Source organism: Rattus norvegicus, chromosome 4 (genome assembly GCF_021556685.1).
Source record: "Rattus norvegicus strain SHRSP/BbbUtx chromosome 4, alternate assembly SHRSP_T2T, whole genome shotgun sequence".
Taxonomy (NCBI): domain Eukaryota; kingdom Metazoa; phylum Chordata; class Mammalia; order Rodentia; family Muridae; genus Rattus; species Rattus norvegicus.
This window is the reverse complement of record NC_141537.1, coordinates 160926809-161070987: the sequence shown is the minus strand read 5'-3', so window position 1 is coordinate 161070987 and position 144179 is coordinate 160926809. Positions and strand designations below refer to the sequence as shown.

Genomic DNA, 144179 nt, shown 5'->3' with positions numbered 1-144179 from the left:
TTATAATTTCCCCTCCCCCCACCAGCACAAGACTGGTGGTTAAGCAATGACCTTGGCCTCTTCTCCCTCAGAACCTGTTCAAAAGCATTAATGTGGTGGGGGAGGCATGTATATCCAGGAGTCTATGCAGAAGCATAATGGTCCTCCTATCTGCTTCTCCTATAGCTTTCTAGTCTGTGTATTTAAACGAGCCAGTGGCTGTGGAAAGCCTATGTATGTTGGGAAATGATTCTATCCATTTTATGCACAGCTACCCTTTTCCATACCAACGCTAGCTGTCTTTTTGAAGTGGTAATTCAGCAAGACTGCGAGTGGGCTACAATTGAAGGTACAGAAAGGCACAGCCATGGGAGCAAGAAGAGAGGCAGCCAATGTGGAAATAAATACCCAGCAATGGAATAAATGTGCAGTTCAATTAGATCTTCAATGTCAGTGGGGAACCCCAACAAGGGAATTTTATTCTTCAAGGGATCTAGAGAGGTGAAAGGGGAAATTTTGAAACCAGCATAGGAATTCTCCGGAGAAGCGAAACAACATGTGTGAAGGCTTACGACAGCATTGCGTGTTTGAGAAGCTGCAAATATTACAAACACGGTGGCTAATCAGAGAGGAGCTGGGCTAGGGTATGGGGAACATTTCAGGAGTGCTAGTGGTGCCCACAGCCAGTCTCTCGAAGACCTTGTGGCTACTCAGGGAAGGTTGAGCTTTGATCTGCAGCAATGGACAAGGCTTTTAATTGGTATTGTTTTTTAAATGCAGAAGACATGTAGAATTTCAGAAGGCTGATATCAATAGCATGGAAGAAAACTGTATGGATCGCATGAAGAAATAGATGAAAGAAAACTGTAGAAAGAGTCTGTGTCCAAGACAGACACAGGAAGAACAGAGGTCAACATTCTTTCTGCCCCTCTTCTTCAGTGTTCCTGGGCCTTGACGGGAGTGATATAGACGCCTTGTTTAGGAATGGTGTGTGAATATATTTCATTTTTCCATAAACCTAATCAAAACCTAATAAAAATATAAAGTCTAAGATTTTTTAAAACACACACACACACACACACACACACACACACACACACACACGTTCCTTGATTTTACATACACTTTTCCAATCCTTGCCTGAGCAAAATCAGAGTGTAGCCCAGGGAATTAGCTTCTGGTGAGTTGTCAATATGTAAAGAACTTCTCTTTAGCACTATGAGATGTGACCTCTGACCCTTTTAAGTTACATCAGAGAGGAAGAGGGAAGAGCGAAAAGGGAAGAACTGAATGTAGCCAGTGAAGAGGCTTTATACCAACCTCTCTACTTTAAAAACCGACAAGCCAAATCCTAGAGAGACAACTGATCCATAATTGCCTGTTCATTAGGGGTTGAGAACTGATAAGGAGCAGTGATGGCATGTCCAGTGAGTGAGCAGGGCATGAGGAACTGAAAGGGAGGTGTAATGTAATGTTTGCATGGTGGTGCTTGGGGTTACAAGGACAGCAATTCCAGAGTTAAGGCTGGTCTCTATCATGAGATTCAGACTGAGTGGACCGAAAAGCAACCACTCTTCTCAAGGCAGAGAAGAGCAGGAGTCCAGACTTCTCTGTTTTCCCTTCTCACCTCTGGAGTGAGACTTCCGGAAGCTTCTCAGAAAACAGACTGGACTATCTGAGAGTCTGAGGGTCAGTGGGAAGAACTATAGCGGACAGGTTTTCTGTGTGTCACACTAGTAGTGAAGGTCTGTTATTGCCACTCAACAAATAAAAGCACTTCCCACTGCATGTCTTGTGGTGAAAGTCCTCATATATCCAGCATGTGTTTGTAAGCTGGCTCTTTCAAAGACCCCAGTACTTCATTCATTCTATATACCTTCCTGGGTGCACTATGGGAATGGTTCCCCTGCCTTACGTCTTTTCTGTCAATATAATGAAAGCCCTCATAACTTCAACCTGCCTCATCCTCTCTGGCCTCAGTGACTTGAGCCTCACACATACTTCCACTTATCTTGCGAGAAAAGTAGCTTTATACATTTTTCTAGTTGTCTAAAATATGTCTTGAAAATCAGATATTTTATATCAAATGACAACAACAATTAGAATCTTGAAACCCAGTGGAGGCGGGGAATCCTTTTGATGAAAAATCTCTTCCGTATGTTTGGAAACCAATCTGCTCTCATGTTAATTGAATATAGCGAACATACATAAAGCAAAACAATTTCTTAAGATCTTCCTTTTATGGCCCTGGGTTCAAACGTGTTGGATTGCAAAGTGTTTCTGCCGAGGCTCAGAATGTTCTGCAGGCGGTTGTGTGCTCCTAGCTCAATCTGGCTCAATATTTTGGGCCAAGCTACTCAATTCTGTAAGTCATGTGATGTCCTTTGACATTTGAAATGTGTTCCACATCGCTGTGCCACAGAGAGCAGCAGACTCGCAGAAGGGAACATGTTGTGTGACCATGGTCTGGAAATAAAGGTGCAGTCAGAGCTAGAGAGAAGATGCTCACTTTCAAAATCAGAATTACCAGACCAGAACTACCTGAGAGTCCAGTCCCCACTCCTGGTCAATTTTGTAACTCTGAAAAGATACAAAATGCACAATTATCAGGATGGTTTTCTACATCCATCACTTGAAGCCTTATTTTTAGTTTTTTTCTGAATATTCAGAAGCACAGGGATGTGCCCCATTTTCTGGATAAAATAGACCAGAAGTGGTTACTGTTTTGGAAATATCTGTGAAGGCTCCATGTGCTTTCTTGGATACAAAACCTATCAAGTAATTCTCAAAGCCTGGGGAAGTCATGTTGCTTTTGTCTATAGCGGTTTCACGGACAGTATCTCTGACAAATAACTTAGTATCAGAATGAGTTACCATTAACATATATCATCACAAGGCATGACCACATTGAAAATGCCCCGAGAAAGTGAAGAAATATTTAACACAAGAAGTACCTGGCAATGATTCTGGATTTTCACTACCTTCTTCCAGCTTTCCCAGATCTCCTTAGAAACACCATCCCCACCAGAGGCTATCTCTAACACGCCAAAGCTCATGAGGTTCCAGGCACATGGATCCTTGTGCCGGAGACCTCCCATGCTTGAGTGGCCTGTCTCTTCCTAGTCTCATCAAACGCGTGCGTGTACACATGCATGCATACACACATTCCTCTTTCTTTTTCTGAACTCCATTTTAAGTCCTTTCTGTGTGAGCTTCCCAGTTATCTTGAAGTAATTTCCTCCTTTAAAAAAAATCTTTAGGATTCTCTTTGTTTCATTATATCCCATATTAGTTGTCACTGTCTGTTAGCATCCCTGTTACCCTGGATTAGGAGGCCTTTGAGGACAAGAATGGAACCTCTTTGTTTTCAGAATTCCATAGGAAACCTGGCTTTTAACCATTTGCTAACCATTAAACCACACAGAGGCCTGACAATGATAGCTTGTTCCAAATTTTGAGAGTCCTTGACTTCTCAGAAATTTTGTTAGGCAACATGAGAAATTATAGGTAATCTTAAGAAACACACCATATATTTAAAACAAAGTTAAATTTCTAAGACTTGGCACTTTGTAATAATGCTACATTCCTTGGTTAGCTGCACATTTGGGATCATGCATGACCTTTTTTTCAGCCATTGACAGAGTGACTGTGCAGTCACATATTTCTGCCCAACCCCTACCATAAGTTACATCACATCAATAGCTTGAAATTATTAGTTAAGGTGAGACTGTTTACACACCACCTGGCAAATGGTGCAATCCAGAGCTTGCTTTGTTGCTTCGTTTATTGCTTTCACTTAAAACAGCACAAAGATGTTAATCCACATTAGATTTGCAGCATTGATAATCATGCATTTTTGAATAACACATACAGCGCTGAGTATTTGGAAAGAACCATTGAACTCAGTGGTCTCTCATGTGTCACTGAAAGCAGATAAAACCATGGAGTATATCTTGGTAGCTTTATTTCGTTTGTTAAAATATCAACCAACACTAATGTCAGAAAAAAGGTTTACCATTTTCCATCTACGACAGCTACAGGTACAACAGTTGGCCAAACAACATGGAAACATGGGCTTTGAGGGACTCAGAATAAAGAGTCTGGAAGCTGAAGAGATGGCTCAGTTGATAAAGCTGGGTGGCTATGGCAGCTCACCATATGTAACCTCGTCTCTCAGAGGTGGGGTACTCTGGCTAACTTGACTAGCCCAATTGGCTAGCTCTGGGTTCATCCAGAGACCCCATCCCTATAAAGTGTGGAGTGATGGAGAAAAACACCCCAGGACAATTGCTGGTTTATACGTGTCAACATGCACACACACAACCACACATATACACATGCAAATAAAAGGCATTGTGGATTTTACTAGTATTTGTAAACTACATACTACCTATCTTTTATATCAATAAAATTTATAATGACTATATCTATATAAATACATATACTTCCTATCTTAGTAAGACAATTAACATTTTTTTTTAAATCTACCATTGAGACACAGGCTTCAGAAAGAGAGGCAATAGAGTAAGGTAGTCAGGAAGGAACTGACAAGGTTTGGATGTATTCCCTAACACTCGTGAGTGGGAAAATTAAATCTTTAATGCAACAGTGTTGAGAGGTGGGATTTTTTTAAAGGATGATTGGATTATGGGGACTCTGCTCTCATGCGTGGATGGAAGCAGTTATCTTAGGAGTGGGTTTCTGATGAAAGGACGCATTCATCCCTTTTCCTCTTGTACTTACACATGCCTTCTCATCTTTTTGCCTCCCTCTATGAGCTGATGTAGCCAGAAGGCCCTCACAGAGTCAACCCTCTCAGCCTTAGATGCTCCAGCCCCCAAGAACTCTAAGAAACGTGTTTATCTGTTTCTACAAATTAACCACTGTCCAATATTCTGTTGCAGGAACATTAAAAACCTGCCAAGAAGAGGCTACATGTAAAGAAGAGGTGAAACTTGACCTGAACTTAATATTTATAAATGACACTTTTAGGTCAGTTTAGATAGTTTATATTTAGAATAGTATATAATAAAATAGAGAAGGAGACTTGGTGGGGGAAGTGAGTAACAATATTCCATTGGGCAGAACAGCATCACGGATGCAGAAACGGGAGAAGCTCAACTTGTTTGGGAAGAAGTAAGGCATCTGAACTACCGGCTATGGGCAATGACACAAACTGAACCAGAAAGGTCTGGATTCCAGGAATGGATGCCACTGCAAAGGAGGAGAATTGGATTTAGCAGGTAACAGGGAGCCATTTTGGTTTTTGAAAGCTGAGGAAATAAAAGAAGAAGAATGATTTTGGAGGATTAACCAGGCCACAGGGGTGCTCTGGATAGGTTGAAAGAGAGCCTCACTCCTGTTTTTCCAAAAAGCAGAGGGCTGAAGTAGTTCTGGTGAGGCAATGAAGTAACACACCCCCTCCAGCCCCTGCATCCTCCATTCACTCTTCCCTTTGTTCCATCAGCTCAGCTACATCCTCTCCCTCAGTCATCACTGTAGTAGCCCCTTTTTTCTGGCATCTAAGATTAATTTTGCCTTAAAAGTGTGTGCTGATAGATCAAGGAGAATTTCATAGATTCTGTCTCGTTATGCTTTTAAAACTTCCCTTTGTCTCAATCAATTATGAAGTGATAAAATCTGACCCGAGCCAGATTGCACATCTTCATCTGGGATTCAGCCACAATCAGAAAAATCTAAAAATAATTTGATTCTGTATTCTAAGAGCCCAGACCTAAGATGCTAAGTCAGCATTAGCAGATGCTCTTCAAAATTGACTGCACAAATTCTTTTCTGTTCATTTCACTATTTGGGGATAACAGAGAGAGAGAGAGAGAGGGAGGGAGAGAGAGAGAGAGAGAGAGAGAGAGAGAGAGAGAGAGAGAGAGAGAGAGAGAGAGAGAGAGGTGGGGGTGGTAAGGAAAGGAAGAGGGAGGGAGTGGGAAAGGAAGAGATACTCCCACATATGAATAGGCTCCCAGTATATGACAGTATGTCAGTTGAATATCTTTAACCTGCCATTCCTACTTGCCTGGACTATTGAGAAAGAGGAATACTCCCAAAGGAATTGGTTATTAAAACCTGACATTTGTAATCTTTCAAAAATTCCAGTTGCTTTGAGATCCTCTGAGGGCACAGGAATAATAGTCTTGACTCAAAATTATATTTGCTCCTTCATATTTAAATAGTCTACTTCAGCTGTCACATCACCCCAAGTGGGAAGAGCATATGTAATTCATGGTTGCTGTACAATATTACTCGATCTGGTCAAGAAGTAATTGAACAGTCTTTGATGTAAGACATACCTGGTGGTTTCAACTGGACTGTCTCCTGTTTCTATGGTGGCTTGGCCCAGGCACATGGTGGATCACTGGATTAGTCAAGTGTTCATCACTGTAATGAAATACCAGAGATGGCCTACTGGTGGAGTAAGAAAGTTTTGATACTTATGGAAGGTTCAAGCTCAAGATAAGGTAGTCCCATTGAGTTGGACTTCCAGGGATGGTAACACATCCTGACAGGGGTGAGGAGTGAGTAACCCAATAACATCTTGAGGAAAAGTGAAAGAAACGGAGAAGACTGGCTCCTACATAATCCCCTGTGAAGATGTGCCCTGCCTCCAATGACCTAAGGACCTCCTACTGGGCTCTGCCATTTAAAGGTCCACTACACTTTCCAACACCCCATCCAAGGCACTTAGCTCTTATACAGATGTATAGTGTGGAGGAGGAGCATTTATTTAAATGATATATATATAGTTTATAATATATGTTTTATTATTTATAATGTGAATAATGAAATGGCTCTTGGGAGAGGAGAAAAGACTGTGGTGTTTACTTCTTCAGAAATATGATATTACTACAAAGCAAAATACATGATCAGGCTTTTTCTTCTTCTTCCCAAATTTAGTCATTTTTCTAGAAGCTACCCAAGCAGACCCTTAAACACATTCTCACATGCACATTCACGGGCACGCCTGGGGCATTTCTGTTCTCCCTTTGAAGTGCCAAGCCTAACAACAGTTTTTCCCAAATCACTCAGACATTTCAACTGCTGCTTTTCCCCTAGCGCCCTGTTGACAACCCGCGTGGACTTGGCTCCCTAATTTTTCTCCCTTCCAAGTATAAAAATAAAAATACATAATAAATTCCAGAAATTTCTAGGGGCCTAGTCAGCTCCCTTTGATGGGTGATGTCTGTGCTGGGCTCTGTCAGTGTTCTGTCAAACCTCTGGTACTCAGTTCCATGAAAGTCAAGGCAGGATGGTGTCACCAATCATAGTCAACAAATACCTGTCCATCTATGGCATCTATGAAGTCTGGTTTGTTTTTTTTTTTTCTTTTGCTTTTACAGTGGGGAAGGCAATTGAGAAAGTCAGAGATGGGATGTGCTTTCGGCTTTTAAAGAGAAATAAACAAACATGTGCACAGCTATTTGAGACTAACTCAGTACTAAATCGGGCAGCTCTAACCAGTAGAGACAGTGAAGCTGTCAGCGAGAGCTGCAGTTGGAGTCAGAAGTGTGAGTGCTTCTACCCATTCCCTGACCCCCTCTCAACACACAGATTTGTGGGCGAGCTCCTTCACAGCACACAGCTGTCTCTATGCCTAACCCAGTTCACCCCTTGGCCCATACTTGGCCCAAGATTTCCTGAATCAGACACTTAATTCTGTTAGTGTGCCTGGAGACAGGGATGTGTGGGTGCTGTTTCACAAGCATGAGGATATGTAGTGGGAGATGTCACAGACACGGCTCTGCTTGTCAGGGCTGTGTTTCTTCTAACCAGTGTGAGTAAGCTGAACACACACAGTACACCGACGTCCAGCAGGTGCCTACAACCGAAAGACAGGCTTGGTCGCTACAGCCGAGATAATGCTGCATTTGTTTTTGTCTACCCTCAACCTCGTTTTTTTACTCCCACGTGAACATCCCAGAGCCTGTAGTTCTCCAGCGTCACAGATTCTTGTTGGATTTTGAGAGTCTGGCAACCTGAGGTTAGAAAGCTATTCCTGATTTGCCATGTTCATCCTACCTTTGTGTTTTCTCCCTAGGAAAAGAAGAGCTTGCTCCCTGTGTCAGTCTTTTCTAGAGACTGTCGTTGTTTAGCAGTGAAGACTCTTAATGCAACAATGTCATTTACTTCCTTCTAAGATACTTATGAACGCTATCTGTCCATTCTCTTACAGCTACCCAATCAATACTTGGTGAACAACGTTATCTCTATGCCAGCCTTGTTAAGGATAATACTGATCAAGCGCGTGTGACACGTGTGTGCTAAATCCCTTTCCATGCTCTGACAAGGGAGATAAAATGAGGACAAGGAAACAACTCTTAATTTCCCTTAAATAATTACCATGATCGCTGCATGAAGGAATATTTTTACAGTGTCATGGTTATGTGTGTAAGTGTGGGTGCATACACACACACACACACACACACATTTCATGAATGCCTATTAAGTCATAAATTAAATTAATTCTAGCAATATGCAGATTTCACTTGTCAAATCCATACTTGGTTCCAGGCACCAAGAAAATACCTAACAGCAAAGCCCTGAGACAGGTGTTCTGTTAGTCCCAGTTTACTGACAGAAAACTAATGCTTCCAGGGGCTGAAGACAGGCTGTTCAGTGGGCTTTGTTTCCACTTTGGTTCTCCTTTCTGACCTTTCCAGCAGTGACCATAGCAGGACTGAAACACTGGCTTCCTCAACCCTTTGAGAGATGTGATTTTTTCATAGTCAATACAAATAAAGTCACATCCACCCTTCAAAGGAAGGCCTTTGATTGTCACAGTCATGAAGGCCAGTGACAGTGGTTCCTTGCTCCCTCCTGTCATCCTTTAAATGGGTTGTATAAGTTGGGATCTGCCTAAAGGAAACCCCGAAGGTAAATTAGGACTAACAAGGACATCCCATCCAAGGTCAGTCCTGGGGTACCCTTTGGGAAGAACTCCTTACTTAGAAAGTCTTGCTCTCTGCTGCAACATGGGGTACAGAGGAGTGTGGGTCCTAACAGCTAGTAGGCATTGTCCTAGCTATACAAGCTTGGCATCATAAGGAACTATCCCTTGGCCTCTGTCTGCAGGTGACCCTCATGGGATTTGTAGAACTGAAATATAGTGAGCCAAAAGAACTTCCTGATGGAGTCCTGTCCTTGTCGTTGTAAGAGAGAGCCTTAGAGACTATATAGATTTCAGGGACAGGCTGTTGAGAGCACCAGATGGATTTCTGTTCTGGACCAGTCACCTCTTTCCATTTACTAAGGAATTTTACAAATAATATAGAAAATACTCAATGGTCACCCATCATCCCCACTTTCCACCACCTCCACTCAAGGTTGCATACCCTACATGTCTCACACCTATCCTACATTACTGTAAGTCATAGAACAGCTCAAGCAGATACAACTATGCTAACAGCCATAGGATGAATTAGCTTTTGAAGCTCTCTGAGTCCCATGGGTGCTCTGATAGGTTGTAGATTGTTAGTCCTTCCCATGATGCCAGTCTGTCCCTGTGAATGTATCCCTCATTTCAGCCCAGAAAAAAAATGAATGCAAATATAAAGACTTGATTATAATGTATAATATATTGTCATCAGAAAAAAGACACAACCTTGAGCTAAAAACTAGAATTCAAGGAAATAAACAGGCATCTGGCGCCCTCTCAACCCTCACACAGAACTGATGAGTTGACAAGCTAAGACGAGTTGTATTTCAACTCTCGAACTTAGGAGATGGGCTTGAAATGGCGGACTTCTGCATCTCTGGTAGGGCAGGAGTAGACAGCAGCCATTCATCGATTTTAGGGAAAGGATATTCTAGAAGACAAAAAGACACACACCTAAACCATGAAGGAGGACATTCAGCGAAGTGATTAAAGAACTAGATAATTCTCCGTAGCCTTTCTACAGAGAGCCAGGTAGAAAGAAGTTGTGCCTGTTTCCAAAATAAATGGAAGATTAACATAGGCCATTCACATAAAGCCTCAGCAAGGCAAAAGGAAGTCAGTCACGTAAAACTACCTCAGCAACATAGAGTGCACACCATTCAGAAGAATATCTCAGCACAGAGGAAACAATGTCTAAGAAAGGATATATCTGTGCACTTCATACTATAGAACATACTTAAATAGAGTTTGATCCTAATTTCATTATTAATTGTTATTTATTCACCTTACATCCCAGTCACAGCTTCCCCTCTCTCCTCTCCTCCTAGTTCCTGCCTCTCCCCTTCCCTACTCCTCAGAAAAAGGGAGAACTCCCATGGACAACAACCAACCCACACATATCAAGCCCAAGAAAGACTAGGCACAATTTCTTCCACTGAGGCTAGACAAGGCAACACAGATAGGGGGAAAGGATCTGAAAGCAGGTTATGTAGTCAGAGAAAGCCCCTGCTCACACTTTAAGGATCTCAGTACAAATTGTAGCTCTAAGGTTTTGTGGCTGGGTTGGTGTTCCATTCCCTCCATTGGAAGTCTTTCCTGGTAACAGGAAATGGCCAGTTCAGGCTCCATATCCTCCATTGCTAGGAGACTTAGTTAGGGTCACCCTCATAGATTCCTGTGAGTTTCCGTTGCCCCAAGTTTCCATCTCATCCAAGAGATGCCCCCTTCCTATTCCAGTTGTCTCTCCTAGTCCTCCCCTCCACATATCCTTGTTTCCATTCTGACCGCCCCCCTCAGTCCCTTCCTTTCATCCACCCATGATGTCTAATCCATTTCTCCTTCTCAGTGAGATTCAAGCAAGCCCCCCTAGGTCTCACTTGTTACTTGGCTTCTTTGGACCTGTAGTTTGCAGGAAGGTTACCATTACTTCATGTCCAATATCCACTTACAAGTGAGTACATACCAGGTTTGTCTTTCTGGGTCTGGGTTACTTCACTTCAGGATGATCTTCTCCAGTTTCATCCATTTGCCTGCAGATTTCATGATGTTATCACCTTTAGTGGCTGGTTAATATTTCATTGTGTAAATGTATCACCTTTTCTTTATTCATTATTTGGTTGAGGAACATTTAGGTTGTTTCCAGCTTCTGGTTTCTATAAATAAAGCTGCATTGAAGATAGTTGAACAAGTTTCCTTGATGTAAGGTGGAGTTTCTTTGGGGTGTATGCCCAGTGTGGTATAGCTACTCCTTGAGGTAGATCTATTCTCAATTTTCTAAGAAACCACCAAATTGACTTCCAAAGCAGTTGTACGAGATACACTTTTACCAGCAATGGAGTGTTCCCCCTGCCTCACATCCTCACCAGTATGAACTTTCACTTGAAATGTTTTAAAACTTAGACATAGCATGGAACCTTACCGTTATTTTGATTTGCAGTTCCCTGATCACTAAGGATGCTGAACGTTTCTTTTAAATGATTCTCGTTCAATAGAAATGTCTCTGTTGAGAATTCTCTTTAGATCTGTACCACATTTTAAATTGGATTATTTGGTTTCTTGACATCTAGTTTCTGGAGTTCTTCGTATATTTTGGACATTCATTCTCTATCATATATAGAGTTGGTGAAGATCATTTCCCATTGTGTAGGCTGTCGTTTTGTCCTTTGGATTGTGTCCTTTGCTATGCAGAAGCTTTTTAGTGTCACGAGGTCCTGTTTATTCATTGTTGACCATAGTACTTGAGCAGGTGGTGTCCTGTTCAGGACGTTGTCTCCTACCCAGTGCATTCAAGTTTATTCCCCACTTTCTCTTCTACCAGATTTAGTGTATCCAGTTCTATGCTGAGGGTTTTGGTCCATTTAGACTGGAGTTTTGTATTAGGTGATAGATGTGAATCTATTTCATTCTTCTGTGGATATGCAGACATCCATCTTGATAAGCACCATTTGTTGAAGATGCTTTTTCCTTTCTATTGCATAGCTTTGGCTTCTTTGTTAAAAATCAATTGTCCATAGGCATGTGGTTTTAGTTCTAATTCTTTAATTTGATTCCATTTATCAACCTTTTTTTATGCCACTAGTATGCAGTTTTTAGTACTTTTTCTCTGTAGTACAGCTTGAAATCAAGACGATGAGGACCTCCACAGGTCTTTTCTAGTACAGGATTGTTGTAGCTATCCTGGGTTGTTTGTTTTTCCATATGAATTCGAGTATTGTTTCTCCAAGGTCTGTAGAGAATTGTGTTAAACTTTTAATGGAAATTACATTGAATCTGTAGATTGCTTTTGGTAGGATGACCACTTTTACTATGTTAATCCTACCAATCCTTGAACTTAAGAGATCTTTCCATCTTCTGAGATCTTCTTCAATCCCTTTCGTCAAAGATTTTGAAGTTCCTGTCTTACAGGCCTTTCCCTTGCTTGGTTAGAGTTATATCAAGATATTTTATATGATTTGTGGCTGTTGTGAAGGATACTGTTTCCCTAATTTCTTTCTTAGCCCATTGATAGTTTGTATATAAGAAAGCTACTGATTTTCTATGTGATTTTGTATCCAGCCACTTTACTCAAGGTGTTTATTAGCTATAGGAGTTGCCTGATACAATTTTTCAAATCATCTACGTATATTATAATACCACCTATGAATAGAGATACTTTGACTTTTTACCTTCTAATTTGTATTCCCTTGATCTCTTTTAGTTGTCTTATTGCTCTAGTAAAAACTTCAAGTACTATATTGAAAAGATACAGAGAGAGCAGACAGTCTTGTCTTGTCCTAATTCTGTAATTGCTTTAAGTTTCTCTCCATTTAATTTGATTTTGGCTATTGTTTTTTGTCTTTATGTATATACATTCTATCACTGATCTCTCCAACATTTTTATCATGAACTTGTGTTGGATTTTTGTCAAAGGCTTTTTTGGTATCTTCAAAGATAATCATGTGGGTTTTTTGTCAGTTTCTTTATGTAGTGAATTACATTGATAGATTTTTGTATGTTGACCCATCCCTGTGTCTCTAGTATGAAGTCTCTTCATTATGGTGGAGGATGTTTTTTATATGAACTTGGATTTTGGTTTTTAAGTATTTTTGAATGTTTTTACATCAATGTTCATAAGGGACGCTGGGTTGAAATTATCTTTCATGGTTGAGTTTGTTTGATTTAGTTATCAGGGTGACTCTGACCTCATAAAATGAATTTGATAGTGTTCCTTCTGTTTCTATTTTGTGATATAATTGGAGGAGACTTGGCATTACCTCTTCTTTGAATGCGTGGTACAATTCTGCTTGAAAACTATCTGCCCCTGGACTTTTGTTGATCAGGACACTTTCAATGAACTCTTGTATTAACTTAAGGGTTATAAGTTGACTCAGATTGTATACTTGATCATCTAACTTTGGTAAGCGGTATCTATCAAGAAAATCATCCTTTTCATTTAGATTTGCCAATATTTTGGGGTGCAAGTTTTTGAAATAAGATCCAATGATTCTTTGGAATGTCTTAGTATCTGTTGTTATGTCACCCTGTTCATTTGTGATTTTGTTAATTTTGATATTCTCTATTTGCCTTATGTTTGCTTGAAGGTTTGTCTCTCTTGTTGATTTTCTCAAAGTCCAAATCTTTGTTTCATTGGTTCTTTTTCCCTTTATTTCTATTTTATTGACTTCAGTAATGAGTTAACTATTGCTTGTCATCTATACCTCTTTGGTGTGTTTGCTTCTTTTTGTGCTGGAGCTTTTGTGGAAAAGAGAAAGCATCTTCAACAAATGGTGTTTGTCTAACTGGATGTCTGCATATCCACAGAAGAATGCAAATAGATGTGTGCTTTTAAGTTGTTAGTATGAGATCTCCCAATTTCTTTATGAAAGTACTTAGTACTATGAACTTTCCTCCTAGCACTGCTTTTATTATGTCCCAAAAGTTTGGTTATTTTGTGCCTTCATTTTCATAGAATTCTAGAGTCTTAAATTCTTTATTTCTCCCTGAGTAGAAAGTTGTTCAGTTTTCATGAGTTTGTAGGCTCGTTGTTGTTGAAGCCAAGCTTTAATCCATGGTGGTCTGATAAGATACAGGGGGTTATTTCAATTCCCTTGTAATCTTTTGAGACTTGTATTGTAACCAAGTATATGGTCAATTTTGGAGAAGGTACCATAAGGTGCTGAGAAGAAGTCACATTCCTTGTGTTTGGGTGACATGCTCTGTAGATATCTAGGTCCATTTGAATCATAACATATGTTAATTCCAGTATTTCTTTGTTTAGTTTCTGTTTGAATGGCTTGTCCATTAGTGCAAGTGGGGTGTTGAAGTCTCCCACTATTACTGTGTGACTTAAGCTTTAATACTGTTTCTTTTATAAATATGGGTGCCCTTGCATTTGGAGCACAGACATTCAGAACTGAGGCATGATTTTGGAGGGTTTTTCCTTTGGTTAGTATTCTCCATCTCTTTTGATTAATTTTGGTTGAAAGTCCATTTTATTAGATACTAGAAATGCTATTTGAGCTTGCTTCTTGGGTCCATTTGTTTGGAAAATCTTTTTCAAGCCCTTTACTCTGAGGTAATGTGTGTATCTGATGTTGAGATCTGTTTCTTGTATGCAGCAGAATGATTGACCTTGTTTCTGCATCAATTCTGAGAGTTTGTTTCTTTTGATTGGGGAATTGAGTACATTGATGTTGAGATATATCAAAGACTTATGATTGCCAATTCCTGTTATTTTAATTCTGTTGTTGGTGGTGGTGGTGTGAGTGTGTTCATGCATGGTGTGTGTGTGTGTGTGTGTGTGTGTGTGTGTGTGTGTGTGTTTGTGCATGTGTTTTCCTTCTGTTAGTTTATCTGGTGTAAACTTATTCATTTCCTGCATTTTTTGTGTATAGTTAAGACTCCTTGTGTTGAAGTTGTCCTTCTGGTATCTTCTATAGGGCTGCATTTGTGGGTAGATATTGTTTAAATTGGTTTTCTCTTAGAATATCTTGTTTTCTCCATATATGGTGTCTGTGGCCTCTTAGAGACTGCAAGACATCTGCCCAAGCCCTTTTGGCTTTTTGAGTCTCTATTATGAAGTCAGCTATAATTCTAAATAGTCTACCTTTATGGATTATTTGGCCCTTTTCTCCTATAATTTTTATATTCTTTCTTTGTTCTGTACATTTAGTGTTTTGATTATTATGTAGAAAAAGGTTGATCCTCCTTTTTTAAAGTTTATTTTTTATGTATATGGGTGTTTTGCCTGCATGCATGTCTACACACATCTGTGAATTGCCTGACAAAACCTAAAGATGGTGTTAAATCCCATAGAATTAAATCTATAGATAGTTGTGAGCTATCACGTGGGTCCTGGAAACCAAACCTAGGCTCTCTTTAAGCAAAACAAATGCTCTTAACTACTGAATTGTCTCTCCAACCCAGGATTTAATTTTATAGTTTAAGATTTAAATTTAGTTTAATTTAAGATTTAGTTTCAAAACCTGTGGGTAACTCCACAAAGCAAGGTGTTTTCTGATCTAAAGGAAAGTTTTGAGTAGAAACAGTACTATCAGAGTCCACGAAAGAAAAAAAGGAAGGAAGGAAGGAAGGAAGGAAGGAAGGAAGGAAGGAAGGAAGAGAGAGAGAAAAGATCAGTTCTAGCTGAAAATCAAAGAATCAGCACTGATGCTAAGATCTGGGTGGGAATGTCCCCCATAGGAATGATGCATGTTGTTTGTTCCACAATTGATGGTTCCAGGTTAGAAGCCATGTGAAAATTTATGGAGGTATTGCCTCCATTAACAGAGTGGCAAAGTTAAGCTAATTCTTAGGGGGGTTGTTTTGCTTTTTGTTTGGTTGGGTTTTTCTAACCTTTTTTCTGCTTGTGATGGGGTTGGCATTTTCTGCCATAGACTCCTCCCACCATAATGCTTTATTTTACTCCAGGCCCTTAATGGATGGCTCTAAGGACCATGAGACCAAATCTATCTTCCTTCCCTTAAGTTATGTCATGTAATTATTCTGACATAAACCATCCAAAGTCTTTTAATACAACATGACATGGGGTAAAGTCCCAAGAATATCCCAGCAATTACAAGAAGAAAAATACAGTGCTAGATAATCAACTGCAATGTAAATGACATGGAGAAAGGGAAGACCATGGGAAACATTGCTGATTGACGTAATGGATGGCCCCTGAAGTAAATCCTTAAGAAAGACAAACTAAAGTGATTGCATAACTGGTGAGGGAAATTATCTCTGGAATGAGAATCAAGCATTTGACAGACTTGGAATTTCCATTGTCACCAAGGCAATGTTTTAAATGTGTAAAACCACAGCCTAAGGCAGGTAAAGGTTAAGCAATGCAGTAGTGACCTTTAAAGATGCAGCCCACATTCTCCTCAGCAGCCCCAAACCCTGCAAACAGTCAGCGGAGGCTTTGTGCAGGGCTCTCCTTGAACTCCAACAAAGCAACCAACTAAAAGAGGAAACACGACCCAGACTTAACACTGAGTGGTGGTTCAGAGGCAGGGGGAGGTAGTGATGTTCATGATCAAGACCTTCTCAGGTTAATAGAATGTTATTTTCTTGTCATGTGCGAGAGACTATTATCTCAACCATATCAACTGAAAAGAAAACCCCAGTGCAGCTTCTGTTTAGATCCAGTTGGGATCAGGTGCTCAGTACACCGTCATTCCTCTGCTCTCCCTTCTCTGTAGGCTTTATTCTTGGGCAGGTTTTCTCCTGAAGACAGAGGCTGCCCACAGGAATTAGAACTCTTAAGTCCCAAATAAAGTGTTCCAAGTTGTTGTATCATCTGGAACTGAGTCTCTTTAGATCTGACTGGCCTGTGGGCCCATCACTGAAAAAAAGTCTATGGCTAGGAGACCTGATATCTCTATTTAGTAAGGGTCAAACAGTTCTGAAGCAATTAGATTCATCTCTACTCATGGGATATGGAGTGAAATGGAAGACTCCTGCCTAAGGGATATGTGTGGGGATGTGGAAAAGAGAAGGATGCCAACAAAACAAAGTAAATAAGTTCATGGCACTGAAGACCAGCACACACACACACACACACACACACACACACACACACACACACACACAATTATACTCACAGGCACACATACATGCACATACTCCACACTTGTACACACAGACACGCAGACTCATCGTTACACACTTTCTCATTTACATGATGTACCATAAACCAGTGACCTTAAGAGAAAAAATGAGGAACCGTCACTCAAATGGGGACAATTCTAACCCTCAAAGGTCCACACTGTGCCACTAGCACTGTCACTGTCACAGTGAATAAAGCAAAGGAAACATCACAGTTTGCTGCAACCAACACTATCCTAACAGAACAACTAAACATGGTTCTGTTTCTATCTAAAGGCTCGACTTGCAAAATAGACCTAGAACTAGGGGATTGGATTCAAAGAAATGGAGGACAGATAAAGTGCCTGGAGCTAATCTGAAAACAGACACACAGATAACACAGAACCTAGATCCACACATCCTGCACGCATGCATGTGTCTCCTGGATACGAGGCAACCCCATCTGTTCTGCAGGTCCATCTCCTACCCTTACAGGGCTACAAGGCAACTTTGCCAAAGCTGTGCCTTACAGAGGACACCAAGCCCAGAACCAATAAGTAGCCTAGCATGGCCACGGTGCCAATCAATGGCTACAACTAGAGTGCCTGTCATCCAAACATCCACATTCTGGCACTGGGAAAATAACATGAACTTAGAAATCACCATAACTGGGTCCCAGACTCGGCTCTTGTCACAGACTAGATGTGAGAAGCCCATCGATCTCCACTCTCCCTAGATCACAGGCTATGTGTATGGAATCAGGTGAGCAGGGCTGCCTCTGCCTGCACACATCTGCTCTGTGAGCTCAGAAGTATTTCACAGCGATGTTTCCCCAGACAGGTTTATGGCTGGTCTTGGCTCAGTGCCTTGGAGACACTCACCACATGATGAAGCAAGAATGTCATCCTGCAGACCATCAATAAACCACCCTGGCCTCCCCACCACACCGTCTCTGCACTCACAGTTTCCCTTCCCTGCAGCCAGCTCCCTCCCCACATCCTGAAGACATACTCACTAACTCATTAGAAAGCAACCTCCAGCAGCATTCGCTGCTGAGGACTGGAAGCGGCCAGTGTCTGTCTGCAGCTTTCAGACGCTTTACTGCATCGTGTTGAAAGCTTGATGATGAGTGCGTACCGTGCCAAAGCAAAGCGAGTTTGAGTTAGAAAACCCACGAAGCGTCCATTAGAGGGCTATGCCAGATCCCAGAACAAGCCCTCAGTTTTTTGCCTGCAATGGCACACTACAGACTTAAAAAAAGGCCTGCCCTTTGGATTCCATCCCAGTGGGTTCATCCTGGGCTTTCCCTGCCTGCGGCAAGAATGGGTTTTCCTGAAGAAATGGCACCTTGGCTTGAGTTCGCAGTGTGCAATGGTAAAATGAATGCCACTGTGTTGAATTCTCTCCATCCATAACCCTGGAGAGATGAGGCAAGAAATTAAAAGATTCATCAAAGCCTTCAAGGAATGTACCACAGTGCTTTCCTAGCACCTTATTTAAAAACTGATGTTGCCCACAGTTGTTCGTTACTCACCCAGTCCAGGACGCGAGAGTTATTGGTAGTCTCTATCTGGTGGGAGGCCTTTCAGGTTCTTGGAATCTTATTCAGGGAACAGAAGAAGCACACACAAATAGTAAATCAACCCAGGGTTTTATTTTAAAGGGTAAAATTCAGGTACAGGTGAGATGTTCTGCAAAGACTCAGTGAGCCCTGACAAGAATATAGTTCAAAAGCACCCGTTACTGCCCAGGACTTCCTGTTAAGGGTTCTGAAGGAGGAAGATTGTTTTCTAGGGATATAGTGGCCTTTTGTTTGACTGACAGGCTTGGATTATGAAGGCCTTAGTTCTTTCCAAAGATGCTCCTGATTTTAATCATATGCATGTCCTGTTATACGTAGGCATAGCATAGTAAATAGGAGTTTTCCCCTTAAACACTCATTTTGAAGACATGGTTTGTCTGACCATTCATGCATCCAAACCTAGTCTAGGCTGGACAGGCACAACACCCCTACTTCTAGGATGTGCTTCAGGATGTGTTTGGTCACAAAGTGGGAGTTACCAAGGGTTACTTGGAAGAGGTAGGTAAGAATGACTATTTTGTTTGAAGAGTGGTGTGCATGGCTTAATGCCCGTAGAGGTCCCAGATTGTTAAGGAATGTGGCTTTAGACGAGCAGGTCATGGCTCAAGCCAAGCAAGGTTCTGATTTGCTTAGCTCTCCCAGGGCCACCTGGCTCACAGGTCCTGGTATGTGTGTCTTGGTCATTCCCAAGGCATAGTGAGAGAGCTAGCATTCCCAAAGAAGTGGAAAAAGTCATAAGAAGGTTAAAGCTCATTCACAGGAAGGGAGAAAGTGTTCAATCTTAAACTAGGAAAGTCATTGAGTAACAAGGGCTCAAAGAACGATCCAGCTAGAAGATACTGATACTGCTGAGCAACTAATAATGTCTGGAAGGAAAACAACCCTCATTTTCTTTCAGCTGGGCCAAAGAGAAACATAATCTCCATGAACCACCCTAAACCATGCCTAAGCAGGAAACTGGTTCTGAACTGGGAACTGATAACGCCTTCACCCTTCACCTCCTTATTTCCCTTCAAGACACAGCAACTGCTCATCATGGTGGCTCTGGAGAGAACTGTGCCACTCTTTAGGATTAGAGTTGAAACAAATCCAATGGTAATTATCAAGAAATAAGGTCAGCACTAATTTAAAGCATCTGAAATGGAATTGAATGTGTTTCTTTCGTCTGGTCTCAGACACTCTCATAGCCTAGTCTTAGAACTGGACTAGAGATCTGTCCATCCTCTGTGCAGGTAGACTTTCATACTGAACCAAACATAGCTTCCGGAAACATTGTCTGCTGTCCTCTGATGAGCAGTTCAGCAGACTCTTTGTACCAAACCACTGAGAGACAGTGACCACACCCAATCACCTTACAAAACACCATTTTGCCAGCAGCCACCACAGTTCCTAACAGGTGATACAACTTCCAACTTCCCTCACTGTTCAAGACTATAAATACACCTGCCATTTTGTCAAACCTGACAGCATATTTTCAGGACTGCATGAATCTGTGTTTCCCAGATTGCAATCCTAATTAGCCCCAAATCCATATAATTTCACTTGTGTTCAATTAGATTGATTTTATTTTGACAAGATAGATTTAAGGGAGTCTTAAATAACTGCAAAGAACTGTCAGTATTAAAGCCATTGTGTATCTTCTGCTTATATCCTGATGACAAGAATAAGCATTTAGGGTCTCTCTTCCACCTGCATTGTATGCTTTTAGATGCAAGGCCTTGGATTTGCTTTTGTGCAATTGGTGTTCTATAGTGGTTTTATAATATATCTATTTTTCTGTGGGAGGATGTACCATGGCGATCCTGTGCAAGTCAGAGGACAAGTTTTAGGAATAGGTTTTTCCTTTGCCATTTGGGAGCAAGAGACAGAACTTGGATGGCCTGACTTGGCAGCCACCACCATTACCTGCTGAGCTACCTCTCCATCTCCCTTCATAGAGTATTTGATGAATGAGTAGGAAAGGAATGATGGACTTCTGCAGCTCCCAGTCCTCTCTCTGCTGTCCTATGAGCATTTGTCTCTGTCTGTGTCAACTCACACCTGGTTGCCCTGGGCCAGCTCTAAGGTACCAATTGCACAAGGCTACATTGGGCTGGAGTCCAGCGGCCTCTCTTTGCTCTGGCTGCCATCTGTTCTGTGACCAAAGCCAGCACTAAACTTAGCTATAGTGACTCATGAACACAGGGCTGCCCCAGGCCTCACAAGGCACTCAACAAGCCACCTGGTCATGGTCAACACCCTCTCCCTTCTCTTCTTTCCTCCCTGCCCCCAGCATCCCTAGGAGAATGCTGCCATTTATTTTCCCAAGCTTACTGGGTAAGTCCAGGGCTGAAATTCTGGGCTGGAAGACCAAGCTCCTGGAAAGGGCCTCCTGTTCCAATTGAATTCACCCAAGCTGTTATGCAAATGGCCAGTGACTCCCCTGGGGAATAACCCCTTAAGGGTAAGGAATTGCCTATCAGCCAGAGAGAGCTGAGAAGGATGGGCTGCATTTGGACTACACTGGGAACACTTTCTGAGCATCTTTCTTTTGTGAGCTCCAAGTTTGAGTTCTGCACTCAGCATACGGGAACTTCTCAGTGCCTCTCAGAGCCTCTAGAGTATCAGAAAGAAACCTCAAAGCATAACCATTATTCCTTTGTCTTTTGCCAATCAGACACATGTGATATATGCTAGCTTGATTTACTCCAAGGTGAACGGCAAAGGCACCACATGCTGCAGAAAGAAGAGAGACTTGTTTCCCTAGATTCATCCCCAATGTGACATTTACATTAAAAAACAAAAAAAGAGTGAATGTTAAATTATGAGTTTATCTCAACATAATTAAAGACTTCGCAAGGTGTTCTTCAGATATCTGCTGTAAGAGCTTTGGTGTACCCCCAAAATTTGAGTCTCTTTTTCTTCTTTTCTTCTTTTTCTTCTCTCAGACATTACATCCCTCCACTCTTCCTGGTCCCTCTTCCCCCAGATCCACTCTTCCTCTGTTTCCCTTTAAAAAATCGGGGTTCCCAGGGCTACCAACAAAACACAGCACAACAAGTTACAGTAAGAGTAGTCACACACTCTCAAAATCATATTGCCATAGTAGACCACTTTAGCTGTCTGGGGAAATCCAGACACAGAGCAAGCTTCTCAAAGGCATGGAATAAAAAATGAGAGGTTAAAAATGGATTCTAGTTTTATTGTTATACAGTTGCCAATAACATAATAAAACAAAGTAGTGATCCACTAAACTAAGTTTTTTTATAACATATAAAATAGCATGAGTTGCCACATGATTAAATGACTTTAATCTGAAGCAGTGAAGGGAAATATAGAATATTTATCTTCAAAATGTATAATATGTATAAAAACATCTGATTGATGTCAGTGTCAGGTACTGCTAATAGCTTGTTACCTGCTTGATAATTGAAGGCTATATTGGATTTGGCTTAGAGATTAGTGGAAGCAAGAGAACCACTTTCACACAGTGAAGTTCACTGCTCTCACAGATAATCTGAGTGAATTTTACAAAATTTCCCTCACCACATTAGGTGCTGAACGCAGACAGCTTTTAGGGAGACACTTGCTACACTGTGTGTTTCCAAAGGTCACATGCTGGCAACTGCATCAAGAGGCTGGAACTTTCTGTCTAGAGTGTTGAGAATAAGTGACAGTTGAGTGCTTAGGCCTGGGCAATACAGGTATGTCACCCTCTCTAAGGCTCAGGGGACATCTAGGAAGAGGAAAAGACAAGAATGTAAGAGCCTTGAAAACAAGGACTAAGAGAGTTCATGATCCAGGAATGAGACAGCCATTGTTATTAGGATTTCACAATAGACTTGGCTGACTTTACTGAGCCTGCCCAAGACTGAGCCTGTCGAAAGTCAATCAAGGATTATGGAGGGCTCGCTGGACCCCCTCACCTTCCAGATGAACTATTGTCTACTGATAAATTTTGAGGGAGGTGCAGTCATTGTTGCAGCTGTGTACCGACCACATCTGGTTCCAGTGAATAGGTTTAAACCCACGATCAGACCAAAGGCCCCAGTTAAGTTCAGTGACAAGCAAAATGGCATCGATATGAGGAAAGCATTGTGGAGCAGGGGAAGGAAGTAAAAGAAGGTCGGAGGACAGAGTGATCAATATGCATTCTGCATATATGAAATTACCAAAGAACAAATTTAATTAAGAAAAAAGAAGTGTGACCTTGAGTAGAGGAGTAGCAAATGATGAATGGATTGTTGCAGTTGCCACTAGTGCTAGTCAATTACAAAGTGGGTTCAGGGCTGACAAGAGGGCTCAGCAGTAGAAGTGCTTGTTGCTCAGGGCTGGTGACCTGAGGGTGATCCCAGGAACCCAGGTGAACAAAGAAAGAGAAAGCAGACCCCAAAAAGTTGTTCGCTAACCTCTACAAGAGTGCCTTAACATGTGAGGCCCTTGATACACATATCACACACACATAATAATAATAATTATCATCATCATCACCATCATCATCATCATCATCAGTAATAAAAGTAGATTCAGTCCCCTCTTGCTTCCTTGTCCTCTGGCATAGATGCTGTAACAGGACGATAATAATCAAACATGGAATCCTCAGTCTTGGCATTCCCCACCTCCAGAAATTTAGGAACTCTAAGTTTCTGTTCTCTGTAAATGATCCATCCGTGAGCAAACTGTGTTCATAGCTACAAAGCACACTGAGTTCATGGATGTGCAGCACTCTAAGGCATCATTCTTTCTCAGATGCTGCTACTAGAGTTTCAGTGGTGTAGACAAGCATAAGGTGTCAGGGGCACCAGCATCCTCTACTCCCTCCAGATCACTTCCTGACCTTTCAGCCCCACAGCAACCATCCTCAATTGTCATTTTCTTCCTGTCTTCCAGTCCCGGGTTGTGAAGGTCCTTGAGTGCTCCTTCACCAACACCCAAGTCCCCCCAGGGTTGGGTGAGCCTCAAAGAGCTATGATAATGGCATCCACCAGAATCAACTAACAGATTTAGAGTGAGGAGGCTCAGGTCAAGTTCCAGCCATAAAACCTAGTCACTGTGAACTTGATAGTTGAGCTCTGCACTAACTTTCAAGTTCCTCATCTGTTAAATGTTGATAGCACCCCCTACTCACCTTCGAGCAGGGCATTGAGAGGATCCAATTATATCATGCAAGTCCTGTATTTGCAAATACAAATAAAGAAGTTGGATGAGTCAGTGGCAGTGAATGGTTCTGGCCCTTGTTCAATAGCAGAGTCAATGAGGCCCAGAGAGGAGAGAGAGAAAGAGAACAGCATCCTCAGACCAGACCTTCTGCCTTCCCTGTGGTCTCCCAGGAGGCTTCATTACAGATGGTAAGTTAAGTAAGATAGCAAGCTATAGTCCTTCCTTCATCCTGCTTCTACACCTCACTCAGAACCAGAGGAAAGAGGACCAAGAACCCTCATACTCAGCCTAGAGTTCTCAAAAGAAGAAGTAACATTGAACTCCTAGGGAAACTTCTCTCTTTCTTTTTTTAAAGATTTATTTATTTTATGTATATGAGTACCCTGTAGCTGTCTTCAGACACACCAGAAGAGGGCATCAGATCCCATTACAGATGGTTGTGAGCCACCATGCAGTTGCTGGGAATTGAACTCAGGACCTCTGGAAGAGCAATCAGTGCTCCTAACCTTTGAGTCACCCCTCCAGCCCCCAGGAAACTTCTCTTGACATGTGCATTCCTTTGTATGACTCAGATCCATCTTTATCAGTCTGTGTGTTCTTAAGAGTTCTAAAACAGTGAGTGAAAAGACTGCGTGTTCAGCCATTGATTTAGAGTAAATATCCACATGTTGACTGTTTGACTGTTAGTTGTATTAATTATTGTTTTCATTGTGCAACAGAATACCCAATGGGTGCAACTAAGAGGAGAGATGCTCATTTTGGCTATAGTTTAAGGGGACACAGTCCAGCCTGGTAGGGAAAGCAAGACAGTTGGGAGCATGTGGCATAGTTTGCTCCCTCCCATCACAGCCATTTAAAACTAAGCAGAGCTCTCAGGCTGTAACTTGTCCCACCTGTAATGCTCTGGCCTTGACCCTATGACATTGTGCCTGCTTTCAAGATCCCATGTCTAAAAGGATCCACAATGTCCCCAAATAGGCCATCAACTGGGGACCTAGTGCTCAAACACCTGAGGCTGGGGGATGAATTTCACATTCAAACCACAGCACTACCCTGTCTGTTCTGTCATCACCCCTCAGCACCTTCCACTGCTCTAGACAAACATCACAAATGAAAAGAGAAATCAGGAAACAAATAGATTGTGTTTTTAAACAGCATAAAATCAAAAACAGGAAAGCAAACAGAGAAAGTTTACCTGTGAACAGCAGTAATAGACAAAAATGTTTTGTACACGTTGTCTTTTACTATTGGAAAATTGTGGTTGCTTCTTTAACAATAACTAAATCTCTCCCTGAAAGGGTCAAGAGCACCTTGACCCACATGTCTCAGACAACAGGAACCTGCCACATGTCACACATATGCCATGCCAGCCTCACTCCCTTCTGTGAAGCAGAGTCCTGCTGAAATTATCAGGGTTTGCAGAGACTCCTCTGGCCTTTCTGAAAGTGAAGTTTCCTCTAGTTCCTCTGAACCATGGAGGGAAAATTGTAACAGGAATTACAACTCAGAATGCATTAACACTGTGGTGTCTCAGTGTGCCTCATTGCCCCTGGGACCCATTGAACCACTAACCTTGCCTCCATCCCCCGAAGACCACAATTTCCAACATTGATAGTCATTGTAGGGTTGTGGGCCTCATGTCCACTCTGCCACAGGGCTTAGGCCACTTTGGGAGGCAGGACATGGTAAGTTTGACCACATTTGACCCATGCCACCTCCGCTGTCACTGCCACCAAGTACGTGTTGGCTGTAGTGAGTTGCAGGACACTATTCTGGGGGTGGGGAAGCACAGTGTGAGTGCAGGACACAACCGGAGCTGGCTCAGGAGTTCCCTGAGCCTGCAGGGAGGCCAGGGCTTTTGGGTTCTCAGGCTCTTGGGCATCCAGGCACCGCTGGAGTGCCGCAGAAGAGCTGAGAATGGAGTGGGGACCCACAGGGCTGGATCTAGCCCAAGGCCGAGGGGGAAAAGAGGGGAGCTCTGGGGATAGTCCTTGGCTTAAAGAAGGCAGTCTTGGTATGGCTTGATGGCAGCAGTGTCTGGGACTGCAGGGAGGCCTTCTACGGGAGATTAGACAGTGGCTCTGTAGGCGAAGGCCTTCTCTGTGGTTCCCCACAGAGACAGTCCATGGTTTTAAGACATTTATTGTCATGGCGGGAAATGGATGAGTAAAACCATACCCCACTTCTCAGGGTAGGCCTGAGATTAAATACCTTTTGCATTGAGGAGTGTGTCAGAAGGAAAGAAAGTTCACTGGCTAAGGCTCCAGGCCTTTAGGTACCTCATTATAATAAAGATCTGTCTTGAGCTTACGTGACCTCTGGCCACGTCCTCTACCTGTGGAGAGACTTGGGGCACTGTCCTTATGTGACATGGATGGCCTCAAATCTATGGAGGGCTGCAGCTAGTGATAGGGCCTAGTTTCCTGGGAGTCAGGTGAAATGCCTACTGTCCCTTAGAGTCACCTGGGTTTCTAGCTTTTGCTCAACCAGGAACCAGGGTGCCTTTCACAGTTCTACAAGTCATGTCACAAGTATTAGGAATACATTCATGAGCCTCCATCAGCTACTCATTTGTGCAAAATTAAAATTAAAACCTGTGGACATGGGTAAGAATTAGATCAGTTGTTTAGGCCATTGCCTAGCATATATGAGAAGGTTTTACCCTTCTCATAAATGTGAGAAGAGAGGGGGATAGAGCAACTGGAGGAGGGGCTTTTGCAGAAATAGTAACGTTAATGATCTGAGGGTAAGATTAGCCAAGTTTCATGAACAGTAATTCATATGAGAGGCAGGGGACCTGGCATGTGGCCAGATGAAGACAGAAGCCATGGACTCCTTGAAGCCACAATGGGCAACAAGGAGGCAATGGAGTTTTCCCACTCTGGAGTCTTTAGAGGGAATGGTGATCTCAGACCTCTGGTCTCCAAGACTGTAAGACAACATATCTATGTTCTTCCAAAAAGACTGTATATAGTCATGCATTATGATAATCATATAAACCCACATACAGAGAAGATCAATAGCATCAGACTGGAAATTTTCTGTATTACTAAACATCCAAGGGTGTCAGGTAGACTTGGATTTTAATCTCAAATCTGTTGTTCCTCAATGGAAAGTCCTTGGGTGAGTTGTAAAAACCCTTCTGGAGGAAAAGGAAGGAGATACTCCTTTCCAAACAGAGCGGAGGAAATAAGGTTTGTCTTGGCACATAACACGTGTTAAGGAAATGCTGATTTTCCTCAAGCTTCCTCTTTCTCTTTATTTTTTCTTCTTTTCCTCCTGCTAAGAAAGTCTTGGTGGGTCTCCCAGTAATATGTAGTGTAAAGTCCAAATGCTGTAGGCCATTGTTCGGGACCCGTACAGTTTTAGGTTATCATTTCCATTGGTGTCTCTTTAGGCATCTCTGATCAAGCATTTACTAATACCTGAGATATGGTACCTAACATCTCTTTTCTAGTCTTCACACATATTTACTTGACCCTGCCGTTAGGCTAGCTGCATCGTCTTAATCATGTCCCTCCCTCAAGATCCCCTGTATCACTTCCTCAGTGTTTCAGTGTTAGAATGGATAACTCAAATCCTGGCATGGGTCACTAGGATTGACATGATGGGAAGAGAAATGTCTGCCTCTGTGTCTTCATCCCACTGGCCTCTATTGACCCCCTCTCCTTTCCCCTTCCTTGCCATTAACTTTCTCCTAATGACTCTACTCCTCCTATAGTTTTTTTCACACTAAACTGCTAAATAAGGACAAAGATGTAAAAATACACCTTGATGAAGAGATTCAAATTCCTAAACATATGTAAGAAAGTTGCTGCATCATCAAACATGGAAATAGTGGAGATGGATGGCGGAGACACATGGTGGAGATGGATGATGACGATGGGTGGTTGAGACGGGTGGTGGGGATGGATGGTGGAGAGGGATGATGGAGATGGATGCTGAAGATGGATGGTTGAGAGGGAATGTTGAGATGGATGGTGGGAATAGATGGTAGAGAGGAATGATGGAGAGGGATGATGGAGATGCATGGTGGAGAGGGATGATGGAGATGCATGGTGGAGAGGGATGATGGAGATGCATGGTGGAGAGGGATGATGGAGATGCATGGTGGAGAGGGATGATGGAGAGGGATGATGGAGATGAATAGTGGAGGTGGATGTTGGAAATGGATGGTAAAGAAGGATGGTGGAGACGGATGGTGATACAAAGAGAGATAAGAAGGTCTTTCTTAATCATACTCACCTGCCCTTGGCCTCCAGATGCTCCTGTTAAGATTTTGGGACAGCTGCACCTATTTCCTGCACTTCCTCTGTTGCTAGGATTATAAGATGATTTTGAGACTTGGGCATCACTGGGTCTTATGTCCAGACTCCTTTTCACTTTCTCTGCCCAGCCTTTTCCCTTCTGGTTTTTTTCCTGCTATTTCTTGTTCTAACTGCTCTCTTGGGGAACCATCCATCTTGCTCACCAGGTATTCAATTAGAGCAAAACTCAGCAGCCCATCTTCCTTCTCCCTCCCTCTGCACATGTTAGACTTCAGGAAGCAATATATAACACCTTCTATCCACAGCAGCCTACTGGCTACCCGCCATTCCCACCCTAAGTCCCCATTAGCTTCATGGAGGCAACTGAACAAATAAATCTCTCAGAAGGAAAGAAAGAGGAGGAAGTACTGGTTCAGAACTAATGAAGGTCACCTCCCAGCCAGACTTCCCACTCCCACTTCTATGAAATGGAGCTCAGGACTAAGGAGGCAACTTCCTCCTCAGCCGCGAATTCGGCATGCATCCATCTGTACATGTATGCCCTGGGTCTCTTTCAGGACTACAGCTTAATTATCATAGCTCTGCTCTTAAGAACTTGGCTGGATTTGGCCTTCACCCACAGTGAGAGCTTATGAGTTGAAAGACACACTGACTCTTGCAGAGGTAGACAATGTGTGCTCAGGGCATTGGGAGAGGATGTACCTACTGATATGGCAGACAGCAGTCAGTGTACCACTGTGGCCTAGAAGCTGGAACAGTACTATTATCATGGCAGGGAGAAAGAATATTGTCCCACGAAAGACAGGAGATGGTGAGAAGCCAGATATATTTACTTAGTCTTGAATTTTTATTCATTGACCTTTCTCAGAAGGGGAGTACACAGCTCTAGGCATGCCTGGTTTTCTGCCAGGAGTAGATAAGAGACCAGAGTATCAAGAAGACACTTTTTAGATGGTCAGTTTCCTTTCTTATAAATAATTTGAGACATTCTACTGCTAATGATGTCAATATTCCTATATTATAGCTATGTGTTTTGCAATCTGTCATATATACACCAAGAGCCTAATTCTTTTCCTTAGTCATCTCCAACTGTAGTAAGTCTTCACTAAACCCACCTTGAGCATCATATCCATTCACCCCCTTCAACTGGTCCCTCTCCCAAGTACATACCACATCATCTCTTATCTGAATGGCTATAACCAATTCCTAACTTTTCCTCCTGAATCATGTTTGTTTCACCCATCCATCCTTTTTTTAAAGCTTTGGTGTGTGTGTGTGTGTGTGTGTGTGTGTGTGTGTGTGTGTGTGTGTGTGTGTGTGGTGTGTGTGTGTGTGTGTGTGTGTGTGTGTGTGTGTGCGTGCGTGTGTTTGCCTGCATCTGTATGTGCACATGTATGCCTGGTTCCTATGGTGTTCAGAAGAGGTCACACATCCCTGGGAACTGGAGTCAGGAGTAGTCACCCTGTGGGTGTTAGGGGCTGAACTCCAGTACCCTGCAAGAACCATGAGTGCTCTTATCCTCTGAGATTTCTCTGCAGCCCCATTTCCCCATCTATTCTCCAGGAACCAATGAAAGACAGAGCTCCTAAAATATCAGTCTCCCTTCTGAAGACATGCTCTACTGTGGATATAAAAGTGACTGTAGCTGCTCCAAGCCACTACTCAGCAGGACCTGTGCCTTCCAGATCACCCCCCAATGTCTTATAGATCCCTTGCACTCACTCAACTCCAAGATGGTCACCTTCCTATGACTTCATTATGGCAAACTCCCCTGTTGCAAGAGCCTTAGATAAGCCACTCCCTATGCCTGGAGCCTGCTAACTATTCTCTGCCTCTGTTTTTCTACATAACTGAATGCAGCTAGAAGGTTTAGTCTTCCTCCATGAAACCTTCCCAGATAGGTCATGGAACTATGCTAACTGGTTTGCAATATGCAATAATTCTTACTGTTGTTGTTGATTGTCCTTTTGTCACTGTGCATCTCTCCTTTCACTTTAGAAGGTTCTTAAGGACATCAACCACATCTGTTTAGCTTGGCATTGAATGTACTACCAATAACATAGGAACTGCCACTTAAAAGATGTTCAATGTTATTTTATGCATGAGTGAATGAATGAATGAATGAATGAGTGAATGAGTGAGTTGCCTGTGAGTGCCATTTTAACTCCACAGCTTTCATCAAGTGAAACGGCAGCCCTGACACTTTCTTAACATGAAGTATAAGGAGAAAGCGAGAAACCTGAGCCATCTTACTCGATAGGAATAGTCAGTCTTCATTTCAAGTTTTAAAGAAATGTATATACTATAGGCCTGTGAGTCAGCTAGAGTTGAGTACCAGTCCTGGGTTTGTCATTTATTAATCCAAGCCTCAGTTTTCCTAAAGTAAAACAACCAAGTGCTTAAGTTGTAGGGTAATTATAATCATTAAATATTATAATTCCCATAAAATGCTCAGCCAATCTTTTGGCTTTCAACACACAGTCGGGAAAGGTAACTGCTTTTGATTTTCTTACAAGTAAGGCTTAAAATAATACACAGTTCTTCAATCACCACGCTAACATATACCAACTGCCCAGCCACTTAGATTTTTGTTTGTTAATAATAAAACCAATAGCACAACTTTTACACACACACACACACACACACACACACACACACACACACAAGTTGTCTGAATTCATAGCCATTTCATACAGACAACTTGAATGAAATGCCATATAATTTCCATGCCACTTAGCTAAAGGCATTTCCTGACTTTACCTGTTTTCAAGGAGAGAATAGCAGTCAAGACCAGATCCTAGTTCATGACGTGCAGAGGTCAGGCATACCATAGGGAAGAGCAGAGTCACAATAGGGAAAGAGTCTGGATTCTTATACATCCTGGAAGTCAAAGCTGCCCTTCCCACATCATGTTGGCTGTTCATCAGGTTTCTGGGAATAAAGAAGACACTGGCTCACTGCAAATCTATTTCCAGGTTGATTTCTTCATGATGGCAAAGAGCCTGATTTTACTGACCTTCTTATTTTGAAAATGGCTGAGAACAAAGGACATCCTTATGGGGGTTCCCAATGTTCTTAGTCTGATTCTCACACATTGCTGTCAGGATTGTGGTATGAAAGGTATTGGGTCTTCTTTTGATACCAACCCTGGATATTAAAGATGTCTGTTCATTTTCATATCTACCCTAAGGCCATCAACAAGGCATAGCCTCACTCTACCGTAGAACCATAAGACCTTGACCAGGTCATTCTAATTACTGAGCCTCAAAGTTAATAGAACCCTCAAAGTGAATTGTATCCTTCTTTCTGTTCTTCCATGAGTGTAGCCTGTGAGGGAGCAGTGAGTGTGAGTGGGGAAACGCCATACACGTACTGAGGGGTGTCAATGACATCTTTCCATCCCATTCGCGGTCCAATCCTTCAAAACCTCAATGGAGCCTGCTCTCACCCGTGAGCCCAACTGTTGGAGGGGAAAACAGGCATTTCTTTCAGTGCAAATGATTACCTGAGCTGTGCTTGCTTGCCTTTCTTCCAGCTCCTTAAGCTCTTCCTAATGAGGATGCCACCCTGGAGCAGGTCACAGTGTGAGCTTGCAAAGAGGCTCCTGGAACATATTTTCCAAGTTGCGAGTCAAGGTGAAAGATGCTCCCCGGGGAACACGACAGAACAGGAAGATGATCAAAAACCACTTATCCTCTGGAATCTAGCTCTAGGCCCATCAAAGGGGCATTCTGGCACTCGCTCCATTCATATTGTCTCCAAATTCCATGCTGGAAAGACACATGGTTGAATCTAGTAATCCGAGTGGTTCATTTCTAGTTCTACCATTCTGCGATTCCAAGAGCACTGTGGAGAGAAGATAGGAAGTCATTTGCCCAGATGCTTGTTTCCCCTTTCTTTAGCAGAATCTCACGGGTCCCTACTAAATAGGAAGCACTGGGTGGGTAAGAATGGACCGATCAATTTCCTAAGGATGAGAAAGAAGGGCCACTGTCACTGTGTGGTTAATTCTGTTCACGCAGTTAGGCAGACAGCACACCGAGCGCCTGATTCAACGGCTCTGTTCATTCATCTGTTTTTCAACGTGACCCTGAAGCAACAGTGGCTGAAATCAGAGAAATCAGCAAGGTTTAAAAGTGAAAAATGTCCACAAACCTCAGCTCGTTGAATTGCAGAGACCAGAGAATTTCCATGTAAGAACCCAAGCGATAAGGCAGGAACATGTGCACGGTGAAGTCTGAACTAGACATCTGGGTTGTTGCCCACGATCTGTCACTAGTGGTGAGATCTATGTAGCTCTGGCCAAGGCACTTTCCTTCTTTGAGCCTTGGTTTCCTGTTCTTTAAAGTTTAAGTTGAACTTGATGGTCTCCAAGGACACTTCGGGGTCTGATGTTACATGAGGCTGCCCCCGATGTTATCCCAGAAGGTACTGCTCCCTTCTAATAACAGCAAAATGGAAGCTTCCCAAAGCCAAGTGCAATACTTGGGTTTCCTATGAATGCCTGATTAAATTAGTAAAAGCCAAGCACATCATCACTGGGGAGTCTAGAAAGTTGCTGGCTATGCTGGAGAGATTTCTGAGGTTAGTGTGCAGTTGCCCTTGGCTCACATGTGCAACCCTCCAGAGTTTCCTTGCTGTTCTGATAAAGTGTGGTGAAGTTCAGTGATGCACAGAACAAGCCTGAGCTTTTCCTCGGGCGAAACACTACTCAGTTAATGAGTCTTTTATCAAGTAAAGCAACGGAAGTGGCTTCATTCTTTGATTCAGGATTTTTCCCCCTCTGTAGACATTTTTTAAAATTTGTATAGAACTGTAGAAGGAAACCTGAGGGGGTGGGGAGCCTTGAGTTTCATCTGACAATTGTAGGTTATTTCTGTTATACTAGAGAGCATCTGGGAATGGTGTGTGTGTGTGTGTGTGTGTGTGTGTGTGTGTGTGTGTGTGTGTGTCCATGTGGTGGGTATATGTGTGTGTGCATGTGTGGGTTCATGTGGTGTGTGCGTGTGTTCATGTGGATATGTGTATGTATGTGTATTTGTGCATGTGTGTGTTCGTGTGTTGTGTGTATTTGTGCATGTGTGCTCATGTGATGTGTGTGTGCGTACATGTGTGTGTGCATACATGTGTGTGTGTTTATGTGGTGTGTGCGTATGTGTGTTCATATGGATGTGTGTATGTATGTGTATTTGTGCATGTGTGTGTTCGTGTGTTGTGTGTGTATGTGTGCATGTGTGCTCATGTGATGTGTGTGCATACATGTGTGTGTTCATGTGTGTGTGTGTGTGTGTGTGTGTGTGTGTGTGTGTGTGTGTGTACAGACATGCTCGTGCATTGTCATTGACAGGACAACTGGCATGGGAATCCCCTTTTCTGAGGTGCTTTGAGATGACGAGATATATCAAGTGGGTCATAGGAAGACTCCCAGCATTTGGCTTTAACTGACCTTCAAGTCTACGTAGAAGCCAGTTAGAGCCATGATATCAGTCACAGTACAAAGAAGGAAATGTAGATTTGATTAGTTCAGATTCAGGGTTGAAATTGGGAGGACAACAGAAGTTCATAGAGATCAGAAACCTATTTGCACTCTACCTACTGAAATAAGAACTTCTTAGGTCTTTTCCTTTTTGTTCAGATTTATTTTCATGGGTTTTTTTCATGAAGTTATTTGTTTATTCACTTTACATCCCAGATGCAGACACCCTCTCCTCTCAGACTCCCCTTTACACAGCCCCTCCTCTTCATCTCTGAGAAGGGGAACGACCCTCCCAGGGAACCAACCCACCCAGCCACCTCAAGTCCCTGCAGAACTAGGCACATCTTCTCCCACTGAGGTCAGACAAAACAGACAAGTTAGGGGAGCAGGATCCACAGACAGGCAGGCAACTGAGTCAGTGTAAGCCCCCTTTCCAGTTGTTAGGACCTTGAGGACCAAGCTGCACATCTCCTACATCTGTGCGAGGGGACAGTCCTTGTATGGTCTTTGGTTGGTCTCTAGGAGGTCCCAAGGATCCAGGTTAGTTGACTCTGTTGGTTTATGGAATCTCTGTCCCCTCTGTGATCCTAACTATGTAAATGTGTTTGTGTCTGACTGTGGACAAATGACAGCAATTGCCCTCAGAGACCAGGGGCATTTTGTTGGAACTGACACAATCACCAAAATGTCTTAAGGGAGGGAAAGTTTATTTTGGTTTGTAGTTCCGAGGGTTCATTGGGTCTGTTTACTTGGTTCCATGGGGTCGTGCAGAACATCATGGTTGTGATATTCTGGGATATGGGAGGTCTTTATTCTCAACAAACAGGAAACAGAGATTAAAAAGGAATGGACCATTGAAAAGGTACCCCTAAGGACCTACCCCCAAGTGACCTACTGCCTTTATTTGGAGGCAAGCTTCTAAAGGTTCCAACACCCCAAATCAGTCACCAAAGACCAAGTCTTTCTCACACAAGTTTTTTTTTTGAAGAGAATGCTTTCTGTCACGTTTATCCATGCTCTTGTTTATAACTCTTCATGTGAGGCACAATTACATCAATTTTACAGATAAGAAGAACAGAGTTTACAGAAATGATTTGAAATTTGTTTTAAAAAATGAAACTCATTCCGTGCTGACTTATAAGCCTGGGTTTTTCTGCAAAATCAATTCATCATACAATGAGTGTGTGGGACACAAATCTGGAGAAGCCATGAACACCACTGTATCAGAGCTGTAAAAGGGCATCTGATCAATCTGAGACCATGAGAAACACTGGGAAGAAAGAAGGCAGAAAGTAAAAATATACTTTATCAAATGCGGCATGCAACTTACCTGGAAGAGCTAAAATTAAGAGGCCAGTGTTTCGTCTTCTTTCTCCAGCCTCATATTTCTGAGCCTAGCAGATTTTGATTTCTCTATATTTCAAGGCTATGTCAGAGTCTCCTTGAGAAAATCAAAACAGAGGTGCTTGGTGTGTAAATAGATGGTGAATGAATGAATTACCATAAGCCATTCATCCCGGGTTCATTAATTAGCGTCATCTCATTCATCAGCTGTGTTGCCTAATTTACTTTAGAGGGTCAGCTGTCATCAACTCCAGAGAGCTTAGACTGAGGTAATTAGTCCCCGAGCCTGGAGGAATGTGGAGACAGTCTTGTTCTCTTGAAGAACGGTGCCCTACAAAATTGGAAACTGCACCAAAATGAGCAATTGCTTTAACATAGGTTGAGGGACCACCCTTATGCAATTTTGGAACTCCATAAACCTAGAAGAAGGTATGCTTTGGAATGATTGGAGATGGGATTTTTCCCTTCACTGTGTTGAAGACATGCACTTAATTAGTTTTCTCTTCAAACTCTTACTATGGGAGAAGAAATTGTGCTACAAGCTATTCACAGCCCAATATATTAAACCCAGCCAGCCTCTAAGGAAGCCCCGTCCCCTTAAAATGGGATCCTTCCCATTGTCCCCTGACAGTAGTTGGTTTGCCATCAGTCATTTATGTGGGCTGAATGTTGTGGTCCTGGAACTGGAGCAACTGATGGGATAAGAGCTGGTGAAAGGCAAGTTGGAATGGGATGGGAAAGGATTCGCACTCAGAGCAAGAAGTCCTGTTTGAAGGGATACTTTGCAGAGACTCTGCCAGCTCTGATGGGCAGCGGATGGAAAACTTCTCAAATTACCCAGATATTCTCTTCTCTGCATGCTCTCTGTCTCTGTCTTTCTCTGTGTCTGTCTCTGTCTCTTCTCTATCTGTCTCTGTCTCTCTGTGTCTGTATCTATGTTTATCTATCTCTGTGCTTATGTCCTCTGTGTGTCTCTGTCTGTCTCTCTGTCTCTGTCTCTCTGCATCTCTTTCTCTCTGTTTCTGTGTCTCTCTGTGTGTTTGTTTCTGTCTCTCTCTGACTCTCTCTGACTCTCTCTGTCTCTCTCTCTCCCTCTCCCTCCACACAGAAGCATGCACACATAAACAGTGAGGCATTCTTTACTCTTTATTTTCGAGATCATAGCACTCTCAGTTGCCTGGTAGGGTCCCCCAAGTGTATGACAAATCAGTCAGTCAAAAGCATATTACATAGACCTCAGAACCATTGCAAGCTACCAAACAAGCTCCAAAGGTAGGGAGTTATGAATGACTGGCAACCAGAGCCCAGAACAGAACTGGAAGTTAAGAGGCTTCTGTCTGGCTCTTAATGGTAGTGAAGCCCTTGAGTTCCTCAGCAGTGTTGGGGGGCTGTCGTGCTTTGTTTTTTATCACCTTCACACAAGCTATAGTCATCTGAGAAGAGGGAACATCAGCGGAGAAAATGCCTCTATCAGACTGGGCCGTAGGCAAGTCTGTGGGCAGGACCTTGATGGATGGTTGATTTGAGAGGGCCCAGGCCTCTGTGGGCAGCTTCATCCCTGTACCAGTGGTCCTATGTAGTATAGGAAAGCAAACTGAATGATCCATGGTCTTTCTTTCAGTTCCTATAGCCAGGGTTCCTGCCTTGAGCTCCTACCATGACTTTACTCAGTGATGGATGTATATGATGTGGAAGTCTTAACCAAACAAACTCTTCCCTTCCCAAGTTGCTTTGCATCAGAATGTTTTATCACAGCACTGGAAAGCAAACTAGAACAATGACAGTCCCTCAGAGCGTCTCTGCTCAGTGTTTTCCATGGTGTATCTTGAGGATACACATTGAGCCAAGCCAGAATGTTTTTAGCTATAGGCCAAACACAGAACTAGGGTCTATACACAGTACTAGGTTGTGTGTGTGTGTGTGTGTGTGTGTGTGTGTGTGTGTGTGTGTGTGTGTGTGTTGTACAGACATGAATGCATAGTGTAGGCATAAAAAGAAAGGCTCGATTTCATTCTTTTATCCACACTGTTCACCTGTGTCACCTGTTTTGAGCATGTGAGTCTGTTTTGAGCATGCTAGCCTGTATATAACTAGAGGAACTTAACAAGACTGCACAAGTGAACTCAGGGTAAGGACATATATAAAAGAACATTACAATAGGCAGGGTGAAGTGGGAACAGCAATCCCAGAACACATTCTGGAAATGTTGTAGTTTGAGGAGGAAGAGAGGGAAAGGTCACTCTGGGCATAATTTGGCTTTAACATCAATTTTCCTTCTGGTAGGAGTTGGCCAAGTGAAAAACAGAGTCTTCGCTCTTCCCCTATAAATGGGTTGGGATCTTTCCCCAAAGCACAATTATGCCTTCAAACATTCTTTTACTATATTTATGTGGGAAAGAAAGAAAATAATTCACAGCCTACCCGGTTCTTTTTCTCGCAACTCCCCATTTATCTGTGTTGTTGGCATGTTATTTCACTGGAGAGGAATGTCCTATTTTAAGAGGTGGAAGGCAGTATGTGGGGTGGAGGTTATACTAATAAATTTTGACGTGGAAAGAAAAGGGCCCTTCTCTTGTTTCCTCATGATAAAGAGAAGTGAAACAGAGAATCTTGAAACTCACTGTCATTACAAAGTGATTCGAGGACCTTCGGGAAAGAGAAAATGCCTGAAAGGACACCAAGCATGTGTTCAGAAGGCAGGAGGGGACAGCAGTGCCTGGAGTCCCCCATCATTTCAATAACTCCCTAGACCCCTAGACATTGTCTGGAACTCCTCTGATATTTCCTTCTCCCCAGAATATGGTCTCTATCTGCAATATCACAGAGTCTCTGTGGCATTTGCAATAGGAGCCATGATTGTGTCCAGCATTCTGTGAAACTTGAAGTATTCAAATATGAATTATGAGAAAGTTTCCAGTTGCTTAAATGTGTTGGTGTCCTTGGGCTGCTGTAGAGAATATCACAGCGAGGGCAACTCAGACAACAGTTTCTATCCAATAGCTCTGGAGGCTGGAAATTTCAAGGGGAAAAGGTCACCAGGTTTGGTTTCTTTGAGAATCCCTTCCTTGGTCTGCAAAGGACTTCTTTCTTACCACACACCCATGTGGCCTTTCTTATGTGTGCATCCACCCCCGGTATCCTTTTTCTATAAACAAATACCTTTATCCTCTTTGTGTGTGTGTGTGTGTGTGTGTGTGTGTGTCTGTCTGTCTGTCTGTCTGTCTGTCTGTCTGTCTGTCTGTCTGTCTCTGTGTGGTTTAGTGAAGGCCCAGGGCCTTGTGTGGTAGGCAAGCAAAAAAGTATTGTACCACTGAGCTACATCTCTCCCCTGTTTTAATTTTTTTTTTTACTTTTTTTGTAGTTTGAGACAGTGCCTTGTTTTATTTTCCAGGATAGCTTTGAATGGGTTGTGTAGCACTGGCAATCTCGGATCTCACTCAGGAGGCAGATAGCAGGGTGGTTCTACTTGCCTAACCCTTATTTCCTCTTCCTGTGAAGACCCAAGGCAGATTGGATAAGGACCATTTGAAGGCTCAGGTCTTAATTCAACCATCCCTTCAAATCATCTTCCTCCAACACACATCCCATTCTGAACTTCAGCATTAGAACGCCAATGTACGGCTTCAGAAAGGGCATAATTCTGCACAGTGACAGCAACGAATCTCCCCATACTCTGAAAAACAGGTATCTTCAGTCAACTCCCATGAATTTGGAAACAAAACCTCAACTCTGTGAAGAACCAACAGATGGAATGACCCTTCTGGGCAGAAGTGGTTATTTCACACAAGTTTGGGGACTTGGTTTCTCCGCAACTCCAGATGGTTTCTGATTATGTGTTTAATGTACAAAGACACTTCCACACAGAGTACAGTAGATGCAAAACACAGAAAGACCCCCGTGAGAAAGTTGGACAATAAATGCTGTCTTGTATGAAAGAGTGGGAGCAAGTTTGTCTATCCTATTGCTGCTGTGGGAAATAAATGCACCTTCTTCAGAACTCTAACAGAGCCCTGAAAAAACAGCAGCTCTTCGGGAATCCTCCCAGACTCCAACACCAGGGCAGTGTGGCAGAAACATCTAGCCTGGAGGACTGCACTGGATTCTTGGCCTTTCTATTGTGCAACAGCCATTAATGGACTACTTGGGCCATAGCCTGTAAGTCAACCTAGCAAGTTACCAACATAAATTCTATTCCTTCTATCCATTTTGGTATTTTTTAGAGAACTAATTGACAGGTGATTCATTTACCACCCAAACATGCTGGCTGTTGTGTAAAACGAACTTGGATTTAGCACGATGAAGGGTACAGGAGACAGCTGAAATGAAAAGAGAAAGGAGAAAAGCCAGGGAGTCGGCTGCCATTGGCCTTGGATACTACATTGAGCAGTTGACTTGCACCGTTTACTTCTGAAAGGGAGGCACTGCTTTCCGTACCACATAGGAGCTGAGGAACTGACGCTGCAGGAACTACGCAAGTTCACACAGACATCGAAAGGTAAGGCCTGGCAATTTCAAGCCCACATTTAGTTTATCACCTCTGGCATTTCACTGGAAGCACCTGGCTTATGTTCGATTATAAAAGAGAGAAATACGAAAAGCTCTTCCCTCAAAGGAAGCGATAGCCTCGATCTCCAATGAGAGTTGCTGAGCCCACTTTCCCTGCAGCTAAGCACACAGAAGTGTGCCAAATTGGATATGGCAGCCTTCAATACTTTAATACCAACACTCAAAACACAGAGGCAGGCGGATCTCTGAGTTCAAAGGCAGCCTGGTCTACAGAGCAAGTTCCTAGAGAACCAGGGCTACACAGAGAAACTCTATGTCAAAAAGAAAAAGAGAGAAAGACAGAGACACGTTTAAAATAAGAGGAAGAGGGAGAATGAAGAAGGAGGAGGAGGAGGAAGAAGCAATAGTAGTTCACAGTCTTACTGGAGTCTTATATTTGTAGTCTTATTTTTTTTTTTATTGCTGCGACCAAAGCTGACAAGCAGCATAGGGGTGAAGTCATTTGTTTGGGCTTATCCATTATAAAAGAATACAGACCATTATGGAACAGAAGGCATAGAGACAGGAGCCCGTAGCAGACAGTCACATTTTATTCCCAGTCAAAGAGAAGAGAACAGACAAGATGGACCCGAGCAATCCAATCTCCAGGCCTTCCAGAGTAGCCTCCTTTACAGCGGGGCTCCATCCTCAACAACAGCATCTGTAGCTGGGGACCAGGTGTTCAAACACGTGAGCCCAGTGAGGCACATTTCACATGCAAACCACAACACTGGGACTGCAGGCTGCTGCAGACGTGTCTATTTTGCACCTGTGTGCATGTGTTACAACTTTGTAACAATTGTACAAGTTCAGATTGCCAAAGTAAACATCCATGTGAAGAGATTTCCAAGCACTTGTAAGAATCACCAGCATCCTCAGTCAATGGTTACCAATGGCCCAGTCGTGTTCTGTGTAGGAAAACGGTGCTTTTTATGAATTTAGACACTAGAATAGTATTTTCATTTTGGAAGGGATTGTTTTTCAAATGCCCAAGAAAATGGTATGGTATCCTTCCACTAATATTTACATAGAGTGCCAGATGCAATGGCCACAGCCTTGTGTGGTATCTTATGCTGGCCCCCGCTGCAGTTGTGTAACCAACTTAGAACAGGTATCTGACTGACTCAAGCCTTTACCGCTATTTCTAAGCACTTTAACCTATTGCCTCACTGAGATGGCTCTCTGAGTAAGTATAGACTGCTGTCACTCCCTTTCTCTCAGTCACTTCCTCCAGACCACACTGCTGATAAGGTCTTGAGCTGGGATTTGACCCAATGCCTGCCAACCTCATCTCTTCTCCTTAAGTCTTTTGACAATCTGAGAAACTGATATTCGGTTTCCTCAGACTCTAGATTACTTCATCAGAGCCTGCCTCTGGATTCTTAAAGACACTTTACTGACTAATTGTGAGGGATTTGGGGATCCAGAGACCTCCGCCATGAGATTAACCTATAGTTCAGGGTTCCCAGGGATTAGCTCCCATTCAGTAGACTTTAAGTTCTTTCACAGCATCTGAAGACTACATTAGTTTCTGCCAGGGTCTTCTACAATCGGCTCATTCCCAGGAGTACTGTTCACCAGCCAGCCTGCCAGCTACACACACACACACACACACACACACACACACACACACACACACACACACACACACCCTGCCTGACAGAGATGCCTTTTAAACTTAAGCCTAGATTTGGAAATTTTACCTTTTTATCTCACTTTTAGTTTGATGCTGCTAGTTTTTATGCCCATGTTAGTATCTCAAAATTCTTTTTAATCTTATACCTGTACTTCATTATATCCATATTTTTTAAAGAGCCAAGCAAGCTACAAGCTTAGAAATCAGGAACTCTGTTCTTCTTCCAAGACCCTGATGAGGCAGAAGAAGCACAAACATGCCCACAGGCTTTCGTAGATGATGCTTGGCACCTGGTACAGGATGTCCCCAACCTTTGAGACAGCCAGGCCTCAAGCCAGTCTGTCTTTTGTAGCATGTTTTTCAGGAGACATTCTCTAGATCCTGAAGACCCACACCTTCTGGTCTAAGAACTGAGAATCATTGATTTAATCACCTAGTCCAGAAAAGATGTACAAAGTCTGTTTCTTTCTCTCATCAGGAACAGATTCAGAACATTTAATAACATTCTAGGCTATTTGCCAACCTGTAATATAATATTTAGCTATTTAATTTAGTCTGTGATTATCTTTCTCCCCGTTTGCCCATGTCCAAGATCCATTCAGTTTTGCATGACACTTCAAAGCTTCTGAGATTCTAACCCCTGATTCACTCAATATGTTGATATATTCTTTATCAGATCTGAATTTAAATTGTGGCTGGTTGTTCTTGTGGCTGTTTGACTGTTCTTCCATGGCGGGCTGAAGTAGACACATTTGGAGTCTATTAATTGGACACTGTCTCACACACAACACACATGGAAACTTCCCTCCCTCCTTAATCTGTTTCTGGAGGAGAACACAAAGTGTTACTCCTCTCAAGACCACCCAGTGAGGTCATCAGGCAGCATCCTCTTGTCAAGCCATGTCCTTCGCACCTTCATTAGCTTAGACCCTGAAACCAATTAGCAAATTTAAAAAGACTGTACTATGTTAGCAGTGGGAGAGCACTCAGGGATTGTTTAGTGAAGCCCTCATCTTGGGTCTCTTACAGAGGGAACATGGCCTAATTGAGTTTTACGTAGTACACCCATAATGGCGACACATATGGGCCTCTTTCTCCTGACCTTTGACAGGTGCTCTTTCCCTATACAAGAGCCGTTTTCTAAACCTTGAGTAGTTAGTCTGTTGTATATAGTTCAGTAAGAGAAGGCTTTGCTGTGTACGTCTGTGTTTTATTCCCAGACCCCAGTGGAAGGAAAGAATCATCTTCCAGAGGCTGTCTTCTGACCTCCATGTGCTTAACCATGGCATGTGTTCTGTAGCAGAGGCATGTTTGTACCCACAGACATACATGTCATTCACAGACACAAAGACCTACTTAAAATGATAGAAATTAAAAACCTCAGTAGTGTATTAGAATCCGTTATCAATGAGGCAAATGATTTTGGCTGAGCAGTAACAACAATTTAAGTAAGTCTGCCTTAAGGGCACTTTAAGTAAGGAAGAGGTCCTGTGGTGGTTTGAATATTATTGGCTTAGGGAATGGCTCTATTAGGAGGTGTGGCCTTGTTGATGTAGATGTGATCTTGTTGGAGGGAGTGTGTCTCTATAGAGGTGGCCTTGGAGACCCTTCTAGCTACCTGGAAACTGTCTGCTCCTGGCTTCCTTTGGATGAAGATGTCGAGCTCTCATATAGAACTCAGCTCTCTCTGCACCGTGCCTGCCTGGCTACTGCTGTACTTCCTGCCTTGACGAGAATGGACTGAACCTCAGGACCCAATTAAATGTGTCCTTTATAAGAGTTGCCTTGGTCACGGTGTCTCTTCACAGCAATGAAACCCTAAGACTGGTCTGAAAAAGAAGCAGGCAACACTGTTGAGAAGCCCTTGGTCCTGCAAAAGCTGGATGCCCAGCGTAGGGGAATGTCAGAGCAGCAAGGAAGGAAAGGGGTGGATGGTGGGTTGGGGAACACCCTCATAGAAGAAGGGGGAGGGGATGGAGTAGGGGTTTATGGATGGGAAACTGGGAAAGGGGATAACATTTGAAATGTAAATTTAAAAAAATTTCAATAAAAAATAAAATAAAGGGTTGGGGATTTAGCTCAGTGGTAGAGCGCTTGCCTAGCGAGCGCAAGGCCCTGGGTTCGGTCCCCAGCTCCAAAAAAATAAAATAAAATAAAATAAAATAAAATAAAATAAAAAGATTCTGCTGTGCCCTGGCTCCTCCTTGTCATTCCTCCAGGCATCCTACTTTCTCACTAGAGTAACAAACAACCGGGAAGTATTGACTATACAGCTGGCTCCTGGGAATTATAATGTAATAATCTATGTGCTGTTTATAATACCCTTATAAATCTGAATGAAAGAAAAGAAACAAAAAGAAAAAATGTGACTGCTCCTGGATATGGTGATGAAGAAAGTTTATGGTCAATAAAAGGAAGAGCACAGCCGGAGGTAGGGACATCTCAGAGAATCCAGAGTAGACGTGAGTCTGAGTCATGAGAGGAGACGCAGCGGGAGAGGAGCCAGGTGTAGCAGTCAGGAGGTCCGAAAAGTAGACAATGGGGAAGGTAACAAAAATGGTTGAATTATAGAGGAGAGAGCAGCTGGGGGGAGGACAGTCCAACTCCTGGGTGGGAGAAGTTCAAGGTATGGGCTGGGGTATGCCAGCTAGGGGACCCTGTTAAGGATAGCATCTGGGAACCCGGAAGCCAGGTCTACTTTGATAGGTTTAATAGATAACTCATTCATTTGTCCCAGGTTTAAGATCTAACAAAAACAAGCACTGTAACAATTATTACTATCTTGTAGATATGGAAACTGAGGCATAGAAAGGGTCAATACGTGCTCTAAACCTGTTCAGTCTAAAGGGGTTTGTACCCAGAAGCCATAGCTCCTGATGTTGTAATTTAACTGTCAGGGAAAAGGCGCCCTCCTGCTCCTGGATGACTTGGAAGGACATCTTTGGTAAGTGTGTACCTCCTCCTACTGTAAGATCCTTCCTTTAGCTGATGCATCTGAGATGCTAAGGGGCTGGGGTACTACGGTGAGCAAAATGAGTCACCCCTCCCCGCAGCCACCCTGAGAGGTTGTCTTCTAACAGTGATGCAGGACAAGATGTCTCTACGTGAACTTCTCAGTCACGTTGTTCACATACAGGTGCCACAAGGGCCACAGTAAAGAGTTTCTCAGGAGGTTCAGCCTTGTCCTCTTCCTTTCATAATGATGCCACATGCCTGGTGCTCAATGAATAATAAGACCCTGTAGTGCAGATGAACTGAAGTCACTTCCTTCTTTAATCCTTCCATGTAAGCAATCTCACAGTGAGGCAGAACCTTCCACTCAGTGATGCCCAGGCACAAGACCAAAGGCCTCCAGTGTGTCAGTGCAGTCACCATTTATGGCTCTTACAAACTCATTTCACATACGAGGGAAACAACCACTTGCTATCAAACATCTCCACCAAGCTTTCTAGTCGGAAAGTGGTTTCAAAAGCATTGACATTCAAAGCCAGTTTGTTTGATTTTAAAGCCCTGGTTTTCCTTGACTCTTCTTTCTCATTCTCCCTCCACTTCCCTCCATTTTCCTCTGATCTCCACAGCTTCTCTTCCTCTGCCTTTATTTTTTAATTATCTTACATCCTCTCACTTCTTTTTTTTTCCGGAGCTGGGGACCGAACCCAGGGCCTTGCGCTTGCTAGGCAAGCGCTCTACCACTGAGCCAAATCCCTAACCCCAATCCTCTCACTTCTATTAGCCTATTTTAGGGCACAGGGTAGGTCCTCCAGGACAGAATGGTATAGGCATTTCACATGAGCCAGAGGGAGGGTGATAGGGTAAACTACATTCACCAGCCTTTATTGAGAAATGGCTTAAGTGGAGAGTAGACTTAGATCCAGGAAATGTGCTGCATCCTTAGAAATGTTCCCCATTGTTTAATGTCCATATCTGTAAGTTAGAGGGGCTTAAGGCAACTAGTGTCTTTTCTGGAAATTTGTACATTTCATCTAAGTTTTCAAATACATTGATATCATTCTGTTCACTGTGTCCTCTTAAATGTATTTAAATTGCTCAGAATTGATTACGTCCCCTCTTTATTCTAGGTCACATTAATCTGTTATGAGCTTTGCCAAGATGAAGTATATCTAACATCAATTGTATTAGTCATTTTTGAAGATCTTTAACAAAATCATTTAAAAATTTTAACTTCTCTATAACAACTTTTTCTCTTTCATTAATTTCAGTCTTATTCCTGACAGTTTTCATTCAGTTGGTCCTTTGTCTTCTGACTTCTTGAGATAGTACTAGATTAAATTAATGTTAGCTTCAATTCTTTCCTAATATATATTCAAGACTACATATTTGCCCTTATTTGTTGCCTTGAGTCCCACACATCTTCCTACACTTGAACAACTGAGTTTAATTATTTAACTAGGGTTGTGAGTTGCACAAAAGTGTATGGACTAATATTTAATGTTTCTTCAGCATTTACTCTAAACTTGTCTCACAAGAAAATGTAACATTATTTTTAAACCACTGAAATTTTCGAGTCTTGCTTTGTACTCCAACACGTGATTGGTTTTAATTACTTCCGGCACGTATACTTGGAAGAAACTAGTGGATGCTGTATTAGTCAGCTCCAGTGGCATGGCTAAGGTCTCCTCACCCCCACTCCCACCCCAAGCAATAGCTACCCCTTCTCCTAAGGTCCCAAAAAAGCAACCAAAGCACTAAACTGAAGCTCACTCCAAGGAACTGGTGAGTTTGATCCTGACAGAGATTAGGTGAAGGGTCACTTACAGGATGTGGATTCTCCTCTCCACCCCAAGACAGGCTGCACCTAAATGCCTTACCCAGAAGGGATGAAGGCTTCCCCATAGCTACTACATACATGGAGTCCTGGCTTGGGTCTTCCAGTCCTGTCTGCTCTAACTCCTCTCCTAGCCCATGTGCAATTAAGGCAAAGTTGAGAGCAACTGTTCGAGTGAAGATTTCCTGATCCTCTCTGGCCCTCTGTGAGGAGGAACACACTATGAACGAGCTTATCTGGAATATTCTTTTTCAAGGGAAGCATAACTGACTTCCCCAAAATGGCAGTCGTGTAGTTTAGAGGACCGTCCTTCGTGATAAAAGGCCATAATAACACATACTAACCTAGGTTACTTAGGACAGGAATGCATTCTCCTGACAGGAATGCATTCTCCATATTTTCAGAAGCTAGAATTCCGTGGTTAGGCTCTCACAAAGGCTCATCTCCTGGTTGTTAGTGGACGCCCTCCCCTTGTACACTCACGCGGCATTGAGAGAGAAAGTGCTGCTCCCTGAGGATATCATCTAACCCTTCGAATGTCTCCAGATGCCACACTGGTGCTTGGGACTCGCTCACAGGAAGCTGAGCGAGGGCTGGCTCACTTCTGTTCCACACACAGCAGTTGCAGTATTTTTAAAAATACGTTTGTTGCCAGTAAGCCAATTTGACTTGCCACATTGTACAAATCTTTCATAACTTCACTGGGATTTTTTGCTCATTTGCTCTATGAGTTTTGGGAAAATCCATATTAAAGTTTTATATGCTATGATATACCTTGTTGTTTTGCTGGTTTAAAGTTTTTTGGGGATTTTTAGTTTCTCTTTCTTCCTCCTTTCTGTGTTTTGTTCTCTCTGGTTTTTCCCTGTCAATAAACACAGAGTACCAGGTATATGAGTGTTTCCTCTACATTCTTCCTCCTTATTTCTAGTCTTGGTCGACTATTGCATCTAGTGTCTGTATGGGGCCATCATCTTTCTTTGGATTAATGTCTTGAAATTATACAGGTGTTTTATACAGTTGCTCTATAACACTTTCAGTTATCTAGATTTACTTATTTCATTGTATCCATTTATATAGTAACAGATATATTAATAATGAATGTGTTTGGATCGTCTCATCTGTAACAGGTTCTCCTTGCTCTCTTTTCTGGATTTCTTTGGAATTAATCCTCTGGGTTCGCATATTAAAGACTCCTCCTATTACTGAATCTGTGGTTGTCATAGAGATAGCATTTAAACTCAAGTTTTACAAAATCATTTATTCTTCATCTTATTTTGTTTATAATAGGTGTTTTGTCCTCTGTATTTGTCGGTGCAGAGTCTACAAGTGTTCTCAGACACCCTGTGAAGCCCTGGTTACAGTGGGCTTCCAAGTGGGTGCTGCGGACTGAACCTGGGATCCCTGCAAGATCAGCAAGTGTTCCTAACCACTGAGCGTCTCCTCACCCTAAACTCCCATGTTTACAGTCTAAAGTGTACAGCGTTTTCTTCCTTCCCAAAGACTGCAAGGATGTCTGGATCCTTCACTCACCCACAGCTCGCTTGTTTTTTGTCCAGTTACGGTGATTTGAGTCTCCAGGGGACAGCTCCATTGCTGACACACAGTCATAGTCCCCTCACACTTAAGTGTGATACTGCTGTGTCACTTCGTTCTCATCTCCATTTTTATATGAAACCATTTTCCCCACGCCAGAGCACCTGCCATTCACATTCCATCACTGCACATTCTTCAACAATCAACTCCTCAGATGTCAATAGTCTGAAAGAAACTTTATTTCAGCCATTTTGAAGACTATCTTTTACTAGACAAAAGACTTGAGCTGTTTTCTTGTGTTCTTTATTTTTTTTTCATCTTTATTAACTTGGGTATTTCTTATTTATATTTCAATTGTTATTCCCTTTCCCGGTTTCCAGGCCAACATCCCCTTAACCCCTCCCCCTCCCCTACTATATAGGTGTTCCCCTCCCCATCCTCCCCCCATTACCGCCCTCCCCCCAACAATCACATTCACTGGGGGTTCAGTCTTGGCAGGACCAAGGGCTTCCCCTTCCACTGGTGCTCTTACTAGGATATTCATTGCTACCTATGAGGTCAGAGTCCAGGGTCAGTCCATATGTAGTCTTTAGGTAGTGGCTTAGTCCCTGGAAGCTCTGGTTGGTTGGCATTGTTGTTCGTAAGGGGTCTCGAGCTCCTTCAAGCTCTTCGAGTTCTTTCTCTGATTCCTTCAACAGGGGTCCTATTCTCAATTCAGTGGTTTGCTGCTGGCATACGCCTCTGTGTTTGCTGTATTCTGGCTGTGTCTCTCAGGAGAGATCTACATCCGGTTCCTGTCAGCCTGCACTTCTTTGCTTCATCCATCTTATCTAGTTTGGTGGCTGTATATGTATGGACCACATGTGGGGCAGGCTCTGAATGGGTGTTCCTTCTGTGTCTGTTTTAATCTTTGCCTCTCTATTCCCTCCCAAGGGTATTCTTGTTCCCCTTTTAAAGAAGGAGTGAAGCATTCGCATTTTGGTCATCCTTCTTGAGTTTCATGTGTTCTGTGCATCTAGGGTAATTCAAGCATTTGGGCTAATAGCCACTTATCAATGAGTGGATACCATGTGTGTTTTTCTGTGATTGGGCTACCTCACTCAAGATGATATCTTCCAGTTCCCTCCATTTGCCTATGAACTTCATAAAGTCATTGTTTTTGATAGCTAAGTAATATTCCATTGTGTAGATGTACCACATTTTCTGTATCCATTCCTCTGTTGAAGGGCATCTGGGTTCTTTCCAGCTTCTGGCTATTATAAATAAGGCTGCTATGACCATAGTGGAGCATGTGTCTTTGTTATATGTTGAGGCATCTTTTGGGTATATGCCCAAGAGAGGTAAAGCTGGGTCCTCAGGTAGTTCAATGTCCAATTTTCTGAGGAACCTCCAGACTGATTTCCAGAATGGTTGTACCAGTCTGCAATCCCACCAACAATGGAGGAGTGTTCCTCTTTCTCCGCATCCTCGCCAGCATCTGCTGTCACCTGAGTTTTTGATCTTAGCCATTCTCACTGGTGTGAGGTGAAATCTCAGGGTTGTTTTTATTTGCATTTCCCTTATGACTAAAGATCTTGAACATTTCTTTAGTTTCTCAGTCATTCGGCATTCCTCAGCTGTGGGTTCTTTGTTTAGCTCTGAACTCCATTTTTAATAGGGTTATTTGTCTCCCTGCGGTCTAACTTCTTGAGTTCTTTGTATATTTTGGATATAAGGCCTCTATCTGTTGTAGGATTGGTAAAGATCTTTTCCCAATCTGTTGGTTGCCGTTTTGCCCTAACAACAATGTCCTTTGCCTTATAGAAGCTTTGCAGTTTTATGAGATCCCATTTGTCGATTCTTGATCTTAGAGCATAAGCCATTGGTGTTTTGTTCAGGAAATTTTCTCCAGTGCCCATATGTTCAAGATGCTTCCCACTTTTTCTTCTATTAGTTTGAGTGTGTCTGGTTTGATGTGGAGGTCCTTGATCCACTTGAACTTAAGCTTTGTACAGGGTGATAAGCATGGATCGATCTGCATTCTTCTACATGTTGCCCTCCAGATGAGCCAGCACCATTTGCTGAAAATGCTATCTTTTTTCCATTGGATGGTTTTGGCTCCTTTGTCAAAAATCAAGTGACCATAGGTGTGTGGGTTCATTTCTGGGTCTTCAATTCTGTTCCATTGGTCTATCTGTCTGTCTCTGTACCAATACCATGCAGTTTTTATCACTATTGCTCTGTAATACTGCTTGAGTTCAGGGATAGTGATTCCCCCTGAAGTCCTTTTATTGTTGAGGCTAGTTCTTGTGTTCTTTAGTGCTGCTTTGTAGCTTCGCCTTCCTATCTTCTGACTGGAAATGAATATGAGGTGTATTTTACCTTGGATGACTTTTTCTTTCTATTTTTCTTTTCAATGGATTGGCTACAATTTGCCAAGGGGAAAGGTGCTTTCCTTTTTATTTATACACACGCAGTTTTGCCCACTTTCTTGGGTATGTCAATTGGTGTCTTCCATTAAATTTCTAACATTTTGATGGGTGTCTTTTGATTCACATCTCCGTTCCTGGTGGGACACCACTTATACGTGTGTTGTGTATTAGCTCTTTGCTTGGTGTATTATGTTTTCTTTCTCTTCTGTCTTCACCACTATTTTCACGTCCTTTATTTACATAGATATTTTCTACTGACCTTTCTGCTACTAATACTTACTTTGTGTTACAATACAATCTGAATGCTTCATTTCTGTTGGACATTTCAGCTCTAATATTTATACTTTGCTACTGTGTGGATAAATGTTTGCCCCAAAGACGGACACATTAAAGGCTGGATCCTAAGAATGGTGATAGCGGAAGGTGGTGAAGTCTTTAAGCAGTGAGGACCAATGGGAGACCTTAATTCTCCTCTCATTCTTCACCCTTCTTGAAGTAAGCAACTTTCTTCAGCCACACACCCCTGCGGTGATCTCCGATCTCACCACAGACCAAAAGTAGATAGAGTAGAAAGCTGAATGTCACACGTAGCTGTAGTTGATTAATCTGCTCTAATCCACAGAGGCATGAGTTCCTCAATACCTGCCCCAGTGTTCTGGATTCTAGAATGAAACACACACACACACACACACACACACACACACACACACACACACACACACACACACACACACACACATCCCACAGCCTTATATTTGATATGCTTTGATCAGTTCAATGGGCCACTGCTAACCCTCCATGTGGTTAATTCCTCTCCTCCTCAGATACTCCCGAGTTATCACTTGCTACAATCTATTCACCATCTGTGCTGTCCTAGACCCAGTCAGGAGGACCCTCCTGAGACCACGCCTCCCTGGCTCTTACTTGTTGCCTGTCTCTCTGTCCTACACTTCCTTCAGCATGGCAGTTCTGTCTTTCTTCTTCTCCTGGTCTCCTTGCCCATGAATCCTGAAGTCCCACCTCTGTCTCGCTGTCCAGCCATTGACTGCTGGCAACTTTATTCACCAATCAGAATCAAGGGGCGAGGACCCTCGGTATCTTACATGCAGGATTCTCATATAATCAGGGAAGCCAAATAACATAATCGGTTCTTATGTAGGCCAAATACACAACAAACACACATTTGATTCCTTTTTTCACACATTTGGTTCTTTTAAAAGTGTTCCTAGCCTTGTTAAACTCTACATCTTGCTATACATCTATTTTCAACACACTAAATTATTTTAGAGTCTGTATGTAATGAATTCAATACATGACTATCCTTAATATTATTTTTGTTATATGACATTTTTTTCTTTCGGTTCTTGATAATTCAGACCTATTTCTTAATAACTCACAACTGAAGGATATAGATTGCCTAGGTAGAATTGTACAAATCATTTGAAGTACACTGTTCTTTTTTAACAATAAAAATTTCCTTTTGTCTTTGTGATGCATTCTGACTGAAGGAAGTCCCTCTTTGGATTGAGATGTTTAATACCTGAGTTTCTCCCCTCATAAAGGTGTTTCTGCTTTGTCTCCTTCCTGGCACTAAGGGGGGCTCTCAATAATCAGTACTAAACGACGTTGTTCCTCACTGAATACTTAGCTCCAATTTTCATCTCTGGAGCCTAGAGAGACTGTTCAAGCTCATGTCAGTCATGTCTTCCCAGCCACCACTTACACATCCACTTGTGCCTCAAGGGGGAAGTGCAGCGAGGCTGAGCCTCCTTCTTCCCACACCTCGCTTTGCAGAGATCCTGTCCCTCGCATTCACGATGCTTTGGCTGCTGTCCAGTTATTTCAAAGTTCTCTCATCCTCGTTCAGGTCTTAGTTATGGGACTTTCAGATGTAAGAAAAGGTAAATTGTCCCAAACGGTCATATCCGCCATCAGAATTTTACACCCCTTGCTTTCTTCCACGTCTCGCTATCTACTCATCCCTCTGTTCACCAATTCATTTAGATTCTTTGGTGAATTTCAGAATAAACAAAGGGCACCAGGACTTTTTTCTTTAAATACTCTGCTTGCATTTAATTAAGCTGAATTCCATATTGTTTAATGGGTGTTTCTCATTAGACACAGCATGTACAGAAAACAAATGGCATAAACCTTGGACGAACATTGACTGCTTTGACAAATGTGTGCACTGTAATCGAAGCTGCTATCTTCCAGGAATTCCCTTAGTACCTCTTTCTAGTCAATTCTCACTCCTAACAGATGCTTCTTGCTGGCTGGCTACTCTAGAACTTTCTAAGAATAGAATCAAAGGACTGGAAAGATGGTTCAGAGGTTCAGAGCACGTGCTGCTTTCATAAGACTCAAGTTCAATTCCCAGCACCCACACCAAGCATCTCTCACATCCACCTATAAACTCTAGTGTCAGACGAACTGATGCCCTCTTCTGGTCTCCATGGAACCTGCACTTCCATACGCAGGCAAACATACATGCACATAATTTTCTAAAACCTAGTTTCAAAAAGTGTGGAATCAGATGAAATATTTTCTTCGAAGCATCTTTGACTGAGTGTAGCATCCTTGAAATCCACTCTCACTATTGTGTGTACTTATAGGTTTTCCTCCTTATTGCTGAGAATGTTTTCTATACCTCAACACCCAACAGCTTGTTGGCCTTTCCTCCTCCTATGGACTTCTAGCTTATTTTTTAATTCTTTCTTTGAATTGACTGGGATATGATCTGCGCCCAGCACACAGCTTGTTGCGATAAACAGACCACACATCTTTGACCAGGATGTGTATCTTGCACATGTCAGTGTGACACACCGTGGATGGCGATGAGGTAAGAATTGCATAGAGGACCATCTCTCTCCTTACTGACATTTTTAAATTTCTGTTCTTGTTTACTAAAGAGGTTGTTGAGATCTCAAATACGACCAGGAAGTTTCTTTTTCTTCATCATCTGTAACCTTTTTTGCCACTTCACATCCCAACCACAGCTTGCTCTTAAACTAGGAACCTAAAACCTTTAAAGACAAAACAACAATGAAAGATACTTTCACCCGGTACCCAGCTTGTTTGAAATGTCTTCCCCTTCGCAGAATTCAGTTACCTTCACCCTCAAGTCCTGGGACATAGTTTTTCAATGTTAAAGGTTTGGTCTTCCAGAGTTTCTTCAGCCAGACCATAAATGGAACTTTCAAATGATTTTTAATGTCCCCGGCTTTTAAAGATATTCCTGAAGGAAAGCTTCGCATATTACAAATTGGCCTACATAGCCAGAAGTCAAGTTTCCCAATAAAAGTACTTAAGGGAAGTTTTATATCTCCACAAATAGATTTGATGCATTAGCACAATGTAAATATCACTATTAAATTTGAAAATGTTTATCCATGCACAGCCCAAAATAATGTTACATTTTATCAGTGACAGACCTTGAGAAAGTGCCCACATATTGAAGGCACTGGGTACTAGCGTGTGATTCTCACGCTAGGAAGGTATCTTCACTCATCAGCTACCCAGCTAACCTCGAACCCCTTACACAGTCTCACCTCAAAGAAGTTGACACAGCACAACTCAAAAGCTATGGAGGCAGTGAGTGGTTCTGTTTAGGAGAATTCTGCAAGTCAGAGACATCACCTTTGACCTCACTTGACATCAGTTCCCTAGAACTCCCACCTCCACTAGCCCTATCCTGGAGATCTTGTAGATCAGCCAACTTTTGTTGAAAAATGAAACTAAAAATTTTACCAAATATTCCCTTAGTTAAAGGAACCATTTGGCCACTTTTTAATATACAGAGAAGATGAGAAAGCAAAAGGGAATGGTGAAAAGGTTTTAGGTGGGAGCCTTGTAAGGTCATCTGCAACAACTATGAACAATTAGACAGAGATCACCTAAGGGGGAGAGAGCCCACTTACCTAGGGTTCTGCTTCCCGCTGCTGTCATTACCCATGGCCAACAAGAATCTGATCCTCTTAGATGGAAAATTCCAGAAATACAAAACTTGTAAATTTAAAATAGCTTTTACAACACAATGCTGCTGTAATTGTTCTATTTCGTTTATTGGTTGGTAGTCTTACAGTATTTTATTTACATGCTAAATTTTGTCATAGGCACATATGCATAGGAAACCACACACACACACACACACACACACACACACACACACACACACTTTGAGGTTTCAGGCATTCACTATGGATTTTAAAATCCCTAAGAATGAGGAAAGACCACTGTGAAGTGTTATCTCCATAAGGAGCCAACTTTACATCACTAACACTAAGACAAAGCTATCATTTAACCTCCCTTTGATTAAAACCCTTCCAGTCCCTGATTTAACTTTGCCTTCTACATACTTATTTTTTGTTCAAGTTTGGCCAGTAGTCACAATGAGAACAATTTAAAGGGAATGAAATATTAAAATAGATTGAAATAAGTAAAGTAAGGTAGTAAGAAGAAAGGAAGGGAAATCAAGAGTGGAGGACAGAATGTCCTGGAGGAAACAGTCATACGTCTCTTGGGACTGTATGGGTAGAATAATGAGCACCCCGGAGATCAGGAGCGTGGGTACCACACACTCACTGACGAGTCTGGTTTTCTGAATGCTCTCAAGCAAATCCCTTCGTTTCCCTGTGCCATGATGACTCCCTTTGTGAAATGGAGGACTTGACTAGAAACTCTCAGGCACCTTCTAGCCCCAAAAGAAAGCAAGCCATTCATGTACTGGTTCCACATGGCAGCCAGTCCCTGTCTTCCAACTGGAGATAAGGGGTGGGGACCAGTGTGTCATCCTGTGATCCCTTGCCAGGTCTTATTCCATTGTCATTAACCACAGACTCCCTGCTAACTCTGGGCAAAACTCACTGCTTTCGATTTATCAAGGGCGATGTGTAGAAAGCCGTTCCAATCCTGTTGCTTGCCTCTCTTGTTTGCTTTATTTTAAAAGTGTCTCTAGGGTCAGAGGGGTGGTGAGCATGGGTGAAGAGACAGCTACTATTGCAGTCTGTAAAGTAACTCTCTCCACATCAAAGGATCTACTTTCTAGTTTGGGGGCTTGTTTTTGCAAGCTGCCTGTGGGAGACCTCTTAAGGTATGGGAAGAACCAGGAGACGCTCATTCTTTCTTGGAGGCCGAGAAAAGGATGATAAATAAAGAAATGGCATGCGACTTGTGTGGTTATTATCTTAAAGCAGCCCCAGGTTTCGAAGCTCACCCACAAGCAGGCTTCGATCGTAGCATTTAAATCTGTGTCTGTTCGAGATGGCCAAGCATTTTTTATGAGTGACCAGTTGCTACTGGATGGAATTCAAATGAAACACGTGGTAGTTAACCATCTACTGTCCTCAGGTTCAGGTTCAAATTCCGTAATTTCTGGCTATGCATTCACTAATGAATTATTGCAGTCTCGGGGCTCAACGACTTTTTCCCTCCATATCTCGATTCTGCAAATGCAAGGAGTTTTGATTTAAATGTCTTTTCAGGCACTGGAACAAAGCCAATGGTCTTAGATAAATTTCTTAGAACCCTGGCACCAAAAGGCTTTGTCTCACATGCCTGTGAGAGTTCTCTTACCTAAGCTGTCATGAACAGTTACCTTCACTGAGAAATCAACCTGGAGGATGGATCAATAAAGAAATCACTCTTTCTCCTATATGACAAGCCAGTGTCCCGGAGTAAGACATGCTCGCCTGCATGGTCCATAGATAGACTGGATGGAATCTTGCTCACAGGATTGCCTACCCTCTCCCAAAGGCCCAGACAATCTTGATCCCTAATAAGCTGCTTCTATGGATTCTATAACACAGTCTTCTGGCCTGCAAGGGTTCTCGCTCACAGGAGGCACACATACAGAAACACACATATACCCACAAATGAAATCAAATCGAAAAAAAATTCTTTATAAGAAACTCTACATGAGACAGTCTAGTAATTGCTTTTTCTTGTTGTCGTGCCAAAACCCCTAACAAAAGCAGCTTAAGAAAGGAAGGGTTTGTTTTGGCTTCTGATATGGAGTACCAGTCCCTCCTGGCGGGACATTCCCATTCCCATGGGTGTGAGGTACTGTTTACATCGTGTGTGCAGTCAAGAAGCCGGGTTAAGGAATGCTGCTGTCCACACACTCCTGGCAGGTCCCTGTTGTTTAGTCCATGACCTCAGTCCACAGAATGGTGCTTCCGACAGCCAGGCAGATCTTTTCCCCACTCCCACCCACAGTTAAACCTCCCTGGAATCACCCTCATAGACACACCTGTGGGGCTGTTTCCAAAGTGATCCTGAACTCTCCAGTAAACAATGAAGAGTCACTGTCACAGACCCCATGAAAGCTTTGACAGGATGTCTCAGATGAGTCGCCACTGCAGACATAGTCACCAAAGGCCTGGGGATCTTTATCTCTCACAAATTACTATGCTCTAAAAGGCCTTTGCTTCCTGGATTAGGGAAGTGTTTCTGTTTCTATGATGGTTGCACCAAAGTTCTTGGAGTCTGAGTCCATAGCGATGAAAAGTACGTGCGTGTTTCAAAAGATCTAAATGGACCCCACTTCTCCCTTTCACCTTGACACTCGGTGACATCTCAATACACCAATACATGTTGGAAGGCAGGCTCTGGTTTAGCTGGCTCATAGCGAGGAGACTCGGGTCAGAGGACTCCGAGGATACAGCTCAGCAGCTGAGTTGAAGGGTCCAGGTTTCTCAGTTTGTAAAACTGAATCTGCAAAGGGAAACACTGGCATACGTAATAGGAGGACAGTCTACGGGGTATTTTATTGCCCGAAGATGGAATTGATGGCAACGCCATATCTATGTCAAACTCACGCAGTAAAACTTTATGGTTTCTCCCTGTGAAATATTCTGTTTATGTCACATGGGTCTAATCTAATGCTTTTTTTTTTTAAGTTTTCCTCCCCTCCCCCACCCTTTTCCCTGCCCTCTTTGTCTCCTGAGACCTATTCCCTTTGGAAATGCATTAGTTACCTAGGAAACCTTAATGTCATTTTTTTTTATGAGTGGAGTTTGGTACAGCATAAAGCTAATTTATAGGGTGGTTAGGAATTCATGTCGTGACTGGCAAAGCAGGAGAGTTTATTGTGACTCGGAGATCCACCTGTGTGGCAGGCACACACCCTTCGCTCTATCATTAGGGGTAATTTTTTTTTGAAGCCTAATTATAAATATGCGTTCTATTTCACAAAATGAGTTGATTCATTGTTGTTCCATTCGGTGCTTTATATCGTTCGGCATAAGCCCCAGAACGTAATTAGTGATAACAACAGGGCAATAATCCACTAGGCAATCTGTTAACAGTGGAAGGATGTGCTGGAATTTCCTCTTGAATGGGGAGGTAGTTCTGCCTCAGAGGTGGGGAATGAATAAGATGAGGTTTTTTTTTTTTTTAACTCTTTGTCTCTGTCTTTCACGACGTCCACATTAGGGAGTTAAATAAATTGTGTGTTCGCTACTTCATTCTGCTCGTCTCTTACTGTCTGAGAACACAAGCATATGTGCACACGTGCATGCGTGCCCACACAGACACACACACAAAAGTTACAATAAGGAAATATAAAGGGAACCCAAATAATAAATGCTTTTCTTTGGGTCCGTGGCTGTGCCATGCTATGCTGTAAGTTTCAAATCACGGGATTTACTTAGTCCTTCTAAAGCGCCTGGGAGATCGGTACTTCTCTAATTCTGGGTGGGTTTTGATCAGCTAGGAAACCTGTATGAAAGCACATCTTGAAGGTTGACAGAGCATCTCAAAACTCAGGTTCCTTGTTCTACAAAACCGACCCTTTTCAATAAAGATGTTAGACTATGACTAATTTATTTATCTTATGTGCATTGGGGTTTTGCCTGCATGTGTGTCTGTACGAAGGTGTTGGATCACCTGGAACTGGAATTACAGACAATTGTGAGCTGCCGTGTGGGTGCCGGGAATTGAACCCACGTCCTCTGAAACAGCAACCGGTGCTCGTAACTGATGAGCCATCTCTTCAGAACACTGCTTCTCATATCTCTATTAGATCTAAGCTGGTCCTTAGTGCCATGACGTGTTTTCCTGGGACAGCAGACATTTTAGAGAGAGCTAAGCTTACTGCATAAGCATAGGCACATCCGTCGGCTTCCGGGGACAAATAATCTCATTTGGGAGGGAGGAGAGAATCCCCCCAAATAATGTCTCATATATGCTCCAGACATTTGGGAATCGCTGCTAACTGACAGGCTAGCCTGTGTGCTTAACGCATTTGTCATGGGGAGCCAAAGTGACATAGTGCATCCAAGCCCCTGACCCTAAATTCCTGTTTCTAATGCAGACACCTTTCTCCTGCACTTTGTTTTAGAACTGTAGACTTTCTGGCTTCATCGTCTGGGTGACTCGTAGAGCAAAAGCAAGCAAAATTTCTGTGGCTATTCATATTGACTTTAGTGCCCTCCAGCAGCACAGGCAACTCGGCGATACTTCAGGATCAGCTGAGGTACACTATTTATACAAAGGCAAGTAAAAGAAACACCGTGAAGTCTAGTCTGTGAGCCAAGGCTAACTGCTTAATGAAGCATACCTTTGTCGTATACAGGTCAAACGGGACCAACTCTCTCATTTCCTAGGTCAATATTCACTATGTGTATACCATTGCTGCACAGGAAACCCTTTCCACCCCAGGTAAACATGTGGGAGTCCACTGAAGGGCAACAGAAGTCCATGCGGTTTTCCACCTTTTCCTTTTGTTTCTGTTTAGAGTTTCAACCACACCGTGGCGCTATTACAAAAGATAAGGGTAGGCCAAAGGCAAGCTCTAGGAAGTTGCCTGAGGAGAGAGTTTAAACAGGGTTTTCAAAAAGCTGACCCTGGTTTCTGCCCTCACGAACTGCTTTCAGGAATCGGGACCTCAGACACAATAGAGAGAAAAATCAAGTCCACTGACCCCAAGAGACCACGACTTAGTTACCAGAAGGCATTGCTTTCAATGGCGCGCACACATTCCTTTGCTTCCTGTCCCATATGCTGGTAACTCTGGCTACATATCAGGCTCTTAGCCCTTGTCTTTCTACAAAAATTAAAACTCCACTGAGAAACTTGGTTTTGCCTAGAAGGCGCTATAACTCTGACAATCTTTTTTCCGCCTGTAAACCAGGGTGCTTTTTCTGCCTCCTTTTCTGCCCCGCATCCTTCTTTGATATCTGAGCTCCTAGAAATCCAAAATGCCTTTAGAGTCTCCTGAAGGAAGAGGGGAACTTTAGCCCTTCAGTGGAAAGAACAAGGAAAGAAAAGAAAATCCTTAGTTGGGTCTTACATAAAGAAAAGGACGAGCATTCTCCACAGGTTGGGGGTGGGGGTCGGGCTGGGAGTGGGGGCAGGTGGATCAGTTCTACAAAAGTGCGTCTTTGCTCTGTGCTGTGGCCTAGGTCTCTCCCTGCTCCCCTCTCCTTTCCCCATTCTCTGCCCTCCCCCGAAAGACACCGCACATATTTGGCAAGATTAAGGTGTCACCTCTCATATTACAAGGCCTGTTGATTGCAGGCAGAGACAGACCCTCCTGCACCCTTGAGTTGGAAACAATGCAGTCTTCCTGACGTCGCCCAGGTCTGGCAAAGGGAGGCGGCCAGCCAGTGCACCGCATCTGCAGAACAAATCGGAGTCTCGAACTCTGCTGCCTTTTCTTCTGACTGTTCATATTTAAGCTTGCCCCTCTTAGACCCCTCCTCCCTCCAGACCGCCAGTGACCGGGGAGCAGCCGGCGGCGGAGCAGCCCACACGTGTATTTAACCCGTTCCTTCCTTCCTTCTCCGGGAATCAAGCACCTCTTTGGTTGCAGTCTGTAGAGCCCCGGGACCAGGAGCTTGAGAAATGAGCCCCTAGAACTCCGCTGGCAGGGAGACTGGCGGGAAGGGAGGGGGAAAGCGGGGGGGGGGGTTGGGGGGGAAGGCAAGTGCGGGAAGTGGGGGAGGGCAGGGGCGGGCCAGAAGACCGCGAGAAAACCAGAACCTCACAGAGCACGCCCAAGCCAAACCTCCAAAGTGCTGTGTGGCAGGGTGAAGGGGAAAACTCTGCAGCCGGATCGGATCCCGAGGAAGAAGATATTTTGGCCGGAGGGAAGCCTTTGAAGGAGAACCCAGCCCTTTTGAGGGACCATTCGAGGTGACGTCCTTGGGCCTCTGTGGGTGCTGCAGGCCATTTTCGATGTGGCAGCCCCCGTCAGCCAGGATAATGATGAGGCAGGTACAATCTATCTAGTATGCAGCCCCCCCCCCCCGACTCTGACTCTCCATCCTCTCTGGCCTCCCTTCACCCCGCAGCTTCTCTCGGCCTTAACCGGTGAGTGCAATTCTGGCACTCCTGGGTGTGGACCAGACCCATACATCTCCAAGGAATGCGTGTTCAGGTTTTGAACCTGGAGCCTTGCTAAACCTCATTGCGAGCTGCTTATCAGACTCCATCAGGAGGCAAGGAAGAGGTGGGCTATTAAATCGCCTCTCCTAGTGCGTGTGAGTCAAATGTCCTGAGAGAGGCAACTTGGAGGGGAGGGGGGAGGGGAGCACTTGGACTTGAGTTCCACCTTGCAAGAATGAGGGAGGCAATGAGGAGCGATACTATACTACTTTCCCCTTACCACTAGGATTCCCCGCCTCCCCCTTCACTTCTCTTGGATCGCAATTGAGCAAAATCTAGATGCTCTCACCATTGTAAATTCTGAGAGGACCAGCTTGGGTCAAGTGAGGGTCTAATGAATAGCTAAAATTATCTATAAATAAGACCTCTGCCTCCACCCTGGGATCTTTTCCTGGAATGAGTCTAGCGGTTGTGGAAGAAAGCACCGCTATTTTCAGGGAGTCCAAGAGGTGTGTTGCTTTTCTTCTGGGCAAATTGTTTTTGTACAGAGTGGTGAGTGCTGGGCCAAGGCTCAGCTCCAGGGCCCGTCCTACCTTGAAAGGAAGGGGTAAAGAAGTTAAGGGAGTGTGTAAGAAGTGGGACTTTGACTCGTGCCTCTCCTTTTCTCTCACACACATGCGGCACACATGCAAGCCACCCCTCCCTTGGTTGCTCAGCAGTCCCTCTCGCACCAGACCTCAGCAACTTAACTTCCTAGACAGTTTGAACTGTGCTTTAGGCTGAGGAGTTCAAGGGCAAGCAAGCAGATTCCTGTTGTTGTTAGAGGAGGGATGGGGGATGGGGAGGTTGATAAGGGGGTGGGGAGAGATCCAAAGCTAGAAGGGTCTGAGGTTTGGAGGCAGAGCTAAGGTTGAAGCTTAAGCTTTCCTGAGCCAAGGGGCAAGAAAGGCCTTCTTCTGCCTGGTTAAATAGAAAAGAGAAAGAAAGAAAGAAAGAAAGAAAGAAAGAAAGAAAGAAAGAAAGATTAAAAGAAAAAAATCAAGAATAAGACAAATCAAAGATATTAGCGTGTAAAATATGATAAATTGGATGTTTTCGTCGGCTCCTCTCCATCTCTAAAAGGCAAGGTCACAAGAGGAGGTACTAAAGAATAGGCTATTTTGAGAGGGCTTATTTGCTGTTTGTTCGTTTGTTATCTTTTGAAATGGACTAGGAGAAATGACTAGGTCTTCCCTTTGGTCTCAAGAGCAAACTCCAAAGTGCCAGGGCACCGGCCTGCAAGTCACTGCGGGCGGGGCTCGGGGGCGAGTGGCTTGGCGCGGAAGGGGTTAAGGCGCTGAGCGCGGAGCCATCTGGCCGGGTTGGCTGGTTATAACCGCGCAGATTATGTTCACGGGACTCAGAGTTGAAGGCTCCTCTCCTTACCCAGCATCTCCGCGCACCGCCCCGCGAGATAGCCCGGCGCAACTTTCTTCCCTCTTTCTTTCTTCCTCCCGTTTTTTTCCCACCGCTGGGTAGTGGCTGCGGCAGGGGTGGGCGAGACTGAATGACCGAACTCGAGTCCACCTTTCTCTTCATGTCGACGTCCCTGGAAATAGTCATACGGATGCCATGGTTACTTCTGCCACGGTAAGGGGAGGTGGCGGGCACGTTGGGTGGGCAGGTCCCGGAGGGGGTGGGGGATCGCGTGGGGGAAATTTTCCTGGGGATCCGCGTGGGGGCCCCAATTCTGCACCCAGCCCCACCCCCATCGCGCAACACACTCTTAACTTTTAGGTTCTTGTGCCTTCCCTAAAGTTTGAGCTATAGAATCTGCCCAGGCCTTGGCGCAATTACCACCACCCTCCTTTCACATGCATGCACACTGTGCGCGCGTGGATACGGCTTTCCTCCTCCTCCTCCTCCTCCTCCTCCTCCTCCTCCTCCTCCTCCTCCTCCTCCTCCTCCTCCTCCTCCTCCTTGTCCTTTTCCCTCTGGTCCCCTGGCTGCTCAAGAAACCTCCCTCAGTCTGGGAAAGTGATCAGATTTGAGAAACCTGCATCGGGAAGGGAAGGAGGTGAAGGCGAGGGAAAATGGGGACCACGAAAAGGCAAGAAAGGGATTCTGCACACCCGGCTCCACCTCATGCACACATACACACCTACAACCCTCCGATCTGGTTCCCCCAGAAGACTCCCGCGCATACTATAACAAAAGCGAATAGCAGACAAAAATGGGGCTTGGAAGAGGCCATGATCCCGGCTTGCGCCCTGCACCCCGCTGGCCACCAGACAGCGATCGACCGACCGCCTCACCACGCAGCCAGGCAGGGCGTGGGCTGGGGAGGGGGGTGCAAAGCTTAGGACCCGACCGTCAGGTTGGGGGAGTTGAGACTGTAAGCCCAACAGTGCGTACCTGCGTTATTGTCCCACATAAACCTTTTTTCTCTGAGAGGGTCCCTAGCTCCAGGCTACTCTGGCCAGCGCCAACCCAGTGGCTCCCCACCCTGGGTCTTCGCGCAGATGTTAGAGCTAGCGCTCAGCCTGCGGGTCTGAGACGCAACCAGGGAACGGTGGGTACCTAGGCGGTGCCATCGGTAGGGATTTGGTACCAGTTTCTCAGAGTTCTTTTTAGGGTCCCCGCCCCCGCCCCAAGAGGTGGTATGGGAAGGCCGGGAGCTTTAGAGACCCTCAGAGTTAGGTCGGAGTTAGAAGAACCCACAGCGAACTGGACTCTTTTCTGTTACCACCACGGAGCTCTGCATAGTGGTGGATACTTCTAATGAAATTTGGCACTCTTGAAGGTGTGGAATGGGAGGGGGTGGGGAGGTCCTCTTTCCTTGTCGCTTTCGGGAGTGAGTGGGTGTGCATCCAAGAGGCGCTACTGCTTTGCGCAATTTTGGCGTTCTTCCGCAGCGCTCAGATACGCCTTACTGGAACTCCAGCACCGAATGGTGTGGACACAGTTGATTAGAGAGGTCGCAGGCTGGAATTGGAATCGAGGTTCGCGTATTCCAGATCTGGGAAGCACCCACCAGATTGACCCCGACCTCTGGCGACCGGCGGGTAGCAGGTTGAGAGTCTGAGTGAAGGCTGCTCTAGGACGCGGTCCCAGCCAGGGCAGGCTGCTTGTTAGCTAGTGTGCTGGAGCCCCTGAGCCGGGACTTGTTTATGAGTGTGAAGAGGTTGGGGGCGGGGACCTGATGGGGGAGGGGAAGGAAGACTGTAAGGGTGGGTGTTACTCGCTGAGTCTGAGGCTGGAGATTCTGCGGGTTATGGAGTGTGGTGGCAAACCTGCTTTTCAGTAAAGGGATGTCTTTCCACTACAAACCAGCGGCTGAGGAAATAGCTAACTAAGCACACTGCCCTAAACGTCAGTTGTTCCAGGGAAGCTTTACAATCGGTTCTGTTTTCTAAACAGCCCGAACTTTGCCAGTTTACTCCTTCTTCCCTGATCTTGAGGTGTTGCTCAAAGAAATTTGAGAGGTGGAATCTAGAAGGTATAAACCCAACTATCTCTGCCTTCGAATGAAACAGACCCGAGTGTAACGTTGGGAGAGAGTGGAGAGAGAAAAAGAGAGCAGCGGGCTGCTGTATCTGTATATAAAGATAGAAGAAAGTTTACCCGGCGTTTGCCTCGGGGAGAGCAAGTAGGATTGCCCTTTGGTGAGGGCTATGTTGAAGCTGGCCTTGAGAAGATCGGATCTGTTTGAGTTGGGTCTGATTTCTTAAGAAGGGAGACCGATCCCTGGGTGGCCAGAGAACTAGTTGGGAGGGCTTTCTCAAGTCTCAGTGAGAGAGGGGCTTGGGGGGTAGGAGAGTAGAGCTGGGGGTGGAGCTCGCCCCAGCTTCTTCCAGCCTGGCTGGCCCTGGAGGGGTGCAGAGCTTGTGTGATGGGCATCTGTGTGCTTAGCAGGAGATGAGAGCTTGTGGGAACATAGGTGTAGCTAATGAGAAATCTGTGTCTGGGAAGGGTGTCGGAGCTGGGGAAGTGTAGTATGCTGAAGACAGATGGCTTGTGCGTGCCTGCACAGACACATGGGGTGGGTGTGGTGTGGGAGGGCGGCTGTGTGTGTGTGTGTGTGTGTGTGTGTGTGTGTGTGTGTGTGTTAAAGGTGGACATGTGTGGGGGCTGGATGCCTGAAGATTACTAAAGGGATGTAAAGGGAGATTACCTGAGGAGAGTGGAGTGTTAACGCCATAGGCTTGGACAGCCCTAGGATTTAACTAGAAGGACTCTGGGGCACACGGAAAATAAAGAAGCACAGGCTCTGGCATTCGTGTAGAGAACAGTGCAGGGAAGGACAGCTTTTGCCTCTCCATCTTCCAGTGAAGGAGCCGGCTGGCCAGCCCGGGAGGACTTCGAATGAGGGTTACACGTTCAAGGGGAAAGTTCCTGTGTGTGGGAACAGGGTCCAGTGACAGGAAGTGCTGTGTGCACAAGACTCCTGAGTAAAGAAATCCTTTTGGATGCCAAGCTTTAAGGACTCACACTGCGTGAGACTATGTAATGGGCTCTCTTATTTAGTAGACGGACGCGCTACCACAGTTAATGTTGATTATTATTTTAAAAAAAAAATTAACCGGGTGCCTCCTGGATGCTCAGCTCATTGTTGGGGGCTGAGACATGGCATTCTGCCTTGGAAAATATCCCTTCTCCGGGTTCAGCTGACTGTTACAGCCGTTGCCAGGAATAGAGAGTGAACTGGCTGTGGAGGGTTCTTCTAGATCATGGGAGCCAAAGGGAGACTGACCTGACTTGAAATCTATCTGTGGTTTTGTGAAAGAGGGTGATAAAGGTAAGGGATGATGGATACTTCCCTGGGTGGGAAGAGAGCTGGACAGTGTTGCTGCTGTTAATAGGGAGTACATGCTAGGCTGAGAATAGGAAGGCTGGGAAATTCCAGGTAGAAAGTGGGGGTGGGGGGATGGGAAGGGTCCTGATCCATTTCAGGATGGAGTGAGAGAGCAATGTCTCTTTACTAGCCGGAATGAATCTTGAAACGTGGACCTGGGGGAAGGTACAATGATACTCATGAAAGGCTAGGCTGGTAGTGTTTGCTGGGCTTGGAGGCTTTCTGCGCTGTGAATCCAAAGCTAAGCTGAGTATGTCCTAATGCTTTTGTCTATGGGCTTGATGGAGGCTAAAGCAACCATGAGAAAACTGGACAACAGGATGGAGAAATGTGCATAACATTAATGATCCCATGAAAGAGTATGCTGTGTGCTTTTTGTAGGGTTTCTGTAGGATTGGGGAAGGAGGAAGTTTGGTCTTGGACGCTTAGATCTGTGTCTTAAGAGAACAAAGGTATGCATAAAAGAGGAGCTGTGGGTTTCAGGGAGTGAGCACAAGGAGGAGCTCACTGAGCTCACTGGGGTGTGGAGTAACTGGGCCAAAGCAGGAGGAACAGTAATATACTTTAGGGGTAAACACATCATTCACCCGGGCCAGCTGACAAGGAACCCCTTCCCATCATTCGAGGGCATCTGGGTGGGACACTATTAGGCTAATGACAGTTTTGATTCGTGAGATAGAAACGGTACTATTTTGAGGTTTCCCCCCCAGGGTTTCAGGGAAGTTCATCTCTTTGAGAAATAGCTGGTGTTGGGCAGAGCTGGTGCCCCTGGTTTTTTTGTGGGAGCACAATGTCGAGGTAGCAGGCTCACAGCTGGAAGCACTTGTATTTAGTCTGCCACTTTGGAACGACGGCTTTCTGATGTCTGGGACTCTCCGTGCCCCTCCCTACAGAGTGACTGTTGAGGAGGACTGTGTCAGAAGGAAAATGTATTCCTCTTTACCTGACAGAGCACAAAGGGACCCGTTATAGAAGCTGTGGTCGATAGGGATTCAATCTACGTGTACTCAGGTGCTGGTATCTGTCAGTCACTGGGAAAATGGGATCTTTGTCTCTCCTGGATAGCATCACATCTTTGATGCTTACCCATCACGCAAACAAACAAATAATATAGTTTTCTCCAGGCTTGCCTCAGTTTACTACTTATCCATAAACTGGAGGCAGGTAAATTGAGATTTCAGTTACTGGAAACCTGATAGGTCTCTGGATTATTCAGGGAGAGAGGCAACACAGGGATCAGTTATTAATTTTCAGACAAGCTGTGCTTTAGCATCACCTTCGCAAGCTACAATGCCAAAACAAATGCGAACTTTGAAAACGCAGAGCGTGGTAATTGTCCTTGGCATCACCGTCGTTTGTATAAGAGGGAGGCAAAGTCCAGCCGCCCTGTGTTACTGTCAAGGTCTGTGTTTCTCTAGACGATAAGTCGTTGGCAGGCCTCAGCCTGCCTGGAGAGAAGAACCCCAGGGCTTGGAATTGTGAAATGCTGCATGCCCAGTGCAGCAAGTTGGGCACAGCCACTCTCCACTGAGACAAGGACAAAGGCCCAGAGGCACTGAGACATCCCAGTCCTCCCAGAAGTTAGCACACGCTGTCAACTCCTGGCTCTGAGTCAAAGCTCCCATCCTGGAGTTCAGTGGCCATAAATAGTCAGGAGCTAAGTTATTTCCATGAGGCACTAAACCAATTCTTTTGCTTTTTTTGGCGAGATTGGGCCAATTAAGTTGATTGGAAGAGGTCACTGCTGATGGGTCTCTCATTCCCCAAGCAGGACAGGCCAGGAGAGTTTAATTACATAACATTTCCCATCTCTGCCTTTGCACTCCCAGACGGATCAGATGTTCAGGCCTTTCCTCTTCCCCTCCACTCAGGATGCCTAATTGAGCAAGCTGCTTCTGCTGCAGGCTGCAGACCTCCTTTTCCTGAGCAATTCCAAGGCTCCCACCCTAAGCAGAAGGGCTGCAAATCCAGGTGCTGGCTGGAAGTGAGAGAAGGGGTTTGGGGGTGTCATGGAAGATCTTTTAAACCCACCACTGTTTCAAGACCTCAGCAGCTGCTGTTCTACTCATTAATGTTGCGGGTAGTTTCTGACATTGGGGATATTGACCTAATGGCTGTTGGACTGAGTTTTATGTAAGACTGACTTTGTTGGAAAAGGACCAAATCTTTTACTGGAGCAAAGCCTAGGGCCCATGCCGGGTTGCTGATAAGGCCAGTGGATACATTTTGTGCATGGGCCAGCACCTGCTTATGAGATCACAGTACGTGTGTGCATGTGTGTGTGTGTGTGTGTGTGTGTGTTGGAAGATACATGAACATAGGAGCTGTCCTGGATGGGCCAAAAACATTTTTAGAGCTTATGCTTATGTGGGTACTGGCTCAAATTTATTTACTGTGGATAAAAGAAGCAGTTTTCTTTCAGATCATTTGCATATGAGAATTGTGAGTATTGAAGTGTGGGGCCAGTGTAAATACTACCTCATCCTTGCCTGGGAAGAGCTCTAAGATCAAGAAGCCAGAACAGAAGCAAACAAATAAACAAAGAAAAAACACAAATGAATGAACAAAAGAAATAATATATAGTAAAAATATATGAAGAAGTCTCACTTTCAAACTGTGAACACACATGTAGGTAGTCCAAGAGATTTTGATAGGTTTCTGCAAAGCCAACTCTAATTTTACCTACAAATACTAAGGAACTAGATATAGTTATTTTTATGTGATCAGACTGCATTTGCTGTGTGTTCATTTCCTTATCTGTCATAGTGCTCCTCTGACAATATTGATTAAGAACTATTGAGGTCTCTAGAACTCTGGGCATCCTCCCATGATAGAATTCTGGTGTGTTCTGTTATGATTGCTCATTGTCTGGCAATATCACCCAAGAAGACATCTGAACAAGTGATTTTTCAAATGAAGCAAAGAACTAAGTAGCTTACTCATCTCAAAGGACTTCATTCAGTACTAGGTGGTCTTAAACAGCATGAGGCAGCAGATGGCCTGCTGACATGGATATGGGGATCAAGTTTTTAACTGAGCTCTGTCACTAATTAACTGTTGCTATGTGGCCCTGAATATTCACCCCAGGCCGTGATTTCCCTGACTATAAGTGAAGGGCTTGAATTAGAAGACCTCAGGCCTCAAAGCTACCATTCCAGCTCCACCACTCCAAGATTCTACATTAATCCTGTCCCATTTAATCTTTGCTAATATGCCTTTACTTGGAGCGTGCCTTGGCACATTCTAAGGAGCTCCTGTTTTTATCTTTGGAGAAAGCTAGAAAGGCATGCAAAGAATTTACCAGAACATTTTGTTTTGTCCAAGAATGCTCAAGATGTTGGCTTGGCCTATACAATATACAGTCTACGGAGCAGATTGTAGTTGGGTTTGGCTTTCTGGTAGACCTGATGCTAATCATTCGGCATCTTCCTCTCTAATACCTTTCATTGTCAACATTTCAATAAAAGATGAGCACCCATCTTTATGACAATGACAGTATATGAGTAGATAGTGGTTCTCAGGCATTATGACAAATATTGCATGACATTATCTCAACATCCCCAGACAACCCCATGAATAACCAAGGATACCAAAGCTTTCCTTCCTGAAGCCAACAGAACTCCAGTGTCTACCAGATTGTGTTTTCTGTGTTCTATGATATCATCCAGATGGGAGCTGGTCCTCTAGCCCTCTGTGAAGTTTGTCACCCCACAGGATAGCCTACTCCACCAGAAGCTTCCTTTGCTTGTGCAAGACAAATGTTTAGGATTTTTAGCCACCTGCTGGCAAGCATGTGTCAGATCTGTCATAGCTTCCATTCTCCCTCATACCCGAATTTACTTCCTATACTGTTGACAAGGGAAGTTGCCCTTCCAGCATGTGGGTATTGATCTAAGTCACAATTGCCTCCTTGTAAAGTCTATAATAGTGGAGCTGGACATCTGGTTTTGATCCACAAGCCCATAAGAGGTGGTAGGTCCTAGCATTCCTGAGTCCTGGGATGAGGACTGCATGAAATCTAAACTTACATGGAGAACAGAGTTCTCTGCAGAGATGAAAGATGACTGGATAGGGCAGGGAACCCAACCATTTAGACTTGGGCTTTGACTAGGCAGATTTCTTGCTGGAGGGTTGAGGGACATGGGTTGCTTCAAAGGACTGAGCTCCAAAGGTGTGCTTGGTACAGAAAAAGCAGACATCATGTCCTTCAGCCCTAGTATCTGCCTCCGAATTTCACTTTCTGGGCAAAAGCACTTCCAAGGGTAGGGAAATTAAAAGATTTCTAAGAGGTAACTCTTATCCTCTTCAAAGGGTGTGGCTGAATGAATGCTCTTGAGACACACACACACGCACACACACACACACACACACACACACACACACACACACACACACACACGAGCATGTGCGAACCTTCAAGACCAATAAAAGAGGTGACTTTGTTGTGTTGCTTACAGGTATTTTCACTGTAAAACACAGCAAAAAACACTGACCAAATGTCCTGATTGTTTTACTATATGCTCCAAATACATGTAGTTACTCTGTTTTAAACTTTTCACATGTAGGGCGATGCATTTCTTCTCTACATAAGAGATATTCATTCATTCATTCTCTCTCTCTCTCTCTTTCTCCTCTCTCTCTCTCTCTCTCTCTCTCTCTCTCTCTCTCTCTCTCTCAGAGTGCCAAGAAGTTGAAACTTACTACAATTTACTGTTCCCTTCTGTTTCTAGACCTAAGCCTCCAACATTTAAAAATCTCTTCCCTCCCCCTCTGCCTCCCTATTGTCCCTTGAGGAATGTATTTCAAGTTCTCAGTCTGGGATTAGTTCCATCCTGTGTCTAGCAGACCTGTTTCTGCTGGTTTATACGGTACTTCCACTGGGTTCAAGAGTGAGGTGCAGCTGTAAAACTCACCTGATTTCCCAACAGGTGTGCTCCACCACAGAGAAGAAGCTTGGCTCTGCTGACACGCAGCTGGTTCTCTAGGATAGCGTTAGAGCCTTTCTCCCTGCATAGGACTCAGACTAATGGTGAATTTTAAACAGAGCCCTTTCCTTCCATGGGCCTCTGCTTCCTGATCTGGAAAAGAAGGGAGTTGGACTCATGGGCTGATCAAAAGGAACCTGAAGGATGTAACTATTCTGATGTTCTATGGCTCTGCTCGTCCCTCTGCCTCACCATGGTTCATGCCTGGGATTTTCAGGTACTCCTTCTGGCCTGGAGTACTTACGTACAGAAATGTGGAGGGGGTGGTGGAGGAAATTAAGTTATGTGATGCCAGATAAGTTATTGAACATATGGATGAGTGAATGTTTATGGGGTGCTGAAGAAGCAAGCTTGCCAGATTTGTGGTGGATCTTGGATTGCTAGCTGGGAGCATGGGGGAGAGGTTTATGTGGGATGAAATTGTCTGTGGGTAGCTGAATTCAGAAAGCTAAATCCGAAAGATACTAAACTGTGCTTCATGAGACCAAACCTGCCTCTGATACTCCCAGAAACTAGTTGCAACTTGGAACATCCTTGAGCCATCCTGGGTCTTGTTTTCCTTCCCTAGTAAATGTCCAAGCGAAGAGCTTCGATGAACTGCCGAAGTCTTCCTGTCTTCTCGATAGATTGGTGGATGGGAGGGCGAATGGATCAAGAAAAGGACACCCTTAAAAAGTTTACAGGTGATGGGAAATAGCCTGGTGCAAAATAGAGAGGAGGGATCAAAACATGTGTCTGTTCTCATATTGGAGGCAGAAACAGAACATGTTGTGTGTCTGTTTATGTTGTAGTTTGAATGCTCATCTCTCCAGCTTCACCAGTAATATTAAAATCATCTTAGGCACGTTTGTTTCTCCATTACCTTCCTTGGGAAGCCTCCCTGCATTCCCCCAGAGAGCCCCGGGCTCCCTTCCCACCATCCTCTATGTTATAGCACTTTACAGCCTGTGCTGCAGTTGTATTCCTCTCTTCTTACTAAAGGACAAAATTCTTGAAGAGGGGTCTGGGCTTCTCATCTTTGTGCTCACCAACACCTGGATGGTCTGCCATGGAAATGTGTCGACTGGATGCACAGACGTACAAGAGAAGTGTCGGTGAGCTTAGTAGTAGATGGCAACAGGAGTTGGACTCAGCAATGGTGATGCACCTCTCCACTAGTTCTAAAACGTGTCCTCTGTGATTATCTTCTGCTCTGTCCCAAAGGCTAGGTCATAAATGCTGACAGCTTAGTTGCCAAGAAAGGCTGTTTTAGCTCTCCATTGAACTCTTTCCCTCATGTCCTAACCTACCTAGTTTTGTATATTTGAGCTCTTGGTCTTAAGGAATTGGGTGCTATTGGACATGAATTGGAGTAATCCCTTTGAGATATTTTGAAAGTGGGTCTGGATACATGTGTAAAGATAATTCAGTGTGTGTCCTGCTGGTGGCTCTGTGCTAGATTTTAGAGAAGATGCAGAAATGGATGAGGCTTTGGCCTGAAGGGCTGGAAGTAGATAGGTACATGTCACATTATAACCAGGCTCCAAAAGAAAGAACGACGAATATTGAAGGTGGAAGGAAGGTTTCCTGACTACGGCTTTGTAGCGTGAATGAGATAAAGCATCCTCTCGATTCAGGGACAGGCCCAGCCTCTACTTCTGTGTGACCAGGGTTGTATTGCTTCTGAATTCCCCAGGGTCAGGCCTGGGGTAGAGGGGAGGATTCTTGGAGCCTTTGGTTCTTCATGGAAACAGTCTCAGGAACATTATGGATAGATAAAGAGGTGGTACTCTCGGCAATGTATGAACAAGATTACATTCAGAAGTGGTCCCCTTCGCAGCTGAATCAGCACAATGAGAAGGAAGTGGGAAGGCAGCAGATCTTCCTCTAAGAATTGTTTCCCTGCCCCCTCACTGACTTCTATGCATCATCTCTGCGGCCACTTCGCACACAGGGACAGACTGCCATCTACTGTCCACTTTTATCCTCTGAGTCCTTCCTGTTCAGCCAGCTCCTTGTCCTTCCCTCCCTTCATCTTTAATGGTTATACAGACCACAGAGAAATAGACGGTGGGTACTTGTTCCATGGTTTCTGCAAAACTTAGTGTAACATATTACGTGGTTTTCCATTTTGCTTCACGAAGTGCTGTTTAAAAGAGGCTGCCTGGCATTTCTCGAGGCTCCCTACGGTTAGTTGGCAGGACCTGGTGAAAGGCAGGATCTCGCCATCAGCTACCTTGGGATATCCTTGGGAGATGAGGGAGCTGCCCAGTAGGATGAAACACTGTGTGTCTGAAGAATGAAGATGACTGCCAAGCACTGTAGTGGCTGTGGGGTGTAGAGGAAGGTCCCGGCAGAGAAGAGGTAAGTGTGAACAGCTTGTCCTGCATCTCCACTCAGTAACTCTACTATTAGGAAAGATGGTCCGGAAAGCTTGAGGTGTCCTATGATTGCCCCTGAGCCAGTTGCTGTCTAACTCCCATGGTACGCCTGCCCAGTGCTAGAGCCAGAGCTTCTCTTAAAGGAACTGCATCAGTGTCCTGACTTAAGTCTAAGATTCCTTCCTGTCTGAATTCATTTCCCCCAATAAGCATCGGAGAGTTCATTGGTGTTTCCTTTAGGCTGTTTGTTTGCTTGATTGTTTGATTAATTGATTGATTGATTGACTGCTTGATTTTTTTCTTTGAGACAGGACTTTTCTCAAGTCCAGGGAGACAAGGGATTCATTTTGTAGCTGAGGATGGCCTAGAGTTAATAGTAATTCTCCTGCTTCAGCCTCCCAATTACTGGGATTATAGGCATGGGCCACCATACCTGACTTGTCTTGTATTTTAATTGTCGTAAGACTTGAATAATTCTTTGTCTACTGAGATTACTTTTGGATAGTTCTTTGTCTTATTCTTCCTGTGCTTTTTGTTCTTAGTATTTAAATTACCTCCCGGGGAATTTCCAGAGTGTTTATTTCCTGTTCTTGTCCTTAGATATAATGTGTGCACATGACAGAGGGTGGGGAGGGGCAGGACCGGAATAGAGGGTGAATTCTATTGGGTATTGGAAATCCACTTAAGTTTGAGGATCAGGTTACTACTTAAAGGATCTCAGCACCTCACTACAGCCCTCAAACAGTTTCTTGGTTTCTTTTTGGTTACCCCAGTGCCCCGTTAACGTTGACATCCCCTTTCAGATCTGCTGAAGGGTCATTTTTTCATATAACAAGCTTCCTGGATTTTGAGGGTACTGTTTGACAGAGATAAAGTCAAGCCAAGGTCCATTGCCAAAGGTCAAGTTTTAAAATTTATTTTTTACAGGTATGAGTGTTTTGCCTGAATGTATATGTGTGCCAAGTGCTTGAGGGCCAACAGAGGCCAGAAGAAGGTTTTGGATCCTTTTGGGATTGGGGTTACAGACAGTTGTAAACTGCAATGTGGAATCGGGAATTTGAACCCAGGTCCTCTGAAAGAGCAGATGAGACATTTCTCCAGCCCCAAAGATTAAGGTTTTGACCAAGTAGAAGCAGGATATGAGAGGGTTAGATCAGGATTCCAGGTATTTATCATGTGGTGGGATGGTTATCTGGGATAGAAGTAAAAGGAAAATTCTCTCAGACCAACTAACATAGAAAGAGATAATTAGTCTCCAGACAATTGCTTGGTGCCAAGGATACCAGGAAATGGTGGTAATTTTCTGCTGGCTTGTGATATAATTTTTAGTGCCTGGTGAAAGCCAGAGATTGGGGATGTAACTCCAAAGAGAGGAAGAAAACGGCAAGAAGTCTTGGTGAGTGGTACCCAAGCCCAGCACAGCATCGGGTAATAGAGTGGGGAACAGGAAAGAGGGCAGTGTGAACTGAGAAAGGTGTGCAGACAGCGTGGGAAGGCACCAGAGCACTGTGGGACTGAAGTGCTCCCTCTGGCTACAGTGTGGAAGTGAAGAGTGGCTAATGGTTTTACGGACAGAAGGATAAATGAATGAGTGGGCAAATGAATAGAGTATGGACCAAGAACCGCAAGAGTGATTGATCTTGAGTCATCCTTGCGAATACTTTGTCAGAGAGTTCCTGCTCTGGGGAGATTATGCCAACCTGGGAGACAGAGCATGACACAGACGGTTAGGGTGTGGCTGGCCACATGGAAACTGAGTTGAGAGTAACTGCAGAGCTGAGTGTGGGAGTTGACAGTAGGGGTCAGGGGCTCCCAGTCATTTGCCTTATATATTTTCCCATCCTAATCTGATTTCATTCATGATCAGAGGAGAAAAAGCCTTTGGAGCTTACAACCAGAAATTTTGACATTCTGACAGTGACTTGCTCCATAGAAGGCCACTTGTACCGTGGGTCTTTGCTAAGCTCATAGCGGAACACGGCCAAATGCTGGAGCTTCAGGGACACTTAAAGAACTTCCAGGTTCATCCTATGGATTGAGACTTGTGTGGAGGGTATAGTGAGGGAAGAAAAGTTCTACATCCCAAAGAACCTCTTTTTTTCTTTTCAAATAGTAGCTCACATGTTCTAAACCCCAAAGAAGTGCTTTTTCGAATAGTAGCTCACCCGGACCTTGGTTGGCAGGCACGCATCATTCAGGGTGTATACGATGAGAATGTATGAGAGTCATGCAGACAATGGACACACAGCATGCCACCCAGCAGCCTCAGAGGTGGGAGTACTACAACTGTCCTGGGTGAAGCCAGTGAGAGTCAAAGATGAATCTTGGACGTCTAGTGACATCTTCAAGGCTTTTGCCCAGCAAAGACTCTCCGTATTCTGCTTTGCCCATTCTCACCTTAACGCTCCAGGGTCTGTGAGCTGTGGCTGCTGGTGCTTGCTCTGAGTTATTATTCAGTCTAGTAAAGCCTGGGTGCTCATAGTTTGCGACGATCATCAGGTGATGCTACTATGTAGCCTAGATTGGGTGCCACCATAGACATAGGCAACTGCCCCTCACCTGGCCTCCCTCAGCCTTGTCAGGCATCTGATCTCTTGCCATCCCTAGTGTACTTCAGAACTCGTTATTTTGAGGATGTCAAGGTCATTTGGCTTCAGCATTCTTACTTATCCAGTGTTTGCCTTAGAAGTTAGAACATGGACAGGCTCTCGGCATATTCTAAAGTACAACTCTTCCCAACTACTGACAGAGATATTGAGGGTAAAATGGTGGGGTAAAGAGGGGAGAAAAAAAAAGCAGACTATCATCTGGGGGGCATTATTGCTTGTCTAGGCAATTTTATCTCATTAGTTCTCCCAGCACCCCTCAGGGCAATCAGTTTGCATAATGTGCTTTTATCGCAACTCGTTTATGATCACCTTTCCTAATAGCTTTTCCTGGGAAAAGCAGACAGATGCCCTTAACCCTAGATGAAGTCAGCCTCTTACTGACACTGGTGGCCCAACACAAGCATCAGCCTTGGGATGGTCCTTCCAAGAGACACACCTGACCCCAGGTCTTAACCAAAGATATTCCTATGAAGAAGTACTCATTACTTGTCTTAGTATTTCCTGGGATGTGTAAGAGGTTTGGGGAAAGAGGGCTCCAAAACAAGCCTGAATGGTTTTGTTTCCAATCATATATTCCCAATTAGTTAAGTGAACCATATGGTGCTATTTGCAAGCCCTGGGTTTCTTGCTTACAACTCTGTGAAAGATGCTGTTGGAGATGCCATCAGGCACGCTGGGGCTGGATGTGTAACATCTGCTGCTGAATGTGTTCTGAAGACCCTTAGACATGGAATTCTCAGGACTGCTGAGAGACCTAAATGCAGCATAGGAATTACCATGGTGTGGAATGGATGGTGATTCAAGACGACAGAAATGTGGAGAGCACTGTGGGCTGCTGGGTAGGCAGAGGGGCTGGGCACTCTCTGCAGGAGGGACTGCTGTGTAAGCTGCACACCACAGAGCCATTCTACAAAGAGCCTGAGAATCAGGAGACGCCAAAACTATCTCTATAGCTCATGCAGACTAAACAAAAGATATTCTTGGCTATGAGAACTACTTTCTCCTGGTTCCAAAAGTGTAACAATCACCTTCAGGATTGACTGTTGGCCTTTCCTTCTTCCTTTCTTTCTTTCTTTCTTTCTTTCTTTCTTTCTTTCTTTCTTTCTTTCTTTCTTCCTCTCTTTTTGTCCCCAAGTCTTTTGATTAGAGGATTGTGATTCTTCCTGGAGCAGTAAGAGATGAGTTGAATCAACCATTCTCAACACTAGGTGATTGACTTGGTTTTCTGGAGTCGGAACTAGGACATATTGACAAGGACCACGAACTAATAAAGTTGACTACAGTGTTGAGGGATTGTAAATGGAGTGACTGCAACCATCAATAGGACTGATTTTCTGATAACTTGCCTACAGGATGATTCCCAGACATTTATGTACAAATGTTCCTTGGGCTGTCTGCGCCTTAAGCTGTTGGTGAAGGCATGAGAGAAGGGTATGGAAATATGACAGTAACAAAGGAACCAGACTCTTCTTTCTTGTGTTGCTCATGGATAGTCACAACTTCTCAGATCCTCAATCTTCTCTTGTGACACAAACTATAATAAAATGGACGCTATCTGTGCAACATTAGGTGCAGTTTCAGATGACCTCGTACTTAGGAAAGAGCTTTGCAGGCTTCAGACTGCAAGTACATGGCATGGCTTAACCTGGTATTTTTGTGTGTGTGTTTGTTTTGCATGTCCTAGTTTGCTTCCTACTTCAGTGATAAAGACCATGACCAAAATAAATTGGGTAGAGCGGGGTTTATTTTATCTTACACTTTATAGTCCATTGTTAAGGATGCTGAAGCAGGAGCTCGAGGCAGGAGCCTGGAGGCAGGAGCCTGGAGGCAGGAACTGAAGCTGAGGCTACGGACCATGTTGCTTCCTGGGTTTGCTCCACACTCCTTGCTCCTCTTTGCTGGCTCAGTTTGCTTTCTTATAGCACCCAGGACCACTGGCCCAAGGATGGTACCTCTCACAGTGGGCTCTCATCAATCATTAAACAAGAAAATGCCCCCACAGGCTTGCTTATAGGCCAATCTGATAGGGGACATTTCCTCAGGTGTCATTCCCCCTGTCAGATGACCCTAGTCATATCAAGTTGGAAAAAAAAAAAAAAGAAAACTAAGCAGTATGAAACCCAGGACTTTGTGTATGCTCGACAGGAACTCTACTACTGAGCTACAACCTCAGCCTAATCTGCTACCTTCTTACATGATTAACATTGATGATTCCCCCTAAGGCAGGCTGGGAAAACGTTGCCTGGAGAGACCCTGCTGTTCCTAGATGTGCTTCAGGAGGCATCCTAAAAAGTGGGAAGAACTCTTGCTGCTGCTCTGAGAGGCAACTGTTAGTCTAATTCTTTCTGACAGTGTCACTGGGAGCTAAGACTTGGGGCTCTTCCCTCTGCGAGGTGCCACACATGGGCAAGATGCTCAGAGGAGACTCTTCTGGGCGAGAACACTCAGCAAAGCTGGATTACTTCAACATGGACCAATCGCCACTCCTGTAAAGCAGCTCCATTTGTCTTCTTTTTTTTTTTTTTCCCATCTTTATTAACTTGAGTATTTCTTATTTACATTTCAAATGTTATTCCCTTTCCCGGTTTCCAAGCAAACATCCCCCTAAACCCCTCTCCCTCCCCAGCCTCCCCCCATTACCGCCCTCCCCACAACAATCATGTTCACTGGGGGTCCAGCCTTGGCAGGACCAAGGGCTTCCCCTTCCACTGGTGCTCTTACTAGGCTATTCATTGTTACCTGTGCAGTTGGAGCCCAGGGTCAGTCCATGTCTTTGGGAGTGGCTTGGTCCCTGGAAGCTCTGGTTGCTTGACATTGTTGTTCATATGGGGTCTCGAGCCCCTTCAAGCTCTTCCAGTCCTTTCTCTGATTCCTTCAACGGGGGTCCCGTTCTCAATTCAGTGGTTTGCTGCTGGCATTTGCCTATGTATTTGCCATATTCTGTCTGTGTCTCTCAGGAGAGATCTACATCCAGTTCCTGTCAGCCTGACTTATAAGCTTCATCCATCTTATCTAGTTTGGTCTAAGAAGTAGAACAGAATTTCCTTCCAGCACCAAAGCACATCCAATGGTAAATCTAACGAACACCCTAGTTCACTGCCTTCTCCCTTCTGATGACCCTTGCCTTTATATTCTTATCTCCTTGGAAATCCATCTTCTCATTTGTATACATGCAGTGCTCCGGTGTCATTGAGATTACTAAACATTCAAATTCCTTCTTGATGGCTCTACTAATGTCTTTGTTGGGACCTCGATCTGAGGAGTGGGGTTTCTTATGTATTCACGAGGCTGGCTTTCTTGGATTCTGATTTCAGCTGGTCTCCTGTGACATACATTCTGTGATACACCTGAGTGTGGTTTCAGCACTCCGGGTTAGTTTATTGAACTGTCAGTGACTTCTTGAACGTTACCTTCATGTAGGGATCCCTCAGGCAATGGAAATCCCCCTTCTTGTTTTTAGGGTAGGCAGTTAGGAATTTATTTTTAGTATATTTTTGTGTGGTGTGTGTGTGTGTGTGTGTGTGTGTGTGTGTGTGTGTGTGTCTGTGCGCGCGCGCGCGCGCACATGCTCAACACTCAGTAATGGATGAATTGTAGGGAGGGTTCGGCATGCTTTGTTGACATGCAAATCTCTTCACAGTTCTTAAGAATTCTCCTATCACATAAGAAATGAAAGCTGTCTTTCATGGTAGGAGAAAACACTGTAAGAAGAGCTGGGCTCCTTAGCACGTTGCCTGTTCCACTTAAAAGAGATGAAACTATATGATTAGATGTACAGTTGTAATTTTTAAAATACTAATTTTCCTATTTAAACATATGTCTTTACGTGCATAAATGTATGTGCACCATGTGTTTGCAGATTCCTAAAGAGGCCAGAGGGCACTGAATCCCCTGGAACAGGTGGTTTGAGCCTTCTGATGTGGGTGCTTTGAACAAAACCCAGACCCTCTGCAAATGCAGTTAGCACCACTAGCTGGCCAGCCACACGTTGCTGTATTTTAAGACACTAGTTCCGCTGAGCACCAACATGGGTTTAAAGCCCACTCTGACCACTTCTTAGAGGTAGAGCATGGACAGCAGCTTCAAGATTCAGTCAGTGTTTTTAAGAATAAAATGACATTGAGGACAGACAGTAGTTGTGTTTGTCCCAGCTCATTGTTGAGCGTCTCCTACAAGATACAGTCATAGTGGCTTTTGAGTCCAAAATGTGGGTAGGGTTGAAGAGACGTTAGCCGACACAGTTCTGAGATGAATTTTTAGAATATTACTAATAAACCTAAAGAGAAAATAACTGATCCTGTGCCATCTGAAGGAACACAAACACAAGAACTTCAAAGACTCCATAAGAGACTAGATCAGGAACCAGCGTACCACTATCCACCTACATAATAGCATGTGCTGTGAGCTCTACATCTAGCTGCCTGTGTGATTCTAGGTTTTCTGACTGATTCTCCCAGAGCCCCAGATTTCAGATCTCTTACAAAGACATTCTGATTGGTCCAGCTTGTGTCAGAGGCTCACACTAATTCACCAAGCTCATGGAGCAGAGAAACAACCCAACGTCATGCCATCAAAATAGATGTCCGCTCCAGGGACCCACCTTTCAACAAATTGGCAGCTGTTCTTCACGCATGCCTGATAAACTGAGCGTACTCAACTTAACATGAAACAGTGTTTCATGTTAAAATGATGTCATAACTGGAAGCAGCTATGGATGATGGGAAGATTCCCAGGTGAGAGTAAATAAGGACGGCCTGAGGGAGGCCAATCTTTTCTAGGCTGTACACTGTGTCTGTGCTGCCTGTAAGGCAGGGCCTCTGCTCTTAGTGGCTTCTACCCAAATGATAGGGAGGGATCCTGACCAAGACACAGAACAATGTGGGTGATAAATAAATGGCTTGGAGCTTCCAGAAAGGAGGGGAAAGGGTTACCTGCGGGACTCCAACTGTTACTGAACCTTAGAGTGGAACAAAACTGTCCCTGTCCTCTACCTTTGGGTAATTAGGGCCATCAAGCATCAGGACCTTTATGGAGTAAATCAGCATGGGATGAGTCCTGAGGAGTATGTTGAGAAGGCTAGGCTGCACTGTGAGACTCCCTCAGGACGGCAGATCTGGAACTCAGGACACCCTGGCTCAAGCCAGCTTTCTTTCCTATCATGTTCCTTTGTTTTCCACATGCACATCTCATGTTCTTCTTTAGAAATTGCTGTCAGCAATTTCTACCACTTGAGCGCAAAAGTTATTACATCTCCATTGTATACATCCCATTACTGACCTTGTATGAACCTTCTACTGTTTACTTCCTAACGTTATCGAGCTAAGCACTAGCTTAAACAATGAAAACCTTGGGGGAAGATCCCAAGATTTAGATCCTTAAATCTTAGGCTAAATTAGATCATCAGTCTGATCCAGTATGACGGTGTTTAATGTGATATTTTTTCAAATCTGCTTAGGACTTCCTGGCTTATTTACTTGCACATGAGGTCCTGAGTCCTGGATATTACACTGTGATCAGTGTCTTATGTCCATAAGTTCAGTCCTCCAGCTCCTCTGCAGGATAATCTTCCTTCCCTTAAGGTAGGGAGGTGAAACTAGGACCCAGAGACATCCCTGCATAATAGGAGTCCTGACTGCATGGTTTAAGGTGCTGCGAGCACCACATTGTGAGGTAGCTATTTCTACCAAGCAGCGTTCTATCTTCCCTTTAACACTCCAGTTTGCTACTTCAACTTGGAAAATTCTAGTAATACTTTAGTTCACACCCAGGTTATTTTGTTGTCTTACCCTTATCTCTTTGTCTCCCTCCTAGCTGACTTTTTTTTTTTTAATGAACAAGCCATTGCCTGTGGAAGAAAGGAGGTATTAGATCTAATACAAGAGAACTCTTGCATATTCTAATAACTAAGAGATAAAGGTGAGTGTGGAAGCTTCTTGCCTGTAATCTCAACACTAAAAAGGCTGAGGCAGGAGGATTAGGAGTTCAGGGGCAGCTTGGGCTTCACAGAAGGCATTGCCTTAAGAAGTAAAGGTTTTAAAAAAATAATAAGTCTGTAAGGATGTCTCCGAAGTAAAGAGCGCTTACTGCTCTTGCAGAATACCCAGGTTTGGCCACTAGAATCCCCGTGACAGATCTCAGACTCCTGTAACTCCAGTTCAGTTCCAGGGGCTCTGACATCGTCCTCTGATCTCCATGGGTATTGTCACACATGATGCACATACAACATACATACACTCAAATGCATTCCCACATACACATGAACTAGATTTAAAGAAACCATTAAGTAAATAAATGCATGTATATAGAGAGAATGTAAATCTACGAATTCACAAATAAAATAATGAACGTGTGAAAAAAATACTCTCGCTACCTTCTGTATGCAGAGTCTAAGCTTTTGACCATGGCTCACTGGTCTCTGCTACCGTACATTCAGACTCAAGTTGCCTGGCTGCTGCTAAGCCTCACTCGTTATACAGTTATTTCCAATGCTGAGGACTCCTTTCCTGCCCGACTCTCAGGTGCTGTAACCTCATCCAGAAATTTCCCCCAAAGCCAGATAAACCTTTGGCTTGTGATTTGCTAGAATGTATGTGCTCATGTTTGCCTCCCCTGCATGGTACACTCTTGAGAGGAAAGGTCCTATTCTAGTCATCTTTACATTTTTTCAAGGGATGCAGATCATATAAGACTGAAGTCCAAGCAAACTTCCGACAGGACAGGGCATGAAGATGTTGACAAGGTTTTTTTTTTGTTTTTTTCAGGACTTGTTCGGTCTGTTTTAGCTAAGACCTTACTACTCTGTTTTCTTTTTCTTCTTTCAGATATACATGTGTGCATGTGTGTTCACATTTACATATGTATGGGTGCAGATGTGTGTGTCAATGCACATGCATGTGTTTACCCACACATGGGAAGGCCTGGGGTTTATATCAGGAATCTGTTAAACCAGAATGCAAAGATATAGAAACCAGTCTTGCTAGTGAGTTCTTCTGAGGATCTCTTGACTCCCTCCACCTTTGCAAGCTGGAACAACAGGCTAGCTACTGTGTCCACCAGGCATTTACATGAGTTCTGAGGATTAAAACTGCAGACCTCTTGCAAATGTGGCAAGCATTTTAACCAAGGGACCGTCTCCCCAGGCTGAACTTATCTTAACTGTAAAGTTTGAGATTGTCTTTCAAAGCACCCTTATTTCCATGGGAATCTAGGGCTAGAAGATAGAAAGGGTTAGATAAAGGATGAAACGCCCTGGCTTTTACCTTCTGGGTGATACTGACATTAGAGGCCCCACCGATGGGTAATTCTTTTATCAGTATTTATAAAGGTTTTTCCTTCATTCAGAAATACGCAGTAGACTGGGGTGTAGCTCAATGGTAGAGCATTTGTCTTGTACACAGTGTATCTTGGTTTTGATCCTTGGTGCTTAAGTCAAAGTGAATCAGTAAAGATAGTGAAAATGTGGAAGGAAGAGAGAAAGAGACAGAAGGAAAGGAGAGAGGGAGGGAGGGAGGAGTAGGGGAGGGAGTGGGAAAGAGGGAAAACCTGGAAATACTGGTAAGTTCAGCTGTAAGTTAGGCACTGTTCTTTTTTTAATTTTATTTTTCTTGGATATTTTATGTATTTACATTTCAAATGTTATCCCCTTTCCTCCCTCTCTTGTACTCCCCCTGCTTCCATAAGGATGCTCTCACTCCTACCTCAACACCCTGGCATTCCCCTACACTGGGGAAACCAGCCTTCACAGGACCAAGGTCCTCTCCTATTGATGCCAGACAATGCCATCCTCTGCTGCATATGTGGCTGGAGCCATGGGTCCCTCCCTGTGTACTCTTCGGTTGGTGGTTTAGTCCCTGGGAGCTCTGGGGGGTCTGGTTGGTTGATATTGTTCTTCCTTCCTATGGGGTTGCAAACCCCTTCAGCTCCTTCAGTCCCTTCCCTAACTCCTCCATTAGGGTCCCCATGCTCAGTCCAATGGTTGGCCGCAAGCATCTGCCTCTGTATTTGTCAGGCTCTGGCAGAGCCTCTCAGGAGACAACTATATCAGGCTCCTGTCAGCAAGCACTTCTTGACATCAGCAATAGTGACTGGGTTTGGTGGGTGCATATGGGCTGGATCCCCAGGTGAGGCAGTCTCTAGATGGCTTTTCCTTCAGTCCCTGTTCCATTTTTTGTTCTTGAGGCAGTAATCAGAGTAGCAAACACAAAGTACCCTTTGCCCTCATGAAAAACTCAGCTTCCAATAGGTAGTATTTATAAATACAAGAATACAAATAGATACAAAAAATTTTCCTTGTGGGGATGGGTATTGAAATCAAACAGTGCAAGGCAGGCTGGGACACAACAGAAGGCTTGTGTGGCTGAGGCAGAGAGAGAGAGAGGGATGGACTCCTCAGTAGGGCCTTAATAACTTAGTGCAAAAAGTCTTCTTTGCCTGGTTGTATCCACTAGGTGATAAGCTGAGACACATGGTAGGAAGCCAGCATTTAAATCTCCTCTCAAGTGTGATGTGAAGCAGTTGTTGGGGGACGAAACTTAGAATAATGTCATTCGGTCAACATGTTTGAAGGTCACTTGGCTTACTTTGTAAAAAAATGGGCTGTGGGAAGAGTTAGATAAGTTTATGCCAATATAGTAGTTAAGGTAGAACAGTGGTATTAGCCTCCGTGGTCAGGATGGAGGATTCAAGAAGCCAGGAGACTAAGGCTCTGTTTGGAAATAGAACTGGGAAGGACTTGCTGGTAGAATGTGGGAGAAAAATAAAAACGCATCAGAAGAAGCAGCAACCAAACCTTCAGAGGAGAGACGGGACATTGTTCTCCATAGGTCAAGACCTCACTTAGCATCTCTGACAACTATGCACTGCCACCACACCCCAGAAAACGAAAAATAGAATGTTCAGGAGGCTTCCTTTATCTAATCTGAAGCACACACTCTGCCCACTGACCTACTGTACATAAACTCTGCTGTTAAAACGCAACTCATTTATTGACTTCCCTCCCAGGGCCTGATATGGTAAGGTATTAGGTATTATGTTCTGTGCAGTGAGGAAGTTTTTCCTTACCTCCTAGGGCTGACAGTACGTGTAGGGAAACTAGAAGCTCCAACTGAGTAATACTCAAGACAGAAGTGGTTGGACTGGACCCTGGGAATGGAGCCCAAGGTGGCAGTGAAGTTTCAGAAACTTCTGGTAGGTGATGGATAGGCCCTGGATTAGGGGAGAACATTGGTGAGAACATTGTGAGACCCCAGATAACACAGGCAGGAGGCAGGAGATGCAGAGGGGTATGTGGTGAACAGAACTCCACAATGTGCTCCCCCCCCCAAATCCAAGCAGAACACTGACTGGAGCTGTGCTTGGAGTTGCTTCCTCCACTTCCCACAGAGCATGGTTTGGGGGTCAAGAGCCCATCAGCTGCTTCTGTTTCCTTTTGGTTTGAGTTCCTGTCACTTCCTCCCTAGGAGTGGGAGGGAGGCAGACTACCTTCTTTGAGCTTTTGGGAAACCTCCCTTGAAAAGTTTTCCTCTGTTTAATGTTGTTCCATCTCGTGGGGTTCCATTGTGAACATCACAATGCTTGACGTTCAGCCTTTCTGAGGTTTTCTTCTGACTTGGGTATTCCATATGTACTTCCTATTTTTCTGCTATTTCAGCCCCAGGAGAGCAAAAGCTTACTTGGATTACAGGCAGGGTGCCAGAGAAAACCCAAACATTTCTGATGCCCACCCAATTTTCCCAAGCTCAGCCAAATAGGCACTGCAAGAAAGACCCTCACGAGCCTTGTTCCTTGGTGTCAAGTGCAAACAAATCATTTGTTCCCTGTGGTCCACCCCTTGACAGCTACTGTTGGATTTAAACTCTGTATTTACTCTGATGGAACCTTCTAGAGCATGAGTTTGCTAACATGTGTACATGCTAACACAAAATGTACCTACTCGCTCATTGTCCTCTCCCAGCTTTCATCCCTGAGAGGCTGGGATGCAACGCGAATTATATATGACATCTAAAAAAAAACTTGTCCAGTCACTCCTTCCCTCCCCAAGAACCACTTACTCTTGTTGCTCTGGTGGAGGGAAGTCCACCATTGGCCTTGTATTCTGCAGGGCTGGCCCTGGAGCCCGGATGAGCATTTGTAGAGTGACCTGTTGTCTGCTGCAGGCTTTGGAAGAACTGTGTCGATTCCCCAATTCCCACATGTTCCCTGAAATGTTTTAACTCTGGGAACCAACAGATTTCCTTCCTCTGGGCTTTATGGAAAGCTCAGTTGGGAATGAAGGCACTGTTAGGACCCGGCAGAGGAGGTCTTGGTGAAGTGGGGTCTTTGTAGATGACACCTGGACCCCATTCTCTGGAGTGAGAGACATTTCTGGGAGCGGACTGTTTTTATCGTGTGATGGGATCATATTCCTCTGACTTCTTGTGAAGTTGGGTACATCACAAGGCAAAGGAAACACTGTTTGTAGCTTCAGCCACTAGGAACCCCCAAATCCTGCTGCAGGTGCTCTTTGCCGAATTTCCCCCATCACTTAGCCTCTGTCATTTCTGAATGGCTGCTCCCATTTCTTAGGTTTTCCTTGTATTGCCACATTGGCAAGAGGTATAAAATTGGCTCAAGAATGGTAATGGTTATTCATCATGGATATTGAGTGAGACCCTACGCACTCTGACCCTGCATAAAGCACCATGAGATGCCTACCTTATTACCCCATTCCATTGTGCACATGAGACAGCCAAGGCTTATATTGATTTTTCAAAGTTCCACCTAGGAGTTCTGACAACCAACACGGTATTCGTTTTTCTGATGCACGTACTGTTCTCTTCTCCATAATAGCATGCACATTCCAAGAAGGCAGAGCACGCCCATCTGTGTTCCACAGCTGTCTCCAGCACCCAGAATGCTCAGCAATTTGTGGAATGACAGAGTAGCTCTCCTCGAGTTCAATGGTTAGGAAGGGGTGACATGAAGCTTGGATTTACTCTTCTGATCCAGGAGTTCAAGTAGTCTTCACCAGTCTTTCACATGCCTTGCTTGTTTACTTGGGAGCAAGTCTCCCTTTCCTCCCACATTACTCTCTCCCTGACTCTTCATCTTCCTCCCTGGCATTTCTTAGACATGGCAAGCCACCTATTTCTCTGTGGATGGCCTCATCTACTCTGTCCCTTCAGCAGGGTCCTTAAGATGCAGTTAACATATTTCATTGTTTTTTTTTATCTAATCAGAAATATAAAATATCGACTTCTTTGATTCATCAGTTTTGGCTTTTCCTGGGTTAATATTAAGCATGAAGAAAGCCCCACAGAGTAGCTTGTCATTTTCAGGGTTTCCCTCTTTCTTGTGCTTGGGGTATGAGTGGAAAAGGCACAGCTATAACACTGGGGTATGTGTCGGTCAGTCTTTGTCAACTTGACACAAACTAGGACACTTGGGAAGAGAGAACCTCAAATGAGAATTTGCCTCCATCAGACTGGCCTGTTGGTATATGGGCCATTTTCTTGGTGACTGATTGACAGATGAAGAAAAAGCTAGCCCACTAGGGGTGGTGCTACTCCTGGGCAGGTGGTCCTAAGTCGTATAAGAAGGGCAGCTGAATATAAGTCTTCAAGGAAGCCAGTTAGCTTCATTATTCCATCATCTCTGCCTCAGTCCTGACTCGGGTTCTTGCCTTGGCCTAAAAACCCCTTTCCTCTCAGAAGTCCTTTAGACTAGGATTTCCTCACAGCACAAAAAGACGAACGGGGCATTGGGGGTGGGGGGGACTAAAAGAAATTGTAACTAAAAACGTTGATTTTTGATTATGCACCAAATGTCTTTTGTAACATGTTTGCAGTATACAGAGTTAGGAAAATGTAATATAAAAATAATCCAAATAAGAAACACCAGCACCAGCACCAGCACCAGCACCAGCACCAGCACCAGCACCAGCACCAGCACCAGCACCAGCACCAGCACCAGCAGCACAGCATGTACTGGTCACAGTTCCTTATCTTCTCTCTGTGGGTATATATGTATGCATAATTGTTTTGGAGACAAGGTCACAAGTAACCCAGGCTAGCCTTGAACTCTCTATATAGGTCTAAGGATGACCATACATTTCTGTTCCTACGTCTCCACCTCCTGAGTGTTGAGATTACCAGTGTGTGTTCCCATACCCTTTTTTTAAATGTAGCATTGGTTATCAAACCAAGGGCCTTGAGCATGCTAGATCTAAGAATTGATCCACACCACCAAATTTTCATTTTTTTTATAATGAGGGGCCCATCCTACTTTGTTCAAGATTTTTGCCTGCTCTTTTCTACTTACCGTTGCCTTATATGAGCTCCTAACTTCGAGTAATAGATGACGAGCCTTGATCATCGCTGAACAGCATCCTCTTGTGTACCTTGTCTATCTAACCCAGGTCTGGTGCATACATTAATTCTTGCCCCAATCTCTGCACTACGGTTTTATATTATTTTTATAGGCATAGCTGTCCATTCGCTTAGAGTAAGCAAGCTTCTAGAAGTTTTACCCTTCTGGGCTTAAGGGTGTCAACTTTTTCAGGAAAGATGATAATTCTCAAATACCGTGGCACCTGCTGAGTGGGGAACCTGGGATAATGATCATCACAGGAGGACACAGAGGTCTTGGTTAGCTCACACAAGGGCCACCCCATGAGCAAAGTACAGTCTCTTCCCCTTGGCTCCAGTAGCTTGGTCGTCTAGATTTATGTGCTTTCTCCATCTAATCTTTGAATGTTTCTCCTCCAGTCTCTTGGCCAACCCCACGCACCCTCAGAATGTCAGCTAAGTACACAGCTTCCCTTATGCTTTTGGAAAAGAACTTGGGGTCAGGAGCCAGACTACCTTGGCCCTGAATCCAGCTATGTCATTTACATGCAGCAGTATTTAGAGTAAGACGCTTGGTGCCTGTATTGACCTTACTTTCCCTGTAGCTTGTATAGGGTTAAATGATTGCTACACACAGAGGGCTCAGAACAGTGCTCACGGAGACACAGGTAGAAAACAGTCACTGAAGATAAGCATTGTCATCTGTGTTCATATCACTTGGCATTAATGTCTGTTGCAAGTACATTTAGCACGGCAGTGTGTGGGGGTGACTAACGGATGAGACACCCCCGATACTGGCTCTCGTCCCCCCATATCGCAGTTTTTGGCTCTTCTCTCTCCCCATCACTGTGGGGCTTGCTGCTCGGTGAAGTGTAGGCTTTTCTGGCTTCTAGACATGCGCATGTTTCTCTTTCCCATCCCTCTTGGACCTACTCTCCTTACGAGCTTATCCCACTTAGGAAGAACTGGATCCCGGCCGGCAGCTCTCGCAGTTGGCTTTACCTCTGTGCCATATTGTAAAACCCTTCCCTCTGTTGCTTAGAAATCTCTTTGATCCGCGTTTAGCTGTATCTTTTCTCCCAGCAGATGTTTCTGAGGAGTTAGAGGGTTTTCTTCTCCCAGTTGGCCAAACTCATGCCCCTTCAAGCGCACGTTCACTCTGGATTGTTTCTCTCATGGACCACAGAGGAGAACCATCTGGTATTAAGGTTTCCCATAAGCACCCTAAGCAGCCTGGAAACCAGGACATTCGACAGTGTTGACTTCAAGGGAATGGGGGGGGGGGTTGTGAGAGATCCCTGCAGGGTGCAGATGGAGCTTCCTAGACACATTCCAGTAGTGCTTTTGATCCAGGATAGACATGATATGGCTTGCACTCTCGAGTGTGTTAGCAGAAAGCTAAGCTTACCTGGCCTGTTGCAGACCAACACAGAAGCAATAAGCTTAAGCAGACAGCTGAGAGTCGGGGCATGCATGTGTTTACTGGGGTTGCCATGGCAAAGCACCACACATCGTGCATCTAAAGGTGACAGGGACCTATTTTATTTGTGTATGGAGAGGCCAGATACACAGAGTCAAGCACTGTACTCTATCTTAAGGCACTAAGGAAGCCACTGTCCCTGCCTTTATCTTGTATCTGCAAGCCATGGGCATTTCCTAGCTCATCCATCCAGTGCTGAAAACCTCTGTCAGTGGTGCCAACACAGTACTTGCCCCTGTGTTTATAAATACACCAGTCTTACTGGATTTGGATCTGTGCTCCTGACTTGACACTAACAGGATTGCTTCGGCAAAGATTTTGCTTGTACATGAGGCAGCATGCTGAGCTTCTGAGTTGGGAGTAGGACTCATATATATCTGCTTTGAGGTATCCAATTCAACTCTTAACAGAAAGAAAGCGGCTGAGGACCTGTCACCCCTGTGAAGTGCACGGCCGAGTCACAGACAGCCAATTATTTTTAGAATGAAACTTAACAGGAACACCTCTCATCCCCCGCCCCAAGCCCGTACACATACATACACACCAGGGAGCTGGGTCTTTTATCAATCCGAGAGCAAAGAGCAAGGTGCCTTCCTTCCTGGACTCAATTCAGCTCTTTCCACTTCCAACACCAGTTTGCCTTTCACTGTCAGCAACTGGGGACTTTGAGACTTGTGAGGAAAAGCAAGTAGGCCACAGTGGGCAAAGAGAGGGTGGTATGAAGCCGGAGGGGCTGGGTGTGGGGAGGAGGTGGAGAGTGAGTTGAACAAAAGTTTGGGGAGGCTACAAGAGCTTTACGGTGACTGTGAATTCTCATCCTCACCCTGCCCCTCTGGGCTGCATGAACTTGGCCTTGAACTGCCTAGGACTACAGCTTCTGTGAGGATGACTGAGGCAGATGATGTCGTTGGGAATCCCTTCCTGGCCAAAACAAAATTCTCAGCTGGAGAGCAGGAGGAGCAAATGGGAGCTCTGGGCTGGACCCCTGCAGGGAGCACAGCCTGTCTTCCTGTGGAAACATCTTCAAGTAGGAATGGGGAGCAAGGCTGCCCTGCCCACCGGGTCATGCAGCACGCATCTGGCGCCTGCCTGAGTGTCTTTAAACTGCTCCCCCCACTCCCCTCCCAGCTCCTGGCTCTCCCCACATGGGAGCCTGCTACTCCTTTTCATGATTCCCATTACTCTCTGACTGTACACATCTGTCTTCGATCGCTGTCAGCTCTGGGAGACCATGCCAAGCTTCTTGAGCGCAGCCCAAGACTGCCTGGGTTATATACTGTGAGGCAACCAGGAGGTGAGAGGGAGATGCTGTGACTTGGGGCTGGGAATAGCAGTGCCAGGGCCTGGCCTCCCCTCAGACTTGAGGATGAAGAAGAGGAAAACCACCATAGAAAAAAGGATCTTTGGACCATATTTAGCTGTCTACCCCATCACAGTATTTATACCCATACACATAGACATGCATGTAAAAATCACACCCCACATACGCACACAGACCCACACCTCATTTGAATGCACACTAACTAAGCCCTATTCATGCCATCCTAGCTAACAGGCAATCTTCCTCATGAATAGCCGAGACGAAGGGAGCTGGGTGTGATTCACAGACGTTGTGGCCTTACTCGGGGTACTCAGTTGCTGAACTAAGATGTGTTGCTGACTCAGGATGCAAATTTTAAGAAGGTGACCTCTGTCCAGCTTTCCTCCAAAGCTCCCAGAATGTTTGACAGGGATGGTGAAGGAGAAGCATCAGGAATAAGGGTAGTGGTTAGAGAAGGGTACTGCAGAGAGTGTAGGAGAGTGGTTATTAACTCTAGTAGGCTGAGTATGATGAGGCCCACCCCAGCCTGGTAGATATCACTATTGTGTGAGCAAAAGAGCAAAGGCGTATGGCCCCACAACAAGGTAGGCATGCTGTTCTGGATTGGTGACTTCTTCCTGCCTGTGTACTTGGAGTTGTACTGCTGATGATATGCCATCAAAGTCAAATGGAGCAGAGTTACATACAGAGACATTTGGGCCCTTTGGGATGAGTTGGTTCTTAGTGCTGCAAAGTATGTTACATGGCCAATGTCAAGTAGCATCAGAATCCTCAGTCACCATGACAACCAGAAACACATGTATAACTTTAATGAACCAAAAGGTCATCTCATAGGTAAACATGAGTTACTGAGTGGAAGGGGAATTAATGATAGATCACTTGCATAATTTTTGCAATTCTTCACCCTCAAAATTTATGGAATGCCAAGAACTGTTGGCTCTTGAACCCCAGGTAGAACTTCAAGTGTTCTTTACTTCATCTCCTGCTTTAGTACCAATGTCGTAAATTCCCGAGCCAACTCCTTGGGACAGTTAGGTGCACAACATCACTGTTCCATGCCTTCTGTTTGTATCTCTGGCTGTGAGCTCTGGGACCACCTCCACCGCCCCCAGCCTCACTGGCTCCGTTCCTAGGGTCAGAGTTCTGACATGAATCTGTCAAGCGTCTGGCTGCTGGAGAGGAGGTTTATATAAGATTCCCTTCCTGTAGCTCAGCTCTCATGGGATGACAAGGGCCAGATTCAGTGTTTGTGTGCTGATATTTGCCAAGACTTTTCCCAGGCTTCCTGGAATAGACAGGGGAATAGAGCAAACTTCATTAGGACAAGTGACTTGGGCCCAAGTTGACCCGTTGCTTCTGAAGGACTGTCCTGTGACTGGTGTGAGCATGTTGCTAATTCACCCAAGAAAAGTGGCTGCAGGAAAAGAATGATGTGAAGAATAACCTGTTGCTGCCACACCCCACACCCCACACCCCACAAACCTATGGATGCAGAGCTGAGATGGCCCAGGCCAGGATCCAGACTTGCAAGCGGTACAAAGATACCATCATCTGTCTTCTCTGCAGCATATAGAGTAAAGACAAAGAAGAAATAGTTGGTGTCTCCTGCAACTTAGAATGGACAGTATAGATCCTGGTGTATCAGCGGATGAGATGCACAGAGGCAGAAGCTAGACAATAGCCAAATGCCCCATTGCCAGGAAGTCTGGGGACCCGTGATCTGGTGGTTACTGGTGCCCCCTTCACTGTCTGGATTCTATCCATTCCGGTCCTACCATAATATTCTCGCCTTCATGGAGAATTTCCTTTACCTACACTCCCACATGCCTGTTTGGTGTTGAGACCCACAGCATCCAGGCTTTCACTAGTGGAAATGGTGCCCTGTGTGACCTTTTCGGATGTCATCTTTCTCAAAATCTTACCTCTCTGGTGGAACTCCCCCTGCGCTGACTTTCATCCTTCTTCTGTACCTTTTCTCACCCCTGCTCCTGAAGACTCTTCTCCTTTGCCTTCCCTGGGCTCAATAATGCCCCTCCCATTGTCCAAGATTCCACTGGTCTCAGCCTGCATGAGGAGGACTCTCAAAATATCCAAGGGCTTTTCATAAAGCTACACACCCACATATCCAACTGATCCAAAGGTGCTCCCAAGTGACTGAGAGGTTCCTTAAATTTAGTGCTCCCTAAACTAAGCTAGGGATCTCCAAGCCTTTCCACCTCCAGGGAATCTTCTCTACTGTTTTCCATTTTTACGATGGAGCCACCTGCTCCTACTCGTGGTCAAGTCATAGGAGCCATCTGCAAGTGATTCTCCCTCCCTGTCATCAGAAAACCCCGAATGCTCATCACTCTAATCTCCAAGATTATCTCTTTAATTTCTCCTGTCTTTTCCCAAATGTCATGATCCATATATATATATATATATATATATATATATATATATATATATTTCCCCATTCTTCACATTTGGCAAGGCCCACTGGTTCATTTTCCTACTTGAAAATATATATTGTTGCTTCAGTACCACTTCACCATGATCTCCTCCTCCTCCTCCTCCTCCTCCTCCTCCTCCTCCTCCTCCTTCTCCTCCTCCTCCCTTTCCCTCCCTTTCCATCTCTTTACTGCTGAGTCGCAGCACCTAGGTATTTGTTCCAACTCTTGGAATACCCACCCTTCCCTACCTGTATGTGTAATGTCCCCGAACTTCAGCATCCTTGAAGCATCTCTACTCTTCTATCATATACTCGGCTCCTTGCAGTGTGTTCCCATAACACCGTCATTGTTTCCTAACGTCCAACATTTCTTATTGTGACTCCAGGCTCAACACCCCTGCCACGGATGCTGGGCTTCCTGAAGGTAGGAAATGTTTCTGCTATTCATAGCAGTGTATGCCAGCTGGGTATACTTAATACCTGCTGAATCCCAAAGAGTCAACCTATAATCGTTGAATGGATGAGTGAATGAAAGGTCCTTTCTTAGCTAAGACCTGGAAGACGATGAAAGGCTAGGGCTAGATTAAGGAAACACTTCCTCAGGGTAACATTGTGAGTTCCCAGAACAGGTGACTAACCTTCATTCACTCTGGAAAACATTTATTCCATGCTCCACAGTCAGGCCAAAAAAAGAAAAAAAAAACTGAATGAGGATTAATCTCTTCTTGCAAAGAGCTTAGACTTCCGTTGAAAAATCCTTAAAAGGTCTGGAATTATTTTGGCAGGTAGATAAATTGGCCCTTGTTTCTCTGTGGCCAGTGGTGTACACACACACACACACACACACACACACACACACACACTCACGCGCACAGGTGTGCTGATGGACGTCCGTGCTTATCAATGGGTATGCCCTAACTTCTCTTCTATTTCCCATGATGGGAATCCGTAGAGCATCCTGGGCTCTTTGGCATGCTATGAAGATTCTCATTGGCTGTAGCTCTCAGGGAAGAGGCAAGTCTGGTTCCTACAATCAAGATTGTACATGGCTCTTCTGTTTACATCGTCTTCTTTCTTTCAGCCCAGGTTTGGCTCTACAGAACCTGCTCCTTCCTTGTTTAGGACTCCTCTTTCTTGTCTGACTTTTCAGGTAGGATGAAGTTAGAAGTGTAGCCCTTCTCCTTGACCCAGAGAAAGCTTCTTTGCAAGCTTGTACCCGGAGGCTGTCAGTTCTGTGAGTAAAAAGGAGAACCTGGGAAAAGGCTTTGGGGAATCTTCAATCCCCCCAGGCAGGACAAATCTGTCTCTCACTCCTTTGCTAAGGTGCAAGGCTACTCTAACCCAAGCTCCCCCTCACACACAAATGCACACCCTCACACCTCACAGGAGGCGAACGTTTCCTGGAGGTCCTTGAAGTCATTCCATCATCGCCTGAGCTGTTTCTGTTTCAATTGTCTTCAGGGAAGAGCGTGCCTGTTGGATTGCTGCCTGGCCGTGAAATTTCATTTCCATTTCTTACACCTGTGGTTGCAATAAGAGAGACTAAAGACCAGAGCTCATGGACATTGGGCTATCGAGGTGCTAGGGCTGTCATTTTCCAACAGGGATATAGGCCTGAGGTTGCATGAGCAGGAAGCTGAAAGAGCTGTGTCTCTTTAACTGTCTTCTCTATCAGTCTTCCTCATTCTCCTGTGGGATGTCTGCGCACTTGGTGCATGCCTTGAGAGCTGACATGGAACTATATTTAATGAACCCTTCTAGAAGGTACCCGGGATTCACAATGTGTCCCCAAACACTAGCTTATCCAGCTTGCCAACTCCTTTGTCCTGACCCCACCTAATCATCCTGTAACTTGCAGGGACAGAACTCATCTGTTCCGTGCTTTTATCCGCACGAGGCTGGTCATACAAGAGACCTTTTCTCTTTCCTGCCTCTCTGTGCTACCACTTGGTGTATGTCAGATGCACATTTAATGATCCTTCCCTTGTATGACCTTGGACATTTTCCCAGGGTCAACAACAGGAGAAAAGGCACACATTCTAGCAGAGCCTCCCATTCCCACGTTCAACCTCGTGTTCCCTTCTTTCCACAGAACCCTGGATCAGAACCAGTAGCTCTGCTGGAGTACATTTCTTTGCTTCGATACCAGGCCCCAGAGAGCATTTGATGCCTTGGCATTGCGGTGTAGCCTTAATTAATTTTATTCCTTTCTTCTTTGAACTTCTTGGAATATATACATACTCGTGTCCTTGCACAACTGTGTGGACATGAAGTTTAGTGGCAGGTGGTGTTGGCTCTTCACTTCCTCATCCAGGTCAGAGATTTTCCATCTGGACTTTCTAACAAGACCTAGGAATATTGACTTCCTAGCAATTTGGATTTGGGTGGGGCGAGCAGAATGGGAACAGGGGAAGAAGGGGCAAGGGGGAAATATGCTTGTGTATAAATCACACGTGAAGGGGGTTTTGAAGTCATTATTGCTTCAGGGTGTGCAAACTGTAATTATTTTTTAGGATCTTGATTTGCCCAGCGAGCATTTCTCGAGGTTGCTGCTCTGAGCATGGAGCATGACGTCTTTGCTGTTGGGAGTGGAGGGGGGTGTCCAGCCTGGTCTGACACACGTTAAATCATTTAAAGGGAGCCTAGGGTAGGATCTGGTTTCTCCACGTGCTCAGCTGCAGTCAGTTCTGTGTGTAGCATGTACAAATGACTCAGATGATTAAGACGATGCAGTTAAAATGAAGGAGAGACATGTTTCCTCTCTCTGTTCCTAGGTTTTCTCTAATGGTTGGTTCTAATGTGGCAATAAGTCATATAAAGACCGAATGGGCTATTGGTTGTTAAACCCGCTCTTTGCTCTTCTTAACTCTGCTCCAAACAGGCAGCACTGCCTGATCCAAACTCTCAAAGTTCCTTCTTAGCTTCCTTCTTTCTACCTGGTGACCCCTAAACTGAATCCCATCCCCACCAGGCTTCTTCCATGTGTTTAGACACTGTGCTCTCCTTGATTCAATTCTTCATGCCCCATCAGCTGCAGCCTTCAGTCAATAAGGATCGTTCCAGAGAATAGTTTCCAAAGGTCACATGAAGCATGCCCCTTCTGTGTCCTGAGAATATTTTCCATCCCCAAAGGGCCTTTCTCGATAATGAGGAAGGTCAAACTGGGGCAGCCCACAGGAAGAAGTCCTTAGAAAGGAAGTCTATGGCAGTAAGCCATCCTGATCTGGGATTTTTTTAAGGCTAGTTATTTAAAGAGAACTGTGAAGAACTTGAAAGACAATGAAAATGTTTGGTGTTTCAAGAGCATGCTGAAACTGTTTGCAGAGTGTATATATGGAGATATTTTAAAATGGCATGGTAGACAATCAGATTTGCAGTAAAACTGTGCAATGTACAGAGGCTATTCTTTCACGAGATTGACAAATGAATATAGCATATGTGCTACCATAGCAGACATCACTAATCAATCATAACATTATTTCCTCTCCTGCACCTTTGCTAACAGCAGACATCGCGAATCAATCACAGTATTATTTCCTACTGAGCTCCAAGAGATCTTTCAATCCTCACCACCACCACTGTATGGGTAGCTATATGCTAGTAAATTTTATTGAAACTTGGATCAAAACTCATTTGCCACATCTAATTCAATTGAAAGACCACTCAGTTCAGCATCAACACACCTGAATTTGAGTCACCCATAAAAAAAAAAAAACAAAAAAAAAACAAAAAAAAAAAAACAGACTCTCCAACCTCAGTTTCTCTTTCCATAATTAAAAGTACAAAACAACAAGAATGACAATAACCCCCTACCAAAAGCAATGCTTATCACAGAGACCCAAGGTAGTGATTAGGTAAATCCTTAAAGTATAAGAAAGCAAATGATAGCCACACATGAATTTGAGGTAGCACAGTTACATTGCTCTACCACTGTCAACTCATCACCAACCAATAGGATGCTTGTCTCTCTATCTCGTTCTTGCTTCTCTTAATATCCTCACCGGAGGCAGATGGAGAACAGTTGACCTCTCCCTTCTCTCTCACTTCAGCCTCACATTCTTCGAACTCATGAAATCTCTTAAGGCTGCCTTGTTGCCCTGGGCAGGCAGAATTATTGTGTTATGCAATGACATGAGTGAGACGTGCTCCAAAAGGCACACAGCACAAGTTCTTACAGCCTTGTGCTAACCTTGAGCTTGCCTCGACATTCTGCCTGTCCAAAGCCAACTCTTGTGACCAAGAAGAGCAAACACTGGCTAACAGCGTGACTTAGTTTGCTGATGCTTGCCTTGGTAGAGAATACCAAGATCTGGTGGGACACTGGGACAGGAGGACAGGCTTCTCCGGAAGAGGTGTTACTGCTGTTCACCGTAGTCCTGGGTCAGAAATGTGAAATGTGGTCTGTTGGATCCCAAACATGGCTTCTCTAAGGTGTTGGGGCTGGGATTGGGTCTGCGTCTCATTTCTATAGCAACAAACAATCCAAACTCTCATACTCAGAAACCCTCACACTCTGAGGCTAAATTCCTTCCCAGCACTTGCCCCAGTGGATGGCTTTCTGTATTTCCTCTGTCTTTCAGTGTCTTAGTTAGGGTTTCAATTACTGTGAAGAGACACTACGACCATAGAACTCTTGTAAAGGAAAACACTTCATTGCAGCTGGCCTACAGTTCAGTCAGAGGTTTAGTCCATTATTGTCATGGTGAGAAGCATGGCAGTATGCAGGCAGACACGGTGTTAGAGAAAGGAGACTGTGCCACACTGGGCATAGCTCGAGCATATAGGACCTCAAAGCCCACCCCCGCCATGAGGCACTTCCTCCAACAAGGCCATACCTACTCCAACACGGTCACACTTCCTAGTAGAGCCACTCCCTATGGAGCAAGCATTCAAACACAAGAGTCCATGGGAGCCATTCCTATTTAAGCCACCACAGTCAGCCATCTTCACCTTCATTCTGTCCTACCAAGTCACAGAAGAACAGCTAAGAAGGACTCTTCTACATGGTTTTAGGTTCTCTCAGGTCTTCCTCTTTTCATCCTTTCTGGTCATCCAAGGGCTTTGTCTCCTTCCTTCTGGCAAGAGAGAGATGAAATTCAGACAACCACGTGAGTTCTAAGTTCCATTTAATTGAGCAGATGCATATCCATTGCCTAAGCATATGCTGCCCGGTGTTGGGCTATTGATAGGTATAAGCACAGTTCCTGCCACTATGTAGTTTAAAAATACTCATGAGGGACAAACAAATGCACCAAGGACAAGCCAAAACTAGAAGAATTAGCAAAAGGTTGCCAAAGTGAGCAGGGCTTAGGGATGTAGCTCAACTGGTAGAGCATTTGTCTAGCATGCAGGAGGCCCTGGGTTCAATCAATAGCACTGCATAAAAACCAGCTATGGTGGTACATGTTTATAATCCCACCACAGGAGATGGAGGAGAAGGATCCAAAATACAAGGTCATTCTAGGCTACATAATTTTAGGCCATTTGGACTATATAAGGCTTCATCTTTTTAAGGAAAGGAGGGGAGGGAAGGGAAGAGAAGAGAACTAGAAAAGGAAAGGAGCAGAGGGGAGGGGAGGGAAAGGAGGGGGAAGAGAAGGGAAGAGAAGAGAAGAGAACTAGGAAAGGAAAGGAGGGGAAGGGAGGGAAGGGCAGGAGAGGGAAGGGAAGGGAGGGGGAGGGGAGGGGAGTGAAGGGGAAGAGAAGAGAGGAGAGGAGAGGAGAGGAGAGGAGAGGAGAGGAGAGGAGAGGAGAGGAGAGGAGAGGAGAGGAGAGGAGAGGAGAGGAGAACTCTGGGACAGGTAGAATCTACAACCTCCCCAGATGGTGAAGGCTAGAAGGATGAAAGTCTGTGAGGAATGAGACTTGGGTAGAGGCCACATGTAGAGGCTGAGTTTTACAGGTGGGGACTCTCATACCAACAGGCACTAAGAAAGATCTAGTGTGGTGTCTTGGCCAGTTTGTAGAACATTTTGACCAAATGTATGCGTGGTTCCAAATACACAATCAAGGTAATGTCACCTTGCTTTGAGACCTTGCACACATGGCTGCCTATCTCTGGGCCTCCAGTTTCATATCTATAAAGATTAAGGAGTTGAGTGAGCCTGTTCTAGGTCTCTGATTTTGTGATAATAGTGAAAAGCTGACAGAAGTATTGTTTTTAAAAATGGATTTATTTAAATATTTCTCTGAAAATGGAATGTGAAAAATTGTATCTGCCGCCAATGAAAATAGAAGTCAGGGGGCTGATTTGGCTCAGCCGGAGCAGGGCTTGATCTATTTTCTGTACTGGCTCAGTACCTAAACTTTACCACAGTATAAGTCTGCAGCGGGCTGCGCAGGTGCTGTTTTCCATGTGGAGGACGGAGAAGATTTTGTATTGCAGCAACTTAGAGTCTGAGCCCAGGAGGGGCTTTTGCTGTGCTGTGCCCACTCCTGTGCTGTGCTGCCTTAGGAAAGTGGAGGGAGAAACTCAAGGCTTGGGAAGGGGCTCATGGCTCAGACTTGATGTTTATTGAAACCACCATAGGACAAGTTTGCCTTAGCAAACAAGTTTCGAGCCCTATCCTTGTTGACCAGAGAGTGATCCAAGGGGACCACAAGAATCTATTCTATTAACTGCTCCAAAAGACTGCAGTCCAAGGCTAAGTTTACAAGTGCTTGATCTAAAGGTAATTCTCATGTTCCGGCTTGCTTGCATTTTAATGGATGTATATACATTCATATAATACTATGAAGCAATTCTTGTTACATGAATTTACTAAGTACGCTGTGTGTCTGATGCTGGTGTATACATCCTTGGTTTGAAATAGATGTGGAAAATGCAAGCCAGACCATGTGAGGAGACTCACTTCTGAGCACCAGGACCACCCACTGCCTTGCTAGGAAGGGAAATATTCACATAGGAATTGAAAGCATCAGTTTAGCATTTACTTAAAATTCCCCGATTATAGTTGAGATGGAGAAGAATTCCTGAAATGGGAACTTAGACCGAGAGAGATGCGTCCTGACGTCCCAGTATAAAGTTCCTTCCTGTAGTTCAGGATTGCTCTGTACTCCACAGCAAGTGAAAAGAAATCCCCTCACTTCAGAGTGGTGTAGTCTACTTCTGGAAGGGTCCAAGGCAGGCTAGAGTCCTGGGGGACAGACTTCGGAAGTGCAAGGTTCAGCAAGGAACTCTGGCTGTAGCCATAGCTAGGAGCAGGGCAGGTAACACTGTTCCAATCCCCACGGACTCTGCCACTGAGGACAGCTTCCATAACTGTGTTGTGAGGTAGTTCCACCTCGGAGAATGTGTTTCTTACTTCACATGCTTCATAACGCAAAGAGAAGGCAAACTTATTCTTCCGAAGTACACCGAACGGGAAACGGAGACCTGAGGCAGGATGCCTACTAAGTGAAAAAGATTGACTTCTGCTTCTTGAAGGCACACTGCAGCACACAGTAGGCACACTGGGTATATGCTGGCTGTGAAATACCTCCTGTTTTCTTTATAACTGCTGCTGACTTTGAGGTTGCCAACCCTGAGGATTACAGAGATCCGGACACATTTGTGGCCTGACTACTGGTTATGATGTTACAGCAAATCCCTGAGTCCATCTGACCTCTCACCCCTGCAATGTGCTGCTCGCTCACTGGAACTGGGTTTTGGGCCAGTGATCTCACCTAAGCTGCTTTGTCAAGGAAGCCCCAGCAGCAGCTGCAGCAGCAGCAAGGACTTGGCAGGGATCACGGAACAGCATCCGGGTCCATCCAATAGGACCCATGCTGCATGGGGCGTATGTTTAAGAAACATTCCCAACAGAAACCTCTCCTTTCAGCTCCACATCGAGTCTCAGAGACCTGTAAACCTTAGAGCCTAAGCTCACAGGCAGGTCCCAGCTCCTTAGCAATCCTCACACGTGGGCCCCTTAGAAGGGTCAAGCCCAGGTGGCCAAATGCAGTATTTATGAGGGTTCCTGAATAACCCTGGTGGAAAAACAATGGAATAAGCTTCCCCAACCAGTGCACAGCAGAATAGAACAAGGGCTTGTCCTGTATAGGTGGTGTTGACTTAAAAAGCCAACCCGTAGGCATAAAGAAAAAAGAAAGTCCTCCAAACCCCAGGAGTGTCTTTACAACAGGTTCCATAACTCTTCTGACAAATTCTCCTCTTGATCCAATCTTCTCAGACCATCCACTCATTCCAGCAGTGCCTGTGCTATGAGCACACACATACCTGGGCAGGGGTTGGGGGAGCAGAGGGGAGAGAAGTGGGAAATGGAACTCAGTCTTCTCAAATGTTCAGAAGGAATGTCTCCAGAACACACTGCCCACTGACCCGAGTGCTGCTTGCATTTGGCAGGGGAGGGGATAGTCTTCCTTTGTGGGTAAAGGTTTCCTGATCAAACTGGAAAATGGAAATGCCTCCACTTCAAAATGAACAGGCCAGAAACGCAGGTTAGGTCATCCCAGGGAAATGGACTGACTGGGACTGATTGTAGAGCCAGAATTCTGGTTGCTTATAAACTTTCTTTGAAGCAGGCAGGGGATTAGGGAGCATAGTACCTGCCACCCCTAGAAACCCTCTACCCTAGGAACATTCCCCCTTCTTTTGCTCTCTGGGAAAGGGGCCATCCTAGGATTAGGGTTTCTGTCACCTCTAGAAGACCTTTGCCTGTCCTTCCCTTCCCCAAAACTCAAGATGAAAAACACAGAACTGTATTTAAAAAACAAACGAACAAACAGTAGTTCCCTCAAACTTAGACATTTCAGTAGCTGAGAGGAAAATGCCTTTAAAGGGGTATTTATTCTTCCTGTTTTCCATTTCCCTGTTCTTAGGAGAAGCTCCATGGGGCTTCTCCATCGATCTGTTGATTATGACATAGTTATTATAAAAAGAACACAAACTTAAAAAGGAAAGGGACATTTTTTATTTAACTGGGGACACAAACCCCAGTTCTGCCTCCACTGTTCCCTAGCTGTGTGACATCAGGCATTTCACATTGGTTGTCAGGCCTTACTTTCTCCAGTTTAAAGATGAAGACTGAGGGGACTCCATGATACCCAAAAGTCCCCAAGTGGTAAGTGCCACCATATTTCAGAGCATGCATTTGAGGAGATCCTTCAGATGAGTGTGAGCTTTTGCTGTCCTGGGGGTCCGTCTTTGGTAGGGCTCTGGGTACCACAATAGCAGAGAGTGACTGTGAGGAACTTAGAGGGGAGGAATTCCCATTTGCTGTTTTCTTTTCCCAGGGCTTGGCCAAATGCCAGGTTTTTTGCTATCTCCCTTCTCACGTGATCTCCTCTGAAGAGATTCTTTTGATGCTCCTTGCTAGACTCGTCCATTAATCTTCCTTCTTTCAAACCCCCATGTGATGAGCACCCATGCTCTAACTCCACTGTTGAGGATGAGGTGACTCCGCAGCTCTGTCAGGCTTCCCAGGGTGAGCAATGCAGCAGCAGTTAAAGAACCTCTTCCTCCCTGCTGCCCTCCCTGCAGCTCCTCCCTCCTCCCTCCTCCTTCCCCCTCCTCCTTTCCTCCCTCCCTCTCCTCTTTCTTTCCTCCCTCTCCCTCCCCCTCCTCTATAAATATCACTTACCCCCGTCACTGCTCCCCAGCTTCACCCTGCTGTATTCCTCAGACACTCGTGAATGCATCACTTTCTCTCCCAGACACTGTCAAAAGTGATTGGACAACCCTGTGCTGTTCCCGGATGTGTGGGACCCCAGATATGTTTTTTCTGCTGAGATGACACTCTCGAATGAGCTTACCTGTTTCCTTAAATCTGGCTTCAGTTAATATGATCACAATCTTTTCCACAACACCAACTCTACTTTGATTTCGTCATGTGACTCATGTGGTATGAATCCGTGTGTGTATATGTGTGCAATATGACAAAAGAGAGACACTTTGGGTCTTGTTTATAACTGCCAGTTTTATCTCTCTAAGTCAATATTTTAATGTATCTCACCTAAACTGGCTTCCTTTTAGGGACACTCAGGGGACTTTTTATTTTTTTTAAGTACACTTAAACTTCACACCAAAAACTGGTGATATTCTGGGTCTAGACTTCCATGCCCATCACAGCTCCCACGCAGGAAATGAACCTATGATGGAGGAGAATTCAGGTATCTATTCGGGAATCCTTTGCCATATAGTGTGTTCACCTCTGTCCTCTAGTAAATCCCTTGTATTGGGGGATAGGGGTAGGGTGAAGAGATGAGGTGGCCAGGGAAAGCTTTGTGACTAGATGCCATTAGCAGCACCAGGGTTGTAAACTCCAAGGTGACAACTTGTGTGTGAGTGGCCATCTGCTGAGACTGCTGGCCATGCTGGGATGCAGGGCCTCAATGACAGAGAAGTCCTCCAATGTTAACACTCATCTCCGAGGTGAAAGTGGACGTCACCTACAACAGAGAAGTCTGAGGCCACCCATTTTGTAAGTCTCTAACAGACAATTCTTTCAAGCCATGGTTTTTAACTACTGGGGCAAGGCACTTCAGAGAAATAAAAAGTATTCTGTAAAGTTTAAAAATTTAACTTTGCTCAACGAAAGCCAAAGTCTGGGAGATCACAGGATCATGACATGAGAGACGTTCTTTCAACTAGCAGACTGGAAGGGGAGGCTGGACTCAAGGCAGCAGAGCACGGCCAAGTTCTATGTGAAGGGAAGAGGTTGCCATGGCACAGAACAGCACTGGATGTTTCTTTAGGGGCCCCAATCACATGATACGGGCTGTGGTTCTGTAGGACACAGGGAAGGCCGTAAGGTATACAGCATAATGGAGAAACATCGCCTTCCCTTAACTAGATGCAAACACAGCCTTTTGTAATTAATCTAGAATTAATCCGTATCAATAAAACAAAATTTAGAAGGTATGCTTATACTTTATTTTAAAGATTAATTTATTTTATTTATGTATATGAGTACAGAAGAAGTCAATTGGATCCCATTACAGGTGGTCGTCAACCACTGTGTGGTTGCTGGAAATGGAACTCAGGGCCTCTGCAAGAGCAGTCAGTGAGTGCTCTTGACCACTGAGCCATCTGTGCAGCCCTAAAAGGTATTTTTTAAGGTCATAGATCTGGCTGGGTGTGTCTCTCATGCACTTTTTGTGACAACATAAAAATAACCATTGAGTCATGTGTTATTACTTAAGCGTTCTAAAATGTTCCTAATTACCTCCCCCCTCCCCCGTGCCCCTTCTGCCCCTCCCCACATTTATCTCTTTCCTGCTGTGTTTTGTGACCCACCTAGGCCATCAGTGTGACCCTGGCCTTTTAACATTTAAGCGTTTTATTTTGAGATGAGCTTGTGTTTCTGGTGACCCCTGCCTTTGAGTTGGTGAGACTTCATCTTATTAAAACCAAACAGCACCAAATGGTCCCCACTTCCTGCCTCCTGTAATTATTTGTTTTAAGAGACCTCTGGTGTAGAATTTTCCACAGGGGAGAGCAGTAGGCTCTGAATTCCTCTCCTGTGATATGAAGACGGGAGTTTGCCCTCTTCTCCCCACTGAGAGTACAAAGCTGGACTAACAGCCATGAACTCCAGGGGGAAATGTCTAGTCTATTCCAAGTTGCACAGTAAGAAAACAGCCCCTCATGCTGATGCCCAAATCCTGTATCATGGTTTAGACTCCAAAGCAAAAGCAGGGGCATGTGGGTTCTGGAACATTCTGCTGCTACGTATCCACAGTCACCTGGCCTTCTGTGGTAGCTGGGTACAGTCATGCCCTTTTCCTTCTCTCCGATCCCTGAGAAAAAGTTCCCATGACTTCTCCCGGGTCTGAGGGACAAGTCCAACCTTCAATGGCATTCATCATCTTTCCTTCCTCTCAGCCCCTTGTGGACTATACTTGTCAGAATTGTGAGCCCCCAGGACAGAGCACCTTACTCACCCGTGAAGGCCAAGTGCATCGTGAACCTATGCCGCCCAGCCATGCAGTTCCGTTACAATGAATGGGCGGTGGCTTGAGTCTGCAGCCCACATGACTTCTGATACCTTCTGTTATTTTGAAACATAGAATGCATGTCTTTCAACCGCTGACACTCACAGAAGCAGGGCATGCTGTCAGTACCTGCTCTGCTGTCTTCCCTTCTCCACCTTTCCCTTTGGCAGCACAAGTTTCGATTCGAGTTCCTCAGCACCCCAGTCATCTTTCCTCTCCCTTATTACCATATCTTTGAATAAACATTTAGTTTAGTCGTCTGCAGTTGAATTCGTGCTAACAAACTTGAACTCACTGGCTGAGAGAGTCCTGTAGCACCAGACATTCCTCTGGCTTTTATGGACTATTTCATGGTCTATTAATGGGGAACAGATACCCTTTGGAAACAGCCATGCACAGGGGATGGGGAGCCACGGGTTCAGATTTCCCTTCATGTCACCAAGTAGTGAGCCTCAGATGTTTCCCTTTCCTTGTGGGGCCTCAGTTTGCTCACCTAACACGTAGCAGACACGTGTGAGTTTGGGAAACTCTAATGCATATAATAATCAAATGTATAAAGCATTGTGAAAATGTGGAAGGACGGTTGTGTTGAGACGTTGTTCTCTGGGACATACAGAAACAGTAAAGGTAGGCTTTCATCATGAAGCCTCTGTGTAGAGAGTGGGGAGAAACACCAATGCACTGGACGTGGACTATCCTTGAGCAGGGCCTTTCAGAAGGTCTCTAAGTCTGCTGTGTGTAATCCTATCTCTTTACACAGTCGTGAGAAGCTCTTCTTTGGTGACAAGATAGGAGCTGTGATTGGAGGTGGTGAAGAACAGTGTGTTTTCATGGAGAAGGATGGACAGAGGCCTGACTTGGATCACAGCTTTCATTGTCCGTAGAATTCAAAGCTAGTTGCTCTCCAGTAGGGAGCAGAAAGTGGGCTTCGGGAGTCTGGAGGTCTGCTCTCAGGGCTGGGGTTGGGAGAGAGGAGAATCAGATCTCTGACATAGTCTGTAGCCTCTGCAAGTGTGCCTCAGGAGTGCTGTGCACCAGACAGAGAATAAGCCTGGAGGCCCTGGGATGTTTCCATATTGTCTTTGCTTACCTGCTTTCATTGTGATAAGTGTGATACCTGAGATCCTGGCCGGGAGAATACCATCAGGCAAGAAGTGTATTTGGCTAGTGGGAAGTTTACCATGTGAACATAGACAGGTCCTGGAAAGGGGATGGTCTTAGGAAGTATATTAGTGGCAACAACGTGACGTTCTTATGTGCAGACGGAGTGTCTTGGAATAGCTAAGAGTTCCAGGGCTCTGTTAGGTGAAGAAGGCTGTGTAGTGGGAAGGGGGCTGTGTGTGAACAGACCTGTAGTGGGGTAGTTTAGAAACCATGTAGGTCAGAGAATGGCAAATTTAGTTCATCAAACTTTCCAGAGGGTCAGTTTTCATAAAGTGAAGAAAATATTTTTTCTTTATATTTCTTGGGCTACTACGGTGATAGATTTGAAAATATAAAGCCAAGGGGTCAGAAATGATTATGTCATAGTTACTCCTCTATTGCCGTGATACAATAGTACGGTGACTTTTCGTAAACATTCCTTTTTGCTTTTGGCTCCAGAGGGATAAGATGCCACCATGTTGGGACGCATGGCAACAGGCAGCAAGCAGGAGGCACGGTAGCAAGGGTCAGGGAACTGAGCACTTAGAAGCACAGCAGTGGAAGCGGACTGGATGCGAGATGAGACTACGAATGCTCAAATACAGCTAAGTGGGGGATATGTGCAAGGAAACGCATGGTTATAAACTTCAGGGAGTGCTGGGAAGTTCTTGGGGGAGGTCATGTATGTGCAGGATCAGATGGACAAGAGAAGCTAGCCAGGAATGGTGGGACGGAAAAGATGTTCCAGATGTCAGCAATACACAGAACTTTACCAAGGTGAAGAGTCTCGTGCCACACTGAGAAATGTTGGCTGCTTCTTAAGGGTTACAAAGGAAAAACAAAATGTCCCTAGCAGAAAAGTGATCTGATGTAGTTTATCTCTACGATAAGCATTGCTTTCCAGTGTGCAAGAGAAAAAAACGACAGGGAAGCTGGGAGAAGGCAGCGTAAGGTCCCGGAAGCCACTAGAAAGCATCGATGGAATGCAGGCAAGAGAAAGCATGGGGTGTGGAGGGAAAGGGCCTAGACTTTGTAGGAAGACGCAGAATCAACTAGAATTAAAACCAATTTTATATGGGGACCATGGACAGAAAGAGAACCAGCATCATCTCTGGTTCTGGTCTTTTTGGAGAGAACACAGAAGAATTGTGAGGAAAGGAGGTTTGAGAGATGATTGTGACTTCAACTTTGAAGCACTGCCCTAGAGCTGCTTCCAAAGATGCCTGGAGGTGTTTTGCACCCCTTTTTGACACATGGAAAAGCTTACTTCCTGCAGGGGCACAGTTCCATGACCCTGGTCGCTGCTGTTTTGTTTTGTTTTGTCCAAATGTAAGAACTTTATTGAAGAGTGATCATCGAGGAGAATGGTTGGGTAATAACTAGGGGCCAAAAAAGCAGCCTGGAGCAAGAAGAAATAGAAAACTACTTAATTGTAATAAGAAATAGTTGATCCTGGGTGCTCGGTCAGTCTGGAACTTGGGGATCCTTCTTCCCTGGATGTTCTGGATCCTTTGTTCTTCTGGCCCAACAGGGTTGTCTTTAATGTATCTTTTCAACACTCTGTTCTTTGTTTTGTTGTTTGTTTGGTTTGGTTTGGTTTTTGGTGCACCAAGAAGCAAGATCTTCTTTCTGTATTCTATTGTAAGGAGGTTGACAAGAAAGACCCAGTTTGGGAAGAGGAGTAACACACTGTTGACCTGTTGACCCGCTTAAAGCAATGGCCCACTGAGCCTGAAAGTGAAGCTCGCCTGGGGCCAAGTGTTTCATGTGCTGTGATTTCCCATCTTAGCCAGGCGAGTGTCAGCATGGAGATGTTGGAACTGATCGGAAAAGGCAAGTTCTCAGGCAGATGTGACCACAGTGTAGGGCAATGGCCAGAGTGATGGACTATGAGAACAAGTTGGGCCCTCAGTGAGCTGTGTTCAGGAAGAAATTTATTGCTTCATTGTACATGAGCAGAGAATTAAAAATAATAAATGGCCAACAAGGGAATGTCAGCCGGTAAATTATGATATCCTTTTGTAAAATTAATTTTTTAAGTTAGCATACAAAGTAATAGATCTTGCTATGGCATTTCCATACATGTAAGTCATTACACTTAGTTCTTATCCATCTTCCTTTCCTGCTGCTTTCCCATCCTTCATTCTCTCTTGCTGGGCTCTTTTCTCTCCCCAACTAGCTCTCCCTTTGCTTAATGTCATATGTATTCTGCTGACATTTTAAAAGTCGGGTTGTGTATGCATGTGTGTGTTCATAGGTGTGTGTGTGTGTGTGTGTGCGCGCACATACGTGTGTGGTGTGGTGTTGTGTATGCATGTATAAGTGTCTCCGTGTACCTGTCTGTGAGTATATGCATAGGGAGGCCAAAGATTGATGTTAGATGCCTTCCTCTAGCTCTGTTCACCTTACGTGTTGACTTAGGGTCTCTCACTAAGGCTGAAGCCTACAGGTTTGGTGAGCAAGGCTGACGGACCAAGTGAATGAAAAATAACTAAGGCAGGCAGCTGAGGGACTGAGAAAGCAGAGCACCAGGATCATCTCCTTAAGATACTGAAGTTATGTTGTAATCTTAGCTCTCAGATGGCCAAGGCAGGAGAATCACGAGCTCAAGGGCAGCCTGGGTTATACGGCAAAATCTTGTCTCATTGGAAATGAAACAAACAAACAAAAAACAAAAAAAAAAAAACAAATAAAAGATACTGAAATCGTAAGTCCTGGCTCAGGGGTAGTCTGGGAGAAAAGATTAGTGAGCCAGGAGCTAAAACAGTCAAGAAGAGGAAGACAAAAGAACAGAGGTAGCACTAAGGGGTAGCAGTCTCGTGATTCAAAGGCAGGTGTGTGGGAGAGAGGGGAGGTTTACAGGTAAAGACAGGGAAGCGGGTGGACATCTAGTTTACCCAGAAGTTTGGAGTGAATGAGTGAAAGCCATTAATTAGGAGGGTTACAAAAGAGGTCATGTGTGTAGAGGAGTGCCAAGTCTCAGTTACTTTGGACATTTATGGGAATTTTCCAACAGTGACCAGAGCTGATGGGCAGTAAGTCCTGCCTTCACCTCCACCTCCTGAATCCAGAGGAGCCAAACCTTCCTCGATTTGTTATTTGTATACTGGATTTTATTTGTGGGCCTTTTCTGTTTCTAAATATGCTAAATCTAAAACTCTCTCTCATGCTGACAGACACCTATTTGATTGCAACTTTCCAGGAGGCTGAAGCAGGGGGATGGCAAGTTTAGGATCAGCTTTGGCAAAACAAGCCCTATTTCAAAATTAATGAATTAATGGATTAATGTAAAATCTTTTCTGTCTCTTAAAAAGCTAAATGAAGGACGACGGTCCCTGCCTTTCAGGTGTGTGGAGACGAGGGATGGGGTTTCCTCATAGTTGCCAAAAGTGTTGGGAATACTCAAGAAAGGACATTTCATCCATTACTCATAACCACCTTAACCTTAACAAATACCTATGTATTTTTACAAAGACCTTTGACTGACCTGCATTGTTAATCAAATGGTGATTGCTTGCAAAAATAAAGTTGCACATGGTATTTACAGAAACGGGAGTATCTTTTTAAAAAATATTTGCGTTAGAGGAGGAAGAGGAGAAAGAGGAGGAAGAGGAGACTGACTGGTCAGCAAGTTCCAGGGATCCTTTTATCTCTGCTTTCCCAGCAGAGGATTCCAGGCATGTGCCACCATGTCTGACTCTTTACATGGAAGCAAAGGGTCTGAACTCAGGTCCCCTTACCTGTGCAGCAAACAATAGACACCCTAAACCCAAACCATTAATCTGGTTTTTTTTTTTTTTTTTCTTGCTTTGAATCTCTCTCTTTTATTGTGGAAGCTTATGAAGTCATGAACTTTTTTTTTTTTTGAGTTCTTGAAGTTCTTAAAATATGCTTGTATTATGCCTATAAAAGGCAAAATAAAACATGAGATAAATTAAGGAAAATAGTTTTAATATAAAAGGGGGCTTATGCAATTATAGTTTAACTTGACCTCTTGAAAGGACTTTTTCCTCTGTCATTGTCTCCAGAATAGAGAATGACGGGATGGCAGGGAGGGGCTGGGCTTAGGTGTCAGGTGTGCCTGGATTTGAAACCCAAATCTGCTACAGGGTCACAGCTACAGCAGAGGCACAGGGTCACCTCAGAGCTTGGTTTCCTCATTTTTAATGCAGACAAGGACACATCTTGGGGTTCTTCCACAGTTCTGAAACCCAGAAGGTCCTGAAAACTGCTCACATCTTAAGATAAATATAATGTAACTTGGCCACAAAAATCTAATCGTAATTGGCATAGTGCCTCTTTTACTTACATGACTATTTATAATGTCACAGCAGGAATATTAATGTTTCAGCAAGAGACACTTCCCAGAGTCAGCTTACAGGGTTTGAGAGATAAGACTACATCCTACGGGTGTTGGGCTAAATCAAACTATGTCTATAGAATTCCTAGTGCAAATCCTGACAGTGTTCCATGATGCTGGCCGTCTCCAGAATTGATGTCATCAAGTACAGACTGGGCACCTTCTGCTTGCCTCCTTCTTGCTGTCAGGATGTGGGAGAAGACTGAGGTGCCCTATGGGATACACAATAAGGGGTAACCCAGGAGACAAGAGTAGATAAACATGTCTAGCAGGGAATGGTCTTACCTCTTTTCCTCTTCCACATTTTCTGGAATTCTTTGAAATTAGCCACATGAAGCATATTACCAGTTGTCTTAGTTAGGTTTCTATCACTGTGGTAAAATGGTTCTGCCTCAGCCCTTCTGGTATGCAGGAACCATTGAACACGGCTGGATGGGGTTTGCAGGATCTTGAGGTGGCTTGACTAGAGGGGAGAAATAGTCTTCTCTGAGATGATTTTCAGTAAAATAGCTCTTCTTTATTAGGGTCAACAAGGGCTATTTGGAGAGTAGGTAGGGGCTTGGGGGATGAATGTTTATTATTGGCTGGTGCCTAGGTGCTGTGGATGCCTTCATTTGCATGGAGAGGAATTTCAGGTGCTTGCTGGACCTGTCCTTAAAAAGAGAGAGGAAGTTAAACTTCTAATTTGACCACCAGGTTATGTGACTCCCTCAAGGGAGACTAGTGTGGGAGTATACAGGCTATGAGTGCCGGAACATGCAGGCCCAGAGCAAGGGAGGAACAGTCCTAACTCCTGCTGGTCTCAGGAGGAGATTTTTGGGGTGTGGACACATTTTGACCTTAGTCTTGCTCTAGACTGACTACCCCTAGTCACACAGCTTTCCTGCCCCACACTAAAACCACCATGACCAAAAGAAACTGAGAAAGGAAAACCTTTATCTTGCAACTCTCAGGTCACACGGTCTCTCACTCAGGAGAGTCAGGATAGGAACTCTAAAGGTAAGAACCTGAAGGCATGAACTAGCGCCACGGACGAACACTGCTTACTGCCTCGCTTGCTGAGACTTGCTCAGACTACTTCCTTATACAACTCAGGACTGTCTGCCCAGGCCCCGCCCACAGTGGCCTGGGCCCTCCCACATCAATCACTGATAAAGAAAACGTCCTACAGAATTGTCTTGCAGACAATCTGGGTAGCTAGTTTCTCAATGGAGATAACTCTAGCTCGTGTCAAGTTGACTAAAGAACAAAAACTAAACAAAACCAAAAAAAGCCACCTGGGACACCAGGGTGCCTCAACGGTTGAAGAGCTACGCAAAAAAAAAAAAAAAGTTTCATTTCCTCGAGGAAGAATTATTTAATTTCAAAGGCTTCTGATTCACAACAAAATTGTAATGTGCTAGCATGTTTGTTCTACATTCTCAGTATTACTTTGTTTTGACTTAAAACTAGCTTAGGCTGTAATTTGTATGCACGCATAATATGTGTGTTTGTGTGTTAGTGTGTGTGTGTGTGTGTGTGTGTGTGTGTACTTGTGTGAATACATGCTTGTACATATGGAAGCCTGAGATCGATCTGGTGTGATCCTCAATTCCTCTCACCTGGGATGCCTAGGAAAGCTCTTTGCTAAAGCTGGAAGTAGGCTGCCACCTCCTCTCACTGGGTATCCTCGTCTCTCCCTCCTGTGTGCCTTGAAGGCAAGTGGACAGCCACTTTCAACTGGCCTTTACATGGGTTCTGGGGATCTGAACTATGGACCTCAGAGTTGCATAGCAAATACTTTACCCACCGACCCATCTCCCAGCCCAATATGTATTTTTTAAATAAAAAGAGTAGTTACGTACTCTCAGTAGAAACTCATGATAATAAAGTCTCTAATATCATCATGGTATAATTGAATTAACAAAAACTGATTTACTTTCGAACCTTTCAGACGCCTACATGAGGCAAAAGTGGAGGTTCACCTGCACAGTCCCTGTGACTGCTGTGGCTTTGTCTTGGAAGTGTCCACAAGCCATAAATTCTGGTCATGTGGGCATTGGCCAGCTCCATTATTAACACCACCAAGGGGGATTTAAATGTATCATGTTATAGGATCAAAAGTTCCATGCTCTGAATCGGTGCCAGGAACACAAAGAATTTCCAGACCCTTCAGTCTGACCACAGGCAGCAAGCATCTCTTCCCACCAGCCCCGTGACTCCCTTCTTGGTGGGGTGAAGGTCACTCAGTGCTCTTCCAAGGCCAAGGCCCCATCTGCCTCCTGTGGTGAAGGGTTTTGCCATCGCAGTGTGAACACAGAACCGCAGACTCTCAGTAAGGTCTACAGGGAACTTCTTTGCCCTTTCTTCTAGTTAATTCAGTCATATAGCCTGCATGCCTAGAAACCCACTGTAGCACTCTTGAAAGGAAGCCAAATGAGGTCTCCCTGAAATAGATGTCTCCATCAGTTTACTCATTGGTCCAGTGGCGCAAGAGCTAGCCTATTGGCCAGAAATGACTGCCTCCTAGGAGACTTCCACCCTCCTTGAATTTCAGTGTATCAAGGCTTTTTTGGCACCACATGGTGAATGCTCATCCCAGTCTCAGGGCACATTCCTACACATTCCTTATCCTCCTAGTTAAGCCATTCATTAGCACCAAATTGTAGGGCTTCCTGCCAAGCCCGTCGGCACAACCGGAGCGTGTGAAGTCAGGTCCCCCAGCCATGTGAGTTCAGTTGTCTCATTAGTTCCCCTGGACTACCCCAACCCCATCATCAAATGGGTTCTGTTTCATGTTGTTGCCATTTTCTCAATACAGGTATTGTTGAGTTGGATTGTTTTTAATACCCACTTTGGCATAACTATCGTTTGATCTCCTTAATACAATAAATCTGCTGATTACATAGAACTGAGATTGGGGGAAGGGGCAGGAAGACAGCAGAGAGGCCTGGAGGCATCCCTCTCCTTAGAATTTGAGATGAATGGATGCAGAACCAGAGCAGAGAGATCTAGGCTGCCTCTCTGGACAGGAGACATATTCTTGCAGCCAGCAGTGGTCCAGCTTTGGAAAGAATCCACTTTGTGTAAACTGGTACATCAAATGATAGCGTGAGAACAGAGAAAAGAGCAGTCTGTGTTTTGCAGGCCCCATGCCCTCCCCTGTGTTCACAGCTGGATGAAGGATTACTGTTTCTTTTCCAGGCGTGGGTTTTGTTCTTTTGGATGGTAGGGCTTCGGTCATAGCAAGGGATCTTTAGGGGAGATATAGTCTAAGGAGTCAGGAAGCAGAGCGTCTGGATTGTAGTTTAGCTCAGCCATGACACTGGTAGCTCGCCACTCGCCTACTCTATGCCCTGATTTTCCTCACTTTAGCAATGTCTTCTAGAGATGGTGGGAAGTAAGTATTTAAATCCAGTACTCAGCCCGCAGTAAGAGTTCAGTCTCATCTTTCAGGAGAGTTGATGTTTCTGAGAATTGTGTCTAGATGCAGAGTGTGAGTCTTTTGGGAAGCCTTGGGTGTCTTCCTGTCTGGTCCCTGGCATAGCAGGTTTGCCCTCCTAATGAGGTAACAGCTGATTGGTTCTTAGAACATGCCCAGGAATGTTACCTTGGGGTAACAATGCTTCCAAGGAAGAGGACCTTCTGGCTTGTGTGGGGAATAGAACGTTATCTTCATCCCTGACAGCTGAACTACTCTATTCTCACTGCAGCCCACTTTGGAAGCCCCAAGTACAAGTACGAGGTTGTGCTGAGCATTGATCTCAAGCCACCAAGGCCAATCAGGAAAAAAAAGAGTCATCAGCGAGTTGGGGGGATGGGGTGAGCTGGAGTGCTGGTGTGTGGGTTAGAGGTTGTAGTGAGCGTGGAAGGATGTCTGTTCATATTTACAAAGGGAGTGATGGAAGCTGTGTTGGGAAAAAAAAATCTCGTCTTAGCCTCTGTTTACCATGGTGGGTAGCCACAGGGAAGAGAGGGGGCGGGGTGGGAAAGGGAGACAATAGAATTCTGTGTTGACTGCTATAAAAGCATACTCTCCCAAATGCTGTGGCAAGCTGCTCAGAGCGCTGCTCAATTAGCCCCAGTGCTTAAAGAAGGCTCTCCCTGCAGCTGTTGGTGGTGGGCAGGAGCAGAGGCGGGTGGCTGTCCACAGCTCCTGGGCAGTGGTGAAACAAACCTGCAAGATTCAGGAGAGATGGAGAGGGAGAAGCAAAGAGATGCAGGTCCCAGCTTCTTGGACTGAAGGCCTCAGAGGAGGCTGAGGAGCTGTTCTGGGGCAAGGCATTGCCTGGCAGACCTCAGAGGAGGTGACCAGAAAAGTGAGTGCACGCGTCTCATGCAGAGAGTGACCAACATATGGAACACGTTATCTGGAAGGGTTACAGTCGGAAGGAGTTCCTCGGGGTTTTCAGGGGGTGGGTGGGGGAAGGGAGCCTCTGGAAACTCAAGGAGCTTTCTAAACAAAAGGAATTTGAGAAGGCTTGGAGAAATAATGAGAAATGCAAACTTGCCCCAGAGTTTTTCTCTATCTCTCTGGCTTTCCTCTCCTGGTCTCACATTTCTAGTTCCTGGGACCCAGAAAGGCCCCTGGAAACCAGTGTCTTGCTCAGGGTGAGCAGCACTCCTACCTGGGGGTTAAGAAGGGCCCTGGAATCATCTCCTTTGTGCTTAAGGGAAAGCTCTCTTAACCTTCGGACCTTGAGGACAGGCAGAGTGTTTGAGCTGGATTTGCCTTGGGGATGCCTGCCTTTCATACAAGAGCATTGATGTCCCCTAGGATGTAGGAAAGCCTTGTCCAAGGGTTCAGTGAGATGTGAGGGAGCCCAGGTGGAGAATCCCTTCTGCCCTCCCAATGCCCTTTTCCAAGCATATAACACACAAACACATATAGACACACTCACAGGTCTACAGGACACGCTCGCACTCACACCTGTGCACACATTCTTATTCAGACACCACACACACACACACACACACACACACACACACACATACACACATTCTCATGCATATATCACACACACAGACAACTTTAGATATAAACACCCCACACATAGATTTGCAGATTTGCATACTATGTACATAGGCATACAGACACAACCCATACAAACATGAGTAATATACTCCTATACACAGATCTATATACAACACTGTTACACACACACACACACATACACACACATACACACACCATTCACAGAACTGCATTGCCCATCTGTGTCCAGTGCGCATGTATCATCTGAGGTCCTATTCTTCCCAGCCTTTTATTAGTGTTCCCTCATCTCCTCTTGGAATGAGATACACATGACCTGTGCAGTCATAGCCTTTCCCACTGGGCTCTGTGACACTGCCAGGAAGTTCTTTTGTCCATGTGTCCAAGCCTTCATTCTTTCCTGTGGTTCCTGGTCTGGGACCTTCCTTGCTCTGTCTATATAAGGCCAGTGTGCTTTGTCTCTGGAGGTAGGAAGAAATGTAAGATAGTGTAGGGGGTTGGTAAGTAAATGTAAGATAGTTTTAGTCAGTAGTGGTAGAGTTACAGATCTGAATGCCCCTCCTGAACTATAATGGTTGAGATTTTGTCGGTACCATATCTCATCCCTCCCTCTCTCCCAAGTCAAGTAGCACAACACTTGTCTAGGAGCCTTGGGACAACTGAACAATTGAATAAAAGCCGCCTCCTTTCTCTTCTACTAACTTTATCCTCTCTCTCTCTCTCTCTCTCTCTCTCTCTCTCTCTCTCTCTCACACACACACACACACACTCACACACACACACATTGATTTATGTATCTCCAGTTTATGTCGAGGTGATCAAAACAGTTATAACTTTGCCTAAATACTGAAGGAGAGGGCATATTTACCATCATGACAAGGAACAAGTGTCAACTATCTGTATTTTAAAATTAGTAACACACATGTACAAGCATCTAGATGTAATGGTTTTTTTTTTAAATAGAATTTATCTCTTATTTTCTGTATATGTCTGGTCATCATGTGCTTTGCCTGGTGCCTACTGGACCGTCTGTAAGAATACAGGTGCTCTTAACAGCCAAACTTCTTGGAAAGGCTTTGCTGCTTATGCTACCTGCTATAGCAAGTGAGGCCACGTCTGTGCCTCCTCGCTCTCAGGTTTCCCTGGTGTCTTCTGAGGCTAGCAGTCTGTGGACACCCCGCACCATTTGTTTGTTATTAAGAGGCTTCATGCTATTCTCCATGTCCGTGGCAGTGAACTGGTATGGAATGAGGCGCTTCAGAAGCACTGGCATCTTCAAGCATTAGGAAGGATACTACCTGGAGTACATGGAGCAGCAGAAATCGAAGACAGGAGAAAGCCATGGCCTTGGAGAGGAAGCCATCGAACGTAATGGAAGCAAAGAACAACATAGAGGCTTCCGACGTGTGAAGGACATAAATGCCATAGATTAGCTACAGGTTCTGTCCCAGGGAGTCCTCTTGGGCTAGGTCAGCCCACCTTCTCACAGTAGTGTCAAGCATTATGGACTGTTCACATTTATCTGTGGCCCTGCACCCTTCCTCAAGAAAACTCTACGGGCCAGCCTGAGCAGTTTCTTTCCCATGTCCTGTTGTGGCTCTGCATAATCAGCATAGGGCCTGTTCCATGGGCGATCCTCTGGTTGTTTGGTTTTGTGTGCCCAGGCACTTTCCTCAATACCCACCCCATTATACAAGAATCCTAGCGCACTAGGATTCCAGCTCCTCCATCCATGCTTTCAAGGAGACAAAGAACTAAGGCCGGAGAAGGAGATGGCTTGATCTGGTGAACAAGTGACTGGAGATTAGCATAGAACAATAGAGACACTGATGTTCCCCTTTGAGAACCTTAGAATTGTAGGGCTGGACAGATGGCTCAGTAGGTAAAAGTACTTGTCATGCAAACATGAAGCTAGGTGTCCAGATCCCCAGAAACCAGATAAATGTCTGGTGGATGTGGTGGCATTTGGAAGGCAGGAATAAGATCCCTGAGGAATCTGGCTAGCTAGATTAGTCAAAGCAGTAAGTTCCAGACTCAAGGGAAAGGTTCTATTCCATATGTAAGGTGGAGCATAGTCAAGGAAGACAGATATTATCCTCTGGCTTCTATACATATAAGCATGCAAATATGTACACTCATGCACGAATGAAGATGTATACACATGTGCATGCACACCATATACATATATTTGCAAAAATAGTAACTCAAGACAGGATCTTGGAGGCACTAAGTGGGGCTTAAGGGAGTCTATAGACCACATTGAAGTTGTTTTGCAAACTTTTTCCTTTATGTACGTGTGTGAACATTTTGAGTCCCCAACTCTTTAACTGTAATCACAGTTCTGAATCATGTCCATCTGCATTCCTAACGAAGGATGCTTAGAGCAGTGTACGTTGGTAGGGGTTGGCACTGGTGTCGGGTGATGGCAGGTACTTAACAGATGTGGACTCAAATCTCATGTGTGTAAAATACAGTGGATCTGCCTAAAATACAAGTAGCAGAAACTGCCAGGAACCGAGACCTCCCGGATCATCAGTGACTCACAGCCCCAGAGTTAGTTAGTGGCATAGTTGATTTTATCAACTAATCCATCGATCAATCAGTCAATCAAAGGAAGAAGCATACTAGAGCCCACACACTTTCAATGTTCATTTCTTACAAGTGTACTGCAATCTATGCCAAACACCAGCCCAGAACATGCCGTTTTAGAAGTCCTAGCCCATTTAGGAGTGAGCAGAAGACTGAGCCTCTGACTTCGCACGTGGTGAGCAAGCATTACAGTTAAGTTACGTCTCTCGTCCAGACACTTTTGTTTGAAGAATTCCTATGCCCTTGGTCTTTGTTCCCATTACTATTTCAACTTTGAGAAATAAAAGTGCAAATACTTGAGACTACGAGCTACAAGTTGAATGAATAATCTTTTCCAGCCCCTCTGATTCAGGGTTGCCAGCCTCAGCCTGTGGAATGTCCTCCTGACAATTCAGAAGACCTGGCTAGAATCAATCTCTCTCTCTCTCTCTCTCTCTCTCTCTCTCTCTCTCTCTCTCTCTCTCTCTCTCTCTCTCCCTCCCTCCCTCCCTCCCTCTCTCTCTCTCTCTCTCTCTCTCTCTCTCTCTCTCTCTCTCTCTGTCTCCCTCTCTCTCCCTTTCTTTTTTCTCTAAACACGGAAGGAAGCATTGAAAGCAATGTGGCGCTGCTGCCAGGCCGCTGTGAAAAAGTGACAGGTGCCTTGGATTCAGAGTTAAGTGGGAAGAATTATGCAATCTTAGCTGAATGTTAGGGTTGGGAGGTCACTAGGAAGGGTATTTAAATCCTGGCTCTGCATCTCAATTGGTGTGTGATGTTGGGCAAAATGATTTAATCCTTCTGAGCCTCAGTTTCCTTGGCTGCAAAGTGGGGATAACAATCGTATCTGGAAGGATTAATTGAGATAATCCGTGCAAAGTGTCTCCCAAAGGCTAGCATATGGGAAGGCTCACCGAAGGTTAGCAGTTATTACAAGTGATTATTGTGACTTGTGTCTGTGATTAAACACAGCTTTGAGTTCAGTGTGTTTGTGCCAAAATTGCTTTCAGAGGAGAAGCTCTGGGCTGGTTCTTTGAGTCTCACCCTGGTGCCCAGAAAGACACTAGACTGTTCGGGATTAGAGTCCTAATGTTTAGTAAGTGCCTGTCTCGCACTCCAGTTTGGATGAAAGATGGGTTTTCTCCCTGTGCACATAGCACAGCATTGCTTCATGAGTGGGTGAGAACAGACCCATAAAATCATCAAATAGACATCTCTGCTTCTGCCTCCTGGATTGTAAAAATGTTCAAATGAGTGATGGTGGCCACAGTGAGTACAAGGGGAGACACTCACCGAATGAAAAGAGAGATGCTAAGTCACATGAAAGGGAGTGATATCTTCCATGGTCTTCAGACGGCAAAGATTCCTAGCAGAGGGCATCAGATCTAAGACAACCACAGCAGCTCAATGGGCCTTGTCTCATTGCCCAGGAAGGAGGCTGGCTTTGTGGTAAGGGAGGGGGGGGGTCTGTGAGGGACTGACTATGCTTGGTATAAGTCAGCTCACCAAAGATACAGGAGGAAGCCTGCCATCTTACCACATTTTCAGCAGCCAAGTCCTCTCCAGGCCAAACCAGGATGGTTTCTTGATCCTAGCCTTCCTTCTGCCACCATGATTAAGGCAGAAATTGGAATAGGCATCGCCAAGCCAGCTGAGGTCTTGGTTCGGAGGAGAGCAGAGGCATATGTATTGAGGAGAAGCCTTGGGAATTCCCTCAGCCAGCTTCTTTGTTGTTGGATTTGAGATCCATCATTTGCAGGGTAGACAAGATGGATATTTTAGCATCTCCTTCACTAGTATTCATCTCATTCTTATTCAATGATGAGTTGTCATTATAACTCATTTTAATTATCACAAAGCAATTTCTCAGCAGCCACTGCCTCATGATGGCATTCCTTTTAGTTACCTAGCACTTGCCCACAACCAAGGGATTAGCATAAGCCCAATGCAGACACTAGGCATAGGTTTCAAATAAAAATGTCAACGTGGGAAAGTTATTTTCTAAAGCTAGAGTTGGTCTCCAGTGCCCACTTCCTCTCAGCTGTTGGTATGAGGTGTCTTTCCTCATTATATTTGCCCTTGGAAAATGGCATTAACCCAGACACAGAAAATCATATTCTTCCGAATGAACATGTAACAGAATATTCAATGATTCGACAAAGCATAAGCAGCGATGGGGATGTATCTCAGCTGGTGGAGTACTTGACGAGCTTGCATGAAGCCCTGAAAATGATGCCTACTGCAACATAAACCAAGTGTGGGGCCACATACCTGTAATCCTGGCATTTGGGAGGTAGAGGCAGGGAGGTTGTCCTCAATGGTGTAGTGAGTTTGAGGTCACTGTCTCAGAGACAGAGCCAGCTTGGAAAGAAGGAAAGAAGGAAAGAAGGAAGGGAGGAAGGAAGGAAGGAAGGAAGGAAGGAAGGAAGGAAGGAGGGAGGGAGGGAGGGAAGGAAGGGGAGGGGAGGGGAGGGAAGAAAGGGATGGAGAGATGAAGCAAGGAAGGGAGGGAGGGGGAAGAAAAGAAGAATAGGAGGGAAGGAGGGAAGGAGGGAGGGAGGCAGAGTGAGAGTGTGAGAGAGAATAGCTTAATTATAAACCACCCATCCTTATCAAGGGGGGAGCCACCACATGCATGTGTGTGCACAATCCTCTAACTGCAAAAAGTCTGTGCAAAGTGGCAGTAGGAGTGACTTTCTAAACCAGAACAAGACTTATTAGGCAAACCCATTATGGTCACTAGCTGAGCAGACTCATTTTTCTCAACGATTTCGTCCTAGTCCACCTCTGACCATGAAATGAGCGATGTGAAGAATAAAGTAAACTTGAGCTTCCTGGGGCTCCTATGAGCCTACCAGGCATCCTTTAGATCTTCTGCCAAGATGAGGTTAAGGCAGAGAGCTCCTGGCCTGGCGTGAGCACGCTACCTTCCTGTTCAGTGCTCAGCGCACATTGTTTTGACATGTGCCATACCTTCTATCTCACACTGCCTGAGGGCCTGAGGAAGGTGCACGTTTGACAATGAGGAATTCCCAAGCATCTGCACACAGCAAACTCCTGGTTCCCAACCTTCTCCTTGGTGTAGATAGCTTTTCTAGGCATCGGGGAGCAAGGGATTGTGCATAGTCCACAAAGGGGCTCTGTTTCTCATGGTCTGTTCCTGGGACAAGCCAATTTGGTACCTTTCTGGGGGTCTCTGATTTGTTTTCTTTCAGTCTAGCATGTGACCTCTAACTCCAGGCTGTGATCTCTGTTGCCACTAGGCAATTAGAATCTCATGAACCTGGAGGTTCTCGCTTGTCCTATTTCAGACCTTGTACCTTGTTCCCGGAAATAATCAAACCTGTCAACCAGTTTCCAAATCCTGAATTTGAAATGACGAGGCTTCTTGCTATTGCTCTTGTTTAGTTTGTTCATTTGTTTGTTTCAGTCAAGGTCTAGCTATATCTCTCAGGCTGATCTCAAACCCGTCTTCCTCCTACCTTGGTCCTACTGGGGTTGCAGGAGTGAGCCACCATGCCCAGCTACTGTAAGATTTTACAGGAAGCATCTATGCAGAACCTGATCTTAAAGAACAAGCTAAGACTCCACCTCCCTGGCCCGGGTTAGCCTGCCCTCACCTGCTGATGCTGACATGCCTATCTCTCAGGGGTACCCAGAAGTATTCCCACCAACTGCAGACAGAGAATGTGCAGTTAACTCTTGTCTTAATTACTGGCACCTCTCAGTTTTCCATGAGCATCTAAAGCATCCCTTCAAATCTTCTTGGGCTAGCCTCTGGGCTCCTTTTGATCTTCCTTACCTTCTTGATTTCTCTCGTTAAATTTTTATTGTTGTGTCCCGCTGCTATGCTCTGACAACCAAACACCATCAGGTATCAGCGTGTGCTACACTGAGAGTAAAGGGAGCCATTTCATTATAGACAGTGAGGAGTGGCATTTCATTATTCCCTTTCTAGGAAACAGAGGTTTTTCAAAAGACATATAAGCATGTAAGATGACCACCCCAAATAATTTCCTATATTCTCCCCATTGGGTAACCTCATATTTCTTTAAATTAGTAATAATTATGCAAGCTCACTACTATCAGAGTATCTGTGTGATGGGGTGAGGGATAGTACATTCAACCTGTGTTAAGCTGGCAGAGATACATTTCCTTACTGTAGATTGTGAGACAGGGAGTGACCAGCTCCCTTGTAGAGCTGTGCTGACCAGGAATTAGGACAGCACCAGTGCAGAGCTCTACGGGGAAGCAGAAGGTACTGTGGAAACTCTCTCAGCCCTGTGGATGGGAATTCATCTCTCATTTACTCTTTTTTTTTTCTTTTTTTCGGAGCTGGGGATCGAACCCAGGGCCTTGCACTTGCTAGGCAAGCTCTCATTTACTCTTAAACCAGTTCCAAGTCCCCTTCCATCACCTTCTGGAAGCATTGCCCTCCCTTCTCGGCTGTGGATTCCTCTTCCCTCCAGAGAGCTGGCTTGTGTGTTTTCAGTTTGAATTCAGCTGTTCTATTTCCAGGTTGCCAACCCCCTACAGATACTAGTGACTAATTGGTCACCAGCATCTTCCAGGCCTTCCTTTGGGTGTCAGCTGTGCATTTGAGTTCATCGGACCTTCTTTCCTCACCCCTGCTTCCGGTTCCCTTGGAAGATTAACAGATAACTTCCTCTGGAGGCTTCATCGGCCTCTCACTCTGGCCAACCTCCCAGCCTTGTCAGAGGTCAGAACATCTTTGTGTGACTCTGTTGACTCATTCTGAAGCCTCAGGACCTGTGACCAAAACAAAGCCAGGGTGGGTTAATCTGCAGTTGAGTGCTGAGGAACAAGCTGAACCAGTCTTTTATATGGTCCTAATTTAGGATTTCCACCACATTCCTTTTCTCTTTGTCATTTAGCTTTAAATCTGTCACTTTCTCACCTCTCCCTCCTTCCACTGCCTGCACAAGCTATGAAGTCTGTCTGGCAGACCATGGTCCTAGAAGCCCTTAGACTTAGTCAGAGACCTCGTCATAAAGGCAGAAATCCTCTGGAGAACTAGACCCATCTGGGTACAGCTGGACAGCCTCATCTCCATCCTCAGCCAGATGCATTTGCCTCCAGAGGACCATGGATGTGTAAGAAATAATGAAATCTCTTGGGTTATCTTATTAAAATGTTGGCAAGTTAAAATCTGATGTTAGGCTGATCTCTCCCCTGAGGAAAAGCAACATTGCCTCTTTACCTTCTTTGAAGTCACTCAGCTTTCCAGAGATGGCCGCAAACCCAGGACATGAGAGGGTACACCCAGTACGACATCCGATCTCTACAAGAGTTGGTGACCTCCAGAGAGATTGTCTTGCAGAACCCCAAATCCAGAAAGGACGGGGGCCAACTAACTTACTAACTTTTATGAGTAATGGTTTCGTAAGAAATGCAGAGAGGAAGAAACTGAAGTGGTGGCCTCAGACGCCTAGAATCACTTTACAACTGAGGCATCTCTGAGAGGTGCTTAACCTGCTGGACAGCAGCTGTCCCGACTCTGCACCAGCTCCACTATGTTAGGGCAATGATAGCAAAGAGGTCACAGATGGAATCATGGGAAGCATGAACCCTAGTGTCAAACTCTACTCAACCCCTCGCTCTACTGCTTCTTATGTATTTAACCTCACTCCTCAGTTTCCCCAGAATGGATAAGTGAAACTTCCTACCTCACTGGAGTGATTCTCAGGATTAACAATACCTATATCTAGATCTATCTATTTGTGTGTGTGTGTGTGTGTGTGTGTGTGTGTGTGTGTGTCTTTTGACACCTTAGTTGTCTTATAAGATCTCACTATAACTAGGATGAAAGAAAAGTACTCCATACACTGAAAATCACCACGTTAAGCAAAAGAAGCCCGACTTGGAAAGGCAAATATCACATGGTTTCTCTCACATCAAAGAGATGTCCAATCGGAAGGGCTGACTACATGGGAGTGTACAAACAAGGTTAATAAGAGGTGGACGTGCTCAGAATCCATTGCATTGGTGGATGAAAATGTCGTACTGAAAGCCATCAGTTTGTGCAATGACTGATGTATGCTAGTTAAAAACAAAACAAAATGAAAACAAACAAACAAAAGCAACTTCCAACACATGCTCAAGAGTGATCGGCAGACATGTTGTCAGAAGTCAGCTCCTGGGTAGGGAAACCAGTCCTAGGGAGCTGAATTGCCTCCTCTACAAGTGCCAGCACAGATGCAGGCTGCCATGGTCTCCTGTGCACTACCACCTTGTGTCCCTGCTCCCCTTTCCGTTTCAGCCACTTGCTGCTGAATACCCAGCAACCCTCTGTGTGTGTTGTAAACTGAGCCAAAAAGGAGGAATCAGAAATTGCTCTCTTTTGAGTATTTTGAGGGATGGTGAAACCTTGTTAGGAATGTTGCTCCAGGGACTGAGAAAACACCATATGTGGGAAAGCATTGCTAAGTGAGGAAAAGAGCATGCGCCTGCTGGTCGGGATCTTGGAAAAGCATAAGCAGGCAAATGGGCACTAGGGAGAGGGTAGGAAGGGGTTTTACTGAGGTCTTTAACAGGTCTTTTTCTAATTATAGCCAAGAAGAGCCTGGAGACTATGGCCTGCTTCAGAGCCAAAGCCTATATTTTCTTTGGGAAAAAAAGGCAGAGTTGATTGGCTTCCAATCCAGGCTTGGCAGAAGCCCATGCAGGATTTCAGGCCAGTAAGCTGTGCCTTGGGTAGGTCTTGATTGGTGTCAGTGCCCATTCAGTCAGCAGACATTGCAACTCTGCAGTGTATCGAGCCATAGGCTGGGCTCGTAGGGTAGGTGGATTAAAAAGACAGTGTTCTCCTTTGGGGAAGAGCAATATGACAGTTACTGAAGTTGATGACGTACTAGCAAAGTCTCCATAAGCAAAAATTTGTACCTGTTGTGCCTGGCCTGGAATGAGCTGACACCGCCTTCCTGTTTCCAGTCCCCACAGTAGGGAAACAGTCTCCCAGGGAAAAATCCTAACCCAAGAGGCACGATAGGAAGTGAAAAAAGGAACCAGAGATCTCACTCTGCCTTTTCTCATAGCCAGCATAGTCACAAACCTCACTTCTTGCTTTCCACAAACTGCTTCCCTAATCCCCTGTCCCTGTGCACCCAAGACCTGGTGTTTCTTCTCTCCTACAACCAGCATGGTTGGTCTGAGCCCCAAGTGTGTGTGAGCAGTGACAACCGGAACAACCATACTGGTACAGACTGCTGGGAGCCAGATGTAGCAAGAGGAATTTTCCAGATGCTTGGTTTTCTGTGTGTGCATACAGCAGGAGCAGGAATGCAGCCCACAGGTTGCCATAGACAACTCAAGTACATGTTCAACTGCCACTTCTAGTACACTTGTTGCATGTCCGATTGGGTCCTTTTAATTACCTGATCATGAGAAAGCCTTGTTGAGCTTTTGAACCAAATGCCCTCTGTTCTTCCCTGATCTGTAAAAATGAAATATCTAGAGTCCTTTGCAACCTCGATTTTGTATGTTTGGGGAAATCCGTGTCCCAATATTCTTGGGCTTGCTTTCTCCAAAAAGGAAGGAAGGAAGGAAGGAAGGAAGGAAGGAAGGAAGGAAGGAAGGAAGGAAGGAAGGAAGGAAGATAGTTATACAAAAGGAGTCTAGAGGATGCTTACTGGAGTCTGAGAAAACCTTGCAGACTAGTTGAGAATCACCAGCAGGCACATGAGAGTGACTCGATTCACACGATATTGATGGTAAGCAAGAGTATGGATGAGGAAACGAATGAGATCCGCGCTTAGTTCCACAGGTCTGCAAAGAATGCAGGACCTACTAGAGTAGCCATTTGAAGGACCGGATGACAGAACACAAAGGAAGCATGGTTGCTGGTATATTGAGGGTAATTGTAGAACGTCCGAGTGAGGCCAGCTTGTGAAGCCAGCAGGGAGGAATGAGAACAATGTCAGCAGAAGTGACCATGAAAATGGGAAAGACCTAGCTGTGAGTCACAAAGCTTGCTCAAGCAGCAGGAAAACAGTGAATCCGATTGGAGTGTGGAATATGGGAGTCCAATACAACTGTGATCAGAAGTCAAGGCAAGAGGGCGAAGACACCCATCTCCTCTCGCTCTTAGGCTCTCTGTGTAAAATAGCTATAGGTTATACCTGGAATTTCTCTAAGGGTCCGTGTGTTAAAGGTTTAGTGCTGGCACAGCAGGTGCTGAAAGCTCGTGAGAGATCTTTCTTTCACTGGAAGCATGACCTGGGATGTTACCCTCTCCTCCTCCTCCTCTCCACTGCCCTCCCACCATGAGCCACATTTTTTTCTCTAGACCATGATTGATTTTTTTTTCCCACTCAAGCACATTTCTCTTGCCATATCACCAGGACCAAAGCAGGTCAATTCATTGTGAACTGGAGCCTCAAAAGCTATGAGTCCAAGAACATCTTCCCATTTTCTTAACAAACCCCTGCTCTTTGGTATATGTTAAACTAGCTGAGAGCTGATCAGCATAAGGAAAGGCACGAGATTAGATCTGCTTTTTATTTTTAAAAGTTATGCTTGTGGTTTTTATTTGTATGAGTGTGTATGCACATGCTACATGCGGGCTGGTGCCCATGGAGATCAGCAGGGGCTGTTAGATCCCCTAGAATTAGAGTTACATATAGTTGTACATGGGTCTCTAAAAGAGCAGCAAGCACTCTTACCCACAGAGCCAGCTCTCTAGCCCTTGATAAGGCTTTTCTCGCATTACCTTTTGCTTTAAAATTCAGGCTACCGCTACAAAGGTTATTTTCTTATCCCAAGTTCACTGTACCATCCCATATCCACCTTGTCAAATCATTCTCACAGTTACCTTGCCAGCATCTATATGGTCTCTTACTTTATCTGGAACCCTGCCCACACATCCATCTCCCTGATTTGTTGCCCTGTAAGCAACAATACCCTTGTGTGTTCATCCTTATAGGGCCCAGGCTTTGGGACAATCTGAAAAATTGGGTTTTGGAGGTTAAGACTTCTAGTTTCAAATGATTTTATTGCAGCTGTCCTGGGGTCGGGATGGAGGCTCGAGTTCTGTGTATGTCCTTTATTTTGTGCTCCTTAACTTTTGTTTTGTTAGGCTTGCATGATTGACGGAAAAGTCACCGCTCTGCAAAATGGGAGGGAGATTAATTACCCTGTGGGAACCATTTTCCTGCGATAACACAGTTCCTGGAGCAGTCTCTAGGGTGGGCAGCCGTGGTAGAACCCTTCCCTTAGCTTTGACCTTGAAGGAGTCTGTAACCCTTGAAGGAGCGGTTCCCAGGGAAGGAAGATGGTCCTCTTATCAGAGGCAGGCCAGGAGTCAGTGGGAAGACGTTAATGCCTGGAACCCTGTCAGGATGGGAGAGCAAGCCATATTCCAGAAGAGAAGGGGAATGGTGGGAGTCTGTGTGGACAATTCTGGGGACAGGCTCCTCAACCAAGGTTCAGAATCAGGACTTCTTTCCTGCAGCCTGCGTTACCTTTGTTTGTTTACTTGGTATTCCCCCTGGATTCTGTACCATCTATCTGAAAATACCAACACCGAACCAAGGGAAAGGATTTTATTTTCCATGTTAAGACAGGGCTCTGAAGAGAAAATGCCCCCGGGGCCATTGAGGTGGCAGCAGCAGTGATTAAAGTGAATGCTCTGGGGCAGGGTGAGGGGACTGCCAGGTCAGGGTCACCAGCAAAGGTATCTTTCCACCTGAAAGTCTCCCTCCTGGATTAATCTTCCAGAAACACAGGCTTGGCCCTAGTGCAGGAGAAATGAGTGGGGAAGATCTCCAGATCCCTCTGCAATTCCTCAAGGACTCGCCAGGAGCCCTGTGCTAAGGTTCTGTTATGGCAACAGAAGAGCAGTGCGGTGGGTTAACGTGCCATTTCAAAAGGGAGATGGTGGAATCAGACATAGGACTGCAAAAAGGAACAGTATAATGGAAACTAAAAATCCCTAGGAGGACAAAGAAACCACCTCAACCCTCGCTACCCAAAGCGGGTGGGGCCATCGTTTGAGCTGAGTTCCGCTGCGTCTCTGTCTTCTGCAAGGAGTGCAAGGAGTTGGTAGCTCCTTGGCAGGGTGACCTGGTGACATGTCTTTCTGAGAGTCTGACAGAGCTCCTAGATACTTAGGCCCTCTCAGCAGCTGTCCAGTGGTGTTGTGTTTGCTTATAAGAGTAACGGGGCCAGAAAGAAGCCTCTCTCTGATGCCCCACTTTTAAAACAACAGACCTAGTTCGCAGCCCTGTGTGCCCCTCTAGAAGAGCTCACACACTGGACTTGGAGGACTGATACTATTACATGTCTCGAGGAAGTGAAAAGGCTCGGAGCTGATCCAGAGAGACATTGATGCAGTCCTCACAGTTGTCTCAGGAGGGTGGACTATGTAGCTTCCCAAGCTCCAGGGACAAGTCAGGATGTCAGCCCTGCACAGAAGGAGGCGGGGGAACAATGCAGACATCTTTTGTTAAAAACAAACCAACTGGTGCTGTCTGTCTAGGAGGCAAGCAATCAGAAGACCTGTGCTGCATTCCCCAGTATTTGTCAGGCTGGAGGAGGAGACCGCCCCTTCTAAATAACAAGGAGGAGTCCCTGTGCTTCAGGGAGTTCTGGTGTTTCCTTAAACTGGTGGTACCCTCCCCTCACTCTCAGATTGTCAGCCGCAGGTGGCTGATTCCATAATGACCCAGACTCTTCCAGTCAGATATTAACACTTGTGTTTCCTTCTTTCAGATCTTACAGGTGAACAAGGTGATGTCCATCTTGTTTTATGTGATATTTCTTGCTTATCTCCGTGGCATCCAAGGCAACAACATGGATCAAAGGAGTTTGCCAGAAGACTCTCTCAATTCCCTCATTATCAAGTTGATCCAGGCGGATATCTTGAAAAACAAGCTCTCCAAGCAGATGGTAGATGTTAAGGAAAATTACCAGAGCACCCTGCCCAAAGCAGAGGCACCCAGAGAACCAGAGCAGGGAGAGGCCACCAGGTCAGAATTCCAGCCGATGATTGCAACAGACACAGAACTACTACGGCAACAGAGACGCTACAATTCACCCCGGGTCCTGCTGAGTGACAGCACCCCTTTGGAGCCCCCTCCCTTATATCTAATGGAAGATTATGTGGGCAACCCGGTGGTAACCAATAGAACATCACCACGGAGGAAACGCTATGCAGAGCATAAGAGTCACCGAGGAGAGTACTCAGTGTGTGACAGTGAGAGCCTGTGGGTGACCGACAAGTCCTCAGCCATTGACATTCGGGGACACCAGGTTACAGTGTTGGGAGAGATCAAAACCGGCAACTCTCCTGTGAAACAATATTTTTATGAAACGAGGTGTAAAGAAGCCAGGCCAGTCAAAAACGGTTGCAGGGGGATTGATGACAAACACTGGAACTCTCAGTGCAAAACGTCGCAAACCTACGTCCGAGCACTGACTTCAGAAAACAACAAACTCGTAGGCTGGCGCTGGATACGAATAGACACTTCCTGTGTGTGTGCCTTGTCAAGAAAAATCGGAAGAACATGAATTGGCATCTGTCCCCACATATAAATTATTACTTTAAATTATATGATATGCATGTAGCATATAAATGTTTATATTGTTTTTATATATTATAAGTTGACCTTTATTTATTAAACTTCAGCAACCCTTACAGTATATAAGCTTTTTTTTCTCAATAAAATTCGTGTGCTTGCCTTCGCTCAGGCCTCTCCCATCTGTTAACCTTGTTTTGTGATTGGGCTCTCGGGAACCCTTCTGTAAAACCTGTGTACACCAGTATTTGGCATTCAGTATTGTCAAGGCCATGACTGTGGTTTCAGTAAACTTTCTTAAAATCGGATGATGTCAGAGTTGTATATAAACAGAGTTCTATCCCTCTTCTGGTATATTCCACATTGGGTTAATGAATTAAAGGAATCACTGTGCCCCACCCCCACTGAAAATGGTACCTTGTAGTATGAAGTTCAGCATCCTCTTCTGGGGAGCAAGCTCACACTCAGGTCTTCCCTTACTCTTCCCAGCTATAGGCTTGCCAATTAGAATTATGGTTTGTGCCAACAATAACAGACCAGGCCATTTTATTTCTTGGCACATTTGTTGTTTGGGGGGTGGTGTAAGGGTTGGAATTTTCTTTTTCCTTTTGGCTTTGGTTTGGTTTTTGCTTTTGGTAAGTAGTTTTCATTCTTTTGCACAGAAAGGGAAAAAAATTCTAACTATTCCTAACAAATTTGTGTGTGTGTGTGTGTGTGTGTGTGTGTGTGTGTGTGTGTGTGTGTGTTGCTGTAACAGAAAAATTATATGTCTACCCAGGAGCAAACTGAAATGGTTCATGAATAGTCCACAAACAGAAGATAAATGTACTCATTAGAGATTCTCTTGGCCCAGGGCCTTCCCCACTGATCTCGTGGCCAGCCTCCAGCTCTTGAGCAGTTGTAAAGTGGTAGTCTTGGGAGGAAGACCTGGATCAAACTCCAGCCCCTCCTCCATGACCTCGTGAAGGGTTTGAAGACTACCAGAGCCTTGGTTTCCTGGGGATGCAGTCACATGGAGATTCCCAGGACATCTGGCAGGTCGGTGGAATGCCCATCGTGGACTTTGTGGCCAGAGGTAGGCCTGCAAGAGTACTATGGCCCTTCAGTCCTTTCCAGGGTATCGTGGTCAACCATGTATCAATGCTAACTGATGCAACCACGGGGTGCAAGGTCCAAATAAAAAGGACCTTCTTGGTACCTGTTGAGCCCTGGTAAGGGATGAGTATAGTGATAGACTCTGGTCCTTGTGAGAGTAGGGACATTAGTCATGCCCTCTCCCGCAGAGAGCAGAGAGCATTTTGATCTCCTATACCCACTGGGATACACTTCATCCTGTTGGAGCTGCAGTATTTTGCTCTCTTCTCTTGCTGGAGGCACAGAGGTTTACCACATGGAAGCTTCCGTGACCGCCCAAAACCCTGTCGTGTACCTGCTCTGACCTGCCTTGCTCTGCCTTAGTTTAAGCCCTATGTGTTCTCTCCCTGAGGCCTCTAAAACTCACACAGGGAATATATGTCCTTTGCATGACATGTGACAAAAAGCAGCAACCGCAGTTAAAAACATCATTTTATATTCCATTCTGGGTCCTAAACTATTAAGCTACTGACTTTATCCTCACAATACACTGGACACTCTCAAAGATGGCTGCCATTGTTTGTTTTTAAAAAAAAAATTCCTTGAAGGGTAGGTTGGATTTTGCAGGACATTGACAAAGGGAAGAGTGAAGTTCATACATCAATGATGCACAAGATGTCCATTTCCTCTCTCCCCGCCTGTCTCTCTTCTAGCTGGAGAGCATTGATTGCATTTCCCACGAGCACCACAGTGCTAGGGGACCAGAGGTATCATCCTCTCCTGGAGACACACTGTGGCCTTGGTGTTGGTTCAGGGCGGAGAGACCAGCAAATAGGTTAACAGAGGTTCGGTGATCCACAGGAGCTCAGTTCTCAGGGTCTCCTTGATCCAGTGTCCCAGTGAGCATTTCTAAGGAGAATGTGGCACCGTAGAGGCTGGAGGCTGCCTGAGAGCTGAGGTCTCAGTGTTAGTGATGATGGCAGTGCTGTTGAGAGGGTAAGTAGAAACTCTCATTCTGGGATTCTGGTAGAAGGTCTGCAGTAGAGGACACTTGTTAAAATGTAACCCTCACCTACAGGACGGGCAAAGGACATTAAGATAGCACTGGCTGATCTCTCTGTTAGCTCTCTCACCAAGTCTTCTTCTCTATGGACACATTGAAGGAGGCATTTCTTGGCCTCTAAGCAGTGAAAATATGCCTTGCTGGCAGTTGTGCCTACTGCTTTTCTGAAGGTATGTATTATGTTCTCCTCAACCCCCACCCCCTCCAGCTCTAGTGCTCTTCTTAGAAAGTCGTTGTTATTCCCATGTTTGGAACTTGTTGAGTTTCCCTGCTTACTGCTCCCTTTTTCTGTGTGGGTGCACGTGTGTCTATGTACACTTCCATAGTTCAGAGCGAATGCCCTCCATTGGGGCTAGGGAGACCATTTGCATTGGTTTTTTACCATCTCTGAGCATGTGTGTCAGGAGAATGTGAAGCCTATGTATCAGTTCACAGCTGTCAAGAGACTCATCTGACAGGAAAACTTATCTCCAGTCCTCAAACTCTGAGGCCCTTCAGTATGTGAAGCCAGTGTTGAGTGTCTTGGCTTTGGTCCTGCTTCGCTTCACAAGCACCAACTCTGCCCAGCATGGGCTCTGCCCCAACCAGAGTACCCTGAAACTCAGGAAAGGCTGGTCCACAGCAACAACTCCTCACTCTTCGACCCTGGTTCCCAGGCCAAGATCTCAACTCCCAAAAATCTCATACATTTGAAAGCTTCTGTAACCAAAAGTTTCTTCCTCAAGATCTCCATTCTCATGTCCTCTCAAGTGACATTCTCATAACTTTTTCAAGTCACAGTGGGCTATTGGCCTACTTGATGTACTCATGGGATCCACAGCACCTTGAAATTCAAATGCTTCTTTCTGTCTAGACTCAAGCTCCTGGCTTTTGATTTGGTTCTGGGTGGAGGTTGGCTCAACCTTGAAGAGCAGAACTCTGGTACTGGTGAGAGCATTCTGAAGGACTACAGGTTCGTCTGCTTCGATGTTCAGCCTCATGGAATCATGGGGTGTAGAGGAGGCCGATCCCTCTTCAGATATGCCTGTGCTGGAACCCAAATAGGGAAGACTAAGAAAGCAGGAAAGGGTGTTCTATATACCCTTTCTTTCTTTCCTTCTTTCTTTCTTTCCTTCTTTCTTTCTTTCCTTCTTTCTTTCTTCCTTCCCTTCCTTCCTTTCCTTCCTTCCTTTCTTTCTTTCTCTCTTTCTTTCTTTCTCTCTTTCTTTCTTTCTCTCTTTCTTTCTTTCTCTCTTTCTTTCTTTCTTTCTTTCTTTCTCCCTGTCTTTCTTTCTTTTTAAAATTGTGTACGGATGTTTTACCTGCATACATATTTGTGTACCACAAACATGCCTGGTGCCAGGTCAAAAGAAGGCTTTAGATCCTTGAGAACTGGAGTTATAGAAAGTTGTGGGTTACCAGGTGGGCACTAGGAATCCAGGACCTCTGGAAGAACAGTCGAATGTTCCTATCTGCTGGGTCATCTCTCCAGCCCCAAGTGCCCTTTCTTGAAGGAACTGGTTACCAAGGCTGAGAGTCTGGCTAGGCTGAACTGTTGTGTGCGGGTCACTGACATTTCAGATTAAATTACGGAATGCTCTGCAGCAAAAACATATTAAAGTTTATTGGGAAGTTGTGAAACGCAGCCTAATGAATTAGACAGCTATGCACGTGGAGACAGATGAATAACTAGGTATGCATGCCTCCTGGGTGTGGACACCTCTCTCTCTCTCTCTCTCTCTCTCTCTCTCTCTCTCTCTCTCTCTCTCTCTCTCCCACCTGTTTGTGTGTGTGTGTGTGTGTGTGTGTAACTATTTTGATATTCTAACCAATGCTACACTGCATTTTTTAAAAAGAAATTAATGCTCGAAACAGAGTGCTCTCGAACACAAATTTAACCTTGAAGAGACTGAACTGCCAGCCAACTGTGGAGCTTAAGAAGCAGACTAAGTGAACTAGATTGTTGGGGGAAGGGCGACAAGGGGGGGGGAGGATGGGGAGGGGAACACCCATAAAGAAGGGGAGGGGGAGGGGGATGTTTGCCCAGAAACCGGGAAAGGGAATAACACTCGAAATGTATATTAGAAATACTCAAGTTAATAAAAAAAAGTCAAAAATTATAGAAAAGCTTAAATGCCCAGTGTAATAATGAATGCCAATGATGTAATAAATACATATAGACATATATAACATTTAATAATAGGTTGTGCAAACCTATTAGATAAAAAAAAGAAGAAGAAGAAGCAGACTAAGAAAGGGTAGGTAGGGTGAAAAGTTTCCAAACAGGAAAAGTAGCAGGGATTCTGCTGGAAGCAAGACAGAAGGATATGGAGTGGTGGATCCTCCAATCAAGAAAGAAAGGGATAAAAGCTGGTACTGGGGACTGCAGGTGGAAACTAAGAGGCAACAAAAGTCAAGGGAAAAACAGACACGCTGCCGGGTCCTGGCTAGGTTATGAGCATTCATTAATCTTCATAGATTCTCAACACCCACCACCCACCCCAATCCCTGGTCATTCAGTCTTCTGTTGAACATTTCGGGACATTTGTTAACATAAGCAATTTCCCAGAGGTTGCACAGCTCATCAGATAAAAAGGCCAGATAGGAACCCAAGGAGTCGCCATAGCTTAGAGACATAAGCTCCTCACTAAGGAAGACAGCAGCAGCAGTAAAGCCCATGCTAAGTGCCTGAGAGGCTGGCCTCTGAATTTCAGTGGGGTAATGTGAATGAGTGTGCCCTTGGTGCAGCCAGGGAGATGATAGGGTCCAAGTAGTTGTATCCCAAAGACTGTTCTACCAGTGGAGAATGGCAGCCTCAGGAGCAGCCTCCAGGCACCAGGATTTAAGAGGCATTCCCTCCACCCACCTGGTCACTTAAGAGTCCTAGCGCTAGGGACAAGGTGACTGTTGCTTTCATCTGAAGTATGAACAGTGACAATTCTACAGTATTTTGTAGGTATTTTGTGGAGATAGAAGGCAGGGATTTCTATTTAGACTCAAACTTGGAGATCCAGTAATCCATGTTCCCTTATAAGGCAGAAATCTATTTTTATTCATTTGATAGTTTTAAAAAAAAAAGTGGCATGCCTACTAGGTGGTGGGCACTCTGCCCAGCTGTATGCACTGTGCTCACAAGAGGTATCTTCGCCCCTGGAAAAGTAGTGAGTAGAAGCAACGGGGCCTCAGGGAAGGCAGTGTGGAGTCCCCTTGACAATTCCCACGCCTCACGATGAGTGCCCAGCCAGCAGCTTGCTCTATTTTAAAACAGCCCCGATTATCTGATAGAAAGTCTCTCCCTCAGCTGAAGCCAAATCAAGAGACAGAAATAGTTGCAACTGGGTTGTCAACAAATGGGCTGCCGGCGTCCAGAATGTGGGCAAGAACACACTGCTCAGGACAGTCAAGAGAAGCTTCATGCAATGAATATCCTAGTAAGAGCACCAGTGGAAGGGGAAGCCCTGGGTCCTGCTAAGACTGAACCCCCAGTGAACGTGATTGTTGGGGGGAGGGCGGCAATGGGGGGAGGATGGGGAGGGGAACACCCATAAAGAAGGGGAGGGGGAGGGATTAGGGGGACGTTTGCCCGGAAACCGGGAAAGGGAATAACACTCGAAATGTAAATAAGAAATACTCAAGTTAATAAAAAAATAAAAAAATAAAAATAAAAGAGAAGCTTCATGGAGGCATATGACTTCTGAGATGACTCTTAAGGGATGGTCTAGAGTTCTATAGAGGAAGGAGGAGGAACAATATACTAGACAGAAGCAACCCTCAAAGGTGTAGATGGACAAGAATCTAACATATATAGAGAGAACAGAAAGGTTTGGTGTGACAACTTTAGGGCTCTGGGAAATGGGAAACAGTGTTGAAGATAACCTAATTTAAGGCCAGGAGGGAGGGATCTAAAGCTTGGATTTGCTTGCTTGGGTTCAGAATCGCCTGAAGGACTTGTTACAACAGATCCTGATGGCTTGGGCCCCAGTCCTGAGTTTCTGATTCATTAGGTCTTGGATGGGGTTGGTAGATTTGCATTTCTAGAATGTTCTGGGGGGATGCTGCTACACAGAGAAGATCACTGGTTCATTAGTCAATGAATTCACAAGAGGGTCTCCACCTGCATTTCAGAAGACAACTTTGGTGTCGGCGTAGTTAATAGACAGAAGACAGCATCCTAGCACGAGAGCTGGATGATTTGCAAAAAATGACATGGGAAGGCCTACAGTGGGGAGGAAACAGTAGGAAGAGGGTGTAAAGCAGATTAGAGACACAGTTTTCAGATAATCAACATGATGTTTAACTAGCTAGATGTAGAAGGTGAAAGACGAAAGCACTGAAAAGATTATGCCGTTTCCATACCTGGTTCTGAATCTGACTTGAGAATACAGCAATAGTAGGAGCAGTGAGTCCCAATGTGCCCACAGAACATCGTGGTAAGGATATCCAATGGGAAAGGGATTGTGCACATGCTTGGAACAAAAAAAAAAAAAATGCAAACAAACAGAGGTAAGTAGCTATTAGCTGAGTTTAAGTTCAGTGAAAGTCAAGGTCACCAACACATCAGCAACTAGACAGAGGGACTCACAACCCACCCGACAGATCCAGGCTCAGGCCTCCATTTGAGAATGGCAAGATGCCGGGCATCCAGGGTATATCTTTGGGAGCTGGAAAGGCTGCTAGAGGATTACTGAGGAGAGCAAATGAATATGTTGTGACCTGGTATAGTTGCACTCTCAGGTAAATTCCATGACATGGGGATAGGCCTTAGGTGTCAGTTTTGTATACTACTGATCTCAGGACATTTCAGGGTGTGTGTGTGTGTGTGTGTGTGTGTGTGTGTGTGTGTGTGTGTGTGTGTGTGTGTGTGTACTGGGGATTGAATTCAGGATTTCACAAATGCTAAGCTGCCAGGTCGACATTCTATATCTTACTCTCTCTAGATATAGCCAAGGCTAGCCTCAAATTCATCATTCTCTTCCCTCAGACGCTTGAGTGCTGAGTGCTATGATTGCAAGCCAACCTAAGCCCCTGCTGCATTTGTTGATTGTATTGGAAAGTGGGAACATGTGGAAGGTAATTAAAATGAGACCAGTGAGGTCCTGAGAGGTTCAGAAGTAAAAGACGAGATATCTGAGCTAGAATGCTTGCAGTTTCCCATCATCTGATGCTGACAAAGTCCCTCACTGGCTGCTGGCACAGTGTTTTTAGGATCTTTACCCTCTATCCGGTCTCAGGAATTTTGTTACAGCAGCAAAAAGTTACCCAAGCAAAAGCTGACACCTAAGAAGTCTGATCATCTCCTGGGTGAGCACTTTCCCTAGCTGTTGCCCTTAGGAAAGCTTCTTGGTCAAGGAGGAACATCTTGGCAGGAAACAAATACCTTTCTGGTCCAGAGCTCTCTGGCCTGGCTTTGCAAGCTCAGCTGTTCATGCCTGTCTTAGGCACCCCTCATCTGATTCAAGCATGCTCTGCCTTTGGGTCTTGGGTTTTTGTTTGCATGTGTGTGAGTGTGAGTGTGTGTGTGTGTGTGTGTGTGTGTGTGTGTGTGTGTGTGTGTGTACAGATGTATATGGAAACAAGAGCTCAACCCTGGGTGTCATTCTTCAGGAGTTATCCACTGTCTTAGGGTTTCTACTACTGTGAAGAAACACCATGACCACAGCAACTCTTTAAAAGGAAAACATCTAACTGGGGCTGGCTTACAGTCCAGATGTATCATCCGTGAAGGAAGTCTGGTGGTATGCAGGCAGACATGATCCTGGTGAGGTATCTGAAAGCTCTACAGCAGAAAGACAGAGTAAGCTACTGAATTTTTGAAATCCAGCGCCCACCCCCAATGACACACCTCCTCCAACAAGGCTATACCAATCTAACAAGGCCACCCATCCTAAGCCTTCCCTATGAGCCTACAGGGGCCATTTTCATTTAAAACCACCACATTCACTGTGCTCTCTGAGACAGCATTTCTCACTAGGTCCCGGGGTTCACCTATAGGTTATAGGCTGGAAGGATAGAAAGGCCCAGAGATCCACCTGTTTTCCCTCCACAATAGTGGATTATTGGTGTGCAATACCCAATGGTTATCTGGGTGCCAAGACTCAAACTCTGGTCTTTCTGTATACATGGCAAACACTTTACTGACTGAACAAGCTCCCCAGACCCCAGGGCTTGGTTTAAAAATAGATATAAAGATAGATAGATAGATAGATAGATAGATAGATAGATAGATAGATAGATATAGACCTTCTTTTTCTTTGGGGGCCTCTCCTGACATATCCTGAGGTTATTTATGGCCAAGCCTTTCCCCCTCCCATTTCATATTCTCATAGGAACCAGAATTGTATTTCAACTCACACAGCTCGAATGAAATTATAGATGTAAGGCTATTTGTGTAATTGCTTCTTTACCATGTTGTCCCATTTGGCTCTGTGCCAAGGGGCGTCATCCTGCGAGAGTCGGAATGTTGTCCCAAAAGCTGTCTAGGCCACCAGTAAGTACTAAGTCAATACTTGTTCAAAATGATGAATGTGTCCCTTTCATAAGCATCAGGTAAGACAGGAAAAAGGGTCCAACCTTATAGAAAATGGACGTCCTAAGGAGGGTTTTGCTAGCCTTTCATTACTTAGACATCAGTGGTACGTTAGGAGAGACAGTAATCTGAGGAGCATAGAATAATAATGCTCCTTTCTAGACGAAGATATTTTTAGGTTTTTATTGTTAATTTTTAAAAATCTCATAGCAGATAGTAAATTTCTTTATGAAAGTTTTACATGGATATATTATTGTACTTTGCATGGATTTATTCTCTATTACTCATTCCTGTCCCCTCTCCTTCTCTGTCCAAAGATCTGAGGCTCCTTTATTTCCATCTGAGTGAAATGTTAGAAATGAGGCTCAAATCAGAAGCAAACAAACTGTAAACATAGCTAAGGAAGACAATAGCCCAGGTCTGCATCCCTAAGACAAAGAACATCTAGTGATGAGCTGGTGCGCATTAGTCCACCCTCCAGGCACAAACTCAGATGGCAGCTACTGTGTACCAGCCATCTTTTCAGACACCAAGTAGAGAGATAACACAGGCAAGTCAGATTCATGCCTTTGTGAAGCTTACTTCTCTCTAGACCCTAGGGTCTATGGGGGGCGGGGGGGGGGCAATGGCTTCACATAGGAGAGCTAGAGCACAGGAAAAGGAGAGAGGGCAAGTGACTGGATGGCAGGAGGGTGGCAGTGCTGACATTCAAGGTGCACAGTAATGTCAGGTTGTCTATGGGAAGTAGCCATGCCAAAGAGTAATTAATAATCCTAATTAAGGCCTAGGATTTTTAACCAACCGAAAGCCAAACTTTGACAATAAGTGCAAATAAGGCCAGACTTCTGATTCACCCTCCACCCCTTTCAGCCTTGTGTGAGATATTTGTTCTTTTATCCAAGGCTTTAGACACTGATTTTTGTGAACAGAGAGCATTCTGCCCAACACTGCTTCTCTTCCCTCCAGGGACTTCTACCCAGTCAAACCTGTTTGTCTGTCTAAGAGTATGTTGCAGCCTCTTTCCTGCTACAAGGCAAGTCCCTGATCTCCCTCCAATTCTAAAAGGCTCTAGGAGCAGGCAATAGGCAGGGTCACACCCTCCAAATTCCTGTGCCTAGGGCTCCTGCTGGCAGGTCCTCAGCCAGAGTAGGTGGGGACCTTTGCCCCACCCAGATCCAGGTTTCTGTCACCCCAAAGTTTCCTCTAAGGCAAACTTCAAGAAGGCTTCTCTTGGGGATTTTCCCGGAGTTGTCATTCACTCGTTTGTACTCAACAACCCTCAGTTTTCTGTCCTTTTAAAAAAAAGTATAAAAACATTCCTGATTCAGTTACACAGTGTCCTGGGAGCTAATCCAGACAACTCCAAGAGCTTTGAGATCCCACCAAGGGTAATTAGAGCTGGGTGGGCTCTTGGGACACACGGGAAAGGCCAGATTATGTCCTATCCAAAACTACGAAACTGCCTAGCCTTCAGAGAAGTTAGGCAACAGGCAAAAAATCATACAGCCCATAATCTATAGGGCAGAGTCAGAGTGAGAATCAGGCCTTCCATCGGATGGTCTAAAACATTCTGTTCTTCCTCATGGCCTGTGATAAAATATTCTAACTCAAGCAAGTTCAGAGAGAAAGGGTTTAATTTAGCTTACTAGTCAAGGTATAGCTTATTGGTAGGGGAGTCAAGGAAGCAAGAGAGTAAAATATCTGATGACATCACATCCATAATCAGAAACAGAGGATGGTAAATGCACTCATGCTCTCCTCATTTGTCTTCTCAGTTTTCTATAGTCTAGGATCTCCTGCTGAGAGAATGGTCCTGCCACAGTCAAGACAGCTTTTCATGGATGATCAAGATAATTTCATACCCAGAAGGCCATCTCCAAGGTGCTTCTCTATTCTATGGCTAACACTAACCATCACACTACCATAGGGCTGGTAGGAGAGCATTAGCAAGGGCCCAGCGGATCTCACTAAGCTGCCGTTCTCTCTCTACCCTTTGTCCCCTTTCAGGAAGCTAGATTTTTCTACATTCAGTCTTCAGTCCATGACTAGTCAAGCTACAGAGGAGGGCTGTGCTTGGTATCTGTGATGGTTGCAGTACTAGATTCACTGGCTGAACTGGCTGTCGCTGGATTCTTGTCATCTCGGATTCTTGTCACGTCATCTTTAGATCCCATGTTCCACCACAGAATAACTGAGATAGGAAAGACACCGCGATGGAGGAGAATACCAGACGTTGGATGAATCAACCGTCTCTCTGCACATCCGTGCTCCCACTACTGTACCTGCTCTGTAGATGAACCTTCTGCTTTCCTCTGTGGCCTACAAATTGCAACCCAAACTCCTCAGGGAACAAATAGAAAGGGATGGCCATTTCAGGAGCACAGGGACTTGCTGTTAGGAATGAGGAGCTCTTCATTTTGCCAAAGTGGGTTCAGGAAAGGGAGTTTTTTCTTCCTAAGCAGGAAAATTGAAGAGAGTATTCAGATACCGCAAAGTATGCAAGCACCCAGCACAGAGCTCTGTGCATGCAAAGGCCCACTGTGCCTTTCTGGAGAGTATGGACACAGTCCTACAGAAAAGGACCCAATCCTGTGCCCCGTGGAGATGAAGCAGGAGAGTGGCCTTTAGTAGGGACATCACAGACCAAAGAGGCTCAACCCATCAAGAAGGCCTCTCTCTGGATTGATATAAAACAATCCAAGTCTATCTGGAGACAGTTATAAAATGGTTCCACTATAGATTCCATGTAGATCTCATTCTAGAAAAACAGAAGGTTCAAAGTCACCTTGAAGAGCAAGACTGAAGAAGCATTCAGCCAGTCTCAAATCCTAGCTTCAGAGTCGATGTAAGACTTGGGAAGAAGCAGGTGCCCCTTCGCTCACTCCCTCCCGGGTATGACCCATGCTCACTGCCACCCTGAGTATTCTCTGATGCCTTCATCCTGAGAAGAGAGTCAGCTCCAGTCCCTGTTCTTTTGGTCTCTTGCAGCTAGAAATCCAGATGCTGGGTCACAGTCCCGGGATAACTGCTGTTCATAATGTTTCCTTTTCTCTTATCCTCTCTTGTTTCCTCTTGAATTTTTGACATGAATCCTGCTTTATGTCAGCATGACTGTTAATGAAGTCAGAATCCTCTGATGGGTCTCATAGCCCCTTTCAGCTCTGGTCCAGGGCAGTGACTCAACCTTGCTTACTTACATCATGAACAGAGCAAGGAACTTACAATTCTTGAGGACATAGGAAGACAGAGTGCTCACATCTGGGGCGTTAGAAAGACAAGGTTCTGGGGTGCTCCCATCAGTTGCTGGAGGAAGCCTCTCTGGTGACCTTGGAGTCTTGATTCTTGAACTTGGAACTTCTCCCTCTAATCTAGGAGAGATTAAACCTCAGAGGAAGCTATGGCCTCCCCAGAATCATACTTGGTCAACAAGAAAGCTAACACTTTCAGAGCTCAAGCCTCAGGGATCATCCAGAAGCATTCCCCTGTGGACTGGTGAGGGGAAATTCTGGTTCCCACAGAGTTGGGGGTCCCTGGCTCCTGTCAAGGAACTTCACACACAGAACTCTCATTTGTGGAGCTCTGTTCCTCTCTTTTTCTTTCATTTTTTCCATTACTTCTTGAGTATGTTTGTGTGGTATGTATGCTTGTATGTATATGTGTGTGCATGTGGGCATTCACATGTGTGTGTGACATGCATGAGGGAATCAGGGGTCTATGTCATGTGTCTTCCCTGCTCACTCTTCAGCCTATGTGTTACAGCAAGGTTCCTCACTTGAATCCAAGCTCACCATAGCTTCCTCTAGTCTAGCTAGCTAGCTGGTACCAGGGACCCCTTGTCTCAGTCTCCCAGGTGATATAAGCCCAGGTGAGTCACTGAATCTCCTAGCACATAAGTGGATTCTAGAAATCCTCATAATGTACTATGGGCTCTTTAACTGCAGGGTCATCTCCCCAGCCCATCCTTTAATTTTTTTCTCTGAAGGAAGACCATGAGCATTACTAGTTACTGGGATAATCCTCCTCTTACAAACCATCTATGGAATTGGAAAGACTAAGGACAAACTGTGGACAAGGTAGCCATTGCTCACAAAAATTTAAAAGCTTCAAAATGCTGAGGACGGACCTTAAACCCATGCCCAGGGTCTTTCTACATACACTGCTTGGATGATTGCCCAGGTCCATGTCTCTCCCATCCCCATTCCTGCCCTGCAGTTCCAGGAACCAGCAGTACCCAGCGTGTAAGAGACCCTCACACACAGGCAGCCTAAGGTAAGGTAGAAAGCAGACAGGAGAATCTCCAGAAACTCCCAGGCCAACGAGCCTGGTGAGCTCAATGCTAAGCAACAACAGACCCTGCCTCAGAGAAGGTAGGAAGCAGTAATTGATTCCTGTGCTTGTCTTCTAACTGTCCACTGGCTTGAAAACCATGTCTTCTGAGTCCACCAGGCCCTCCAAGTCAAAATGTCCTCTGATTCTGGATGTCAGGTTTGCTCATTTGACCTCCAACAGCTTCGTCCTCAAGGGTTTATTTTGGCTTCTATTCCACATAGAACCTCCATGCACAATGTTCACTCAGACACTGCATATTCAGTGCAGTGAGAGTCCTTTGGGGCAGGCAGAGAGGGAGTTGCCTTGGGTGTCCCAACATGACCTGTGGCCATTGTGACTCTCGAGCCAAGATAACAGTTGCTCAACAAGATGTGACTGTAGATGTGAATGTGGGCCCTGGAGGGAACTCGGACACTGATTCCATCTGGCAGGAGCTATGTAAACTGGCCTACGTTAACTCCTTCATTCCTCCTCTTCTCCCATTGTTCTAGTGGAAAATACTTATTGGCAATAACATGGGACAGGTGTGCTAAGTGAGGGGTTGCAGGCACCGTGGTGAGCCAAGAGCCTAGCACATCATAACACCCAGTGCGTTTATGAAGGGTATCAGCCAGGGAATCACAGACAAGTAATGGTGGACGGGAAGGCCCTTGTCCCTGCATCAGTCTGCTGCTGTCTCTTTCCTTTGGGGCCTTGTTAGGAGCTCCCACTCTGCAGCATGTCTTGACTCCTAATTCTAGTCACAGGAGTTTTCCAGGGAGACTCTGAGCTGCAGATCTTCCCACTGAGTACACAAAAAAACAAGCTTTAGCCACCTCAAAGGCCAACTAGCAAACACCTAGTGAGGATTTCCATACAGCCTCAACTGTGTTCTTAGGCTGTCACTGATCCACAACGGCCTGCTGCAAAGTTAGGCCCACAGTAGCCAAATGTTAACCACCAATAGAGCAGGTCACACTGTCACCTGCAAGGAACCTCCCCTGATTTCAGTCCCCTGCCTTGGATAATCCCTTTCCCTATATTTCTCCTAACTCAAGGCTCAATTTGTTTGAGGCTGTCTCCTTCTGTTTGTTACATCTAGCGTGATCCTGAAACTGTGTCCCAAGTCAACTTTTCAAAAGCTATGCCACGAAAGCTCCATGTGGCAGAGAGATGAATTTTCCCCAGGAATCTAAAAGAAATTGTGAGATCCTAATTACCCTTGCATCTAGGCACAACTTTTACAATATCTGCCGCACATTTTGAGCCCATTTATTTATTTATTCAGTTATGCTACAATTCAACATTTAATCACTCAACAGATTTTATTGAGTACCTCCTCGACACAAGACATCATCTAGATGTCTGGTATACCCCTTGCACTCACCATCCCATAAGGACGCAGAAGGATGGACAATGATACATTCAGGCATACTGCTAGATGTGGTAAGTGCTAACAGCAAGGGGATTGGGAGAGAAAGAGAAAGCGAAATCAGAGACAGTGCAGAGGACCCAACATGTGGTTGGAGGTGACATGCAGGCTAGCATTTCAAAGAGAGAGGAGGGTCAGGAATAGTTTTGCTGGTGGATACACCAAGATGTAAACAGTGACTTGGAAAGAAGTTGAGAAGCGACTTGTGTGGAAATCCCATTGAGGAGCATTCTGGGTTGATTGCCCCAAGGCACGGATATGTCTGGTTTGTGTAGGAAAGTCAATCTGATTAATGCTAATGAGCCTCAGACTGTGACACCTTTGGTCTTCTGTGAGTCGTCCAATGACACCTATCCTGTTCCTTTTTGTATCACATTTATGAGCTCTGTGCTTTCTACCTCAGCTTTCCACTAGTTTGTATGAAGCAATAAAGACAAAAATGAGAGGAGACGTGTAAGATAATTACATAGACTCTGTAGCAGGCAGAGGGTCACCAACAAGATTCCAACGGGGGGGAACCTGCAAGGGTGGAAACTGCAAAGTTTGCATTGCGGTGTCAGACCCTGAGCTTTTTGGAAGAAGTCCTTCTGGGCATCTGTGCACAGGGGTGTGAAGGGCGTCAGTAGAGTCCAATCGTGGGGGACTGTGTATGCCTGGGATACTTATGAAGTCAAGGACTTCACATCTAGACAAGGGTCTGAAGACAAAGGGGCTGGGTGAATGCAGTGCTTTGGGGAATGGGAACCACTTGATTCCCTCCTAGGGCGGGATTCCCTGTCTTTGAACCACAGAACTGAATGCTTGCCCCAGGCAGCTGTCTGCACAGGGCAAGACCACGGGGATTATAGGAGAGCAGGCTGTTCTAGAGGGTGTTGACTGCATAGCCTCTGACACCAATAAGCACTGACACCTCATTGACCAGGGTCCTCCAGGGCCCTGTGAATGCCTGCCCCACCCCCACTGCCAC

At 44.8% G+C, this 144179-nt stretch overlaps 1 protein-coding gene across 9 annotated transcripts; it reads left to right on the top strand.

The window, feature by feature from the left end:
• Nucleotides 1-59650: 59650 nt before the first annotated feature.
• On the top strand, nucleotides 59651-129138 carry Ntf3 (neurotrophin 3). 9 transcript variants are annotated; one of them, XM_087659444.1, is made up of 4 exons: nucleotides 59651-59864; nucleotides 61498-61608; nucleotides 92709-92746; nucleotides 128025-129138. In XM_087659444.1, the coding sequence occupies exons 3-4, from the start codon at nucleotides 92729-92731 to the stop codon at nucleotides 128820-128822; spliced, it is 816 nt and encodes a 271-aa protein (XP_087515570.1). In that variant the 5' UTR covers nucleotides 59651-59864; nucleotides 61498-61608; nucleotides 92709-92728; the 3' UTR covers nucleotides 128823-129138. The 9 variants fall into 9 exon arrangements, with proteins under 9 accessions (XP_087515570.1, XP_087515567.1, NP_001257799.1 ...); XM_087659445.1 differs by lacking the exon at nucleotides 59651-59864 and adding an exon at nucleotides 60859-61119; NM_031073.3 differs by lacking the exon at nucleotides 92709-92746 and having other exon boundaries at nucleotides 59676-59864.
• Nucleotides 129139-144179: the final 15041 nt, after the last annotated feature.

Bases quoted from the DNA above. Each gene is read 5' to 3' on its own strand.
- Ntf3 (XM_087659441.1), top strand. From the start codon at position 59,830: ATGTGGCAGCCCCCGTCAGCCAGGATAATGATGAGGCAG. The intron at 59,869-128,024 runs GTACAATCTATC...TCCTTCTTTCAG, and splicing joins CCAGGATAATGATGAGGCAG to ATCTTACAGGTGAACAAGGT.